Genomic DNA, 143,536 nt, shown 5'->3' on the forward strand with positions numbered 1-143,536 from the left:
GGGGGAGGCTTCCCGCCTCGCCCAGCCGAAATTCAGGCCGGGGAGGAGGCGCCTCGCCTCGCCCGGCCGTGAAATAAAAAGTAAAAAAAAAAACGCCCCCGTGATAGGCTACGTGACGATTAACGTAGCCTATCACGGCTAGATCTGCAAAGTCAGCCGTGATAGGCTATGTTAATCGTCACGTACCCTATCACGGGTGACTTAAAAAAAAAAAGCGCGTACGCAAATGGTGGCCCCCATAGGGAGCCGCCATTCGCGTTCCTTATTTGGTCGCTGTAGTCTACGTAATCTTTATGTAGACTACAGTGACCAAATAAGGAACGCGAATGGCGGCTCCCTATGGGGGCCGCCATTAGCCGTACGCGCTTTTTTTTTTTAAGTCACCCATGATAGGGTACGTGACGATTTACGTAGCCTATCACGGCTGACTTTGCAAATGTAGCCGTGATAGGCTACGTTAATCGTCACGTAGCCTATCATGGGGGCGTGTTTTTTTTACTTTTATTGGAATGGTGGCGGCGGCAGCCGGTCGAAAGACCGGCTGCTGCCTCTGCCCCTGTCGAAGACCTGCCGAACCGCCGCTGGGACCCGCCGCCGGGAGGGACATTCGGGAAAGGTAAGTCCCATCCCGGGGGGGGGGGGCCGGAGAATTTCTCCCCGAAACTACTTCGGGGGGCCGAATACGTTGGCACTCGGTCCCCCGAAGTTTCAGGGAGAAATTCTCCCCCATCCCTAACCTCAGCTCGTTCTCAGCTTTAGCCTTCCTGACCCCATCTCTGCAATTCTGTGCTACCTGCCTGTACTCTTCCTTTGTTACTTGGCCTTCTTTCCACTTCCTATATGTGTCTTTTTTTGTTTTCAGGTCATCCCTAAGCTTTTTGTGAAGCCACATTGGCTTCTTCTGTTGTCTTCCACCTTTTCTTCTTGTTGGAATTGTTTGTGATTGTGCCTTGAGAATTTCCATTTTTAAAAGCTCCCACCCATCTTGGACTCCTTTTCTCATTAACATCGCTTGCCATGGGACCTTACTGATCATTGTTCTGAGTTTATTAAAATCAGCTTTCCTAAAATCCAGGGTACGCGTTTGACTACACTCGGCTTTTGCTTCCCTTAGAACCAAGAACTCAAGTACAACATGGTCGCTTTCCCCCAGAGTTCCTGTAACTGCTACTTGATCCACTAAGTCATCTTTGTTGGTTAGGATCAAGTCAAGGATAGCCGATCTTCTAGTTCCTTCCTCTACTTTCTGTAGGAGGAAGTTATCCGCCACACAAGTCAGGAATTTCCTGGAGGGGCTATGTTTTGCAGAATTTGTCTCCCAACAAATATCGGGGAAATTGAAGTCCCCCATTACTACTACATCATGCTTCCTTGAAACCTAGGCAATTTGCTTTCCAAAGTCTCATCCTCGTCTACTCCTTGACTGGGTGGCCGGTAGTAGACTCCGACCACTAGGTTCCTGGTATTCTTTGCTCCATTTATTTTGATCCAGATGCTCTCGATGGGGCTACCAAGCTCATCCTCCTGTGTTTCTGTGCAGAGATATGTATTTTTCACATACAGTGCAACCCCACCTCCCTTTCTGTTACTCCTGTTCTTTTTGAACAAGTTATATCCTTCAATTGCTGTATTCCAGTCATGAGAGTCATCCCACCAAGTCTCAGTTATACCTATCAAGTCATAATTTCCCTCCTTTGTTAAGAGTTCAAGTTCGCTCTGCTTGTTTTCCATACTTTGGGCATTAGTATATAGACATCGAAGACCATGTGCTTCATAGTCTGGCTTTCTTCCTACATGTGACTGAAGACTATTACTGGGCGCTATCAGAGCTGTTCTCTCCGTTGCAGTGCATGCGCCTATGTCCATTGTTACCCCCAACATTACATCTCCCTTCCCCGTAGGATTCAGTTTAAAGTCCTCCTGATGAAGTTCTTCATGCTGTGGCCAAACACATTCTTCCCAGCCTTTGTGAAGTGCAACCCATCCCTTGCCAACAGCCCATCTTCCAGGAAGTATAGCCCATGGTCCCAGAATCCAAATCTCTCTCGTCGGCACCACCTCGTAGCCAGTCATTCACCCGGAGTATTTTTCGTTCCCTTTCTATCCCTCTTCTAACTACTGGAAGGATGGATGAGAAAACTATCTGGGCCCCAAAGTTCTTGAGTTTCCTTCCCAAAGCTTCAAAGTCTGACGTGATCTCTTCATAGCTCCACTTGGCGGTATCATTTGTTCCCACATGGATGAGAAGAAAGGGATACCTGTCAGTGGGCTTTATGAGCGCAGGCAACCTTTCAGTCACGTCTCTAATCTGTCCTCCCGGGAGACAACATACCTGGCGAGTCCATGGGTCTTCGCAACATACTTAAGTCTCGATCCCACGCAGCAAGGAGTCTCCCACTACTACCACTCTTCTCTTCTTCTTCTTGTAGGCCTGGGTTTCATTGCCTCTGTTTGACTGACCTTCAGCCTCTTGCTCACTCTCATGCAGGTTCCCCTGTGATTCTTCCTCTGCAGGCTGTCCTCCAGTCTCATCCACAAGTACCTGGAAACGGTTCCGCAGCTCCACTGCTTCCACTGGTGCAGAGTGGCGTCTAGTTCTTCTTCTCCTGTCACCCTTTTCCAAGGAGTATCCTCTACTCCATTTTTCTTCACCTCAGCATTTCCCACTGCCTCATCTTGCTGTTGCTCTTCAAGCTTCTGGTCTTCCCTTTGCTGCTGTAGTTCCCCCATTCTGTCCAAGAACTCTTCGTGTTCTCTTATTCCCCGGAGGGTCGACTGTCGCCGCTCCAGTCCACTTACTTTTTCTTCCAGCAGCATGATCAACTTGCACTTGTTGCAGGTGTAGGCCATGTTGTTCTCAGGCAAGAAAACAAACATTGCACACACCTTGCAGGCCACCACCACTGGAGAGTCTTGTCCTTCCATTCCCTCTTTTCCCTTTTTTGTGTCTAGTTTTGTGATTGTTCTAGACTAGCCTGTACCTGCTCCTCTACTCAGTAGAGGTTAAAAGCAGAGTCCCACTGGTGTGGAAGTGTGTGTTACAAGACAAATAAATGGAAAAAAGTTAGTTAAAAAATAAAATAAAATGAAAAAATGAAAAAAAAGTTATTTGCCACTCTCTCTGCCACAATTTGTAATAACTTTTACACTGAGACCTCACCTGCTGCCTCAGCTATAACCACTGCCAACAAAATAAATCCTCTAAAAGCAAAAGGAACTGGTCCCTATGGCATAGGCCTTTGTATGCATTCAGTGGCATTCCACCCCATCCCATGTCCTGGAGTCAAGTCATCACACTCTGTTTCCCAACCACCAGCATTGGCAGACATTGATGTGTATAGTATATATGTAGCATATAGCATAGAACATGCATAGGCAAGAGAAATGTGAGGGGCCTTTAGATAATGGTAATTGAGTAGAGGTTTTAGGAATGAGAAGCTAGTGAAGGAAGGGAATGGTAGGAGTTGGAAATTTTATGGCTTAGTTCAATGAGATAGTTTAGAAAAGATTTTTGTGGGCTTTGTGTACATCTAACTGAAGTGTTCAGTTGTATCCATATTTTTTTTCAATATGATCCTGGACACAGACATGATCAGTGATTTGATGATGATTTTGGAGGTATCCCCATAAAAATCCAGGGGAATCATGAGTATCCATGCCTCAGATCCATGTTTTATGTCATGGCAGCACCAAAAATCAGTGGATCCATGATTTTCCTAATGCAATCTATGGACACAGAAATTATCTGTGATTAGCTGGTTATTTTGGTGGCATCTTCTGTACAAAAAAATAAATAAATCCATATCCTATATCCATGTTTTTATGCCATGGTGGCTCTGTGAAGCATCGGAATGTGAATGTTATGGATTAATGTTTTTACATCACGCTTGCTCCATGAAGTACAGGATCAAGAATTTGGATACTCTGCTCTGTGGCCATGGATGTGATCTGTGATGTAATGGTGCATTTGTGGGGACACTATATTAAAATCCAGAGGACCCATAAGGAACTGCATCTTGAATCCATTTTTTTCTTGCCATCCTGGAGCTGAGAAATATAGGATCCATGCCATTGACATGGACTTTGTGATTCAGCTTTGATTTTGGATGCACTACATATAAAATCTGGATGATCCATCAGGATCCATACCTCGCATAAGTGGTTCACACCATTTGAGGTGAAGCAGGAGATCTGAAATCTGCTGGGAAGCAGCAGATCTGGGATTCTTAGTGTGCATCCTTGGACAAAGATGAGTTCTGTGCTTTGATGGGGGGTTGGGGGTGGACCCAATGTAAAAATTCAGAAGATCTATATTGAATTGTGCGTTTTATCCATGGTTTTATAACGTAACAGAGCTATGAATCCCAAATCCATGTTTTTTGTCACTCATTGCCTGGGCATAGATGTGTTCTGCAATATGATGGTGTTTGGGGGGCCCTTCCCCTGTAAAAATCATGAGGATCCCTGAGGATCCCTGACTCGGATCCATGTTTTTGTCCCGTGGCTGTGCCCACGAGCAGCGGAGCTCTTGATTTTGCTGGTTCACTCCATGGAGGCAGATGTGCTCTGTGATTTGATTGTGGTTTGGTGGATTTGCGCTGTAAAAATCATACGAAATCAAGAGGATTCTTGCCTCAGATCCATGTTTTTGCGCCATGGCCATGCCCACGAGTGGCTGATCTGTGATCATGGTCCAGTCTGTAGAGGAAGATGTAGCCTGTGATTAGATTGTGGTTTGGGGGATTTTCCCTGTAAAAATCATGAGGATCCCTGCGGATCCCTGCCTTTAATCCAGGTTGTTGTGCTATGGCTAGGGATGGCGGAGAAATCCACCACGGACTCCAATGAGGCCGGATTCTTTAGAATCCGCCCCCCTGGAGTCCGCGGTGGAACGGACAGCTCCCCCTGCCACCCTGCAAAGGCCGGTTGGGACGGACCCTACCTGGCAGGGGCTACACCATTTGCGTCCCTGCTCTTTGCCATGATAGGCTATGTAAATATTTACAGCCAAGAGCAGGGATGCAAATGCGTGGCAGTGGCATTTGCATTCAGTGGCTGGAGGTCTGGCTGCGGATGGGCCTGGCCAGCGGCTCCGTGGTCTCGCCACGGAGCAGAGCCAGCCAGGGAGGATTCTGGGGGGAGGGACGGATCGCCTCCCCCGCCCCCGCAGACCCCTTCAGCGGATGGGTAAGTAGGTTTCCTACACCCCTAACTATGGCAGCGTCAAGGAGTGGCAGAGCTGTGATTTTTGTGGTTCAGTCAGTTGAGGCAAATGTGTTCTCTGATATGATGGAGTTTGCGGGTATTTTTCTTGTAAAAATCATGAGGATCCCTGCCTCGGATCCATTTTTCTTGCACTGTGGCTGCACCCACGAGTAGCAGATCCTTCATTTTTCTGGTTCAGTCCATGGAGGCAGGTGTGCTCTGTGATTGGGCGATGACTGGGAGATTTGCTCTGTAAAAGTCATATGTAATCAAGAGGATCCCTGCCTCAGACCCGTTTTTGTGCTGTGTCCGTGGAGGCAGCTGTGCTCTGGCTGCGATATGATGGTGGTTTGGGGCATTTGATCGACAAAACTCGTATGAAATCAAGGGGATCCCTGCCAAGGGTCCCTGTTTTTGTGTGGTGGCTGTGCCCATGAGTGGCGGATCTGTGATTTTTCCGGTTCAGCCCACAGAGGCAGATGTGCCCTGTGCCTGGATGGCGGTTTTGTTGGTCTCCCCTTTAAAAGCCACATGAAATCATGAGGGCCCCGTTTTGATTTCACGGAAGCTCGTTTCACCCAGTCCCGCCGTTGTTGCACTTTCTCCTCCGGGTCTCCAGCAGACGAGCCGGTCCCTTGGCGGAAGGCAGCTCATCCCACCGGGGAGCGCCGAGGCGCGAGCTGACGTGCCCGCGCGCGCCGCTTCGCTTTCGCCCTCCTAGACAGCAAACGTCGCCGCCTAGTCGGGAGCTGGAGCAAACCCTTCAAAAACATCAGCAAATCCAGGGAGGAATCAAACGTTCGCTCACATACGCACATGCGAATGAATGTTCAACCGAGCGAATGTTTCATATATATATAAGTGCCGAACGCACGTGCAAAAGCGGGTTCACTAGGCCAGTTCGGGGCGAACCGCTGCAGAACCGACGCGGCACGCCGAGAGAGCCCCGCGGCCTTCAGCCCCGCGGGCCGGCTCCGCTCCGTCCCCCCGCCGAGATCGGCCTCCCCACGGCAGTCCCCTGCCTGGGCTTTTCGCCTCGCGCTGCGCGCCTTCCCACGCCAAAAAGGGTCCCTGCCCCGCTCCGCCTGGGCCGGGTCTCCGCAGCGGGGGCCGCGAACGCGCGTCTCTGCCGCGGCCGCGCCTCGTTCTCGCCCCTGCGCGCCCGTTACCGGTCAGCGGAAGCTGCGCCTTCCGCTGCTGGCCGCGGCGCGGTGGCGATGGCTGTGCTCCGGCTGGCGTTGGCGCTGCTCGTCGCTTGCCTGGTGTCTGTGCTGGGTGAGCCAGCTGGGTCCCGGGGAGGGACATAGCAGGCCGGGGGACCCTCGGAGTCAGAGAGGGGAGGAAGTCCTTCCTGGGCTGGCTGGCTTCATCTCTCAGTGTGAACTGGTGCCGGGGCTGACGCCTGCTGGAAGCCATGCCTTTGTGCCCGGAGTGCCAATAATAATAATAATAATAATAATAATAATAATAATAATAATAATAATAATAGTGATCGGATGGCACTTGGTATAGAATTAGAGGACAGGCCCCTGCCTGGATCTGGTTACAATCAGATAATTCCAGATTGGTGGTGCGGGGTTGAGCTGTACTGGCAATAGTCTTTGGGGGCAAGCTACAACCTAGCTAGAGATTTTAAAAATGAGATACACTATGGGCCCTCCTTCCTGCTGGGCGCCATGCCATCCCATGGAGAAAGGGACTGGGGCACCATCAGGGATGGAAGAGTGGGATAAGGTTCAGCAGTGAACTGGAAGTACCGCCATAAGCTACAAGCTTTAGAAGTCTCATACACAGTTTGGACTACTGTCTTCGTGTAGGTGGTGTGTGTAATGTCAGCGGGAAAGAGGAAACTTTGCAAGCGTGCCATCTGCCTGGGGTGGGAACCTGATTTCTTCCATGTTTAAGTATGGGAAGAGTTGTGCATGGTGGCAAGAGGGGAAGGCACTCTATGCATGCTCAGACGTACTTCTCTTTATATACGGTTATGCCTTTTCACGTATCAATTTGCACATGCATGCCCTGTGAACTGCATGGTGGGGAGAAAGCAGGAGCATGGTAGAAAGCCTCAACCTGTACTGCCCCACATGCATTCACTAGTTGGGGATGGGGGGACCTTTTTTCTGTTGAGCACCACTTTTCCTTGCAGGTAATCTGTTGGGGGCTGCATTTGGGTGGTGAGCAGGGCCAGAGCCAAAAATGGATGGATTACCCCCTTTTCTCTTTCCACCACCTCCTTTTCTGTCTCTCTGTCTTCCTTCCTGCCCAGTGGGCTGCCAGGGGAAGAGGCCAGATTGCTTTTGCCAGAGGCCTGGACTGATTCCATGCAGAAGGCTTTTGAACTGCAGGTTGCCCAGTCCTGCACTGAACTTCATGGCACCTGCACTCTGACTGTAAGCTCACAGGCTCCGCTTGGGTTCTGACAACACAGAGAGGTTACACGCATACATTGGTATGCACATAAGAACTGTACTGACGATCCAGCGGACGTGTATAATTCTGGGAGGGGGACAGAGAGGTCTGCTTTTGTAGTCCTCCCCCTTGTACACGTTAATTGTATGGCATTTTTGTATGTGCATTAACGATATGAAAAGACAAAACTGAGCTAGCTGGATCAATGGTCTGACTTGGTATAAGGCGGCTTCCTGCGTTCTGGGTTTGCCTCTCCTTTGAGAGCAGGCAGTTCTTTCCCTTCCACACACTCAGCAAATCGTTGGGAGAACTGCAGCTCAGCAGCAAAGCACCTGCTTTGCATGCAGAAGGTTCCATGTTCAATCCCAGCATCTCCAGGAAGAGCTTAGAAAGGCTCCTATCTGAACCCCTGGAGAGCCACTGCTCATCAGCATAGACCAAAAGTAGGCAACTTCTGGCCTTCCAGATGTTTTGGCCTCCAACTCCCGTCGACGCTAGCTAGCATAGCCAATGGAACAGATGGCAGGAAATGTGGTCCGAAACATCTGGCGAGCCACAAGTTGCCCCACCTGTTGTAGACAACAATACTGAGTTAGATGGACAAATGGTCTGACTCCGTATAAGGCAGCCTTGAGGGTCTGAGATTAACAGGGTGTGCAGAAGAGGAAGCAAGGCATGGCACGGGCAGTTTTTATAGAAGTTGGGAAAATCCAGAGCTCAAACCTGCCTGGGGTCATGCCCTCTTCCCTGGCCCCTAACTTTGATTGCTTGTGGTTGTAAGAGGAAAAACACTCTGCAGATGCTCAAACACATGCCCTTGCTATTCCACTTCATGGAGGGTATGGCCAAGGGATCAGAAATGGGCTTCAGGGCTAAGGCTATAATACTATACACCTTTGATTATAAGCCAGTTCCACTGAACTCAGTGGGACTCACCTCTGAGTCCACATGCATAGGATTGGGCTAGGCTTCTGGGAAGCTGTGGCACAAATAAAGCCCTACATCAGGCAGGGTTAACTTTTGAGGGCTGCTCCATTCTCCAGTCACTGGTCAAAAATTATATTTGCCACAAGGACTGATATCCACCCACTCCTACCCTAAGTTTGATAATAATGTTAGCACCACTAAGAGAGAGAGAGAGAGAGAGAGAGAGAGAGAGAGATTTACAATTATGGAGTGCATATAGTTAGGGAATTACATATAAAGCTGGAAGAAAGATATATTTAAACATGGAACATCTATGTATTTTACAAAATAAATTTCCTGTCCATCTGCCACAGCTTGATTCAACTTTGGTAGGCTCAAAAGGGGCCAAATTAAATGCTCTGGGACTGGATTTGACCCCTTCTCCCCGAGCTGCTAGTTGACCATTCCTATCCTAGAGAAAAAGCATAACTATGCTACAAATGTGTAGTGGGTTCAGACCACCTTAACTTTCATGGCTTCCCCCAAGGAAGCCACGGAATTGCAATTGGGTGAGAGTGCTGGAAATGCTCCTTGCACAACGATAGTCCCCAGGTTTTCCAGAAACGACAAAATGAGCAGTATAAGCCAGTAATGCAAATAAAACCCAAAGCTTCTCTAGATGTAATATATTCATAAATAAATGATTATAGGAGGGTCTTTCCTGTATAGGATTTCAGCGAACGTTTCTGCAAGTGGTGGTTCCCCAGAGGATCCCAGTGTATGCCTTTGGAAATACGGTATTGTGTTTGTTTATTATAAGTCTTCCCACCCCACATTTTAGTCTGGGCCATCCCATCAAGGCTGTTTAATAATGTATTAAAGCAGTATCATTTAAAAATGCTGGACTGGGCCAATGGTACTGGGGTGTGACTCCTTTTGCCCTTGATCAAATTGCCCCTTTAGTGTTGATATTTGTCCTGCAGGGGAAAAAAACCATACAGACACCATTTGGGGCTTGGATTTAGCTTTTTAAAAATGCAAAACATAAATCTCATAACAGACCATCCCTGGTTCATCTAGCTGTGCCCTTATATCAGGTGTGTCAAACCTCTTCTAGAGCAAGGGCCAAATTCCATTTTGGAGAAGCTCTCGGGAGCAACTTTCCAGTGGTGGTTGGAGCTGAACACCAAAGGGGCAGGATTAAAATGCTACCAAAAAACAGGATATTTTAGCTTAAAGACCTTAGTGCCAGTAACTAAGCCTTGGGAGAGGCATTTCAACCTTCTAGAATGGTGAAAAAACTGCACAAGAGCTGGGAAACCACCAAATGACTGGTGGTTGGGAGAAAGTGGGTATGGCCATCTGGGGAACCCTGGGCCAGATTGGGATTCCAGGAGGGACAGAATTTTCTCCCCGGGTCTGAGGTTCTACCCCACTGCCTTACACAGAGCCTAAAGCTTGCTTGAAATAACCAAGTCTTTGCTGCTTGCCAAAAGATAGGAAGCAAGGGGACCAGGTGGGTCTTCCTTGGAGCTGCATCCCCTAATTTAGGTGCTATGCTGAACAAAAAGACCCTGTCTCAAGGGCCCACATGCCACACCTGAGATGGTGGCAGATCCAACATTGATCCAGTTGTGTACAGGTTCATAATGATGTAGGAAATGCTTCAGATATACTGATCGTAGACCATTTTGGGCTTCAAGGTCAGTGCCAACACTTTGCATTGTTTCTGGAGATGGACAGGCAGCCAGCCACTGAAGAGGTTGCAAAATTGGTATGTTGCACCATACAGTTGACTCATGTTAACAGTCTGGCTGGTTGTAACTCTATTTAATGCACATGCTACTTTTCTACTACAGATTGCACTGAGAGTAGCATATATTATAGAAAATAGAAAAACCATCAGATAACCCATACTACTGGCATCAGTGAGCATTTCAAAGGCAATGTATCAGTAATATTTCAACAACAAATCATTTCAAAACATAATATTTCAATAGCGATTTGTAGAGGTAGAGTAATGAATATAACTATCTCCAATAATGCAGTCATGTTTCTGCTGCAACAGACCTATCCCTCTAGGAGTTGTTACGTTTAACAGAAAGGGCTGGCAGAATCCTGAGGTGGAAGAATGGATAGGAATGGCCGAATCTGACAAGCGTGATTTTGCTCAGGTTCTCATGTTTCCAATAAGTTTGTTCCATCCCAATTTCACATTGGATTGCCATTATTTTTTAGTCTGCACAAAAATTTGTACATATTTTTGTGTGCATTTTTTGTATCCTCATCAAGATTGCTGTTCCCTCGCTGCTTAACAACAGAGTTTGTGCGCTTATGTATGCGTGCGTTATGAGTGTGACCGTCTGGGTGCAGTTAGACATGTGAGTGCACAGGTATAACCGCCTAATACTGCATGTGGCTTTTGGGGGCAAAAAGGTGGCCCACCTCTATCTTAGTGGGTGCTGATACAGTACAACAGCTTTCTGAAATCTCCACATGTGCATATGTGTGTGCAGGCATAATAGGCTGCCTATTGTCTTATGAGACCCTCAGGGGCGAAAAGTTTGCCCACCTCTGTCTTAGGGGGTGGGGATATACTGCAGGAGCCACTCCCAACCTAGTGCTCTCCACATACATTGAGCTGCTCCTCTTGTCATCCTCAGCCCAGGATTATGGAAGTGGTGGTCCAACAGATCTGGAGGATACTGGGTTTGGGAGTACTGTACTACATCATCTTTGTTGCAGAAACCACCAGGAACACTATATTAAGTTCCATGTGGAACCACAGTTTTAATTCTGCTTCTAGCTAAAGGGCCCTCTTGTGAAAAGACCCCAGCCTACAATCACAGCAGATCCAGGAGTTAAACTGTTCTTGAACTGTGGCAACTTTGCAGGTGGGCAGGACGCACCAACTGTTTGTGTGGGTTGGACTTCACTATGTCTGTCTGTCTGTCTACAACACCAACTGCATGACAAAAACTTTGGCTGTTGCAGGAAAGGATGACCTACGATATGAATCTAAATGGGAAGCTATATACAATTCACCTGAGGAGACAGTGAGTAGGAGAAGTAATTGCCTCTGGCCTGTTTATCTATTTGCCTGTGTAATTAGTAAACCTCATTTGCAGAGGAGACTAGCTTACTTTCAATACCAAATCTCTATAGTCCTCACTGGAAAATCCCTTTGCATTTTAAACGTACCTACGGAGGGATACTGTAGGCCTCTACCAGCAAGTCCGTTGAAAGTCTGAGTAAATAAGGTAAAACGTTGCAACCGTTAAGTGGTAATGGCCTGTGAGTTAAAAAACAAACCAATCGATAAGAGACTGCTGAGGAGGAAGGTAGCACACTTACGCTGAGAAGTAAGTGAGAACTGGCTGTTGGCAGGACTGCAGCACACCAGAGATATTCCAGGCCCTCTCCTTACTTGACCACAAGCCGGGACCCAGAGGGCTCGATGGACACCCGAGAGCGGCCTAGTCAGGAAAGGTCAGGCTGGAGTTGTAGAACCTAAGATAGCACCAAGTTGGTAATTTGCACTAAAAGGGTTTGGAGCTCAGCTGAGGCCTTCTGAACCCCGATCTCCAGTCTAACATCCTAGCCACTACACCACACTAGCTCTCGTTTTGTAAATCTTGTATATTATTTGGACCTTAGCAGATCCATCTGTCTACCTCTCCATCTAGATTGGTTGTGACAAGCCATAGGCTCTCTATGGCTTGCAAATCTGGTATTCTTGACTTGAGCTGGTTCTCCTCCCACTTGCCCCGTGTCAGAGTTCCTGGCTGCTGTCCAGGGCTGAGGTTATGGCACCTCCCTTACTTGGCAGCCTTCATTTACAAACAAAAAGCAAGCCTGTAGCCTAGGAATGGGCAACTTCATAGGTTCGGGGGGGGGGGGGGGGATGCAGGACAGCTGAAAAGAATGTTTTTTAACCCCAAAAAATTGGCCACAGCTACGGAGCACTAAATGTGCCAAATTTAGCTTGTTTTGCTTCTTTTTTTGCCGTAGCAGGGGCCGCATGTGACTCATGGGCCATGCGTTGCCCACCCCTGCTCAGTTTCTTTACTTATGGAGACACAAGTTTGGGAACAGGCTGCAAGCCTGCAGGGTGCTGAGCTAGGCCTGGAGGTGACTAGCTTTAGCCTTGCGCAGCTGTTCAAAGCGCATGCAATGAAGGCACCTGGGGCGGGTGAGCAGCACTGCTGCAGCAAGCACCCCCGAGGCAGGCGCCTTCCTCAAATGCCTGAACAAGAGTTTCTCACCATGCCTACAATGGTACATGCAGAGGTTCTGTTCAGGAATGCAAATCAAGGCCGTTAAATCAGGGAGGAGGAGGGAGAAGCTGAATTGCTCAGCCTACCCTACCTCACGGGGTTATTGTAAGGCTACAAGGGTTGGGGCATGCATGCCACCCAGACCTCTTCAAGCAAAGGTGGGATAAAAATGTAATAAATAGAACAAGAGCTATCAGCAAAGGCAGGCATTACTTCAACAGAGCCCAGCTAAAGGCCAGCCTAGACGCGACAGTGGCGGCCATGTTTGTTTCTTTAGCGCCTGCCCCATTCATACATAAAGCCGAACTGCAACTGAGTTAATGTAATGTATTATAATTATGGTTATTGTGTTTACATTGTTTGTTTTGTGAACTGCTTTGAGCACGATATTTGTGGCAAGCAGAGTATATAAACTGACTCTGACCAAAGCAGGATGGGATGGGTGATCAATTTTTTTTAATGCTAAACAGGATGTGTAGCGGTGAGGGGAGCTCACCTTGCCCTCTTCCCAGACTTACCCGGTCACTTCAAGAACTTTTCTTCTCAGCCCAGCCCTGATACCAGAACCAGGCTGATCTGGGAAGGAAAGGGCTTGAAGTGTGTGTCCTTTTGATATAAAAACTAACTCACCCACCCCATCTTAGATGCGAACCAGGCAGGCGTGTGAAGAACTAACATGGCTGCCTGCCCCTTCCCCTCACAGGTGCCTTCATTGCATGCGCTTTGAACAGCTGCGCAAGGCTAAAGCTAGTCACCTCCAGGCCTAGCTCAGCACCCTGCAGGCTTGCAGCCTGGTTCCCAAACTTGTGTCTCCGTAAGTAAAGAAACCCTTGAGTAACCAGCCTCAGCCTCTCTGGCAAGACATGGCAGGCCTTTAAAAAGGAGCAAAGAAATGGCTTGGAGACATGCTCTGCAGGGTTTCTTGGTGGCCTCCAACCTCCCTTTCTGGCTTCTCTGCTGGGAGAGAAGGCCCTGCGTAGGCTGAGGAGAGGCGGCAGATGTCCAGATCCCAGTTTTTCACTTGAGCAGTCGGAGGGACAGACTGCACGTTGTGTTTTCCTGTACAGTAATATAAGATAATATCTACATAAGACCAGAGCACATGTGGAAATGAGGTTAACCCCTTTCCGCCCCATGTGGTTTTCCTGCCAAAATTCCCTCTCTCGGGTGGTATTTTCCCCAGTGGTGCCGTTCACCACAAACAGTACCTTTGGGGACCATTAGCAGCTGAGAGGGAAGGGAGCTTAGGCTGGAAAACAACACAGGGAGGAAAGACACACACACACACACACACACATCTGTCCCAATCTGGATCAGGCCCTCCACAGGTGCATTTTATGAAAAAGGGAGAGAGTGACCAGGACTAAGCAAACTTTTTTTTTAAAAAGGTGTAGTTTGCCTCTGAACCCCAGGCCTTGTGTACAGAATCAGGCCGCAAGTCACCATGAGGCCCCCCTCTCCCTCTTCCTTCAAATCCCTCCTCAAAACTTGCTTTTTCTGTGAAGACTTTGGCACAAGGCCTAGTTCCCATGCCCTGCTGTACATGTATCTGCAATAATTCTCTTTGCCTGTGTACCCTCGCCTCCATTTCTCTCCACATCCTCTGTTCTCTCCCTTGTGTCATTTTATAGATTGCATGCTCCTTATGGCCAGGAGCTGTCCTCTCATTCTTTGTAAAGCATCATGTACATAGATGGTGCTATATACAAAAATGATACGTCTTCTTACTCTAGGTGGGCCAGGGAATTACCCCACAATGCTAAGTCCAGGGCACTGTGGAGGATACAAAACAGTGGCCAGTTTGCCGACAGTGTTGCTGCTGCTGCTGCAACAGCTTGCAATAGGTAGCAACCCCCCCCCCCCAACAAACCCAAACTCTTAGGCAAAAAAAGAAAGAAGCTGTGCTATTGCCACTGCTAATAGTGAACCCCAGCCCTGAGAAACAGTTGGAGTATTTATCCTCTCTTTGCCAATCAGTAGGGTGGAGTATTTCAAGAGGCCATTTGTCCGCAGTCCATCAGGTCCGCAGTCCGTCAGTAAATGCTGCTGTCAGGTCCAGCGTAAGATCTTTTGTGCCTGAGCCAAAGGACAAGATCCCCCTCTTCCACTTATAGAAGCCAACTGGACTAGCAGTTGAATCTCACTTCAACACTGGCTACCTCTGCCACACCTGAGAGTAGCAGGCTTGGTTAAGGCATACAGGGCAGGTGGTGTGGCAAACACAGCTCTGTCCTGCAACACCTCACCACCATTTCTCACCCTCCATCATCTCCTGCTGCCTGAGGAGATGGCCTGCTGTACCTAATGCTCAGGCCAACCTTGGCTGTTGTAATTTTCAGCATCAGCACACTCTCCTTCTCTTCCTCACCCTGCATCCCCTTTTTTGTGTATGTTTCTGTAGATCCATTTTAACCAATGATTTCAGAGTTTATACGTATACCCAGACAGGGAGTGTGGTGTCTGTTATGCCTTCCATTCAGGTAAGATTTCTCAGATGTGGGAAGCGAGATTCTTTTCATTTGCTGGTTATTTGACTACGTTAGAGCTACCAACCAGTTTGTTTTTTTTAAAATGTCAGTCATATGAGTTTTACTCATATGGTTGATCAGCTAAAATGTGCATATTAATAAGCATTTTTAAGCACACATTGAGACACACACATTCTTTCACAGAACAGACCACATCCCCATCCAAGGACTGGCACACAGAGTAGCCATATTAGAGAAACTGACTTTCAGTGGCATGCACATGATCTGGGAATTCTGGTTGCCATTTCTCGCTCCAACATGGCCAGGTTGGGCAATTTGCAGTGGAAAAACAATGAGTGGGAGGGAGGGAGGGAGGGAGGGAGGGAGGGAGGGAGGGAGGGGAGGCCTGCTTAACCCTTTCCCACCCGCCACTTTTCATCTGCAAGCATATGTCTGGAAACCTTGGATAGGGGGAAGGCAATTGTCTGTGGGTGTAAGGCAAAAACCCAGGAATCTTAGAATCTAACAGAGTCGAGGAACCTTAGTCTCTGCTTCAGCAGAACAGCTTGCAGGTGAAAAGACTGGCAGGCTCAGAGGGAAGGAACCTGTGATGCTCCAGATGTTGTTGAACTACAACTCCCAACATCACTGACCACGCCAGCTAGGACTGATGGAAGTTGTAGCCCAGCAACATCTGGAGGGCCAGGAATTCCCCACCCCAGGGCTAGCCTAAGCCTTGTTGCTCCACAGTGCCCCCCCCGACAGAGGTAGAAGGGAACTGCAGCCAATCAGCCTAAGAGGAATCGGGTGATTGGAGAGCCAGTAAGAAACCGGCTGGTCATATTCTCTCTCATATATATATGGCGTCCCCTATGCCATTTGCGTCCCTGCTTTAGCTGTGATAGGCTACGTAAATAGATACGTAGCCTGTCACAGCCTAGCGTAGGGACGCAAACGGCGTCCCCTATGCAGGACGCCATTTGTGTCCGCAGCAGCCCGGCAGCGGATAGAGGATCTGCTGCAGATTGGCCCAGCCAGCGGCTCCGTGGACTGGCCACGGAGCAGAGCCGGCCAGGCAGGATTCCGGGGGAGAGGACCAGATCGCCTCCCCCCCGTCGAGGATTCCGGGGGGAGGACCGGATCGCCTCCTCCCCCCGCAGACCCCAGCGGAGCAAGGTAAGTGGGGTTTCGTACACCTCTACTTGTTCCTGAATTAATAGGTTTTGTGCTGTAAGTACTTTGCAGTAAAAACAACTGTGGGGAGTGGCATCTTAACAACTAATTGTAGCAACAGGTTGGCATGGGCCAGAACCCACTTCTGTTAAATGAATGGTTGAAGTCAGACATAAAGATGGCATACTGGGGAAAATAGCAATAAAACTGTTTTGCAAGGTGAGATCAAAAGATGAACAAACATATCCAGAAAGGAATTGTAGTTAACAAGATTTAGTCAGTAGGGGTCAACAAGCCAATAGATGCAGATAGGTCTAGGCAAACCCAGTCCTAGATGTCCAGGGATATTAAGTCTCCAGGAATCTCCTGAATATTCAGTCCATCATACACACAAGCATCTGTACAGTAAACCCTAACCCTTTTGTTTTCTCCCTCAGCCCCATTTTGGGCTGTCACACTAAATTACACCGACACATCCATCTTACGTTACATATATGAATCCAATAAAGGATTAAAGCCTGAATCATGCAAAAAGCTGATTTATTAAAAGTGTTTCGATGGGACAAACTCGTCTTGTGAACGTTGAAAGAGCAACTGAGCTTGCCACTTCCAGGAAACCCTTTGAAAGGAGGCTTATGGATAAGTTAATATATGTGATCCAAAATGTGGGAATGGCTTTGCTCTATGTGGCCAAGCCACAGCGCATGATTCTGGTAATTTTTGCTGCTGAGTCACCAACAGGAAATCAAGATGGTTGCCACGGTGTAACGAAAAATTGCTGGACTCTGTGTGGGAGATTCAAATATTGCTTGCCAGGGTGAGCAGACTCCATGAGGCTGCATTCTCAAGTGGCTATCGTGAGTCTTTGAATGTCTGAACAGGGCCCAAGACACAATGGTGGTGGAGCCCATGCAGGGTTGGGTCTCATACAGCAGTGTGTGTGAATTGCAGGTATATGTTGTCCTTCTTCTTCTTCTGCTTCTGCTTCTGTTTCCTCCTCCTCCTCTTTTTTAACCCCTGCTAATACATAAATTGTTCTTTCTAGCGGGATTGCTACTATCAAGGCTATATAGAAAGTTACACAAATTCACTTGTGATGCTCAGCACCTGCTCTGGGCTCAGGTGAGTCCTTCTTGTAACTTTTGAACGGAACCCTTTTGTACCTCAGTCTAAGCGTGACTGCATTCTGTCCACATTAGAGCTTTGGTGAAGGAAAAATAATGACTCTGCTGAAATTGGACAAACTGCTTATCATTATTATTATTATTAATTTATTATTAAGCTGCTGTGGTAATGCATAACAAGAATTTACACATGGTGGCACCTCCCTCTCCCCTAACATCTCCCCCAAATCAATCTTTCCTATTACCTTTTTGCCTGAAAAACTCTCAGACCTTGGCCCCAACTGAAATGAAGACCAAGTATGTCTTACTGCAGCATAGTTTGCACTGAGGTGATCAACCAGTGGCTGTACCATACCACTTTAGACTTCTAGTGGGAGCTCATGAGATTGAAAACCCCTCCATTCAGTTTGATTCCTTTCTGTTCCTGTGCGTAGAAAATTAACATGTCAGGGAGTAGGCTAGTCTAGAACCTTCTCCCTGACATCCAGCGTTCTATGTGCGGGATGATATCATCATCATCATCATCATCATCTACTTTTGCTCATGGTTGTCCATTATTACCCTTGCCTTTCTCTTTCCCTTGCTTCTTGCATTGCCTTCTAAATATGAATACCATAAAGCACTGCAGCTGAAGTAGGATGGTATTCCTGGGAGAGGAGACACCTTGCCTACACCTTGCTATTCAGAAAACTCGAGTTCCATCCCTTACTATTACCTATGGCTGACGTACTGTTGTGCATAAAGCTTCAACTGAATCTCATGCACTCCTTGCTGTCCTCTCTGGAATAGCACACAGTCCCTTCTGTGACACCAAGGTGCCGTGGAACTTTTCCTATATGAACCTTTCCATTGCTCCTTTTCACCCTTAAGGTTCTAGTACTGAGCCAAAAATGCTGCTTCACTTTTGCAACCTCCTTTGCAAGCGGCAAAAGTGGAGTGGCATGTTATTCTCTATTCCCAGGGTGGAATTCTATGATATTTTGCCTTGTGGGGGTTACCTTGATAGGTAGTGGTGGTAGCAGCAGCAGCTTTTCGAAGATGTGTGTGTTCCTTTCTTTAACTCATTAATCTTTCACCACTTGTGTGCTGCTTGATGGTCACCATGCCCTTCCGCAGTGCCTGTGCTTGGATGACACTTTGCCAGGGCCTAGCATCATTCCAGAAGCATTGTTGGAAAAAGCTCCATTACTGCCCCCTGTTTTTTCAGAGAAAAAGGCTGAGCTGAAAACTTCAGCTCAGCTGTAGTTTGATCTATGTCAGCACAGAGCAGGGAATTCTCAGATGTAGTTCCATAGCTCCTTCCTAAGGAGGCTGAGATTTAAGATTGTAAGAAATTACTAAGGACTTGTTTATTCTGCCAAGCTTTTAAGAGCTGTTGAGCTGTTCTTTTTTCTGTCTTTTTTTTGAGCTGCCGTTTTATGATGGGTTCATGATTATTGTTTCATTGCTCATCTAATTTTAAATTTAAACTATTTTCATAAGTTATATACTCCCCACTTCTGCAAGCAGTATGGGGACCAGGGGGTTGCACTGCAGGATTTACTTTGGATGAGGGAGAGCACTTGAGACTTATGGCCTCTTTTAAATACCAGTTGAATCACAAATATACAAACAGAGCCTGTTGGAAGCAAGCAGATGCTTAAAAGCAGGCAGCAAACTACTAATCCTGCATTAGATTCCCAGAGAACTACGTTCTCAGCCCTGGAAGACGGTACCCCTGTTATTGTTGTCACTATCTCCAGCTAAAATCCCTCAGCTCTCTGTTTCTGTCTGACTTTCCTCAAATTCAAACTTGCTGCATCATCCTGCATGCTGTTTCTTTGCCCCTCCCACTACTTAATGGGTGTCACCTTCCAAAGGCTAGGGAGAGATTTGAGGTTATTAAGGAAAACAAATCTAGCCATTAACTTTTTTTTTTTCTCAAGTCCCTGACTATGGGAAGAAAGCCCCCCCTCTGCAGATGAAATCTCCCTTATGCGCCAATCTTAAAACAAGCACATTTTGCCAAAATACATGTTTACCTGAAACCAGCCTGGGGCTCTCCGGATGTGTCGGCCATGCTGACTGAGGATGATGGGAGTTGTCCAACACATACGGAGGGCATCAGGTTGGGGGGGAGGCTAACCTAAGGTATAGTTTTGCCCTAAGGCTGACTGTTCATATCCTGAAATCGGGGTGCTGAAGCACCATGTCAGGCTGAATAGGGAATGTGACTATTGACTATCCAAGTCCTGGTTTACACCAGCGATCTTTTTTTGCTTCCTCCCTGCTGCCTGCCTGCCCCCCAGTGGGCTGTTGCTGTTTGAGAACATTACCTATGGGATTGAGCCCGTGGAATCTGCCTCTGGATTTCAGCATCTTATTTATCGGATGGAATACAGCAATGAGGATCTCAATGTTTCTAAAGAGAATTATTCCATTAAATGGAGCACAGAGATGAGTCAGAGGGCAAGCCTGGGAGTACCAGTGAGTGCTAATTTAAAAAAACAATTAGTGTGTGTAGAGATAAAAAAAAAAAGAATAGCAAAATAGTATTCTGCACACACATACACACTTCCCCAAGCAGTAGGGAATTCCTTGGGCTAGCCTTTTCAAGGATATTTTGTGTGCGTATGAGGAGAAAAAAAAAACCCTGGAGACTTTTTAATGCTAATTTATTTACACATACGCAGGTGAAACAGAGGCAAGCTGGCAGTCAACAAGGCAGGCAATGCTAGTTTGAAAGTAGCATCAGTCCGCCAACAGTGACTGCAGCCCCTGCGAGCCTGCTTCTTGCTTTCCAGATGCAAAAGCTTGCATTTCCCCCTCTCTGGATCTCAAGACAATGCAGCTGTCTCTCCCCCTCCCGCCCCACTCTCGGTGAGCTTTTCAGCCTTCACACTGCAGCACTGGCTCTCAGAGCATCAGCTGCAAAGGATTGTCCATTGAGCAAACGTCTCCAGCTGTCCAGCAGTACTAAAGTCCAGTGCAAAGGTCCCCTGTTCAGTTTTCATGGCAGAACAGTATATCCCATAACAGTAGGATACACATGCACAGCCTGATCCTGTGCTTGTTCCCTTTGAAATAAATGGAATTGTTTGGTGAGGTCCAGGTCAGGGTGCACTGAACTGTAGCCTTTCCCAGCCCTGTAACACCTTTGGGCTGGAGACATCAGGGATTGAACCTGGGACCCTCTGCATGCAAAGCACTGAACTGCAGGGTCTCCCTGCTTCCCTAGGCAGTGATCTTAACCCCCATCACCTCTCCAGGCTTTGGTGCAAACTTAGTGAGACCCAGAGTGAGTGGGGCAGGGAAGCCACCAGATCCTGCCCTTTCCCAGAATTTGTTGGCAATTGTAGTTCCATCTGTGACCTTTTCACGATGTTAATAGTAAGCACATATACCACAAGAGTGCAGTAATACGGTCTCGAACTTTGTTCCCTCTTTGAATTAAAACAGATTAACTTCAGCACCGTGAGATATGTGGAAATGCATGTGATTGTGGCCAAGTCTCTGGTAGGTCTGTTTTAATGTCTCTCTGTTGGTCCAAAGCACTTCAAAAATTAGGCTTGCCTGGGTGTGTGTGTGTTGTAACTAGTGGCTCTATGCTTGATTTTGGGTTTTAGAAGCGTGATCTTCCTTAGCATTCAATAATCCACTCCAGCTACTGCCACCTTTACCATAACGAAACATAATAAAATTCACTCTCACCAAACCTGGGAGATGTGGGAGGGGTCTCTTCCACACATGGGAGCGATGACAGGCAATATTTCTAAGGGCCTGCAGCCATCACTGTGTTCACATGTACAGTGTGGATTAGTTGGATGATACTGCACATACTCGGAGAAGCATTTCCTGTGAAAGTGACCTCCAAGGGCTGTTTTACAAGGTGCATGGGGGCAAACCCAGGTTTGCTTCCATGCAAACACTAGATAGGGAGTTGAAGCCAGTTGGGTCCATGTTATTTTATTTCTAAGATGTATTTATTCATGTAGACCCCTTCCAACCCTATGAGTCTATGTATTTTTACATAACTTGTAAACTGCTTTTCAATGTTGACTTTTGTTGACTTATTTAGTACATGTATATCCTGTCCTTTTCCCATCATGGAACTCAAGGTGCTGTACATGGGCTTCCCACATAGTGACCAGCCTAGAACCTGCCTAGCTTCAGCAAAGTTCATGTGCATCATGTGCTCTATCATGTCCTCAGACCATGCCCTGGGTTGATGACTGTACCTGTATGATACATGTGTTTCCAAACATTGGAGTTTTTTTTCTTTCAAATGCAAATTTTCTATTTTTAGGTGTGCACTTAAAAGTATTGTCAGTGGACATACAAAAAACATTAATGTATGAAGTAGCCCTGAGTGGTTAGAGCTGGCTAACAAGGGAGTGTTACTCTTTTCCAGTTTGATTATATGGGTTCAGATGAAGATCTTGTGACAGGGAAAATCACCAAGCTGATCAGCTTTATCAACACTGTAAGTCAATGCATTTTTATATGGAGATAGACAATGTCTATGCAAGTCATGCCTTTTAGAACACTGCTACAGCCCAGGCTTTTAATACTTCATGGCTCTTCCCAGGAAGGCTGTCCTGGGTCCTGAGCCCACTCTGCAATGTTCACCTTGCCTTTGTGCTTGTATCCCAGGGATCGATCTCAGGCTAAGGTGAGATACCTGCAAGAACAATGCCAGGGCCGGGCCCTGACCAACGCAGAAGTATCCAATGCATAACTTAGGGCTTAACTGCAAATTACATCAATAGCATATCTTGTAGCCGTGTAAGAGTATTTTTTAATTGATTCATAGGCAGAGGCCCCCCTCCCTCTATTTCCATCAGAACCATAATGAGGGTGGGGTGGGGTGGGGTGGAGCAGATGTTTTTCCCTTTTCAGCTGTGATCCCAGTGAAAATTCTGCCCCCTCCCCCCCATAAGTGATACAAAAAAAAAGATCCCATTTGTGCCAGCGGGAGGTTGTTTCCTTTTGCTAATGTCAGCATTGGGGAGGGGGGGATTTTCATCAGGATCACAGCTAGAGAGGGATAAACCTTCCCTTACCATGTACTGTTGTCTGGATGGAAATCAGGGCCCCCTCCCATGCCTAGGATTAAAATTTAAAATTATACACTACAAGCCACACTATTAATGTAATATGTAATTAGGGCTTTCGAGCTGGCCACACCTGTACTGCAGAATGTTGGTTTCAGGGCCACAGAGAGGTAAACCCCGGGCCTGGGCCAAAACATAGTCTTGAGGCTCTTGCAAGTCAGCCCCCCTTAGTCCACAAATACTGTCAGTAGTTAATATAGGTAAGTACATGGAGTATCAACTCACAGTCCTTAATTACAATAATTAATTAACTAACTGATACCTACTCAAAGGAGTTCCTTACTTTCATTTTGGTGAACTTAACAATTAAATTGTCAAAACAGATTTCCCTAGGTAGCTTGCTTTCTGCTGAGAGTGTAACAAGGTTGTTGACCCTTTCTTGCCCTGTGTGGGTAGAATTCCAGGAATACGCTTCCAATTTGACTCCGTAAGCAACCGACCTAAAGGTAAAACGTTGGATGGGAACACACTTGCTTCTCTACTAGCCTTAGGCAGTAGAAAGCAGTGCATTGGGGTCTCTCAGCTTTTTGGGGCCTTGGGGCAATTTGCCCACCTGAGTGGTATCTGGATGCTTCATAAGGAGTTGCTTCAAAATGGGGCTGGTCAACAATACTTACAAAAGCAATGGTTTGCAAACTCTGTTCCAGGGAATGCCATCTGAGGCTTCCTTCTAAGCAGGAATGCTGTGCAGAGTGACACTTTCCTGCTGTGGATGCTGGGAGTTTTAGTCCCAGTCTGCTCCCCAGAGGGAAATGATGCCCCACCAGGACCTGGAACACCTCCTCTGTGGCCTTGTTCTACCCGAAGGTGGATCTCAGAGGTCAGGGAAGGTGGCTTGCAGGACTTGGATGAGGGCAGTCCTGCTTACGGCAGGCTGCAAGCAGGGCTGTGTTTACCCCAGTCCCAGTGGAGTGGGGACAAATTGCAATTTGGACTCACTACCAAAGAGAGCAATCCTGTTATTGTTTATCTGACATGTGGATCAGTGCTTGACATGTGGTGAGATATACCGTTCTGCTTCTTTTCAGGTGAACCTGAAACCATCCCATTTCTTTTCAGGCAGGCATAATTGAGTCTAGCCTAAACAGCCCACTTTTTTTCTTCCACTATGAAACCATCTTCCTTCAGAGCCATCCCACTTCCTTTCCCCTCCTCCTCTCTCCCATTTTAGAGATTGTTCTGAATTAGAGAGGAGAGTCAAGATCAGCAGATTTTGCCCAGGGTGATTAACTCTGTTTGAGCTATCCTGGGAACGTGCAACCAGATCAACAGTTGAAGCACATTATTATTATTAAGCAAGTTCAAGTGTCTGTTAAAAAAATAAGTTAAAAATCCAAGGTAGCTGGTTATACAAACATGTAAGACAGCTCACCCGCACTCTGCCCCCGCCCTGGAATTTGTCATTATGGTAACACTTAACAATCCCTGCTGCAGAGGTTCCCAGCTGCAAAGGAACTGTTACAATGGTTAGTTCTACAGAATGTCCCCATGACTACACATACGGCAGGGCCAGTTCCAAGTTCAAGGAGGCCCTGGTTAAGTGCACTCCAGGGATGCTCTCCTTTATCACTGAGCCATGGCGGGCTCTGAGCAGTGCTGCTCTGCTGAGTGGGGCACCATTTTAATTTCTTGCAGTGCCCCAGAGCAAAATGAAGGCAGGGGCATTGTTGGAACTTAAAATGGCAGCTGGACCCAGCTCCCCAGAGCTCCTTGAAGCACCAGTACGGGGGAAAATATGCCAAGGTAGACCCAGCAGAGGGCCTCACCTGGGTGCAGGGGCCCCAGCAGTTGCCCAAGGATGCCTGGTGCTGATACTGGCCTTGTACGATACGCTCATGTGAATATATGACGCTGCCTTCTCTATCAAGTAAGACCATTGGTCTGTCTAGCCCAGCGTTGTTTCCAGCTAGCAGCAGGAGCTTTCCAAGCCCTGAGGCAGAGACCCTTCCTGTCTTGATACCTGCCATCCTTTAGTTTGGTTCAATGTATTTGTTTCAGAACCTCCCTCAAACTTCTGTTTTCATTCCCATTTTCAGATGTTTTTCAAACTCAACATGAGGATTATACTGTCCTCTTTGGAGTTTTGGATAGACAAGGATAAAATCTCCACCACAGGAATGCCCGACGAGTTACTGGAAAAGTTTGTGGAGTGGAAACAAGTCCACCTCACTCTACGACCGCACGACGTGTCATTTTTATTTGTGTAAGAAGTGCATTCTTTCCCTCCTTTATTTTAAAAATGGAGTCTTCTGCATTGTCCTAGTTCAGGGAAAATGTCTGTTATTGTCATGGTCAGAGCACATGGAAGTGTGACAATGCATGCGCAGTTGGGGAGATTCTGAGGATGTGTTACAACAGTTGAGGGCTGTGCACAAATAAAGGGAATAAAGCTGATGGAGAAATGGCCAATGCTGAGCAGAATGTGAGGGAGGCAAGCATCAAAATACACCTGAGGAGGGGAGAAAGGCTGAGGCATTCTGCTTAGCATCAGCATACTGCAGGAGCATAGGAAGCTGCCTTATGTTGACCAGAGTTGACCCTTCTGTTATGTTGACCCTTCCGCAACTGCAGGAACACAGGAAGCTGCCGTATACTGAGTTCCATGTGATTAGGCATTATTTCAGTTTGGGTTCATGGAAGGGGTGGATTTTGAACTTGGTTTTGAAGAATAAGAGAGTGGTGGCACCACAAAGATGTTCTTGGAGGGCGTTCCAAGCATAAGGGGCAGCAAGGGAGAATGGGTGGAGTCTTCGAAGAAAACAGGAAAGATTGGCGTTGCCAAGGGTTGTAGAACTAGAAGATGAAAGGTCACGGGCATCCCAGGGGAGAGCACATACCAAGCCATGCCCAAAGAGAGAAAATTATAGAAGTAATAGTTAAAACAATGATGCTTCTGTTAAAGGACCGCCCGAAATTCAAGAGATTTCTCCCTCTTCCCCCAGCTACAGGAACAAGGCTGATTCGATGGGGTCAACGTTTGCAAAAAAGATGTGTGTCAAACCCTCTTCTGCAGGGATTGCTGTGGTATGGTCATGCTAAATACACTGCACTCAATTACCTACTGAACTGCGCTTAATTTTTTTTTAAAAAATCAAGCCTGTCTTATTGTGTTGTACTTCCTGAAAACATAGGGTTGGACTAGATGCAAAGTTAAATGTGCGAATGCAATTAAACTGGATTTGTTTTTGTTATGTAAATAGCAGCCTTGGGGAAGCCTGAACAGCCTTGACAGGGGATGTTGTAACTCTTTCTCTCCCCTCCATGGTCCTGGCAAAATTCCCCTGAAGCTGCTATTTGCATTTCAAGAGAAACCTCCACTGGCACCAGCGGGAGCTTCCCTTGAAATGCAAATGGCAGCTTCAGAGAGAGGATCCGTACAATTAACATCTCATCTAATTTGGCCCTTGGGAACTGGGGGGGGGGGCAGCGGCTGCAATTTTGTGCCTGCTTATCATGTATAGCACCTCTGAGGAGAGGGGGCTTAAGCATGCATAATCTGGATGCAAGATTGAAGCGGAGTTTTTATATAGTCTTGTTTTCAAAGGCCTAGTGGTATAACCATTTGATACAAAGAAGCCACCAGTGCAGGGGGCGGGGGAGGCGGGGTGGAATGGCTTGTATGGTGGCATTGGGGCAGACATATGACCAGATTTTAGGGATGTGCAAAACCTGTCCTTTTAGTTTTGCAGATTTTTCTGCCTTCCCGTGTTGCACGTTTGGGACACTTACCTGAAAAATTGTAGATGTAAACGCAATTTTTTTTTCAAAGCAGATACAAATCATTGCTGTGCCTTGCATGTGTACTATTAGCCTCAACTGTACAGGACATCTGTTATGGGCTTAATTGCACATCATTTTGCCAAATACACAGACAGGAGTCTAAATTAAAGTAGACCTGAATCACTATTGCACATTCATCCAATGACAGTAGTTGTGAATAATAATGATGATGATGATGGTGCCTCCGAAGATGGAGTTCTGTGGTTAGCTGTTATGCTACTAGGCACTGACGGATCTGTGCTCCCATTTAGTATCAGAACGGGATCACGCTGGAGACGTTTTCTGTCATAGTTGCACAGTTGCTGGGAGTCAGCCTGGGGCTGCAGTTTGACAACTCAAGACAATGCTTCTGTCCAGGATCCACCTGTGTAATGAATACCAAAGCAGTGTAAGTTAGTACAGCGATATTTGTTGTTATCATTAGCATAGTGTCCACAATAAGGTCTGTTATTCTACCCTCCCCACCCATGTCACTTCCCAACATTCTGAGAAACACACAGTAGATTGGGTTGATGGCAATCGAACGCATAAAACCTATTTATTATCTCCCATAGAAATTAATGGCCACCATTCATTCCTGTGGGCAGGAAGTAAACTGCTGCTCTTGGGAACAACATTACAGCGAGGGCAACTTGTCCTCCACCACTGACATGGGATTATCAAGACCTGCAGCAGGTTGTGAGTGGGAGAGGATGCACTGCAGAGGGATACTGCAATATACAAACTCTCTCCACCCATACTCCATCTGCTGTAATGGCAGGTATTTTTGTTAGAGACCCCAAGTCTAGCCACCCCTCTCCCGGCAAGGTGCCAAACAGTTTCCAAGCTGAGGATGTGCCCCATGGTCACTGGATGTATCCCTTTCAAGGATGTGCAGGATGACAGTTTGTGTCTATGTTCTTTCTTAAGCTACACCCTTTCAGGGTTACATGTATAAGCCTTGGCTTGTGTGCTTCCCTCTCCTCTTCTAGAAGGAGACTGGGAGCGTTTACTTCCATTTTCGGCTAACCACAGTTTCTTGTGTCCAAACTAGGGCTAGGCAAAGTTTTCCCCCTCCCCATTCACATTATGCAGAAGCCACTCAGCCAACAGGCTCTCAGCTGAGCGGTGGTAGCGCTTTAAGAGCTACAAAAACCGGGTGGTGGTGGTGGTGGTGGTGGTGGGTGGAATTAAGAAGCCCTAGGACCCATACAAACCGGTTAGTATTACTATGGTTAGGGAAACAAGCCAACTTTTCCCCAAGTCTTTGCACAGTGTGGAAAAGCATGTTCTTTGACAGCATGTTTTGGTTGTACATGAGCTTTGCGTGTATGCACACCTGTTTTTCCAATTCTTCAGCCTTTTCCTTTTGGTAACTTTGCATGTTCCATTTGGTGACTTTCCTCCATTCAAATCTCAGGAGCCCTTTCACCCCAAAGGGGGCCAGTACATGATTTTAGTACACAACCCTGTGAAGCAGAGTGAGACTGAGGGCAGAACTACATGTTGCAAAGAACACAGGGCTGCCCGCAGAAGCCCTGTATTGAGTTCTCTCCACCACCACCCATTGACGTCAAGTGTAACTTACTACGATGGACAAGTTAGCCCATCCCTGCCAATCTTCCTGTTGCCCCTCTATGGCAATGCAAAGGCATAGGGGCAAAGCTGAATGTGTTCTGCAGTGCCATTTCCAGGACTCATTCTTGCTGAGGCAGTATACCTATGTCTGGGCTATGCCATCTCAGACTGCAGGTGGGGGGGCTCATGTGAGTGAATTCTCCTTTATACATATTCCTGCACACAGAAAACTAGTATGATGTCCAGGATGAGAGTATTTGCCCACCACACCACCCCTTCCTTCCTTCCTTCCTTCCTTCCTTCCTTCCTTCCTTCCTTTCTCCCCTCGTGAGGCAGTGTTCCATTATCTGGGCCCCACCTGCAGACCAAAGTGCTACATCAAAGTGAGACACAGGTTTGCCATGTTGGTGAGAACTAGGCTCCAGGCCAACAAGGAGAGCCAGTGTAGTGTAGTGGTGAGAGTGCCGAACTAGGAGCCGGGAGATCCGGGTTCTAGTCCCCACTCGGCCATGGCAGCTCACTAGGTGACTTTGGGCCAGTCACAGACTCTCAACCCAACCCACCTCGCAGGGTTGTTGTTGTGAGGATAAAACGGAGAGGAGGAGGATAATGTAAGCCGCCTTGGGTTCCTTGCAAGAGGAAAAAAGGCGGGATATAAATGCAATAAACAAACAAACAAACAAACAAGGAGGCCCAAGAGGGCTGGTTTGTGTAAACCAGGGGTGGGGAACCTCTTTCAGCCCAAGGGCTGAATGCCTTTCCAGATAAGCTCTCAGGTGCCACATTCCAGTGGTGGGTGGGTTTGACGGCAAATGGGACAGGGCCAAAATGCCGAAAATACAAGCATAGTTTAATTTAAAGCTCTTACTGCTAATAACTAAGCCTTAAGAGAGAAATTTCAACCTTTTAGAATGAGGAAAAACCTACACAAAAGATGGGAATCCACCATGGGGTCAGGGGGAAAAGGAGTGGGGCCAGGAGAAGGGGGCAAAGCCATCTGGGGGACCCCAGAGAGCCGGATTGGATCCCTAGGAGGGGGCTGGCTTTGGCCCAGAGGTCTAAGGTTCTGCACCTCTGGTGTAAACTGACCGTGCAAAGCACAGCAGATCTGTGGCAGTGCCTCAGAGACTCCTGAGCAGGCAAGTCAATGTGGAAAGGATTCCCTCTGTCAGTAGAAAAACTTGAGAACCACTGCCCTCTGAAGCCTAGTAACTCCACAACTGCAGGTCATTTTGTCTTGGCTTTCTGTGTTATAGGAAACTTTTATTTCCTGCGTTTTGCCCTGCAGACAGTCCAGCGGTGCCAAGTTCTTCAGCAGCTGCAGTGTAAAAGACTTCCGGAATTTTCTAGGGTTTGGATCGTCACAATGTCTCATGAACAGACCACGTATTGATATCACGTACAGAGCCCCCACCTGCGGGAACAGGATAGTGGAGGAAGGAGAGCAGTGTGACTGTGGCTCGGCCAAGGTTTGTTAGTAGAAGGAAAAATAAATACATAAATAAACAGAGAAAGAAAATGAAATAAATAAATGTTTTGTTGTTGTTGTTCAGTCGTTCAGTCGTGTCCGACTCTTCGTGACCCCACGGACCGTAGCACGCCAGGCCTTCCTGTCCTGCGCTCTCTCCCGGAGCGTGCTCAAGTCTATATTCATTGCATCATAAATGTTTATTTACCTATTATTAACATTTATATATCGTCTTATCTGCTGAAAAGCCATCAAGGTGGTATACAGCAATTTGAAACAATAACATCTTAAAACAATAAAAACAAGAACATAAAAAACAGTAATAACAGTTAAAACATTAAAACTACACATTTTGAAAGGTTAAATTGAAAAGATGTGTCTTTACACCCTTTCTAAAGGCTAAGAGAGCAGGGGTCAGCTGTAGTTCTTGAGGAAGCACGTGCCATAGTTGGGGGCAGCACAGGAGAAAGAGTATCTGCTGTGCATGGAGACCGATGGCCTAACTCTCGGCATCAGTCAGGCACCCATTGGAGCCAGTCTGTGCAAGCTGTGAAGCTTTTTATTTATAGAATTTATATTTTCAGTTCATTCTTCCATCACAAAATTCAAGGTGTAGCGTACTTGAGCTTCCCAAGGAGTCCCCCAAGTAGGTGCAGCCTGTGCCTTTAGACCAGCTTTAGTCTGTGTGCTTTCCAGATGTGTTGGAAAACAACACCCATGCTGGCTGGGGGATACCGGGAGTTGTACTCCAACACATCTGGAGGTCACCAGGTCATTCTCTCCATCAGTTATTCTCTCCATTAGTGAGCGTTCAGACACACACCCCTCCCTCCATCTGCAGCCTGATGTGGTATACTTTCTCTCCCACCCTCAACGCTTTTCACTTTAGTCTGCAGAATTCTTTGGCACTTTTCTTTGCAGTAGAACTGCCTCTTAGTTAACTTTTTTTTTTTTTACCATTTAAAAAAATAGTTTAAAATGGGGGGTGGGGAATTAGGAGGGAGCCTGGCGGGGCCCCAGAGAGGTGTCTGCAGGCACGTTGGGGCCCATGGGCACCACGTTGGGAACCCCAGAGCTAGGCTATTGGTCCAAGCAGCTCCTTTGCCTCCAGGTCCACTTCTCTTTCCCTAGTGCGGGGCTGTATGCTAGATTTCAACCTGGGGCTCCTTGTATGTGAAACACAAGCTGTTCCACGCAGTTAGGGCTCCTCCTGCAGCCCCTCTGCTGTTGGCATCTATAATTGGGTGTTAAGGCTGGGGGTTAAATGTTTTGTGAAGTGTCTAATTCCTGTTTGCTATTGTGGCTGAGTGGTTAGGGAGCTGCTTTGTTAGGGGGTGGGGGGGTTGAGTCCTGGGAGCTCCCTCTCCTTTGTTCCTAATGTGTGTGTTTTTTTCTGGGCAGGCAAGTGATGGCACGTTCCCTCCTTCCCCCAGCGGGGTTCAGACTCCCACCTCTTCATCCCAACCCCATGCCCCTATGCAGCAACCCATTGGAGGCTGCTGCTGTCAGTGTGTTTCTGCAGCTCCCCTTGTAAGGCCTGGCCTTTCTTGGCAAAAGGTGGGTCTTGAACCCTTGTCCCAGAGAGGACGGTGTGTGCTTTGTCCTGTTCAAGGCTCTGTGTGCTCAGTGCAGGCCTCCTGTCCAGGGACTGCTGTAGATGCTTCACTGCCTCTCTCCATTCCCTGTGTAATTGCTGCATAGGATTGCTCTGCGGTTTAGCGAGCAATCCTAAGGTTGGTTCCCGGAGAACTGACTTTCCCCCCGTTCCATGCTGCCTCATAGGCAATGTGGAACAGCCCTGTGCTCTGCACTCAGAAGAAGAGTGCGGATCGGCCAAAATGGGGTGTTCCGGGGGACATTCCGGGGCGGGGAAGGCAGAAATGCTGGTACGACACATGTGTTGTCCAGCAGCCTTCTGCCCCACTCAGCCCTCCCCCGACTAGACAGCCAAAATCGTCTGTCTAGCTGCAAATGCAGGGCAGGAGAAGCGCGGAGGGAACGATACCCTCGGTGCTTCTCCTGACCTGCCTGGATAGGCGGTTGCTGCTGAGTTTGGAGGCAGCGGCCTATCGCCATAGGGTTGCACCCTAAATTACTCAGTTAAATTTGCATGGATTTGCATATGACTACAGCAGGAGAAAAAATAAAGCTTTGCTTGTTTTTGTTTTTTTGACAGTGCACACTCATGGTGCAGAGGCATCATCTTAGAAGAGGCAGTCTCTCATCTCCTTAAGGTGGTGCCTCCTACCCACAGTTTTGGTAACCTGGTTGACCAAGTGCTGCAGTTCTTAATTATCACATTTACTTGCTTAAATAGCATCTGTCACTTCCCGTGTGTGAGCCGGAACGTCTTCACAAGGGGTTCTGGCTCTCCAGTCCAGGGCATGAAGCAAATACCCCACCCCCACCAACATTTCTCCCAAACTAGTGTTAAGCTGCCTGATTATATGTTTCTGACTCCCACCCTTCCGTATTTACTTTTTTGCTTCCAGGAATGTGAAAGCAATGCATGTTGTCAATCAGATTGTACACTGAAAAAAGGAAAGGAATGTGCCCAGGGACCATGTTGTTGGCAGAAGCAGTGCAAGGTGAGCTAGCTTCGTAGTATTGTTATATACTCCCCACTTCCCTGAAAGGCTATAGGTTCCAGGGATGGTAGTTACACGGGTTTGGTTTCCTTTGCAGGATATATCACTGTAGATTCAGTTGTGTTTTGACTGGAGATCTGTTAAGCTGTTTAGCTTAGAAAAAGTAGAGTAAGGGGAGACATAACAGAGGTGTATAAAATTATGCTTGGCCTGGAGAAATTGTTCACAGCAGGCCTTTGAGGGTTCAAGTTCTTGTGTTTCAAGTCCTACGCCCAAGAGGCCTTTAACCACATGAAAGAGCTCCGCTGGACAACACTGAGCAGATGCAGTGGTGGTGGAGAAGTAGGATTTCTTTGCCGCTATCACCGCCACAGAATAAGATCACAAGTGGATTCTTACCTGTGTTTGATCATATTTGTTCCAGTCTTCTGCCATTTGCACTAGGGGTGGGCGGATCACTTACCTGGTTCCTTTCCGGGGCATCTGTGGGGGCGGGAGGCAATCCGTCCCTCCCCCTGGAATCCTCCCTGGCCGGCTCCGCTCTGTGGCCTTGCCACGGAGCCACCGGCCGGGCCTGTCCGCAGCCAGGCTTCCATCCGCTGCTGGGCTGCGGACGTAAATGGCATCTGGCGTAGCAGATGCCATTTGCGTCCCTGTGTTAGCCGTGATAGGCTACAAAAATATTTATGTACCTTATCATGGCTAAAGCAGGGACACAAATGGCGTAGCAGACTGCATTTAGGCTAATCGTCCAGCTTTACGGCTGCAAATGGCACCCACTATGCCATTTGCGTCCGGGGGACTGACTTACACAGAGATACGGCAAGGCAATGGCTGCCAGCCATATCGACTTCCTTCAGCCCTGCGGAGCTGGCGGCCGGCTCCGCAGGGTCGAAGTGGAGCTGGCCTGGACGGATTCCAGGGGGGGAGGAACGGATCGCCTCCCCCCCGTTGAGGATTCCGGGGGGAGGAATGGATCACCTCCCCCCGCTCAGCGGACCCCTGTGGACGGCAGGTAAGGGGATTCGTACATCCCTATGCCTAAGCTTGCAGAAAAATCCTCAAGAGACTTCAAAAATCCATCCGGATTCATCAGTCTCTGGGGGTGGACCATCACCCCCACTTCTGTGGAGGTTACAGGTGGCCTGAAGGTCAAAACTGATAAGGTAATGATCTGTCTATGCCAAAGGAGTCACCACTGGCTCCCCCACCTGAAGATCATTTTCTCCCAATCCAGCATGGAAAACCAGGTCCAAAGTATGCCCTGCCACATCTGTTGGGCAAGCTATTATTTGAGACAGGCCCATGGTTGTACATGGCGGCCATGAAATCCTGAGCCGCTCCTGACAAAGTAGCCTCGGCATGAATATTAAAGTCCCCCAAGACCATAAGCTTTGGGGTCCTCAACATCATGCTCGAGACCACCTCAGTCAGCTCAGGCAGGGAGACTTTTAGGCAGCGGGGTGGGCGGTACACCAGCAGAATCCCTATCCTGTCTCGGGTGCCCAACACCAGGTACAGACACTCAAAACTGGCTGACTGTTGGATAGGGAATCTGACCAGAGGGATAGAATCCCTGTAGACCAAGGCTACCCCCCCTCCCTGCCCCTCTAGTTGAGCTTGGTGCTGCACAAGAAATCCTGGTGGACACATTTGGGGGAGACTAACTCATAGAATCATAGAATAGTAGGGTTGGAAGGGGCCTACAAGGCCATTGAGTCCAACCCCCTGCTCAATGCAGGAATCCAAGTCAGAGCATCCCCGACAGACGGCTGTCCAGCCTCGTCTTGAACGCCTCCAGTGTGGGAGAGCCCACCACCTCCCTAGGTAATTGGTTCCATTGTTGTATTGCTCTAACAGTCAGGAAGTTTTTCCTGATGTTCGGCTGGAATCTGGCTTCCTGTCACTTGAGTCCATTATTCCGTGTCTCTGGGATGATAGAGAAGAGATCCTGGCCTTCCTCTCTGTGACAACCTTTCAAGTACTTGAAGAGCGCTATCGTATCTCCCCTCAGTCTTCTCTTCTCAAGGCTAAACATGCCCAGTTCTTTCAGTCTCTCTTCATAGGGCTCTGTTTCCAGTCCCCTGATCATCTTTGTTGCCCTCCTCTGAGCTCTCTCCAGCTTGTCTGCATCCTTCTTAAAGTGTGGTGCCCAGAACTGGACACAGTACTCCAGATGAGGCCTAAACAGTGCTGAGTAGAGGGGAGCTAGTACTTCCTGGGCTTTGGAAGCTATGCTTCTATTAATGCAGCCCAAAAGAGCATTTGCCTTTTTTGCAGCCACATCACATTATTGGCTCATATTCAGCTTGTGATTGACAACAATTCCAAGATCCTTCTTGCTTGTAGTGTTGTTGGATGAACTCCTCCCAGTTCATCCAACCAAGTTTGAAGTTTCAGTAACACAAGCCAGATCGGCATGTTCTTCAGCTATAAGCTCAGAAATTATGTTACTTTTCTGAGTAGCTGACCTGGCATTCACCAGCAGCACCTTCAGGCTAGAGGGGACTGCAGGCAAGACACCAAAATCACTGAGGTTGGAAGGCGGACTGGAAGGGGATCGAGCACACAGATGTCTCAATCGCCTTCCCCTCTCCTGATGTCGACATGTCGTCGCCTCCCACCACCATAACACCCCCTGCCCAGCACTACATCTATAGTGGCCCCAGCTTCCTCCATTGGCAAACGCATTTCAGGCCCACTGAAACCACATTCCAGGTTAACTAATGGCGCTCTCCTGCATTACAGGTTGACACACTGAAGGAGGTTAGGTGGTAGTACCTCCCCCCAGGAGTAGATGTTCCTGCTGCCGTTTTTGCAGTTGTACCTGCGTCTTCCAAGGTGGAGGGAGAATTTTGCTGTGCACTCCTGCGCGCATCTCCGAGTGCATCACTAAGTGCGCAGTTAGCGTCGCACTTTGTGCGACTCTGAGGCACGCACAGAGGTGCTGCCTCTGCATGCCACACCTTATTTATACTGGTAGGAGACAGCAGAGGGTGGTCTCGGCTTGATTGATAGGCTGGTAAGCCAGCTTGATGTCACAAACAACCAAACAACCAAACTGATCTACTGGATGAGGTCTACAATTGAGCAAAGTTTCAAACTGATTAGGTACAAATTGCCACAGTTACAGCCAGTTAAAAAGCGCTGAAAATTGACGCAATTGTCCTTTTTACTCACCGTGTCATATATTTCTTTAAAATTTTGGTGAAATTATTGGTACATTATTCAGTCTTGTTGAGTAGGTGTGCCTTTCATTGGTTTGGTGAAGTTCTGGGCAGTGGTTCAAAAGTTCTTAAGGCTTTTCTGCCCCATAAAAGCCCACGGCAGCAGCTGCTGGCAAAGTTATGTGGGTGCATGGAGGGTAAGTTGTACGCAAGCACATTTTGTGACTTTGCACAACATCATCACTGATCACGCTTGTTAAAGCTTCAGCCTCGGCTTCCAATTTCCTGGCTTTGTGGAGCTTAAGCCAACACGAGAGAGCCTTAACGCTAGTCTTAAACCAGCAGGTTTTTTTTATCATTGAATGTATTGTTGTGTGATCTAACTGTTTGTTTAATGAGTATGTATTTATAATGTTAGAGCGTCGTGTGGCGCAGAGTGGTAGGCGGCAGTATTGTAACTGAAACTCTCCCCACGACCTGAGTTCGATCCCAGCGGAAGCCGGGATCTCCGGTAGCCGGCTCAGGTCGACTCAGCCCTCTATCCTTCCGAGGTCGGTAAAATGAGTACCCAGCTTGCTGGGGGAAAGGTAGTCACGACTGGGGAAGGCAATGGCAAACCACCCCGCTATAGTCTGCCATGAAAACGCCAGTATAAGCTGGTGTCCCTCTCGGGGTCAGTAATGACCCGGTGCTTGCATAGGAGGAGCCTTTCTTTCCATTTATAATGTTATAATTCTGTGTTATATATTTGAAGGAAATAAATAAAACATATCAATTAATTAATTAATTGATTAAATTTATTAATCGCCCATCTGGCTGGTCACCTAGCCACTCTGGGCAATGTACAATGATAAGAACAGTTCATACAATAAAATTCAACATTAAAAACATCACATTTCTAAAATTACCCTAGCCCATCCCAAATGCCTGCCTGAACAACCACGTTTTTAATGTGTGGTGGAAGCTCATTAAAGAGGGAGCATGGCGGAGTTCCCCAGGGAGGGAGTTCCACAGAGTGGGGGCCACCACAGAGAAGGCCCTCTCCCTTGTCCTCACCAGCCTAGCCGTCCTGGCTGATGGGACAGAGAGAAGGCCATCCGAGGCTGATCTTGTTGAGCGGCCTGTCTGGTGTTGCTGGGGACAACATATAAATATATATATATATTTAAAAAAAGAACTGTAGGCCAAAACAGCAGTTTGCGGGGAAATGCGTGGTGGCACTGCAGACTCCCACCTTGTTGGTAACATGCAGTTGAAATGTGTTGTCGTTCCAGTAGCCTTGTCCCACTCTGCTCCGCTTCACTGAGTGGGTGAGGAATGCTACCATGATGGCATGACATCACAGGTTCTTTTCCCCCCAAGCCACACTTGCTAGAGAGGCATAGTCTGGCAACGCTCGCATGTTTCCCTGTAGTTTTTGCCACATTTCTACACTGAGTATTGATATTGAAACAACTACAATCATACAAAAGAGAGGTGCTAAGTACCCCTATGCGATCAATGGAAGAGCAAACAAGTTACCAGGGAGGCACAGCTCGGCAACGGCAACACATCTCCCTGTACAGTGTGATTTGGGCTGCAAGCATGCACTCAGATGTATGAACCGGAGTAATGTCTTGAATGTGAACTGGAACTTGGGTCTTATTTCTCTTTCTGCTTACCAGTTGAAGACAAAAGGCACCTTATGCAGAGACACCCCTGACCTTGACTGCGATCTGAAGGAGTACTGCAACGGTACCTCTACAGAATGCACAGATGATTTTTTTGTCCAGGATGGGCAGCCATGTGAGGATGAAACTGGGGTTTGCATGAAAGGAGTATGCCAAAGTCCGGATCGATGGTGCCGAAAAGTATTTGGAAAAGGTAACTGGAACCTCTCCTCTCCCATATGCTCTCCCTTCCCCACATCCCCTCAGTTCTCCCCAGACTGCCTCCGTCCTCTTCTGTTCTCTTTTTTCCCCTGTCCCCTGCCCCCTTTGTCACCCTGCTGCATTTCCATTGCACTTCTTTGGCCTCTTTCTTTACCATTTCTGCCACCTCCTCAAATTGGAGGTGAGAATGCCTTCTAAAGTGGCATCACCCAGGCTTCTTCCTTTAGGGCTGACCTCCCATGCTGGTGTCAGGGCTGAGCAGCTGTCAAGTGGGAGGCAGAGCCAGGACAGGAGCCAGGGGTCAGAGCCACCAGAGTCAGGAACGAATCCTATCTTTTTTCTCGTATGTCTTTTGCAACCTGGGCCAGCCCCATCCAATATGCTGGACAGAAGTTTTGCATTTGAAATCCAGCTGATATCAACAGATGTAGGAATCCCCCAGAAGTATGAAAAGCTGATGTATGCATTACTCATGCATCCCTTTTTCTGGAGCTCCCGGGATTGAGTCAGTGCAGGGAATAGATTACAGAGGACAGCCCTTTATTTGGAGGCATCTACTATTTGAAGGGCTATCCAGTCCAAGTCTGGCTTAATGAACCCTAAGAAGGGAGAGCAGAAGGGGCACCCGAAGTTGCCCAGCAACAGTCAGCACCTTGAAAGCTGAATGCGCAAGCTCGCAGGTTACCTGGTCACAGTCTCCCCCACGATGGTGAGATGTCTTGTGTTTCTATTTAAATTATGGTCATTCTTTCTAAATTTGCATACTATGTATAGTTGGATTCAGTCATACTTTGAGTAGAGTCACTGAAAATAGTTGTATTTAGACGTGTCTACATACGTAGCTGTGACTAACTTAAGTCCTTGATTTCAGTGGGTCTTAGTATGACTAGATCTGGATCCAACCCATAGGATGAGATATTCAGATTTTATGCAGATCTGTGTCCTCTTCTGTTCTTCTTTTTTGGTGATGCATTCGCCCTTTTTGGCCAATGTGTACATGGCCACACTGGCAGGGAACAGTGTCTAGGGGCTGAGAGAGACAGCTTCTCACAGAGTACTACACCCCTGATGAATTTGGATCTGTGCTATGTTTGCAGATTCAAAAAGTGGATCTTCGCAGTGCTATGAAGAAATTAACAGTCAAAAGGACAGGATGGGACATTGTGGGTCCTCTGCACGTGGATACGAGAACTGTCAGTGGCAGTACGTTTTGAAAGAAAGTGAACCTGATGTCAATGTATCTTTGATGCAATGGAGGGCATTGTTGTAACCTGGCCAACACTTGTGTGTGTGCCACAGGACATATTTGGGTGGATATACAGCACGGGTACACAACCTGCAGCCTTCCAAGGCCTTTACTTCAGCCCCCAGGGATGCCTTGACTGCTCCCACCCCACCAATTTCCCCGTTGCCTGTATTCTCCAGTCCCCCAGAGATCCTCTTACAGAATGCTCTTTTCCCGTCACTGCTAGCAGCGAGAAAACAACGATTTGTGTCAGGATTACTTGTGTGTGTGGCCCCCGACCCAATCCTTGGGGCTGAAAAGGCTATGCACCCCTGATATACAGGATGCAACTTCGTTCTGACGCATATCTGCGCATTTTGTGTGATAAAGTGGACCTCACCACCACTTGACAGCTCAGTACAGAGGCCTAGTCCATACACATGGCAGAAGTTGTAGTAAAACTGTTAGAACTATGTTTCCCCTCTCTTGCAAAACCCATGAGTTTGGTAAAACTACTGTTATTGTTTATATAGTGCCTATGTTCTGGCCTACGGAGACAGTAGATCATGGGGGCAAGTGTTTCTGAACTGTACCACTTCAGACAGTGGATGGGAGAGATCACATACCTGAGTGCTTCATATATAGATAGAAGATCCCTGAACATAGAAAACTAGCATGTCAAGAAGCGCTGTAGCTTATCCTGCCCCCAATAGGCAGGGTTTTTATGGACAGGGAATTACTTTTATGGAGAAGCATTCATCCATGTAATCTCAGGTGGTCCAGGAATAATGTTGCCATCTTCTGCCTGTTTATGTGAGTGAGAGTAGAACAAATGGCATACTGATGAGTGGTTAAATGCACACTGGTGAGTTGGGACGTGCTTATCTATATCCCCTTCCCCCCACAATCTTGTCTGCTCTGGATCTAGGTTGTTTTTATATCAGCCATTGCTGTCATTGTTGTAATATTTTCAACCGCTCCTAATAGTTGTGCTCTTATACACTCGTGCAGTGTTGGAATCAATCTGTTGTACCAGAAAAATATCAATAATTAACAGAGAAGAAAGACGTTGGTTTCAGTCCAGAGTTAGTCATGCTCCGAGTAGACTCAATGAAATCAATGGGACAGGTTAGTCATGACTAACTTAAGTCCCATTGATTTAATTGGCTCTACTCTTAAGCATGGCTAACCCTGGATCCTATCCACTGAAATGTGAAGTGGTTTGAATAGCGACTCCACTCCAACCCCCAGCTGGCTCATGTTATCTGCACCAAACCATGTGGTGGTTGGCTGGGTAGTCCTGCAGGAGCAAAGATGGCCACTGAGCCAGTGTCAGAAGAAGTCAAAAGGCCAAAGCAGTTCACCTCGTGCTCAACAGCAATCCGTAGTTATGCTAAACTAAAACATTTAGGCAACAGCCTGCTCTTTTTCCCAATGGCCCAACATTCCAGGTGAGGCATCAAACCCGCATGTATAATGGGCTACCGGCAGGTTTGCACACATACACTCATGGGTTTGGATGCTATTTTTTCTTCTGGAGAGCACAGTTGGTGGAAATGCACACACTCCACCCTTACATGAATGGAGAAGCAACTGAAGATCTACACCACAGAACAATAATGTGTCATACTAATATGCACATAGTTCCCCCAACTCCCTGCTGCACAATTTGTCCCTACCGGAAAAGGAGTGGACATATCACATCAGAAGGGCCTGTGGTCACACGCAGAGGGGCATTGCTTTACACAATATGTTATCTACACAACGGCTGGGCAATGGCTAGTGGCGCACATTGACACCTCACCCTTTGTAGTTCATAAACCCATGGGTCACATCTGACCCTATCCTCTGCCATGGTATAAAGGGCTAGATGAAGAGCCTGTGAATACCACACTCTGCACTAAGTGTGCAAATTTGAGCACCATTCTGCCTGTTTTACATCTTTGGTTGATCTGCATCCTTGATTTTGGACATAGAATGTGATGGTATGAAAAATCCCTGCTGGCAGTGGTGGAAGCAGTCCTCACAAATTAAGTAGAGATGCATTCATTCATTCATTCATTCATTCATTCATTCATAACATCTTGGCTGTCTTTCAGGGCAGAAGCCCTCCCAAGGCAGTATGCAGTAATAAAACACTACATAAAAACTGATACGGTCTTAAAAAGCAATAAAAACAACAATAAAAACAGCAACAACAGCAAACATAATCGCCAATTAGAGAATTTTTCTGCTTTGTTCTACTCTAGCTTTCCCCAACCTGGTGCCCTCCAAATGTGTGGGACTGCGACTCTCATCATTCCAGTGATGGGAGTTGTAGTTCAACATACCCGGAGGGCACCAGATTGAGGAAAGCTGTTCTACCTCCTAGTCAGTAGTAATATTTTTGAGAAATCCTATGCCTATGTCGATATCTTTACAGGAAAATATTGGCAATGAACCAGCTACTGCTCTGATAGCTGTGTTTGGGGAATTCGTTATTTTGGGCCTGTGATGTCATCTGTGACTTCTTCCTCCCCCTCATTCCTTTCTTGTGTTAATTTGCAGGGACCTCAAGTGTGGCAAGTTAGTGTGTGACTATCCAAGTAAAAAGCCTTTTGTTATTGAAAATGCAGCTATAATTTATGCAAAGGTGCAGAATCGCTTGTGTGTCACTTTAGACTACATGAAAGGGCCGGGAGTGAAGGATCCATTCTTGGTTCGGGATGGTACCGGCTGTGGGAAAGACAAGGTAAGAGTTTCAACTATGGATGCTGCAGTGATCAGGTTTGTTTTCGGAGCCAGATAGTGCACTTCTGCTGGTGTGGACAAATGATCTGGAATAGTCCTATTTCACTGTTGCTCCCCAGCAACTGGTGTTCAGTGGCACACAGTCACCGTGTCATGATCCCCGACCTTCAACCTTACAGTGCTTAGTGGAAGATTCTGATGAGAACGAGGCTCAGACAACTTCCTTGGGGGAAGAACTGGTGGTACCTTATTTAGAGCCCTGCCAGCCAGAGGATACAGCCCTGCCAGCATCCTCGGGGGAGAAATTCCCTGCAGTATCTCCATCTCCCCAGCCTCATTGAAGTCTGCAAAATCAGGCAAGGGCCCTTTAAGAATCCAGTTCTTAAACAGCTCTTTCAGGGAGGCAGAGCCAATCATGCTACAAGTCTTGTCAGCCTACACAAGACTTCAGTTGGCTTTAGCTGCTTACCGAGACATCTTCCTATAGCTACGTAAGTAGGACAGAGCCTCAGCCAGAAGGAATGACTTGGAGCTGGCTGGGGTCCTGGTTTTATCTGCCCTCTGCATCAGAGAGCACTTGACTTACCATGCCTCGACTTTATCTGCTTGTTGGGACCCTGCCTTCCTTGACCAGACTTTGCCTTCCTTGCCTTGACTCCATTAGACACTACTGGCTTCCACTGTGAACCTCAAGTGCCTAGAGAATGGGACATTTAATGTGGAGGTTCTATTTAGCCATTACAGTTAATCCTTTTCTTTATTTAGCACATCTATATCCTGCCTTTGTTCCATCATGTAAAATCAGCACATCTGTTCTTTTCCATAAATTTGTCTAATGTCCTTTCAAAGCTACTGGTCAGCACTACATCTTGTGGCTTTGAGTTTCATAAAATAAGGTGCTATTAAATCCTGATATTTTTCTCATTATTATTTTCCATTATTATATGGAAATCTCTCATCTGAATGGCTCATGCTCCTTATGGATTAAATCCAGAATCTCTCATTTGTAGACTTAATCAAGGATCAACAGTTTTTAACTCTTTATGTACATTGCAAGTAAACCAACTTTACCAGCATCAATATTTTCCACATCAGGAGCTTTTATCAATTCCATCACGAGAGAGCCTAAACTATCTGTGACAGCCAACCTTTATGGAAAGAGCAGATTGTAATCCAGAAATGACAGAATATGACTGGAAACAGATCTTCGCTAGGGCACTACTAAAAGTCAGTATTGGTCAATATTTTCAGCATGGGGGCAAGAAGGGCTTTCAGAGGGATGAAATGTTCCCACAGTTCCTTTATCCCCTTGCTCACTTCATTTGCCATAGATTAATGGCCGCTGGTTTTCCCCATTTTTGCTTTGGCACCATTTTTTTGTCCTTCTCTTGCTGGCAACATGATCTCAACCCATTTGGGGGTCTTGTCATTTACTGTGAGTCCAGATCTCCCAGAGATCCCCATAAAAAAGAAACAAATGTGCAGCACTGTGGGTTCACTTTGGAATTGGAATAAAAAGTTGCTTTATCTCTGCATCACCTTCTGATCAAGCTTGGACCCGGACTATGGAGTGTTTTGAGAAAAGCTCACATTGTAACTGGAAGTGATGTTCTGAGCAAGATTAGCATCAAACATGGAGCACTGATGGCGCAGTCTGAAGTTTTCCTGGCACAAGTTTAGACAAACAGATGCCCCATCAGAAAAAAAAAAAAAGTTAGAGCATCAGTCATCTTGGAAAATGGGAGCTTCAGAATTCATGCAACAGAATAGGCCTGCCCGCCCAAATTAAATGTGTTCCTACATGGGCCTGAAACACACAAGAACTTCAATATTTTCTGCACATCTTTTTTTTTTTTTTTTACATGGGTCTGGGGCAGATCACAGACTGCATTACGCTTGCCTGCCTCCCTCGCTCCTGTAATCCATCCCAAAGGGCAGTGGTAGGTGGCCTTTTGCGGGGTGAGTGGAAAGTCCAGATAGAGTCGGTCGTGATGTCATCCTTGCCTACCACCCTCTCCCCTGAAATACTTTCCAGAGGGCAGTTGATGGGAGATGGTACTTGAATGAGTGAATTTTAGGTGCTTGCTTTGTAAGTGGTAAAATATTATTGCAGTAAATAATAACAATATCATGTGATGAGTGTAACATGTAGTGGTAAGACTGACCAAGGTGGTAGAATTCTGGATCATTTTCAATAGCACGTGTGTGGGAACGGTTATTTTTTTTTTTAAAACACTCCCTCTACATAAAAGAATTTCTACGTGTAGCAAATTAGAACCTCAGAGGCGGGGTATTATGACACCTTTTCTTTAATATGTTAATTTTCTACATACAGGGAGGGAGCTTTTTACATATGAGTGGGGGAGTGAAAGCATTTTAAAATATGACAACCTAAAATGGCACAGTCCATATTTCTACCACTCATTCTAATAGCTCATTCTGCATAACTTGTAGAACTGGGTCAGTTTCTAGACATCACTATTTGCGACCAACTTGCTTGGCATGAAATGGTCCATTTTTTAAAAAAAGATGTTCTTTGTTGTTATTTTTTTAGATTTGCATGAATCAGAAGTGTGTGGATAGGGCTGTAATAAAAATGGCTTGCAATCCAGAAAAAAAGTGTCACAACAATGGAGTGAGTAAAAACAGCTCTTCTTTAAATAGTATCATACGTGGGACCTAAATGGGTTTAGCAGGTATTCCTTCCCTTGGAAAATCCTGAGAACTGTTATTTGGTGAGCAACACCTTCACCAAACTACTATTCCCAAGATTCTTTGGGGAAGTCATAGCAATGAAAGTGTAATGTAAAAAAACCAATACAGTGGCCCCACACCTTTGGAACAAGCTGCCATCGGAGGTCCGCCATGCTCTGTCATTGCAGGGTTTTAAGAAGGCCTTGAAAACATACTATTTTACTGTGGCCTTCTCTTGATATGACTGCTGTTGTTGCTGTTATTGCTGTTGCGGCTGGTTTTATAGTTGGCATTTATTGTTGCTTTTATTGCTATTGTGTTTATGTTTTATTGCTTTTAATATTGTAGCTGGTTTAATGCATTTCATTGCTGTGAGCCGCCTTGGGAAGGCTTCTGCCCTGAAAGGCAGCCGAGAAATTTTTTAAATTAATTAATCAATCAAATAAATAAATAAATACAAGTGCGTAGTGCGGATATAGATGTTAATATGTTCTGAACTGGCAGGAATTTTTCATTTGGTTAAAATCCTTCCCAATCAACTTTTCTAAAACTGAGCTAGGTAGGTGAATGGCTTTTTCCCAGAGCCATTTCAGTGAGCCACTGAAGAAGGGCTGAGCTGGTCTTTTCCCATCAGGGGTGCCAACTTTTGATTTTAAAAATTCTGGTGTCTGGTTAGGACTAGGGGCAGAGCCTGGGACAAGTCAGGGTGTGGAGCCTGATGGATTCCAGCAGGAGCAAAGCTGATAGCATTTGTAGCCCCATGACTGGTGCCGATGGATATGCTGGGCCGTGTCCTGCTGCAGTGATGCAAGGACAGAACTCCAGGGAGTTAGTTAGGATTGGGACCAGTACCAAATATCAGTACAAGGTCAGTAGACAGTCCAAGTGCAGAGAGTTCTAGAGAAGAGTTAGGTGATCAGGGAAACAGAAGGCAGGAGTCTGGGAACTGGTGTAGAGACTTTGTTCCAGCACTCTGTGGCTAGCACAGAAGGCTTTTAAGCTGTGGTGTAGTGGCAGGTTTTGAAATGCAGGAGTTCATCATCACAGTCCCCATAGCCAGGCCCCCAAGGAGAGGCCCAAAATGCAATCAGCTGTGTGGATCCGTATCAACAAACCAGTTCTAGCAGTTTTCATCTCTGCCAGGACGAGGTCTTTTATAAAGCTGTTGGGTCTTAACTGCCTGTTCAAGACCAAGCTGCCCCAAAATACAAGGAGAGCTCACAAGGATATATTGTTGCTGTGAAAATTAATCTCCCCTGCCTGCCGCCAGCTACTGTGAGGATTGCAGCTAAACTCCGAGAGAACAAGGGATTCTGAGGGGGGTGGCAGATAAAAATCCCCGCTAATCTGAAAGTGCCAGCGCTGCATCCCTGCCAGCCCTGGATCCACAGCACCACTGCTTTTAAGCCTGAGCCTTCAGAGCCCTACCCAGAGCAGAGCTACAGGCCATCAGTGCCATCGGAGGAATGGTCTGCTCAGAAGCAGAGCCTTGCCAACAAGTACACCTTTACTTGTGAAGAATCCTTATTCCTCAGCAGGTGCTTCTGTGTCCGGCAGCTAGCCAGCCCTGAACCTTTAGGCACTACCTAAGGCCAGGTGGCCGCTCAGCGTCTGCCTCTGAGTCTGAGAGGGGGCTAACTTCTCCATGAGGAGAAGGGTCGGTCGCCATCTCCCCTGAGGGCCCAGGATCCCCCTGTTCTGCCTCACGGTCCCTAGACACAGGCAGCTCCTCTATGAAGTTGGCTCATCCTCCAAAAATGTGCTGAGCCTCTGCTTGCATTCCAGTGTGGGTTGAAGGAGCTGCACGGGGAAGGAAGTGGCTATAAGAAATCAGTCCCTATAGCTGCTGCTGCCAAGCTACTGCATTGCTCTGCCAGTACCCACCCAGCCACCCACCCTGCCTGCCTGCCTGAGTTCAACAGAACCAGAGTTTGGGGGGCAGCTGCGGGGGAAGCAGATACAAGCACCCTGAAGTCTTTCACGTTAGCAGTGTGTGACACAAGATAGGGCACTGAGCTCAACAGTCTGGCCTCCTAACAGACATAGATGGTGAGCCACTCTCAAGAGCTGCTGGGGCTCGAATGGGGAGCCTTGGGGTCTTTGTGCAGCTGTCCTGTGCAGTGACCTTCTGAACTATGGATCTGCCAAAGCAGCTTAATATTCTCAGGCCCTGGACTGACTTTGCCCACCCAGGCTAGCTGTTGGATCCTTCTGGACAGGAAGGACTGTAAGAAGGCTTCCTGTTTCATTCATTTATAATACTTATATACTGCTTAATATAATAAAATCCTTAAGCTGTGGCAGCTACAATCTTGCTGTGTATTGCTAGACTTTGAGGCCCCAACTAGGGAAGTATGTTGGGGGTTGGGGAGAGAACTGACTGTGGTAAGATAAATAATTATGACTTCTTTCCCTCTACTCCCCACGCAATCTAGTTTTGCAACAACAAAGGCAATTGTCACTGCAAAATGGGCTGGGCCCCACCTGACTGCACGAAAGAAGAAAAGGGAGGCTTGGGAGGAAGCATTGATAGCACATACCGAAGTGGTTTGTTGTTGTTTTTTCATGACTTTTTATTAGTTTTAGTACATACTTGTCAGAAAGTACATTTAATTTTAAACAATGTATCCCAAATAACTCAAAAAAGGGTAGTGAGGCAGGACTTCCCTTTGCACAAGCAATGCTGATTCTTCTTCAGCAAAGCTTATTCTTCTATATGCTTGATAATTTTATCTTTAGTAATGTTTTCTACTAACTTTCCCCCAATCCCTTTCTAAAAAATCAGTGTTATATTGGCTGTTTTCTAATATATGGAGCCTAATTTTAGGGGAAAGCTTCTTTTGTTAGAAGATAGCAGTTTCACATTTTTAAGAACTCTTATGTGGATGCTGTCCAGACCTGGTGATTTGTTACTCTTTACTTGATAAGTTCTAAATCTTAATATCTTGTCACTTCTGTTGGTCTCAGTTCTTCAGACCCTGTCTGTTGATGTTTTCAGACACAGGTTTCTGTCCTATGTCTTCTTCAGTAAATGTCTGGATCAGATCAAAGGCTTATCTAGTCCAGCATCTTGATTCCCACAGTGACCAACCAGATGCCCCAATGCACATGAGTGCAATGGAAACCTCCTGCTTGTGTCCCCAGCAGCTGGTATTCAGAGGCATGCTGCCTCTGATCTTGGAGGAGTCAAATAGCCATGATGGCTAGTAGCCACCGATGGCTTCTTCAATTAATTTGTCTGATCCTGTTTAAAACCATCTAGGTTGGTGGTCATCACCACATCTTTGGGCAGTGAATACCATAGTTTATGCACTTTTCTGAATGCAAATTCATTCTGCGTCTCTGCAATTTTTCTGCCCTCCTGTAGACTGTGCAGGGGAGTGAGAAGTGTGTAACACAATATTATTATTATTTATCTTTGCTAGGTTCAGCTGTGAGCAAACACCATGGCATTAATACCACCACAAGGAACTGGCTTCTGATAGGCTTCTTTGTTTTCCTGCCTGTTGCTATTGGCTCTGTCGTCTTGATCATAAAACTAAGAGACATCTTCTCAAATGTGAAAGTAGAGGAGGAAGAAGATGAGGAAGAAGATTATGATACGGAAGGGTAACTTGATTTTGTTTGCCTAACGATCAGGTTGTAGAGCAGGGAGCACCTTGCAGCCCCCAGATGTTTTAGCCTACAACTCCCATCAGCCTTAGCTAGCCTAGCAAATGGTGAGGGAGGATGGCAGTTGTAGGCCAAAACATCTCGAGAGCCACAAGTTGTTATAGAGCCTTTGGGGCAATGTTGCGCCAACCTTTTTTCTCCATTTTTCTTTTTCTGGATGAAATTGGAAGCATATTGCACTCTTACAGTCACGAAGACATAGATGTGTTTTCTCAGTCTGGTGCCAGAACTATGGCTTGGTGCCCTCCTTGCAACTGTGAGATAGACCAGGTAACATACTGCCTCTCATCATCCCATCTTACCTGTTGTCACGGTTCAGGGATGGGTCTGTGTTTGGCTTGGGGATTGGGACTGTGCTTTCTGGACCATGGTGTTGCTTCTGGGATTCCATCATACCTTTCAGCTGGAGCGCAGTTTGCACCAGGGATGTATCCTTCAGGATGATGTCACTGCCCATGTATTTGGTGGGAGCAGATCAGTGTTGTAGAGGCCTCCCTGCTTGGACAGGTATAGAGTAGTGGATGCATCCAACATGGCATTTTAGTTGTTCAGCCCCTGTTATGACACACAGTTTTGAAACCTCCTGCCTTAGTGTGTATGTATGGAGAAAAGTCATATGTCCTTGACAGGCTACTTTTTCTAAGTGTAAGATGTATCTTACTATTCCCCCATGGGGGAGCAAACATGCAAGTCTGCCACCACCTAGAGCCTGCAGTGGTACAGTCCAGGAAAAGCGTTACCACTCGATATTCTGCTAAATGCAAAAAATGGTCTTTCTCAAGGTGATTCACTGTGATCAGGCTGGAGAACTGGACCTTAAAGTTTTTGAATTGCCTTCATGTTTTACATGTGTCCTAAAATAACATTTAAAAAAAATCATGTACATTTTCCTCCCCTTTAGATCTAAATCTCAAGGAGCAAATCGGTCAAACACTGCAAGGTAAAAGTTCTTATGCCTAACCCCACAGTTGCAATCTTTCTTGGCCGAAGGAAAAAGGAAAAGGCTGTAGGTTAATGGCAGAGCACATGCTTTGCATGCAAAAGATCTCAGGTTCAATCTCTGGCATTTCCAGATAGAGCTGAAAAAAAAAGCAGTCTGAAACTTTGGAGAGCCATGCCCATCAGAACAGACAATACTCAGCTAGATGAACCAATGGGCTGGCTCGGGATAAGGCAGCTTCCTATGTTCCTATCACCCTTCCTATTTAAATCCTGAAAGCCGTATGATCATTTCATAGCTGCAGTTTTGATTGTCAGGCCTATTTGAGCATTTTCTTTCTTTGCTACTGTGATGGACTATCTCTGCTAGGCTATGTCTTCTCCTTGAAGTAGAAGGCAACCACCCCTGTTTGCAGTGGCAGTCAAATTGCATTTTTAAGGAGAAGAGGAAAAATGTCTCCCCTCCCACTTTCATAGTCCATGAATGGGGCCATAGTAGTGTATGTGTCTGGATTTTCATCTCAGCACTATTACTAATCAATCAATCAATTAATTACATTTCTATACTGTCCAGTAGCCAAAGCTCTCTGGGCGGTTTACAACAATTAAAACCGCAAAATACAGCATAAAATCCAACACAAAATTTAAAATTTTAGAACTACAGTATAAAAGTAAAACCAGAATAAAACCTAGCAGCAATGTAGAGCTTTAAAATACAGTAACAGATTTAAAACAACAAAGCTAAAAGACTAAAATGCCTGGGAAAATAAAGAGATCTCCTTCACCTGGTGCCAGAAAGAGCCCAATGTAGGTGAGCCTGTCTGGGAAGCTCACATAACTGGGGTGTCCCAGCAGAAAAGGCCCTCTTCTTGGTAGCCACCCGCCTCACTTCCTTTGGCAAGGACTCCCAGAGAAGGACAGCTGAAGATGATCTTAGCATTTAGGCAGGTATATATGGGAGGAGATGATCCTTCAGGTAACCTGGCCCCAAGCCATTTAGGGCTTTGAATGTTAATATTAGTGCTTTGAATCAGGCCTAGACATGGACTGGCAGCCAGTGCAGATGGAAAAATACTGGCATAATATGATAATATTGGCCAGTCCCCATTAACTGCCTCGCTGCCCTATTTTGGACCAGCTGACAAAGTCCCAGGTATAACCCCCAAGCTCTCTCTTTTTAAAAACTCTCCCATTTATCATCCTCTTGCCCTGTGAAGGATTAGGAAGGCGTGTCCAGGCACAGCAGCTTTACCCACTCTCTAGGAGACACTGGAGTGCAAAATAGGTCTTAAGAGTTGCCCCCTTAGAGGGTGAAGGAGTCCCCATTGGCAGGGTGTCTGAGACCTAACCTTTCTGGCAGCTGTGCAGAACCCCAGGCCCCAATCTGGCCGCCTGGGGCCCCAAACCGGCTCTCTAGGGTTTCCCAGATGGCTATGCACCCTTCCTCTGGTCCTTCCCCCTTTCCCCCAAGCCCTGACTATTTGATGGTTCCCTGGCATTTGCACAGGTTCTCAGAACCCCATTCTCAGAGGTTGAAATGCATCTCCTCAGGCTTAGTTACCGGCGGTAAGAGCTCTAAGAAAAAATGTGGTGGTATTTTGGCCCCACCCCTTTCGCCTTTGGCCCAGCTCCCTTTTGCCCTGAGCTGCAGCCGCCACCAGAAGGCAGCTCCCCAGAGCTTCGGGGTGGAATTCAGGCTGGAAGAACTTCAGCACCCCTGTCTTATGGCCTGAGGTTGGAAACCCGCTTAGTGACCTACCTGAGACTCTCTATAGGCAGGTCTTTGAACCAGAGCGGTGCAACCTCAGCTCTACTGACTGGGAGGCACTATGAAGGTTCTGGGTCAGACAGGCCTGGTAAGTATGTATGTATGTATAAATAAATAAATTTATATTTATTTAATGTATATCCCACCTTCCTTCTATTGTGGAACTCAAGGTGGCTGCTTGTGGTTCCTAGTCTTCCTTCCAAGCACTGACCAGACCCAGACCTGCTTAGCTTCGGCAAGGTGGCTGCCTCATGCGCCTTCAGACCAAGGCCATTGCCCTTGTCCCTTGCCCGGTCAACAGAGCAGGAGAACCTTCTGCCTACCATTTCAGCTTCTCCAGACCCCTGTTCCAGCAACTGCCTCAGGGAATCTAGGCACCCCGCCCCCCTCCAGCCTAGACACGTGTTCTGGAGCCAACACTGGGTTATTCCCTGTGGTCACGTACACCACATGAACTCTTTTGAACTGTCCATAGCACAGGGAATGGCTCTGTATGTGTTGGAAGGAAGTAGTAGCAGGCATGCAGCAGCTGAAGTGTCTGCTTGAATTCCTGTTTGATGTATATTCTTGATTCTCTGTTCTGTTTTCTGCTTTGCATCACAGCGTATAGGCAACAACAGCAGAAGTTGTAGACAGGGTTACTGGATTGCCGAAAGGTGCAACAGATGTTTCTTCTCTCCAAGAAGTGCAAAGCAACAACAACAACAAAATTTTGGATCTCTCTGTGTAGTATATTTATTAAAGCAAACACTGTTTGCTACTGCTTCAGTTTTTACAATAAAATGTGTATGTTCTAAAAACACTTTCAACTAAGATGTGTGGTATCTTTCAGCTTACTGGGGAAAGGAGACAGGCAGTGAGACTGGCTGGACCACGGGACTGAGGTTGGCCTGGGGCTGGGGCTTCTTCTGGTGGAAGGGGTGGTGAAGAGTGTTTTATAAGACTGGAGGGGGGGGTGTCCCTGGGGAAGGGGTGTCCTTGCCAGTCTGTGGAGGAGCAGCAGCTTCCTTCGAAGGGCCATGGCCAGACACTGGACAGGAAGGCAGAAACAGGGCAAGGAGCAAGGAAGATGAGGGCAGAGAGGGGCGAGGAGATGAGGAAGAACTGACAGCCGAGGATGAAGTCTATTCAGCCCAGCCATTGCAGGAGGGGGAAGAGTTGAACACAGGGAAGGAACATGAGATGCTGGGGATCTGACGGAGTCTCCTGCCAACAAGAGACTCCACCACCTTCCCTCCTGCACCACCAATAAAATAAGTCTGCTGAAGGAATTGCAGAATGAATTATCTTGTTCAGAGGCACCACCTAGGTAGCATTCTAAGGCCCACGAGCCGACCCAAGAAACCAATGCAGTTCCATCTGTCTCTATAAAGCCTCAGCCCTGACGATTGTCCTTCCGTCTGGATGACTCATCTCCAAGTGAGAAAGTCCTGCCAGGCTGAACTCCTGCTCTCCACTCTTCCTTCCAACCTGCCTTGGGAACCTGGCTGTGTGGCCTGCCTATGCCATTTGCCTCTGGCCCCAGCCAGGCTGATGGCTTGCTCCCTCCCGAACTCCAACCCTGGTATCACTGATTATATCAACCCACAACAAACCCTGACAGGGAGCAATCCCTCTGTCAGGGTGGAAACTGAGCCCATAGAGCCCCAGAGCAGTTCTGATTCTGAGGATGAACAGCAATCCGTGGGAGAGGAGCTCGCTCATCTCTCACAGGCACAGCAGCTGGCAGAGATTCCTCCTGCCGGCATTCCTGAGATAGATAGTGACCCTGGCAGCGCGAGAGCGCTGGAGGGGGGCTTGCTGGACGCTTGGCACAGACGCAGGGAGCGACAGATGGAGGGTGCCAAAAGGAGGCGTAGCGCTCGTTTGGTGCGCAAACAACAGTCGCGTCCCAAGGACCCAAGGGAAAGAGGGAGGATCTCTCCCTAGCCCATAAGTTTAGGGTCTTCCCGTGGTTCTCCTTCAAACGGGGACCAACTGCCTTAACTGGAGCTTAGGCTACTCAGCTATCTTTCCCCAGTGCTGTTCCTTGCTTTGGCGCTGGCTACTAGTATTCTGAAAGAGTCATAAAGGAATAAAGTCTCGGAAAGAATTCCTCGTCTGTGTCCTGAGTTGGCTATTGGTGGGGACTGCAAGAGGCAGCTCCTGACATCCTCCTTGCCTCCCTATTCAGTCCATGTGATCTAGCAGTGTATATTTTTTAGGGTTGGCAGAGAATTTCTCCCCGAAACTTCGGGGGGCCGAGCGCCAACGTGTTCGGCCCCCCGAAGAAGTTTTGGGGAGAAATTCTCTGCCCCCCCCGCCCCCCGCGGGATGAGACTTACCTTTCCCGAATGTCCCTCCAGGCGGCGGGTCCCGGCGGCGGTTCGTCGGGTCTTCGTCAGGGGCGGGGGCGGCAGCCGATCTTTCGACCGGCTGCCGCTGCCGCCATTCCAATAAAAGTAAAAAAAAAAAAAACGCCCCCGTGATAGGCTACGTGACGATTAACGTAGCCTATCACGGCTAGATTTGCAAAGTCAGCCGTGATAGGCTACGTAAATCGTCACGTAGCCTATCACAGGGGCGTTTTTTTTTTAAACTTTATTTCGCGGCCGGGCGAGGCGCCTCCTCCCCGGCCTGAATTTCGGCCGGGCGAGGCGGGAAGCCTCCCCCCCCGGCCTGAATTTCGGCCGAGCGAGGCAGGAAGCCTCCCCTGCCCCGGCCTGAACTTTGGGGGGAGAGCAGCGAAGCGCCTCCCCCACACCGCGAAAAGCTGCGAGACCAGGTAAGTGGCTTTCGTGCACTCCTAATATTTTTTACATATGGCAAGGACTGGTTCACACATGCATGTCCAAATCCTGATGAGCTGGTTCCATTGAAAGGCATTGTTTCAGAGGCATTATGAATGTTCTATCTATGGTGCTGGATTACCCATTTGCATGTCATAGCTAGGGATGGGTAAAAACTCACTGGGTTCATTTTTTGACAAGAACTTACCAAAATCCACAAATTCTTAATTAATGGGACACAATGAAATTGAGATGAAACAAATTCAAATATGGGAGAAAGTAAAACTGACAGATCTGTCCATCCAAGTGCTTAGCTCTTCAAAGTCTGGGTTTGGAACCCTGTGTATTCAACCATGTTTGCAGTGCCAAATTAGGGTTGCCACCTCTTTTTTTTCTGACAGGCTCATCTTTAACAGCTGCATGGCAGCAGGTACAACATAGTCTTCCCATACTGCATTTTGTGCTCATGTGGTATAATTGCGGGATGCACCCAGCCTCGTATATGCAGACCTTTCCAGACAGAGGCAAGTTCCACAGTGATACCAGCAGTGGTGTAGTGGAGGCAGGGCTCACAGGGATGTAGGGCTTCTCCACATGGGGCTTTTATCCTACAATTGAGATTAGTTACTCACGGAAATTTGCGGGTCCTTTACATGACATCGTCAACTACCAGGGTGTCTCCTCCACTCTTTACGTAAATCTAGTCTACGTAAATCCATTGCTCTGCAATGCCAGGTCTGTTACCTAGAAAACCTCCATCATCCATGACATGATCCTGGATGGGGGTGCAGACCTGGCGTGTATTACGGAGACCTGGCTGGCCGAGGCCGCTGCTCCAACTCTTGCGGCCATGTGTCGAGCCGGGTGTTCGTATGCACAGCAGCCGAGGGCTGGGGATTGGGGAGGGGGAGTGGCTGTTATCTACCGAGAGTCCTTGGTCTTCACCAGACCCCATCTCTGGGAGACTAAGGTTGCTGAGTGCATGTACTGGAGGTTGGGCCCGAAGGGCAGCCTGGGGATTCTGCTCGCGTACCGTCCACCCCGCTGCACGACTGACTCCCTGGCCGAGGTGCTTGAGGTGGTCTCTGATGTGCGTGTACAGTCCCCTAACTTATTGGTGTTGGGGACTTCAACGTACATTCAGAGGCCATCCTCACAGGAGCACCTCGGGACTTCATGGAGACTATGGCTGCACCATATTCTAATTGGGCCCACCCATGTAGCCGGTCATGCACTAGACCTTGTGTTTGTTTCTGGAGAAGCGGGGAGTGATCTGGAAGTTGGGGGTATATCCACCACCCCTTTGTCATGGTCAGATCACTATCTGGTGATGTTGGACTTCTCGGTTCCACAACCCCTCCGCAGGGGTGGAGGACCCATTAAAATGGTCCGCCCCAGGCGTCCTATGGATCCGAATGGATTCCTGAACATGCTTGGGGATTCTCTGGGGCACGCCAACGGCCACTCGGTTGAGACCCTGGTGGGCGGCTGGAATGCCGCAATCACTGGGACATTAGATCAGGTGGCTCCAAAATGCCCTCTTCCCCTGAACAGGGCTCGGACTGCACCATGGTTCAATCCACGGTTATGAGCTCTGAAACAGGAGGTGAGACGGCTAGAGCGCTGGTGGCGGAAGTCTTGCTCCAAAGACGATCAGACACGGGCTAGAGCTGTATCTTCAGCCTATCACGTGGCGGTGAAGGCAGCAAAAAAGGAATATTATGCTGCCTCTATCACGTCCGCAGAGTGCTGTCCCAGGAGGCTTTTCCAAGTGGTCTGGAGCCTGATCAGTCCAGTGGCTCCGGAACCGCTGGAGCATTCTAAGTCCTCCTGTGAGGCCTTGGCAAGGCACTTTGCAGATAAAATTGATCAGATTAGGTGTGTTACTCTGCACGCTGTGGATACAGTTAGTGAGCAAGAGGCAGCCTGTGGCAAACCGGTTTTGTGGGATCGGTTCCAGCTTCTTCCTCCTGATGAAGTGGACAAGGTGCTTTCATCTGTAAGGCCGACCACCTGCTTACTTGATCCTTGCCCATCTTGGCTCATTATGGGCTGCAGAGAGAGACTGGATGAGGGGATCAGGGCGGTGGTGAATGCCTCCCTTGAGGAGGGAGTGATGCCATCAGCCCTCAAGGAGGCAGTGATAAGACCGCTCTTAAAGAAGCCCTCCTTGGATCCCCAAGTTCTGATCAACTTTCGCCCAGTCTCAAATCTGCTATTTTTGGGCAAGGCGATTGAGCGGGTAGGCGATGCAGTTGAAGGCACACTTGGAGGAAACCGATTATCTAGACCCATTTCAGTCAGGCTTCAGGCTTGGGCATGGGACAGAAACGGCCTTGGTCGCCTTGGTGGATGATATGAGGAGGGCTCTGGATAAGGGTGAATGCCCCTTCCTAGTTCTCCTCAACCTCTCAGCAGCTTTTGATACCGTTGACCACGGTATCCTCCTGGACCGCCTGGAGGGGTTGGGCATTGGAGACACCGTATTGCGGTGGTTCCGGTCCTTCCTCTCCGGCAGGTACCAGAGGGTAGCACTGGGAGAGGATGTTTCAGACCCGTAGCCACTCACTTGTGGGGTGCCACAGGGTTCCATCCTCTCCCCGATGCTATTTAACATCTATGTGAAGCCACTGGGGGCTATCATCAGGAGGTTTGGGGTGCGGTGTCATCAATATGCGGATGACACGCAGCTCTACCTCTCATTCAAATCTTCACCAAGGTTGGCCATAGAATCCCTGTCCAAATGTCTGGAGATGGTGAGTGGCTGGATGGGGAGGAATAAGCTGAAGCTGAACCCTGACAAGACCGAGGTACTTTTGGTGGGAGACAAGAGGAGGCTGGGGGATGTTGACCTGGTGTTGAATGGGGTATGGCTACCCTTGAAAGACCAGGTCCGCAGCCTGGGGGTCATTTTGGACTCCCAGCTGTCCATGGAGGCTCAGGTGTCAGCTGTGAGCCGGACAGCGCTGTACCAACTCCATCTGATATGGCGGCTGTGCCCCTTCCTTCCCGACCATCTGCTCCCATCAGTAGTACATGCCCTGGTCTCCTCTCGTTTAGACTGCTGTAATGCACTCTATGTGGGGTTACCCTTGAAGACAGTTCGGAAGCTGCAGCTGGTACAGAACGCGGCGGCTCACCTGATTAAAGGCAGCTGCCGGCGAGATCACATCACTCCAGTGCTGAAGGAGTTGCACTGATTACCGGTTGTTTTCAGGGCCAAATTTAAGGTGTTGGTTTTGATCTTTAAAACCCTATATGGTTCCGGCCCAGCCTATCTTAAGGAGCGCCTCCAGCAACACCAGACAGGCCGCTTAACAAGATCAGCCTCGGATGGCCTTCTCTCTGTCCCATCAGCCAGGACAGCTAGACTGGTGGGGATGAGGGAGAGGGCCTTCTCTGTGGTGGCCCCCACTCTGTGGAACTCCCTCCCTAGGGAACTCTGCCATGCCCCCTCTGTAATGAGCTTCCATCGTGCATTAAAAACGTGGTTGTTCAGGCAGGCATTTGGGGTGGGTTAGGGTATTTTAGAAAACGTTTTTATTGTAGAATTTTATTGTTTTAAACTGTTTTATTATACGCTGTACATCGCCCAGAGTGGCTGCGTGATTAATAAATTTAATAATAAATAAATAAATAAATAAATAAATAAATAAATAAGCTGAAATCTACTTCCCTGCATTCTCCATCCATTGGTTCTACTCTTGCCCTCTGGAGCAAAAGAGAACACATCTGCTCCATCTTCTGCCTGAGAGCCCTTCAGATATTTGGAGACAGACATCATGTCTTCCCTTAATCTTCTCCGGGCTAAATACACCTAGCTCTTTCAACTGTTCCTCATAGAATTTGGTTTACAAACCACTCATCATTCTGACTGACCTCCTCTGACACGTTCCCGTTTGTCAATGCCCTTCTTAAAATGTGGCACCCAGAACTGGACACAGTACTCCAGATGTGACTTGGCCAACACAGGAAAGAGTAGAATGATTACCTCCTGTGATCTGAACACTGACCTGCTTTTAATGCAGCCTAAGAGTGCATTATAACACTGATTGCTCATATTCTGCTTGTGATCCAGTAAGACATCTAGGTTCCTTTTCACATGTACTGCTGCCAAGCCAGATCTCCCCTATTCCATACTTGTGCCTTTGATTTTGTTTCGTACCTAAATCCAGGACTTCCTGTTGAATGTCATCTTGTTGCTTTCAGCCCAGTGTTCCAGCCTATCAAGCCTTCCTTACGCCAGCCTTACAGGTTCATGCTACTGTGATGTACTCATCCTTGGTTGAATGTTCCTCCTTTCATCTCCTGTACATGTGTTTTTAAAGTCTCCGCTCTTGAGAGAGCTCCTTGCGCAGGCATGCTGGCTTCTTTAGACATCTTCCATTCTTTCCTTCTCAGTGGAATCGTTTGCATTTGTGCCTTCGGTATTTCACTTTTCAAAATCTCCCATCCCTCTTCTCCTTTAGAACGTGATCCACTTATGGCCTTATCAGCAGCCTTCACTGATGTTTACTCAGCTCCCCTGGCCATTGGTCAGTGATGATTCTACACCCAGGCCAAAGGTTCAGTACCATGAGTTGCAGAGGAAACGCATTGCACGATCAGCACATAGCAGTTGTAATTTGTAGACTGCCCCTATAACCTGGCCAGCACCCAGTGCGAGGATCTAGTGCAGCAGGCCCCACAATTCCACAGCAAGCTCCCAAGTCTGGCTGCACTCTGATAAGGATGGAGATGAATAATGAGCATGCAAAAGAGCGGCTACCGTTCATGCAGAGGAGATTTCATATTTCTGAAGATTACGGCTTCCTTCTTCCAAATCCACTGGTAGGAATGTGGCTATACAAGCTGTTTGTGGCAGAAGGTTGGGGTGGGGTGGGGGAGAAGGTTGAGGGGGGCAGGAAGGAAAGATGATCAAAGACCTTCAGGAAGAGGGATTTGCACATCTTTTACTGAAGTCTAATTGCATTTATGGACTCGTTGAGCTTGTGGAAAGGAAGGATTGGAGGAGGTTGGTTCTCTGGACTGAACACTCATGCGATTCAACAGGCTTTGAGAAAGAAAGCAAAAAAAAAAGGAGGAACTTAAGTATTCTGACATCCTCAAACGGGTTAGTAGCAAAAAAGAAAGGCACCAGGAAATGCAAGTCTGTGGACACACTTTCCCTATAGCGCCAAATGTGCAGAGACTGGCTGGAGTTAGTTTCTGAGCGAACAGAGATGCAAGGGGTATTCTCTAGTGCAGCCTTCCCCAGTATAGTGCCATCCAGATTTGTTGGACTTCAACTCCCAGCATCCCTAATTGGTCGGGGTGGCTGGGGGATGATTGGAGTTGTAGTCTAACACTGGGCACACTGTTGGGAAAGGGTGCTCTAGTTTTATCAGAGTTCTGTATAAGAACAATCAAATATGCCCTGCTGGAACACACCAAGGGTCTGTTTCCACGAGCGATTTACATTTACTCTGAACTCTGTGTGGAGGTCATTAGGGATACATGACATCGTGGCCATCCAGCAGCCATCCCGGAGCTTATCACGGAACAACCGGATTTCCTGAGACTGCTTAAAGTCTGATTCTTTCCTCAAGTCGGGTTCTCCCTGGTATAGTTGCTGTGTGCCCCAACCCCTATGTTTACCTTGGATATGCTAGCCCTGCTCAGGGATGTGCATGTGCCTTTCACCGTGACCCAGTCAAGGGGAGTTTCCTGTGTGTTTCCTGTCCCTGCACAAACCATTTAGTGTCTGCTCAGAAGTAGCTCCCATTGCTTGCCCTCTGAATGTCCACAACCAGTACTTACAGAGATCCCCCTCAATTGAAATGGCACAGTTTAAAGCCCAATTCCCTAAGTGCTGTAAAGTGCGATCTCAAGGCTCCAATACTCCTTTGTTTGCTTTATTGCCTTAGGAAGTAACTAAAAGTCTAATTCACAGCTTCGTTAGAGAACCTGCGCCGTATCGTTTTGGTTAGAAAGGGGGCTGGTTTCCCATCCCTGTGTTCTCCCCCACCCTTTCCCAGCACAAGCATATGTGTGTCTACTCAGAAGTAACACTCACTGTGTTTGATGAGGCTTGGGGCTCTTTGTGAGGCTTGTCTTACAAATGCGCACAAGGGGAAGTAACTACTTCACACCTTCCTTATGGAGCCTGGAGGGTGTGGGGGAAGCCTCTCTTATTGGCTGAGCAGCCCCTGCCACTCAGATGATGTTCATTCCACCTCCCTCTCCCAGAAGTAAGTTATGTGAAGCCACTTAGAATGGTGCGATGTACACTCTCGTGGAGCCCTGCCGGACCAAAAGCAGCTCCTACAAAAGTGCAGGTGAGCTACTCCCCCCTTCTCCTTCTGTAGTCATGGAAACAAGTCCCAAAATTCCTGGTTATCCAGCATCTTTTCCAAATGGAGGCTGGCTGGATGCCTTTAGGAAGCCCTGAAGCAGAGCACAAAGGCCACAGCACTCTCTCACCATTGCTTCTCAGCAACTGGTACTTAGAGACATATTTCCTCTGAAACCTGGAGGTTCCATAAGGGCCATTAGCCATTGTTAGACCTCCATGAATTTGTCTAATCCACTTTTAAATGCACCTAAGCTAATGGCCATCATCACATCTTCAGTCTAAGGATGCAGGAAGAACACTGTTGGACCAGACCCGTAGTCCATCTCAGTGTTCAACAGATGCCATCCTGATCCCCCTAAGACAGGGGTGCAGAACCTCAGGAGCCAAATCCCAAATTCAACCCACCTGGGGTCCCAATCCAGCCCTCCAGGGTTCCCCAGATAGATGGCTCCTAGCTCGATAAGGGCATAGTTTGCTTTTTAAAAACAATACCAGGAGTTCTTTTTTACCAATAATAATAACGGAGGATATGTGTGTGCTTTGGTGTGTGTGTGTGTGTGTGTGTGTGTCTGTTTGACGGTACCATTGCTCCAAGAACATGAAACCCAGACATCTGAAACTTGGTATGCATACTAAGGGGACCCCAGGGATTGACACCTCAGGGTTATTTTGGTTTAAAATTGCATTACTTAATTTTAACAAATTTTAATGTGTTTGTGTGTTTGAAGCCTGCATGACCATCTTCAGTCACTAGGTGACACACTTCTCTAACCAGCACATAGCTTTGAAGTTTATACAGTTTGAAGCCGGGGGGCGGGGGGAATAGTCTGAGGGACATAGTTATACAGCTTCCCCCTATCACCTGCTGTGGGGCAACCACCCTGGAGGAAAGGGAGTGGACAGACTCCACCCTCAGAGGGCTATGGGGGCTGCACCATGACAGGGGCTGTGGCCATGGCTTCACTCAGACAGGGCAAGCACACTGTGTTCAACTCTGATAGCTATCTAACTTTGCTTGAAGGCTTCACTGAATCAAAGAAAGGGCTATTCTGACATGTGCAAAGCTGGGTCCATTCGCTAGTGTAACAGAAACTAGAATTAATTGTGCAGAAATCCATTGTGCTAGCAAGTGCTGTTAACATTGTACAAGTTAATAAATGTAAATCGCACCAGCGGCTGGAAAGTGTTATGATCCTTTCCGGTATTTCAAAGTTTCCATTGTTATGGCCTTCTCTCCCTATTCTTGCTTTGGTGCTACTCTCGGTAGCTGTAGCTTTTCAGTGGCACAGGGATTACCCTCTACATATGTTCAGAAAGGCACTCTTCTTGAATGTTAAAGTGAACTACAATAGTGTAAGGGTTTCAAAGTGTGAGCTATAAGCAGCAGAACCCTTGTTTACATCTCGGCTCCCTGGGTGGCCCCATGATCTGTAAAACAGGAATAATAATACTGGCCTACTTTAAAGGGTTCTCGTGAGCAGTACTATGATTATCTACTTGAAGATTTTAGCCCCCTTATGCATAAATTGTGTGAAGGGGCATCAGACATACACAGGGGCTCTGAGGTTTCCCTAAGGTCAAGAGAGTTATAGAATACTTGGTAAGGCTACACACACAGAGGTTTATGCATGTTGGCTTTCCCCTGCAAATGCCCATGAGGGTGGCCACTTATGCATCTCCAAAAAAAGAAAGAAAAGGAAATGCATCATCAAAAAGAAAGGGCACAGATTTAAATAAAATATGCCTGTGCTAATTTAGCGAGAGAAAGAGATAGAGATGCAAATTTAGAAAGAATTGCTATGACTTAAATAGAAATACAGTACATCTCACCATACGAAGGAAGACTGTGACCCAGGTGAGCTGGGTGCCTGTTTAGTCAGCTGCCTTGGTGTTAAATATAGTTGGGCAACTTAAAGGCCCCTGCTACTCTCCCTTCTTGGGGTTTTTAATCTCCAAACTGGACTTGGACTGGACAGCCCTTCAAACAGAGGACGTGTTCAAAACAGAGGAATATCCTGAGACACCTCTTCAAATAAAGGACTGTTCTCTGTAAAATAGGGCACATGGCCACCCAAAGGGATGCTCTGACTTGGATTCCTGCATTGAGCAGGGGGTTGGACTCGATGGCCTTGTAGGCCCCTTCCAGCCCTACTATTCTATGATTCTATGATTCTAAATGGCCATGCCTAACATGTGGATGTTGGGGGTGCAGCTGAAAAGTTGTGTGACCTTTGAGGTGAGACCAGAGGTGCCCCCTGCAAGTTCTTGTGATGCCCCTTCATAAGATTAATGCCTGAATGGAGCTATAGAGCATGTAGAGAAAAGCCCTTTATACACCCTAAATATTATTATAATTATTATTTCACATGAGTCCGGACATTAAAAGCCAGTTTTGGAGGTGGAACTGAGGCCTGCCTCAGATGAAGCCCAGGCTCCTGAATTGGGCTGTCTGTGATACCTCAGATTTGACCTCAGAAGTCCACTCTAAGAGGCAGATTAATTTAGTTGGGGCAGTGATATATTGGGAGGGGCCAGTGGAGGCTGGTGGCTCTGATGTCCGTGGGGTGTGAAGCACCTTGGATAGCTCCTTTAGACTTATGACTTGTTCTGACTGAAACTCAGAATGAATTCACCACCCCATTGACATCGGAGTCACCAGCCTCCACTGGTGGAGAGAACACTTAAAAAGCTCCCTTATTTACCAGAATATTTATCCATCTAGCCCAGTATTGTCTACTTTGGCAGTGGCTCCAAAGGTCTTAGGAAGAGGTATTTCACATAACCTGCTCCTTTTAAACTGGAAATGGTAAGGATTGAACCTGGGACTTTCCGTTTACAAAGCAGGTGCTTTACCGCTGAGCTGCGGTCCCTCCTTCTCTAGGATGTGATGGCTTCCCCATTCCCTTTGCATTTATTTATGTATTTAAAACATTTACATCCATCCTAATAGGATTTCTGCGTGCTGTTTAATCAATTATATCATAAAATAATGACACAGGAGATAAAATCTTTAACAATGCAGAGAGAGAGAGAGAGAGAGAGAGCGAGCAGGCTCAAATCTCAATTAAGGGCGCAATTCTATGTATGTTTAGACAGAGAAAAGGCCTACAACTCCCAGCATTCCCCAGCCAGCATGGCTGGCTGGGGAATGCTGGGAGTTGTAGGCCCTTTGTCTGTCTAAACATGCATGGGATTGTGCCCTTAGTGTGATTTTTTTTTCTTTTTAAGAAAAAGATAAAGATAATTAGCCTTCCCTGGAAACAAAGTCCATTTTCAATTAGGAGTGTCAGCAACAAAGGCTCCTATTGATAGGAAGAGATAAACACATCTTAAAATCTGGTTGAGCAGAAAAGGTTGGGTATAATGTAGCACAATGTCAGGGGAATTTTACAAAGAAAAGTTGCAGACAGCAACAGAAAAAGGAATAGCTAACTCTCTTCTGAAACTTCTTCACAGCTTTGAGATTGTCTCAGGCGAAGAGGTTATTTAACGAGTGATTTAATTCACATCAGTTGTCAGTAGATAATTAAAATGGCAGGGTTTTTTCTCCCCAAAGGCCCTCAGTAGATCAAACTTCATTAAGCCCTAAAATAGCCGAGAAGCTGCTGCATGATTGAAAAATTGCTCCTATGTTTCTGTCAGATTTTTGTTTAAACCCCGAAGAAAAATAAGGTGGACATGAACGAGAAACACGTTCTACCTCTTTGCAGACATTTTGATGCCTCAGGAGGAAAACAAAAATGGAACCCATGGGGCTTGCTGATTAACGTAGGGCACAATCCACCAGGACATTCTCCTGAAAATGAGGCTTGTGCAGGAGAACTTCCTGGCAGATCACCCCCCAATAAATCCTTTTCATTTCTGCTGCTTTTAATGGCATCCAAAATTGGCCAGTGGAAGTAGCCTGCCTCATTTTACCTCACACGTGAGGCCCCATCTCTGTCTCTCCTTGAAAGCGATAGATTAATTTCTTGGGATGTTTCACCCTTTCGATCTCAGTGACAGAAGTAAATAAATTTAAGCATTTCGAAACAAAACAGCAGTGCAAAAAACAAGAACGGTAAAACAACGTGCAAATATTACCTCATGGCATGAGGGTACAGGGCAGGGCAGTTGCATGGCTTTTCATGAACATGTCACATATGAACTGAGGGTGCAGGGGTGGGTCTATTTTTTGCATAAAAAAAGAACATTTCTGGGGCAGGAAGCGAATGGCACACCATCTCCTTTACATTATCTCATTGGTTTAAGTAATTTTTCTCCCAATTTGGATAATTTTCAGTATTAAAAAAAGCAGCCAAAAGTGGGTGGTTCACTCATTTTCTCTCTCTGCTATCCCTTTTTCTTTCGCTCTATCTTCCTTCCCATGCAGCGGGCTACCAGGGGAAAAGGACAGATCGCTCTTGCATGAGGTCTGAACAGATCACATCCAGGTGGCTTTTGAAATCAGTCTGAGGGCCGCATGAAATGAGTCTAAGGGCTGCTTGGAGGCTTAGGGCTGCAGGTTGCCCATACCACTGCAGTATTGGAACTGGCCTGAAAAAAAAACTGTTAAGAGCAGTGGACGTGACAATGGAAGGCAGGACCGGGGACAGGGTTTCACTCCCCTCTCCTTACACACATTTTCATGTAAAGAATACCCCACCCACACACATACTTTACATACAAATGGGGCATACATGTGGCCTCTTGCATGTATTTCAGCCTTCATGCCACAAGTCTGGCCTAACATGTCGGGTTTGGATGTCAGAGCCAAGTCCAAACCCTCCATCAGTAACATAGTCCAAAATGTGTGGGTTTCTCAGAGCCTAGCCTACCTTATAGGACCACTGTGAAGCTCAAACGGTATTCGAAACTATTTTCGGGGAAAGGTAGGCTGCAGCCCATCAGGCATAGATTGCGGCCTGCTAGTTGTTTGAAAACACCCTCCCCATCTTTATTTGCAGCCCAGCCCTAGGAAGGAAGCAAAAGCTGGAGATAATCAGCCCGTTGGTGGGATGGATGCCTTTGGCTTGGAAGATCACAAGGTGTGCAGGCCTCTTTTCATCTTCCTGACCTACACCCTAATCCATAGTCAATAGTAGTCTGGTGATAAATTAATTCTCCTTCTCCTCCTCCTCCTCAGAAAGAACTTCCTCCTTTCTATAGTCCATGGATGGAGATCGCCCACAAACTGCCTTACCTGATTGAGAGCCATCAACTTCGCTCACATGTGAACAAGGTACTGAATTCCCATCATGTCTGAACTTAGAATATGCAAAGGGGAAAGAGAGACGTAATAGCAAAAGAGATCCAACAGTGCATCCCTCTGCCATGTGGTGAATCTGGCTTTGCAACTGAAATGACAGATGTGAACAGAACACTGGTTTAGCTGTAGGTCTTGCCCTCCCTCCCACACTTCAGGTGGGATGTCCACTTTTTATTTTTTGAACCACTGAATGAACATGTTGTGCTTTTCTTTCAGTTTAGGGGTGGAGGGACTCAGGTCTGGGCACCAAATCTGGCCCTCCTTGGACCCCAATCCAGCTCTCCAGAGTTCCCCAATTGGTCATGCCCTTTCCCCCAACCACCATCTGTTTGGCAGTTTCCTGGTTTTTGTGCAGTTTTTCCCCACTCTAAGATTTTGAAATGCCTCTCCTAAGGCTTCACTAGCAGTAAGAACTTTAAGCCAAAGTATTTTGGTATTTTTGCCCCACCAACCACTGGAATGCTGCCCTCCAGAGTTTCTCCAGAATTGAATTCAGCCCTCAGGCTGAAAGAGGTGTCCTAACACTGCTTTAATTATTTACCTGATTGATTTAAAATGCAAAACTGCTCTAGAAACTGAAGGGGCAAGTTTCTCTGGGATATTAGCTCCACACACAGCTGGGTTCTTTTGCAAACTTGCATTTTTTTCTTTCTTCCCAGAGTTTGACCCTGGAGAGGAAAAGTACATTCAGACTGAATGCACTGAGGTTGCTTCCTGATGGGTCTCACTGTTTTAAAAGTGTTAGGCTGAATCTACGCATAGCAGTTACCCTGTTATCATACTGTTATTATCATAACTATTGGTACACATGACACCAATGGGCACCAATAGTTATGATAACGGTATGATAACGGTATAACAGCTATGTGTAGATTCAGCCTTAGCCTCTCCTGAAGATATGGGGGCCCATATCTTTTACTCACAGTGGGAAGGCAGCATGGGAGGGCAATTTTGAGTGGGAAAATGGCTGGCAGGCGAAAAGTGAAGCAGCTTTTTTTTTTTCTCCCCTTAAAATTCGCGTTTTCTGCAAATGCTTTTCCTAAGAAATAAAAGAAGAAAACACTGGAGGAAGAATCATGCAACTACATGTCAAGTGTTTTTGGCTCTTAGGCACACCCTAAGCCTGTTATGTGTGAAGAAGCCTTAGCTAGTCCACAAGATCAACATCCAGTATCCAACTGATCAAGGTTTATTTGTTTGTTTCTTTTAAGTATCCCCCCCCCTTCTTTAGCTGAAGAAGTTCCCAGAGCAACTTACACGAGATCAATAGGAAACAAGACAGCCCCTGCTTGCAGGCTTACTAAAAGACACAACACACAAGGAAAAGGGATGAGGAGGGAAGAGGGCGGGGGGGGGGGGAAGCAAATGCAGGCACCAGTTCTTAAAGTTACATACTTCTTATAACAACTAGCTGTAATAGAAACAGTTCAGGGAGTGGGAGAGCCAAAGGCAGCTGGTCTCTCCCAGCCAAGGAGATTGGGTGGCCCTTTCTCTCTAGGCCCATTGAGGGTGTCTTGCCCAAGGGCCCTCAAAACCCTGGAGGTGGTACTGATTCTGCTTGCCCTTTCTGCACCTTGTGCAGTTCCATGAAATGAGATTGGTTGAGCAGAATAGTACACAGTATTGTACACAGCCTGAGTATATATTCTAGAACAAGGAAGGGAGGGAGGAAGGAGGAAGCATTACAATTTGCAAGCAGTCACAGACTGCCTTGAAGGTAGTGGACGCATGTTTGGGGCTCCTTAAAGTGTACAGCTGGAATATGAACCCTTGCCAACTTCTGCCTTCTCCTCCGCAGTGCAGAGAGGATTCCTCTAGAGGTCACTAGTGCCATAGCAGAGAAGCTACAGAGAGAGACCATCCTGCTCCTAGGAATGAGGGGTTCCGCTTTATTTCAGTCCCAGTATGCAGCAATTCAAGACTGCTGCATCAAGATCATTAAAATCAAAGTGCCTTGATCAAATCTACTAGCTAACCCTCGCATGATTGCTTCATCCCCAAGGAGTTCTCAGGGAGGGACACATAAAGTACACTTAATCAAAATCCAAAGAAATGTCTTTTCCAGAGGAGGTCTGGAAACTCTGTTGCAGCAAGAACCACTAAGAGTTTTTTGGCAGTTTAAAGATAACTCAACAATGAGCCCACAAATGTAGGGCTGGCCCAGAATATTTTGGTGCCTGTTGTGGAAATTCAAAATGATGCCTCCCCGCTCCCTTTTCACTCATGAAACCATGGTGTACAATTCTACCACGCCAGGAGAAATCTGGCTCCAAGTGGGCTCATATGGAAGTACTGCCCTGTGGGAACTATATTGAAACAAACGAGAGTTGCGTGAGAGCAACGCTGCACACTACATTGTGAATTGAATTGTGCCCCATGGGTCAGATCCGTCTGCCCTCCACTCCGCCACTCTTATCCAGCATCTGCTGCCCTGAGTGTCACAGTTCCCTTGGCCCCCTCTTTCCTTAAGCACTCACAAACACGCAAAAGGAGAGGCTTCAGTCTCAGGCCTTTAATTCATTATCAACAGGTTCATTACAGATGCAAATCCTCGAAGACTCTCTGGCTACAAAGGAATGCCTCCAGGGGATTCAAATTGGATCAACGAAAGTTGCCCGCAGTTTGAAAGGGCGGTGATCTGGCTAGGCTAACTTGGGGAGGGAGATCCCGCCCTTCGTATGCTGCTTCCCCGTATAGCCTCTCGTGCATCGCTAACCAGTTCAACCGTCTGAGCTCCACCCCTGATGCTTTCCTCTTAGTTCTGCGTCCTCGCCTCGCGTCTCTTAGGTCACAGTCCTCAAACCCCTCCTCCTCCTGCTCTCTGCTTCTCACAGAGGGAGTGAGGGGGAAGCTTCGTGCCCGGCCATCTGGGAGTTGGTAACCTGAGAAGCACGCCTACCCATATCTAGGGATGTATGAAAGTCACTTACCTTTGCGGAGCTTGGATTCGCGGTCAGGGGGAGGCACTCCGTCCCTCCCCCCAGAATCCTCCCTGAGCTGGCTCCGCTCCGCGGTGGCTCCCCGGAGCCGCCAACCAGGGCCATCCACAGCTGGAGTTCCGGCTGCGGACAGGCTGCTGTGGACGCAAATGGCGGCTGCTGTAGTGGCCGCCATTTGCGTCCTGCAAAGCTGCCGTGATACGTAGCCTATCACTGCAAGCCAAAAAAATAAAGCATATGCAAATGGCGGCGTCTACAGCGGCCACCATTTGCGTTCCCTATTTTTAGCTGTTTTAACCTATGTAAATATTTATGTAGGCTATTACGGCGAAAAACAAGGGGAACGCAAATAGCATAGTGGGCGTCATTTGCATTCTCCCCCCCCCCCCCGTTTTAGCCTACGGAAATATTTATGTAGGCTATTACGGCGAAAAAAATGGAATGCAAATAGCACCCACTACGCTATTTGCGTTCCCCTTGTTTTCGCCGTAATAGCCTACGTAAATATTTACGTAGGCTAAAATGGCTAAAAATAGGGAACGCAAATGGCGGCTGCCGTCACCGCCGCCATTTGCGTACACTTTTTTTTTTTTGGGCTTGCCGTGATAGGCTACGTAAAAGGCGTCCCTGCGTTAGCCGTGATAGGCTACGTAAGTATTTACGTAGCCTGTCACGGCTATGATGAAGAAGTGAATGGTGGCCGCAGGGCGGCCACCATTCGCAAGTCAGTGCGGACAGCAGCAGGTAAGTGCTCCATTTCGCGTGCCTTTCGTGGGTTGGGGGGCGGGGGCTTCATTCCGCCACGGATTTCGGTGGGCCGAATGCACTGGCATTCGGCCTCACTGAGATCCGTGGTGGAATTCTCTGACATGCTTACTCATATCTGAACTGGCTTGTGAAAAAGCCTCCCCCAGTTCTGGCGGCTCCTCTTCTGAATCTGAACTGCTAACTATCTCCCTGTGCCCAGAGTCAATCCTGACACTGAGGTGTCTGCCTCAACTTTATAAGATATGACAACAGCACTATGAATCCTATCAGCCAGCTCCTCCAGAATATTCTTGGGACCAAACAAATGTCTTGGCAATGAGAGGTCAGGCAGAGGGATGTCAGAGAATTCCATCATGGATACCAGTCAGGCCGGATTCATTAGAATTTGGCCCCCCGGAATCCATGGTGGAACGGCCTCCCGCCCCCCACAAAATCTCCCCGCAAAATCCCCCCACGACAGAACTTACCTGGGGCAGATGCGGCGGCGGCGGTGGCGGTGGCAGCTCCGGCAGCGGCGGTGGCTGGTCTCCTGACCGGCCGCGGCCGGGCTGCTGCAGCCGCCATTTGTGTCCTTGCAGCCGTGATAGGCTACGTAAGTATTTACGTAGCCTATCACGGCAAAGAGCAGGGGCGCAAATGGCGTAGCGGCCGCTATTTGCGTCCCTGCTCTTTGCTGTGATAGGCTATGTAAGTATTTATGTAGCCTATTATGGCTGCTTGCAAGGATGCAAATGGTGGCCGCTACGACGGCTGACATTTGCGGCCGCAGGAGCCCAGCCGCGGCCGGAACTCCACGGATCAGAGCCGGCCAGGGAGGATTCCGGGGGGAGGGACGGAGCACCTCCCCCCCACCACGGATGCCCCTGCGCAGAGCCAGGTAAGGGATTCGTACATCCCTAGGCATAATAAGCCTCCCTGGACAAGGAGTTTCACAGCAAGGGGAGCCACTGCTGAGAAAGCTCTGCTACCTGCATGGCTTAAGAGCACTGGCAAGGTCAAATGGAAGTGCTGCAAAGTTATTGATTTGAGCTCCTCCCTGTGTCTGTCACTTGTGCATCACAAAAAAAGTTGACAAAAGAGGGCACAGATTTGCATAAAATTTGCATGTGCTAATTGCTGGTGCAGACCGGCATCAGAGCCCCCACTCTTATCTCCTATCTATATCGAATTATAGAGAGATGACAATTTAGAAAGAATTCCTATAACATCAGTGCAAATGCAATTCATCTCACCATAGCAGGGAAGGGGGCGACTAGGTGACCTGTGTGCCAGCTGCTCCGTCTGCTGTCCAGGTACTACATGTTAATGGGCAACGTCAAACCCCTGCTGCTCTCCCTTCTTGGGGTTCTTTGTTATTAAACCCGACTTGGATTGGACACAGTCCTTCAAATAGAGGACTTGTTTAACATAGAGGACTGTTCTTGGACAGCCCTTGTAATACAGGACTGCCCTCTGAGAAATAGGACCCTTGGCTACCCTAATTTGAGGTATGTACCAGGAGACAGGGGTCAAAACTTCTGCTTCTTAGGTTGGAAGAACATAAGAAGAGCCTTGCAGGATCAGATTAAAAACTTACCTGGTCAGGTATCCTGTTTCCTACCGTGGCTTCTGGAAAGCTCACAAGCAGGGCAAGCAATAGCCCTCTCCTGCTGCTGTTCCCCAGCGTCTTCAGAGGGATGGTGTCTCTGATCTTGGAGGTTGCATATTGCCATCATGACAATAGCATGATAGCGTTACCCTCCAGGAATTTCTCTAATCCCCCTTTAAAGTAGGGATGTACTAAAGTCACTTACCTTTTACGAAATTTGATTCGTGGTGGGGGGGAGGCGCTCCGTCCCTCCCCCCTGAAATTCTGGCCGGGGGGGAGGTGGCCCGTCCCTCCTCCCTGAAATTCTGGCCTGGGGGGAGGCACCCTGCCCCTCCCGCCGCGAATCCTGGCCAGCCGGGTCTGCAAACGGCGGCGGCCATAGCCGCCGCCGTTTGCGTCCCTGCAGTCAGCCGTGATAGGCTACGTAAATGTTTACGTAGCCTATCATGGCTGAGTTAAAAACAAAAACAAAAACCGCGCGTACGCAAATGGTGGCGCCCATGGGCACCGCCATTTGCGTTCCTTATTTTGGCACATCTAGTCTATGTAAACATTTACGTAGACTACGGCGAAAATAAGGGGAACGCAAATAGCGTAGACGCTACGCTATTTGCGTTCCCCTTATTTTCGCCATAGTCTACGTAAATGTTTATGTAGACTAGACGTGACAAAATAAGGAACGCAAATGGCGGCGCCCGTGGGCGCCGCCATTTGCGTACGCGCGGTTTTTGTTTTTGTTTTAACTCAGCCATGATAGGCTACGTAAACATTTACGTAGCCTATCACGGTATTTTTTTAAAATCTAGCCATGATAGGCTACGTAAATCTTTACGTAGCCTATCACTTTTTTTTTTTTTTTTAAACTTGGAAATGGTGGTGGTGGCAGCCGGTTGGAAGACCGGCCGCCACCGCCAAACTGCCGCCAAACCGCCGCCGGAGCCGCCGCCGCCAGGAAGATTCGCCCAAGGTAAGTCCCGTCCCGGGGGGGGGGGAATGGCAGACTGTTTCGCCACCGATTTCGGGGGGGTCGAATGTGCTGGCATTTGGCCTCCCTGAGATTCGTGGAGAAATTCTCTGACATCCCTACTTTAAAGCCATCTCTGTGGGTAGCTGGCACCACATCTTACGGCAGCCAAATCTATACTTTAACTATAGAAAATACCTACCTACATACATAAGAAGTACTGCCTTTTGTCTTCCTTGAATTTCCCATTATTCAGCTTATTTTATTTATTTATTATATTCATATCCTGCCTTTCCTCCAAGGAGCCCAAGGTGGAGTACATGATCCTCCTCCTCTCCGTTTCATCCTCATGTCAGCCCTGTGAGGTAGGTCAGGCTGAGAGTCAGTGACTGCCCCAAAGTCACCCAGTGAGCTTCATGACCGAGTGGGGACTAGAACCCAGATCTCCTGGGTCCAACACTCTAACCTCTACACCACACTGGCTCTTCAGTTTCTAGTATTATGGGAAAAGAAAAATACCTTCTGTCTGTCTACTTTTTCCACTCCTTTATTCCTTTGATTGTCCCCATCAATTTAGCACTGCAGTTCCTAAGCTGTAGTCCACGATGTAGTATCACAATGTTGTCCCCCTGTAGTCCCAGATGATCCAGAAGCCATGTCAAACATCAGATAAATGAAAAAAATGTGTAAATATACACTATTTAACAATTATACAAACAACAAGCCCAGCCTGAGAAGTGCTTCAGGCAGAAAATACAGATGGGAAACCAAGGTCCCATTAATTAACATCAGGCATAATCTGCTAGGATGAATAGCCTCTTAGTTGCCTTTCTTAATTGCTCTAATCAGTTTCTGTTACCATGGGAGGGGGCATTAATTACAAGCTTCCTCTCCTTATCCCCCCCCCGTTCTTAATACTAAAAAGATCACTATTTTCCTATTTCAAATAGAAAGAGTGAGTGAGTGAGTGAGTGAGAGAGACAAAATAAGTAATTAATTCCCTGGTGAGAGCATAGATGGACTTGCAGGAAATTAGAGGGGCTATCGAAGGGGGCGATTAAGTGGCTATTCATCACTAATCTCCCAGCTTTGGTCATCAGGATGCAAGGAAGCGGGTGGGATCTGCAAACAGGAAGCTTTTAATTAAAAGCCCAAGACCCATGAAAACACCTCAATAGCATTTTGCCTTCATTGGATAAACTGGTGCTGCAACTCTGTTTTATTGCAAAGGGAAAAAAAATAAGTAATTAATTCCCTGGTGAGAACATAGATGGACTTGCAAGAAATTAGAGGGGCTATCGAAGGGGCGATTAAGCGGCTATTCATCACTAATCTCCCAGCTTTGGTCATCAGGATGCAGGAAAGCGGGTGGGATCTGCAAACAGGAAGCTTTTAATTAAAAGCCCAGGACCCATGAAAACACCTCAATAGCATTTTGCCTTCATTAGATAAACTGGTGCTGCAACTCTGTTTTATTGCAAAGGGAAAAAAGGTCCCAGTACCTAGTACAGCTCCATCAGAGTGTCAAGGAATTTTAATGCAGAAGACTTTCCAGCATCCTCTTACGTGATTGCTGGAATGCGAGAAATTATGTTGGTCCACAAAGAACAAGCAAATCAGGCAGTGGCCTTCAGTGCAGCGAACCTTAAGGCCTGGTTCAAATGTGCTCACATGTTGCTCCATTTCTTTCCACTTCATTGCTCAGTGTCAGTGTACTCGATTATTCTTGGGTGAATGTGTGATCTGATTCTATTGAAGAGTACTGAGCATCAGATATTGAGGGCTGATGAGCGCCCAGGCACTGGCAGTAGTTCATGGCCTGTGATGGCTGATTCACACATGCAAGGTATGAAGTGTTGAACATGCATGTGTGAGCTGGCCAGCCTCCTAAATATCTCTGAACCAGTGAGTTACAGCATGCTGGAGAGAAAAGGCAGTTTTGTCACCTTGCGTTGGTTAGTGAAAGAAGGGAGGCAAAAACTTAGCAGGGTTATATGGAATTGGAATATGTTTGTTGAATACTGGTGTATTAGAGTGCATTCCTTAGGAGACTTAGGACACTTATATATTCTGCCATAGTTGGATGGAAGCCTCCAGTCTTGGAAGCTTCTGAGTATCCAGTGCCCTGTTGGACTGCTGCCAGAATGACGGGAGAAGCAATGGAGGCAATATTCACCTCTCTGTCCTCCTTTGTCGTTCGTTTCTTCTAGATGCATCTTTGGGCCTGCCTAGCAGAGGTATGATGGCGGGGGCAGGAAGGAGGCTGGAGAGGCCATAGGATTCTTTGTAATCTGGCCTCTCCTCTCCTCTCCTCTCCTCCCCACCCCTCCCCACCCACCGCAATGCCCCCTTTCAGGCCTCTCTGAGACCCTCTGAAGCCGCTTTTGTGACCCCGTAATGCAGCCGCCAGGGTTCTTCTGTAGCAGCTGCAAGGGGGCGGGAATGGATTTTAGAGTCCCCCTCCTGAGGTCATAGCAGTGTCTGCAGCCTTGGAGCGGGGACTCTGAAGAACCCTGTGGTCCCTGGGAACCTCACTAAATATCTCTGAAGATATTTAGAGTGCAATCCTGAGAGATTGACACTCTGTAGACAGATTGCTCTGATCTTGGAACCCTCCATCTATCCTGTGATCTGCTGGGCAGAGCGGAAGGAGTAGCAGAGGGGGGTGTCTTCACAAATGATTTACTGTGAGGTTGCTCTGTTCAGAGGTCATTCGGGGCACATGATGTCATGGCCATCTCACAGCCACCCCAGGGTTTCATGCCGAAAAACCAGTTCTTCTGAGACTACTTTTAGTCCGATTGTTTTCCTTAAATCAGCTTGTCTGAGCTTCCGTTGTGGTGTCCACCACCCTCCACATTTACTCCGGCATGATTTCCCTGCCCAGTCTTTCACCTGACCCCGGTTAAGGGGTGTTTACCCAATGTTTCCACCATTTCAGGGCTGGCAATCAGAGTTCTCAGCTACCTCATGGCATTCACTTCACCTTGCTTACCACAAAGCTCTGATGGCCATCCCCGCAAGGTATAGGTGTGCTCTGGGGCAGCCTCTAGCTTTTTTTTTTTTTTAAAGTAACGCATTGAAGCAAAATAGTGCTTTTGTCTGGCAATACCTACACCCCCTATCTCACTATCTCACATTTGCCAGCAAGTCCTATAGCCCCTATCTCACTATCGCACAATTGCATGATAGTAAGATAGTGGCTATAAGACTTGCTAGCAAATGCGAGATAGTGGGATAGGGGAGGGAAAGAAATAAAAACAAAACTGGTGGAATTGGGCATAGGTTGGGGAAGAAGGTGTCTCATCAGAAGTAACTCCCATTGTGGTCAATGAGGCTTGTTCCCTAAATATCGATGCTGCCTTTCTTTACTCTTTGCTTTGTTGCTGTAAGGAAGTAATTAATGTGAAGCTTCAAACCTTCACATTACGGGAGCTTCAGGGGAAGGAGACAGGGGCGTAGAGCCTGGCGGGCCCCTCTCTTATTGGTTGAGCAGCCCCTGCCAATCTGATGATGTTCACTCCAACCACCCCACCCCACCCTACCCAGAAGTTTGTTCCTGTGAAGTGACTTAGAATGGTGCGGTGCACTAATTTGTGGAGCCCTGCATGGACTAGAGCCAGTTCCTTGAAAAATCCGGGTAAGCCACCATTTGCTTCTCCTTTCATTGTCGTGGAGACACCCCCAGAGGCTTTTATAGTCCCCTGTTCCTCTGGCTTGCTATTTAGAGCTAGACAGGTCCTTGAGCCTGTTCAGCTTACTCACCCGGAGACAAGGACAGGAGATGGAAAGGCATTTGGGTCTTGTAGATCCGTGTCTCTCCATTCCCCTCCCTGCTCAGTGGAACACCCCCTTTTCACCCTCCCCTTTGTGTTCACCCTTATGTTCCCTGGGACGCTCTCCCAGGGACTACAGGATTGTTCATTTATTTGATACGTTGTTAGAAGATGTCAAGAAGCAGGATTGCAACTTTTAATTATTTCTTGTTACAGTGAAGCGGAGTTCTATTATTGCGTATTTTTTAAAAACAAAATTGAATACATTAAATGGAAGGAAAGAAAGAAGTGGCCATAACAATATTGTCTCTATTTAATGCCTCCCTGATTTAACAGATGCCTCTGCTAAGCAGCCAGTATCTCCAAGGCCACCGGGAACTGTCTTTGGCCCGCTTAGTCCTCACCTTCATCACAATGGGCTACGTCTGGCAAGAAGGTGAAAAAGGGATCGCCAAGGTACAACCCACAGATGGTTTGGGATGACTGAGAAATTTGGTCTTTGTGAATTCCAGGAGAAATTGATCTGCACATCTTTAACTAATGTATAGTTGGGACTTAGTTATCCTGTGGCTTTTGCACTTCCCAGGTGTTTCAAAGGGCTCAAGAAACATATCAATGTGCAATAAAAATGTGTATTTTGTGCTAAAATACCTTTGGAAATGCCTATTTTGAGATAAAATACATTTTAAAATATGTATTTAAAATGCCATTTTTTCCTGCAGATTTCCTTTTTTCTTTCCTTTTCTTTTTAAATAGCAGATTAATGAGGAAATGAGATGGACTGGACTTACGAAAGAACACATGGAAATCTTTAACATTCAAATACAATCTTGGTGACAAAGTTACTCTTGGAAGGCAAAGCAAATTTGCTTGTCAATGAGGAGGTAGTGGGAATGTGCCTGCTAGCCCCCCTGCATGCAGATGCACCCACTGGCCATGGGCCCCGGCAGCCATGTGTTAGGTGTGAGTGGCCAGGCTTCCTGATAGAGTTGAGCAGCCCTACATGTGTATGGGCATAAGCCCCCTTTCTTAACAGATGCTGAACTTGCAACTTCCAGGTGGGGGCATGGCCAACATGTGGGAGTTGTGCAGTCAGCCACCTAAAGTCCCCTCGTTCATATGGACACTCATTATGTCGATGTTGGTGAGCCCTTGGGAGCCTAATTGAGTACAGGTTTTTGGGTTAGTTGAGCATCAGCAGAACTGGGTGGGCTTGCTTTCAAAACATGATGCAGGGAGGATGACTGAAGACAAAGTTGTTCACTAGCTAGAGTAAAAACTGGAATACCTTCCCCAGAGGACTGTGGACAGAGACAAAGGCAGGTTGGTGACATAAACAGGAAAAGTGCAGAGTGCTGGTCAGGCAAGGTCAATATTAGCTTTCACTAGGGGTGGATGGATTTTGTAAATCTGTTCTGTCTTTGTTTTGTGGATGGTCCAGTGCCTTTCATTCTGTTGTCTGCTTATTGGTGGAATTAGATTTTTTCCAATTTCCCGAATTTACACAAATTCACATTTGCACAAATTCGCACTCGCAAAAAAGCGCAAATCCCCAAATATGCAAATCCTCACCAAAATGCACAAGTCCCCCCACCCATATTTTCATGCTTTAGCCTATGGGGGAAATGCACATTTTTGGATGGTGTTTTTTAATTTTATGTATTTTTCTATGACCAAATTTGCATAAAATTCCAGAAAGTTAAAAAAAAAAAAGATGTACAAGTCCATGGGATCCATGTGACTCGGGAAAAGCCAGTCCACTGTGGAATCTGTGGGTCAGATTCATAGAAATCCAAACTCATTTGATTCCATTGCGGATTTCTGCGACATCCCTAGCTTTCACCTAGGCGAAGGCTGACGCCTGACCTGGAAGTTTTATAGTCATCCCATCCCAGTCCAGCTGGAACCAATGGGTTTCTATGGGGTGGAGCCATGTTAGAATCTGGAGAGGATAATACTGTCCTTGTTCCAAGAGTTCAGGGCCTGAGCTGACCCTAACAGACTGCATTGTTCACACAGTAGTTTTGATTTGCAAAATGCTTTGCCTTCGGTGGGAGGTAACTGTGTAGCCCATTTTATAGATGGCAGAACCGAGGCAGAGATAGCACAACTTGCCCAAGGCCACCATGTGGGTCTGGGTCAGTAGAGCTTGCCTAGGCTGCACAAGCAACTTAAACAGTGTCACTTAGAGCAACAATTAGGGGTGCTGATGAAGCAGCACGTAATTCAACAGGTGTGCCCCAGAGCCCCTTGCCATGTTATAAAGTATGTCAGGGTGTCATGCATGGATCATGCATGTGCAGTTGCTCCCTCAACATCTTCTGCAATGTTCAGCCAGAAAAGAAAAGAAAAATAAACTTTTGTTTTACACACTTTTTGTTTTGTTTCACACACAAAACCTTGTGTAAAGGTTTTACACAAACCTTGAAAGGGAGCTATTCCTTTCTTCATCTGACACAATACTGCAACTTCCCCATGACAATAGCTGAACGACTACATTTTTAAGAGAGCTTGACTTGTCCTGCTGGCCTTGTGTCTTCCAGGTCTTGCCGCGAAACCTCGCCATCCCCTTTGGAGAGATCTCTCGGGTGTTAGGGCTGCCTCCTATCCTGGTTCATGCAGATTTAGTTTTGGTAAACTGGAAGAAAAAGAATCCTTATGGGTAAATATAAGAAGAATTACACATATGACCAGTGGACAGAGATCAGATCAAAGCTGGAGCCATCTAACCTTTAAAATGTTAGCTTGTCTAAACAGCACACTTCTACTGGAACTACTTTGGCTGAGTTGATAACAGTTTTTAGGCTTTGCTAGATCAGAATTCCAAACATTAACAGATGCTCTGGAGCAGAAACAATGACCATCCACAGTGTTCTGTGCAGCTCTGAAAAACTTTTTAAAATAATTGGCTGTCTTAAGGCTGCAATCCTATTCTGTGCACAGTTACTCAGGAGGGAATCCCATTGAACACAGTGGGACTTACCTCTGAGTAAACATGCACAGGATTGCATAGTAAGTGTCACATTTTAATTTGCTTCATCTCCTCTCACCCAGGAATCCCTGGAAATTTAGTTCAGTAGGAAAAGGTGTATCTCTAACAAAGAATGGTCAGCACTCTCCCCCAACTATATTTCCCAGAATTCTTTGGGAAGAAAGTAATGATTGGTCAACTGGCAAAAAGCCAATGTGTTTTATTGACTTCATTGGATGCCCCAGGCATAGATGCCTCACTGGTCTATGCCAAAGATATATTTATTCCAGATCCTGCTTCAGTGGCTAACCAGATGCCTATATGGGTGTCCACTAATACATTGCCAAAAAAGGATAAATGCATCACCAAAACAGAGGGCAAAGGAGGACACAGATTGCATAAAATTTGGAATGCTACAGTGTGTGTAGATAGATAGATAGATAGATAGATAGATAGATAGATACAAATTTAGAAAGCATTGCTATAATTTAAATAAAAATGCAATACATCTCATCATAATGGGGAAGACTGAGCTGTGAGCCTACTGCTCCGTCTAGTGTCCAGGTGCTAACTATGAGTGGGCCCTGTTGCTCTCCCTTCTTAAGGCTCTTTATCTTTAAACTGGACTCAGACTGGACAGTCCTTCAAATAGAGATGCCTTCAAACCGAGGACTGTTCTCTGTAAAGTGGGATGCCTGGGCTTTCTATGGGAAACACCTATAAGCAGGATCTGAAGATAATAGCCCTTTCTCAACGTTGTTCCCAAGCAACTGAACCTGGAGGTAACACATAGCTATTGATAACTTCATCTTGCATGAATTTGGTTAATCCCCTGTTAAAGCCATCCAAGTCAGTGGCTGTCACCGCATCTTGTGCATGGTGTGGAGAAAGTGGATGGGGAGACATTTTTCTCCCTCCCTCAAAATACTAGAACCCGGGGTCATCCCATGAAGCGGATTGGTAGGAGATTCAGGACAGATAAAAGGAAGTCCTTCTTCACACAGCACAGAGTTAAACGATGGAATTCACTGCCACAACATATAGTGATGGCCACCAATTTGGAAGGCTTTAAAAGGGGGTTAGACAAATTCCTTGAGGAGAGGGCTATCCATGGCTACTAGTCCTGATGGCTATATGCTACTTCCAGTATCAGAGGCAGTATACATATGTATGTCAGTTGCTGTGGAACATGGGCGGGAGGGTGCTGTTGCACTCATGTCCTGCTTGTGGGTTTCCCGTGGGCAGCTGGTTGGCCACTGTATGAACAGAACGCTGGACTAGATGGACTCTTGGTCTGATCCGGCATAGAATCATAGAATCATAGGGTTGGAAGGGGCCTACAAGACCATCGAGTCCAACCCCCTGCTCAATGCAGGAAGCCTGATTCCCAGGCGGTCTCCCATCCAAGTACCAACCAGGGCTGACCCTGCTTAGCTTCTGAGATCTGACGAGATTGGGCGCATCCAGCAACAACTCTCGCATAGCTCTTCATATGTTCTTATGTGGTTGCATACTCTACAGTTTAATTATGTGCTGTGCGAAGAAGTACTTCTTTTTGTTTGTCCTGAGTCTGCCACCATTTGGCTTCATTGGATGATCCCAGGTTCTAATATTCTAAGGGCGCAATCCTATGGCTGCTAGACAGAACCACCCTCCCCCCTCCCCCACTGCCTCATAGGCAGTGCAGATTGGCCCCATGCTCCGTGCTTGGAAGAGCAGCGCAGACCGGAGGAAACGGGGCATTCTTGGGGGCATGCTGGGGCGGGGAAGTCAGAAATGCCGGTACGACACATCCTATGTTTTGTCTGGCCTCCCTACCCCACACTCTGTGGTCCCATGGCTAAACAGCTGAAACCAGCTGTCTAGCCATGAATGCAGGGTGGCTGGAGTGTGGAGGAGATGTGCTCCTCCGCGCTCCTCCCGCCCTGCATTGGATAGGCAGTTGCCTCTGTGTTTGGAAGTGGATGTCTATCCCCATAGGATTGCTCTCTAAGAGATGGAGAAAAACTCTATCTACTTTCTACACACCGTGCATAATTTTCCAAACTATCATGTTCCCTCTTACTCATCTTTTTCTAAACTAAAAAACTAAACATTATAATCTCTCCTCATTGGGGAGTCAAACCAGTTTAGCTCTGTTGTTTAGACATAGCAATAACCTAAAATAGGAAATCTCTGCTTGGAGAGAGGGAGGACAGCTTGGGAAGGGAATTCCATACAACTGCAAGCAAGACGGGGCATATGGGGAGACTTTGGTTTTAAGGAAAAACACAGCAACATCATGTGGACTAGACTTTGCTCTTCAACTGACTTGATCTCTCTGTTTCACTCCCTTGTCTGTTGCTGCTGATACTCCAATCTCACAAAGGCCCCTGGAAATTGAGTAAGTATGTGGGAGATCCTGTTTGTCTTAGTGGTTCAAAGTTTATTTAGATATCTGGGGTCACTGTTCAGGCTGCTTAAGGTTAAATGGCTGCAGTTTTTATGATGGTGGCTTACATTTGAATTGTTCTCTGTTTTTTTCTTACTGACTATGTTCACACAGAATGGTAATCGAGGATTCCACATGCAGCCCGTTTGCTCCTGCTTGGCTCCTCCCACTAGCACAAATGGTTAAACTAATGAGCAGTGGTTTGTTTAGCATGTAACCCAAACCCAGAATTCTGGCTTGGTGTTCCTTTTATAAGCTAGGATCATAAACCAGGGTTTGTTCTTGGTTTATTTCAGTCAATTGTACTTTTAATCTGTCCAATAACAAATGTTCTCTGGATGGATTACAAAAGTTAAAAGAATAAAATACAGTTTATGAATCCTGGCTTGTTTGGGAGCAAGAAGCCAAGATCCTGGATTTAGATGATATACTAAACAACAAACAAACCATTTTTGGTTCATTCAGCTGCTCATGCTAGCAGGAGGATCTAAGCAGGAGTGAACAGGCTGTGCACACCAGCACATAGCTTGTTCATGGTTAGCCAAGATTTGCCAGAAACCTGGTTTATCTTTTTGTGTAAATGTGACCACAGTTTTATTCTTTCTTTTTAAATTACAGTTTAGTCCCATCCTTTCTCCAACAAATTCAGGGTACCCCATACAGTTCTTCAGAAGCTTCCGTTGGTGCAAAATGCAACAGCTAGGCTGCTAATTGGTGCACATTATTTTGATTACATCACCTCCAAACTGAAAGTTCTGCACTAGTTGCCAGTTTTTTTCTGGGCTCAATGCAAGGCTCAGTTCAAGAGCTTTAAACTGTACAGCTCTAAATAGCTTAGGGCCTGGCTTTCTGAGAGACCACCTATCTTGGTATGAACCTGTTCAGTTATTAAGATCAGCAGGAGAGGCCCTTTTGAAGACACCCTCGGTTACAGAGGCCCACTTGTTGGGAACATGGGGAAGGGCTTTCTCCTGTGTTGCTCCCAAACTCTGGAACGCAATCCCTGTGGAGTTGCACCTGGTCCTCACTCAGAAAGGGGGTCAAGGCACATCTTTTTAACTTGCCTTTTTAAATGTTTTTTATGGCTGTTATGGCTTCTTAAGGTTATTTTTAATGTTTTACTATGTTTTTATTTGATTACGGTTTTTATTTTCTGAAATCTTTGGATACTGCCTTGGTTGGTTTCAAAATGGCAGTATATTCTCCCCCCCACACACACACACACCGCCCTCATCTCTTACAATAACGCTGTAAGGTAAGTTAGGCTGATGGATAACAAAGACCATCCTCGGGTCACCCAGTCCAATATTCTGAATCCAGGTCTCTCCATTCCCAGTCCAGTATGCTTACCACTACACTGCGCTGGAGTCCCTCCCTCCACAGCCCTCAATAAAAACTTCATAAAAATGGGACCAGAGTATCTAAAGGAATGACTCCTTCTTTATGTACTTGCTCAAGCCCTCAGGTCATCTTTAGAGGCCTTTCTCTGGGTGCCCCCACCAATGGAAGCTAGGCAGGTGACTACAAAAGAGTAGGCCTTCTCAGTTGTGGCACCCTGCCTATAGAATATCTTCCTGAAAGAGGTTCGTCTGGCACCTACACTGTTATCTTTTTGGCGCCAGGCAAAGACCTTTCTTTTCTCCCAGGTATTTTAGAGACCTAGTTCTAGATTTGTATGGCTTATATATCGTTATCTATCCCTGTGGTTTGTTGTTTTTGTATTGTATGTATTTTATAATTTTGTAATCTGCCCAGGAAATGCTTTTTATTGGGTGGATTACAATATAATAAACAAACAAACAAACAAACCGTACCGTACCATACCATACCATACCATACCATACCATACCATACCATGCCTGTACTACATTTTCTTTGAACGTTGCTCTCTTCCCAGGAATCTGGAGCCCATCATTTCCTTTCCTGGAGGAGCAAGCACCAGGGGCTTCATTCTCATCAGTTTCCTGGTTGAGAGAGCTGCTGCACCTGGGATCAAGGTATGGTCTGTCCCAGAGTATTTGACATCCTTTCCTTTGGATGCCTTATGAGCAAGCAAGGAGTGGATCCCCATGCCTTTTTGCCAGCACTTTTTATTGTTGTTCAGTCGTTCGGTCGTGTCCGACTCTTCGTGACCCCATGGACCATAGCATGCCAGGCCTTCCTGTCCTGCGCTCTCTCCCGGAGTGTGCTCAAGTCCATATTCATTGCATCAGTGATGCTATCTAGCCATCTCATCCTCTGCCAGCCCCTTAAACTCTGCAATCAAGGAGGCCCCTATTTCTGCACCAGGCAGAGCTGAATTCCATGATCACATGTGCAAATTTGCACTGGATTAGCATAATTCATTTCATTTCTGCCACTCAGGGGAAGGATCAAGGAGCCACATAAGGCACTGAAGCACCACTTCCTGAGCACTGGAAATTCTGCTTGGCCCTTTATCATCCCAGCTCCTGAGATTTGTTTGCACAGTATGTTAGCAGCAGCCTTAAGGGCTAGGAACTTTTTTGTTTTAAGAGAGAGAGACAGAAATCAATCTGAGGGCCAAACAGATGTGGGCCTGCCCCAGTCGTCTGTAAGGGTTGCAATTTTAAGTTCAAAAGAGGCAACGATGGATCATTCTAATTCCTCTCCCTTACATTTCAAAACAATTTAAGACCCAAGGTAATATTTGCATCCTCCACTTTGATCCATAACAGATGTATAACTGCCCTCTTTCATCCCTATTCATTTCAGCATCATAAAGATGAAGGAAGATTTTGTCTAGTTAACCTTCCTACCAGCCCCTTCCATTCTAACACATCATTCTTCTCTTAATCCTACTGAGAGATGGGGGAACTCTTTGATTCTGTTGTCGACAACAAGAAGCTAGGCTGGAAAGTAAACACCTTGCTGGGGTGCAAGGAAGAAACAAGCAGGGGTGAAAAGATGTATATTTTTCTTTAATATTCATGACAAAGGTAATAGCCCTCTCCTGTTGTTGCTGTCTAGCAGCTGGTATAGGGGTATACTGCCCCCAGACCAAAGATTTAGCATAGCAAATAGCCACCTATCCTCCAGAATTCAGCATCCATTATTATTGGGCAGATTGAGCACCAATCTCAATCTCAAGAGCTCCAATGTCAGAGTCTCTGTGATATCCAAAGCAGTGCTGAGCACAAGCTGCCTGAGGGGAAGTGAGGGAGGAGTGGTGTACGTTTTTGAAAAAATGTCCTTTGGGTTTCCCCCTTTTTTGAACTATTTCCCTCCCACTACAAGCAACAGGAGGGAAATTATTTACTTCAGCTCAGGGCTGGTGTAAATTTCTCCCCATGTTGGTGGCATGGTTGGGAAGAGGGAGGGCTTTGGATCCACATCCACCAATGCCACACCCATGATCTGTCCTCTTTTTATCTCTTTGGATGTCAGAGGACGTTGGATGTGGAACTTTCCATGAGGGCTGGGAGGGGCATCAAGGGTTGGGTCTCCTCTTCCAATGGCAGACCTTTCTCTCTCTCTGCCTTCAGATATATTCATATGGGGTCCTCTCCAATTTTGGGTCAGTGGGCACATTTGGAATTTTGAGAAAGTGTCATGAATACTCTCACAAAATGGCTGCCATGGGGGGGTTGGCCATTCACAAAATGGCTGCCATGGTCAGCATGGCTAGTCACAAAACACCCATCTCCTAGAAGGCAACCTGGTGAAGATAAAAGAAAAGTACATTACCCAAGAACAGGTACAAGGTAGAGGTGAGGTTTGCGCTCCAAAACACAAAACCAGGAACCCAAGGACCACAGGATAGTAGACTAAAGTATATAATATATTCACAGATATGCATAATAGCGGAACTGATGTAATTAAACAAAACCGGGAATAAGAATTTAATATATCAATTTCAGATGAACAATGGAATGATGTGTGTATAAACTCTCTTAAAAATGTATTAGGACCGAACTCCAAATAATTTTTAATTTATTTTTTTTTACAAATGGAAATAATTGCACATTTTTATTATTATATCCTAGTCAGAATATCTAGGGTATTCCCAGTGTTAACCATTATGCGTAGGGATAGAAGGAGAGGATTTTTGCTTATATATGGTGTTGTTGTAAATCCATTTAAGGATTATTGGAATGAGATCATACGTGGCATCAGAGAAGTTACCATCCAACCAACATGTTTATATAGTCCATGTACCTTTCCACACAGTAAATAAAAACAGTTATTAGAGCAAAACAGTAAAACAAGGATAAATTAAGACATAAAGTAAATGGAACAGAATATATAATACAACTAGTCATAAAAAGATTAATGAAAAACAAAGCATACATACACAACATAAAATCAGCAACCAACTTTACATTATAAACCGTCTCCAAACCATTTATCTCCCAATAACCATTACTTTAATTAATTAATTGTGATCTCATCTTAATAGCTGTAGCAAAATATTTAGTTGTTTTTTCTGTGGTACCAGAATCATTACAGGTTATGAATTACAGCTAACTCCCACAATCATACTTTTGGGAGGAATAAAGATCAGATTCCAAGAGACCATGTTGTGATGGCAAAGTCTTATGATAACAGCAGGAAGGATTATGTTGGCAAAAACTTGTGTAATAACTTGGCTATACAGCCAATTGATTAATGGGAAAAGAACATATGGACTATCCTGCGATGAATACAATTACAAATTATTATAAGATAGAAGGATGAACTCCATATAGCCTTTTTTTTTTAAAAAAAGGACTTCATTTATTAATGATTGAATAAGGCGTAGACCAGGTAAATTAGCAATTTTGGATATACTGAATGTGTTATAAAGCTTATATATAGAAATATTATGATTGTTTATGGCAACTTATAAAAAGAAATAATAATAATGATAATCCACAGACTCCCAGCATGCAACTCTCTCTTTTGTCTCCTCCAGGCAATGGCAAAAGCTGTTAATGGCATCCTTCAGCTTGATAACAGGATAGTGGAAGAAGCATTACAAGAAATGGCAAACGCACTCAGAGACATGACCGGGGTTTTGAAGAAAATGCACGGTAAACCTGACATTTCCCTCTTGGATTCAGAAAGCGTTGCATGGAAATTCATAGAGCAACAAGGACAGAGAAAGCAGACAGCTGGAGAAAAGACAGAATAAAAGTTATACACATTCAGAGGGATCAATCCTATGACCGCTAGTCAGCAGCTAGACGGTCACAGGATATGTCAGTTTCTGGGAACCAACCTTCCCCCCCTTCCGTGCTGCCTCATAGGCAGCTTGGAATGGCCCTGCGCTCTGCCCTTGGAAGAGGAGTGCGGAGCGGTGAAAACGGGGTGTTCCGGGGTGTGTTCCAGGGCGGGAAAGGCAGAAATGCTAGTATGACACATCCTATGTGTCTCCCGCAGCCGCCTCCCCCGCTCCACCTTCCCGTGGCTAGACAGCCGAAATCAGCTGTCTAGCCGCAAATGCAGGGCAGCTGAAGCATGGAGGAGATGGTCCCCTCCATGCTTCTCCTGCCCTGCATTGGATAGGTGGTTGCCTCCAAGTTTGGAGGCGGACGCCTATCCCCATAGGATTGTGCCCTAAGAGCAGGGCTATGTGTAGACTGTAATTATGCAGAAATACAGAAACATCTGCCAAATTGTTACTGGCCACAGATTGCAGTTTCCTGAGAATCTTAATTTTTAAAAGAGTAGGTTACTAGTCCCTATGGCTGTGGTGATAGGCTTGTAAATGCCTATCATGCCTAGGTTTGGAAAATACCTAGTGCAATTTCTGAAGCCAGAGGAGTAGTTGAGTGTTATTTTATTTATTACATTTGTATCTCACCATTCCTCCAAGGAACTCTAGGAAACATCATCATCATCATCATCACCACAGGGATTTCCTTTTTTAATCTTTGCAGCAGCCCTGTGAGGTAGAATAGGCCAAGGCATCCTTGCAACCAACTGGTGGGGGTCTGTACTGCCAGTGGGTATGGCTGCTGTGCTGGGGTTTCTCCTGACATGGGGCAATGTTGATGCAAAGTCTCTGACACTCTTGATTAGTCCATAATATGATTTGAACTGTGGCTGTTGCAGTACCTGAAGCGCAGCATCAGCAGTGTGCGAGGGAAATGTTTTAAGTTGGCCTAAGGGACATTTGGGGCCGCGGTGGCTTAGTGGTTAAGACGCTGAACTGCAGACTGGAAGGTCGGCAGGACAGCAGTTCGAGACCCGAGTGCTGCGTGACGGAGTGAGCTCCCGTCTTCAGTCTCAGCTTCTGCCAACCTAGCAGTTTGAAAGCAAGAAATTGCAAGTAGATAAATAGGTGCCGCTTCAGCGGGAAAGGTAACAGCGTTCCGTGCACCTCGGTGTTCAGTCATGCCGGCCACATGACCACAGAAGCGTCTTCGGACAGCACTGGCTCTTCAGCTTAGAAATGGAGATGAGCGCCACACCCTAGAGTCGGGCACGACTGGTTGGGGACACCTTTACCTTTTAAGGAACATTTGACCTCTTACCCATGATCTTTATCTATGTACTATGGGATTTGCTGGTAGCGGAAGTGCCAGTGGTAGTGTTGAAGCCCCTACCAGTGATTGGCTGAACTGTTGTGATGTCACAGAGGGGCAGGACAGGCAGAAGGGCAGAGGGGGAAGAATGGATGGAAGAATCAGGATCCTAGAAAAGGAGGAGGTGGGTGATGACAAGCCAGTAGGTCAGTGCGAGTTGGGGCTAAGAAAAGAGGAGGTGGAAGACAGAAGCTGTATTCAGAAGTTCAGGCTGAATGCATGAGGGAGCTGGGGGAGGATGCGCTGCCCCCTACCTGACATCCCCATGCATGTGCCAGTTCAGTCCTGATGCGCAACCGTCTGAAGGAGGATTTTTAAGTGCTGAATGCACTTCGAAGGAACCCTGCGTTATTGGAGTTCCCAATCACAGGGAGGCTTTTAAGGGCAAAACTACATGCGATTTTAAAAACAGAGCGTGCCGCTGATCGTCACTGTTGTGTTTATTTCAGTGTAAGCATGTGGGGCCTGATCCAGATCAGGACCATCACACATGACTACGGGAGGTTTAAACCTTCCCATCCACTATTTTCCCCTCAAAACCTCCCCCACCATGGAGAATAACACCCCCCCCAACAACTCCATTGGCACCAACGGAGTCCCCCCCCCCGGCACTTTTTGTGGTCCAAGTGACGGTGGTGGTGGGGAGAATTTGGGGGGAAAAGTGGCTAGGTGGGAAGGGCCCCCACATGCTTACACTAAGGTAAACAAGAAATGGTGAGAATCAGTTGCGCACTACATATTTATTGTAGTGTGTAGCTTATCCAGTGGAGGCTGCACACCGTGGAGACCTCCTTTGGAGTTCTGACTGAAACCCGGAGCAGATTCACTGCCCCACGGACATCAGAGCCACCAGCCTCCACTGAATTTATCCCGGAGTGTCTTCATTTGAGCCAGCATGTGTGGGGATGTTGGGGGTGGCACACAGGCCTCAGCTCCCTACACGCTAGGTGCCCTCACCTGTTCAAGCTGAAAGCCTGAACAGGGCTAGAGCGGTCAGAGGGAGGTGAGGAACCGGCCAAAGGGAAGGGAAATTAGGGGATAAATTGGCCAGGCAAATTATTTGTGGCCAGGAGTTGCAGAGAAAAGGAAACTCGAAGTACATGTATTGTTCTGGAATAACCAGCCCAAATTTTGGCTGCAGGCCTCTAGACATTATTCATGGGTAGCAATTTGGCGCCCTCCAGATGGTTTAAACTACAGTTACCATAATCCCTGACCATTGGCCATGCTGGCAGGGCTTTATGAGAGTTGTAGTCCAAAATATCTGGAGGTCGCCTATCACCAATTATTTAATATTTTAAGGGTGCAATCCTATGCATGTTTAGACAGAGAAAAGGCCTACAACTCCCAGCATTCCCCAGCCTGCATGGGAGTCGTCGGCCTTTTCTCTGTCTAAATAGGCATAGGATTGTGCCTTAAAATGATAATTAATAGAATGGGGCATAAACAAATGGCTGGAGAGCTGCCTCCTGCCACCACATTTCTCTTCTCATCCTTCCCCTTTGTGGGCTTCTTCATATTCATGTTGTTGTTGTTCAGTTGTTAAGTCATGTCTGATTCTTCGTGACCCCATGGACCATAGCAGGCCAGGCCTTCCTGTCCTCCGCTCTCTCCCGGAGCGTGCTCAAGTTCATTTCATATTCATGACCTTTTGCTTATATCAACAGGCCGTTTTTGTTTTGTTTTGTTCCTTGCTTCCTAGATTATGTGAATCCTTCAATATTTTATGGAGTGACACGAACCTTTTTTTCTGGGTAAGTCCTATATGTATCCCTTTTGCTCTAGACAAGTTTTACGAGCAGGAGCTGAGGCAGAGGCATCCAGCCTCTTTCAGCCCAAGGGCCTAATTCCATTTCAGAGAAGCTCTTGGGGACCACATCCCAGCTGTAGGCGGGGCCAAGAATGCCAGTGTGTTGTAGCTGAAAGTCCTTACTGCCAATAAGTAAGCCGTAGTAAAGGCATTTCAGCCCTTTACAATGGTGAAAAAACTGTACAAAAGCCAGGAAACCACCAAATGATCAGTGGTTAGGGGGAAGGGGGCGTGGACAGATGGGGAATTTCAAAGGGGCAGATTGTGACCCTAGGAGGGCTGGATTTGGCCCACGGGCCTGAGGTTCTGCACCTCTGAGCTAAGGGAAGGCTTGAAGTGCACGGAGAAGGGAGAGGTGGGCACTCTGGAAATAGCCACATTCCAGACTGGATCATCGGTTGTTCCCTCTCTCCAGAACCAGGCACAGAGCCTATCCACAGAAAGCTTTTATTTTGCACTCATGATTACTCACTCATGGTAGTTTGCAGTTCCTTTACATTATGTTATCATCCTCCAGGGCTTCTCCTGTGCTTTGCAACCATTATCACGTTTTTTTCCCCAACAAGAAAAGTTTGGTATTATTTAGAAGTGATGGAATGAGAGTCTCGTGTAATTGTGCAATTCTGCTATACCACAGTGCCATCTAGTGGTTGTTTAATGAAACACATAGAAAGACAGAGAGAGATCCCCCCCCCCCGAAGAAGCATGTGTAAAGGAGCCACTCTTAATCCCACAAAAAAAAAATCAGAAGCAGAAGCCTCGGTAAAGGTGTGAGATAAAAGCCCCATGTAGAAATGCCCACAATCTCAGGGACAAACTTCATGTGACATCACTTGTGTCTAAGCACTTAACCTGATGTTCAAAAATAAATAAATAGGTGGAATCAGGACCATGGTGTGTTAGGATGAGGATTTAACTCTCCCTCATACAGCAGTCCTGACAAAAATCCCATCCCCACCTCCCGGTGACCTCCAGCTGGTATTGGCATTAGGAGGGAAATGGGAGCTTCCTTCCTGGGACTGAAAGAAGCTTCGGTGACTGGGGCAAGAAGCTATTTTTGTCAGGGCCTCGGTGGGAGGAAAGGCTTAACCCCCCCCCCCATGCACCCTGCTCCTGCTCGACCCTGCCTGAGATGGCAGCTGTTAACATTTTAAAAATGTGCATGTGACTACTTACACGCAATCCACATCACATATAAGGGTTTTTTGGCCCTCAGTTCATAGATTCATCGCACTGGATTGGATATGTCTCCCTGAGGCAGCTCATCCAGGGGGAGGGGAGCGAGGGCTTCCCTGCCCCACACGCATGCCCTGCCTCCAATAGCCCTGTGGGGCTGTGGCATTTGAACACAGCCTATGTGCATAAAATCTGACAAACTGGATCTTAGCCATAGGCTTTTCAGCTTCACCCAAAATCCCTCGGATGTTGTGGCCAAGCAGGAAACTCCTCAATCAACCTGAATTTTGTGCTGGGCAGAATTCAGTGGTGAAATCCTAGAAAGGTTTGGTTACCCTTATGGAAACTTCTTTGGCTTCCCTTGAAAATCTTAGTGATAAACTAACTACATGCTTCATTAAACGTGTAGTGTGTAGCTGATTCTAACTTTTTTTACTTTGGTGTAAGCACATGGGGCCCTGATACAGATCAGGACCACTGTGCATGGGTAAGTGGGTTAGACTTTCCCATCCTCCTAAATTCACTCCCCCCACCCCCAATGCAGGGGCTGAAGAAAAAAAAAAGCTTCCATTGATGCCAATGCAGGTTTGTTTGTTTTACTTTCCTAGCCCCAGTGTGTGTGTGTGAATGTGCATGTGCGTGCGCGCGCGCACGTGATTTAGGAGAGAAAAGTGGCTGGGTGGGAAGGTTCAACTCCCCCTCCCACTACCTGTGCATGGTGGTCCTGATCTGGGTCATGGTCCTGCACATTTACGCTAAAGTAAGAAATAAAAAGGTTAGGATCAGCTACACGCTATACATTTAATGTAGCATGAAGTTTAGCTCTCAGATGTTTTGCTCATGCTCCACTGCTTGTTCCAGGTTTTGGGGATCCTTGCACTCCCTCTCCTTCTCGCCATGGTTGCCACTGCCCATTTGCTTGCCTCTCCCTCTGGCCCAAGACACATCAGCTTCCAGGGGGAGAGGCAAAGCGTGCAAATGGTACCGCTCATTCTCCTCACTCCTCCTCCTCACTCCTCTCACTGCTCGCTCGTTCAGAGAGGCCAGGCGAAGAGCGCTATCAAGACAGCACAGCAGCACGTTCATGAGACTCCAGGGATTGGCAGTAGGCCCCCTCCTGGGCCATGGGTCTCAGTTAGGGATGTCAGAGAAATCTGTTTGAGGGGTGGAGTTTGACAGGTTTTCCTAGGCTCGGCTACCAGACTTCGTCTGGGCTCCTGCTGTGGCGCCCAGCTTGATCTGCAGCAAGTCATGGTCATGGATTTTCCAGGAGTTTTGAGCATGGGTGGGGTGGGGGTGAGGTTCCACAATTTGTGCATGTTTCTGAGCAATATGTGTGGATTATGGCCGAATCTGCACAAATTATGGCCAGATTTGTGTAATTTGTGCAAATTCAGCTGTAATTTGCACAAATTTGGCTGAAATTTGTACAAATTATTCAGAAATGTGTACAAACTGCAGAACCTTCCCCCCAAAATTCTTCAAAAAGCGCCCAGAGTTCGGGGAACAGCCCGCAGCTTGTTCTGCAGATGCAAAGTGAGTCATATACACTGTGGAACTCAGTTGAGCCAAAAAAGAACCAGATTTCCCAGCGACAGACATTCCTAGTCTCAACAGGTGCCTGACTGCCAAACCCTGATGCTGGCTGTTCATGCAGCAATTTCCAAATTCAGCTTCAGTTCTGCTCTTGCCAGAACGATGCAGCAAGGCTGTGCAGTGGTGCCGCTAGGTAATCCTAGACCCTGGACCCTGAACTTCTGGTGGACCCCTTTAGATGGCCACGTGCATTGCTTCAGGTGTGAAACACACCGCTAACATTTCTCTTTCCCTCTCCAACTGCTGTTCCATGCTTTACAGCTGCTTCTACATTCCTGCCGTCTTAGAACAACCAACATAACAAAACTCTTCACCAACTCTGATAAAAACATACTCTGAACATGTAGAGTTTTGCATTTTAAATTCACATCAATCATAGCGACATCATGACTACCATAAGAAAATGGCATTTGTTTCTGCTGCCCCAGTGCCCTCATCATCTCCCACTCTCTGAGTTGACATTTGGGTTTCTTTACATGGAGCTTTTATCCTGCGATTGACATGGCTCCTTCACAGAAGTTTGCGGGCTCTTTGCATGACGCCATGACCCTCCACGACGTCTCCTGCACTAAATGCCCTTTGTTCCGTTTTTAAATAGATCACAGATAACGAGCTATCAGATTACCCTGGTGTGTTCCGCTTGAGTTCACTCCGTGAAAAGAGGAAAAGCAGCAAGAAGAGGAGCGAGATCAATGAAAGATAATGGGAGACTCAGATACGGGGAGAAGGAGGGGGAAAGGGGAGGGGGGAAAGGAAGTGGGTGAGAAAGGGAGTCATCATGATCCTGCATTTAAAACGGAAGCAGAAAGTCCTGTTTTAAATGCAGGTTTTTAGGCTGGTGTAGAGATGCCCTTTGCCTCCCTCACTGGATCAAAGGACCAGCTTTAAGCCACACGTTGATTGCTGTGCAGAAGGACAATATTGGCTTCAGATGGTAGGTGAGTCAAACTCCTTCCCTCCCTCCCTGTTTCTGCAATACCAGCTTTTTCTAAGGAATCTCGTGCATTGCTCCTAGTTGTGTGCTTCTTTGCTGGACATGCCCAGACATCATGGTAAGTTTTCCCAGTCGTGCCCTGTGGAAATAGACCATGCCTTACAGGCAGGGGCCAGCAAGATGACAATACAACCCCAGCATGCTTTCCTGCAACTTTTTATGGCCTCTTGTGTTATGAGGAACATGACAGAAGGTCCAGTGTTCTCCCTAATGCTTGGTTTCCTGGGGCCATCTTAGCTAATTCTATTGCTTTCACTTAATCAGACTCCCTCATTAAACCCTCATTAAAACTTGGATGTATTAAAGCAGGAGGCAGTGGGGGAAGGGGAATGATGCCCATAAGGACTTGGAGCCGGGCTCTAATGAAGGAGCCCTCACTTTGGGGACTGCAGACTCCCTGAACGACGACAACGGGAGCTTTTTTTCTAGGCCTCCAATTTTAATTGTAAGCGTAAGTAGGTTATGTGATATCCTTTAGCACTTAGTAGTGATGGGGCCAAGTCCCAGAGAGGGAGGGAGTGGTCACCCAATTTTAGCAGGTGAGAGAAGAAGAGAGGGAGAGAGAAGCACCATAGATCCATTTCAGATTGGACTCTAGTGGGCCGCTCGCACCCTTGGGCAGTTGTAGGGGCCCCAGCACCCCGACAAATCCCCCACTGGGTGACTATGAGCTACTATTTAAAATTTTCCATAGCGCCCTATAATGCCTGATGCAGTGTTCTGGGACATTCTGGGAAATTAAAATGGCATCCCCAGTGTTGTGTGTAGCCATTTTCATTGCCCACAATGCTTCAGAGTGAAACTACTTTGGGCACTCTGGGGCAATGCGGAACATTTAGAACAGTGGGTCATAGCTGTCCGCTGCTGCCCTCAGGTAATCCCATGATGTAGGGGGAATCAGGGCCAGTCCTATTATTAGGCAGAGGGAGGCAACTGCCGAAGGTGGCAGATGCTGCAGGGGTGGGGTGGGGTGGGGAAGCAGTGGCAACCCCCAGCAGTTCCTCCTGACCACCCTCTCCCCCAGCAATGTCACTTTTTTGGAGGACAAAGCTGTGTATGAATCAAAACCTGCCCTACAGTCCCTAAACTAGCTTGCCGTCCTCTGGTGTGAGAGAACTCTATCCTGTTGCAGTGTTGAAGTAAGATTCAGCTGCCTGTCCAGTTGGCTTTTGTCCATGGAATGGAAGCAGGCACCATCTTGTCCTTTGCCTCAGGCAACAAAATGTCTTGGGCTGGCCCTGGGGACAATGCAGGGGGGAGAAAGCAGTTTGTCAAGGGCCCCTTGAAACTGGAGCTGGCCTGGATCCCAGACACTCCTGAGTCTGGCTCAGTCTAAAATGAATCCAGAATGGACTCTGTGGCTCCTACAGTATTCACCTGGTGTCCGGGGAACCATGGTTCACATCTTAGCACCACTGCAAATATGCACAGCAGCGTCCAGGATCCGAGTCTGCGGTACTCCCAAGAAAGCTTCCTGCTTTCTAGTGTGCCTCAGTAGGTTTGAGGAAGAGGGGGTGGGGATATGGCAGTGACTCGATCCTGTACAACATAGTCTTGACTGCTTTCTTTCACATTGTCACCAGCAGAATAGCTGTCTTGCAAATATAGAATCATAGAATCATAGAATAGTAGGGTTGGAAGGGGCCTACAAGGCCATCGAGTCCAACCCCCTGCTCAATGCAGGAATCCAAGTCAGAGCATCCCTGACAGATGGCTGTCCAGCCTCGTCTTGAATGCCTCCAGTGTGGGAGAGCCCACCACCTCCCTAGGTAATGGGTTCCATTGTCGTATTGCGCTAACAGTCAGGAACTTCCCCAATATCTGGGGAAGTTCAAGGGTACAGAGAACCAAAGGCCAGTGTTTTTTTTTAATCAGTTCTCTAGTAAAAACTCATCAGGTTTAAAAGATCATCAGCTGGGGTAGAGGGGAGAAGTGTTAGAAGTGTTCAAGGGATAGCCTCTTGTCACTGAAGGAAAAAAGGAAAGGTTCCTCCTGTGCAAGCACCGAGTCATTGCTGACTCCTAGAGGGACGCCGCTTTAGTTGGCGTTTTCATGGCAGACTGTAGCGGGGTGGTTTGCCATTGCCTTCCCCAGTCGTGACTACCTTTCCCCCAGCAAGCTGGGTACTCATTTTACCGACCTCAGAAGGATGGGAGGTTGAGTCGACCTGAGCCAGCTACCAGAGAGCCGGCTTCCGCTGGGATCGAACTCAGGTCGTGGGGAGAGTTTCGGTTGCAATACTGCCACCTACCACTCTGCGCCACACGAGGCTCTAACATTATAAATACATACGTTTTCTGTTACCATTAGGCTAAAGCTCCCCGTCCCTGCTCAGTGCCGGAACAGGGGTCTTTTCCCTGCAGCCCACATGATCAGCTGAGCTGCTGTGGAAGTGGGTGGGGCTCTCCTGGGCTCGTGGGCTGCAAAGAGAGTAGCAGGGGGCTGCATGCAGCCCACAGGATGCAGGTTGCCCACTCATGCTGTAAATACACATTTTTAGCTGAGCTAAAGATAAGTTTTGGTAATATAACGGTTTCTCCCTTAAGTTGTGCAAGAACTGCCCATTCCAGAAAAACAAAAACCAGGCTGAGCACAAGGCCAACTGCCATTTTCTTCTCCTTTCTTGGAGATATATACAAACACACACACACACACACACACACACACACGTCATATAGATCTCAAGTGTGTCATTCTATTAGAATGAGCTAGGACAAATCTATTGCATGGTTGACTGAAATCCTGGCTCCTTCCTCTCGCTACCTCATTTCTGTTCCTTCTGTATGTTCTTTATTGGCTAGATATGTAAGGCACAATGTGGGTGAACTGCAGAACTGTCAGAAAGTAGAATGCTGTTGGACTTATCTAGTCCAGCGGCTTTCGCAATTACTTTCCTCAGAGAACCCGTGATACGTCGATTCGCCTGCCTAGGTACCCCTGTGTGTTTGCTGTACAATACCTGCCCATCACAAAGGACTCTGGGATGTGTTCCAAGGACTTGGTTCACATGGTGGCCTTTTTATGTGGGGGTATGAAGAAGACCCGCCCCCCCACCGCCTCTTTGGAGTTCAGAGGAAGGGAAAGGGCTCCCTTCCACCAGGTGCCTGAATAGTGGCTGTTAACAGGAGAGGTTTTAGGGGCTGGCTGGCCATCCTGTGTTCTTGGAGGGGCAAGTGAAGCCGGAGCTGCCACCCTGACCCAACGTCTTCTGCTCAGCAGCCATGGCCCGCCTTTTAAACCCACATTTGCCTAGTCAGGGCAGGGGAGATTTGCTGATGCCTGAGCAAACGAGGAGTTATTGCTTCTCAGTGCTACCCACAGTTGCCAAGGAGGGGTCTGGGAGTGCTCAGTATGCAGAGGCGGCTACTCCTTTATCCTCATTCTTCCCCAAGGGTACAAGTTAAGGCAGGGGGCGGGGGGGAGGGGGCGAATCTCAGGCATGGAAGGGAAGAGCATAACTGCACCCACTGCTCTCAGAACTGACCTTCACATGTCAATACAAGGGTCTGTGCAGAACCTATGCACAGAGTTGCCCTGCCCTTGACCGCCATATGTTGATCCAAACTTCTGTACAGCTCTTTGAATCAATGGGTGGAGGTCGTGGTGTAGGCCCAATCCTGCTCCCCTCATCCCTGCATTGCTTTTAGCTGAATGTTTGACGGAAAAGGGCTCTACTAAACACAAAACAGAGTCTGTACCTCCCCTGAGCCCTCCACGTTGCTTGGCGCAAATGTTCAGATGTGGCAAGGTCCTCTGAGCGGGTTCTTCGGCTCTCGTGTTTTGCCGCGTGTGACCATTTTAACAAAATAACAGCCTAAAAATAGACCCTGCTGATCTCCAGAGTCTCGCCAACATCTGGCAGGGGCAGGTGGCAAAGGATGGGTAATGAGCAAGCTCACAGCTTGAGCCCTCGATGAGCACAGCCCTCATTTCTATCTAAAGCACATCTCCTGCAATGCGTCACCCGGCAGTGAAACATGGAGGCTTTGCAGCCCATTGCTGTCAGCATGGCACCACTGGGATGCTCACATTTTATTGCAGCCAGAGAGTCTTCTGAAGGTGAAGCATTGTTGATCGGGAAGATCAGGGTTGCTAACTCCGTGACAGACAAAATGAACAGTCACCTCTCTTATAGCCCTCTTCACCATGTGCAATTTTAAAAATTTAAACATTTACATTTAAACATTTAGACATTTAATATCCCACTCTTCAAGGCGAATTCTCAGAGAGGCTTCTGGAACAAAAATGTATTTAAAAAAGCACTATATTAAAATTAATAACAGTTATAGCAAAATAACCACCAGCAGCTAACTGGATAACATCCAAGTTAAAAACAAAACAAAGATCTATTAAAAAAGAACCCTGGGAAATTTGTGTGTGTTTTTTTTTTAAAGAGGGTTTCACCCAGTCCCCCAAAGACAACAAACTCAGCGTCACATGAACCTCTATGGGAAGAGATTTTTAAAGTAGGGGTGCTACCACAGAGAAGGCCCCTCTGTAGCCATCACAAATGTCCCCTCCAATTGCAGTGGGACATGAGAAAGGCTTCCGAGGCAATTCTTAGTACACAGGCAGGAACAAGTGGAGGGTGGGGTACTGCACTAGCGGACCCCACCCCTCTCCATGTGCTCTTTGGCTCTTTTGCACAGAGGCTACATGTGAGTACAAGTTGCATGTGACTGAGAAGCCTGAAAAAACAGAGTTCCTAATCACTCAGAAGGAGCATCAGACTTGGGAAAGGCTGTCACAGATCTGGGTCTGAGATGAGGCGATGGGTAAATGGGCCAGAGGCAGGAGGCACAGTTGTGAACAGGCTAGAGGTTAGGTACCAGATCAGGCAAACAGCAAATGAGGGCCACAGGCTAGAGACATAGAATCATAGAATAGTAGGGTTGGAAGGGGCCTATAAGACCTTCAAGTCCAATCCACTGCTCAATGGAGGAATCTAAGTCAAAGCATCCCTGAGTAGGGATGGCGGAGAAATCCGCCATGGACTCCAATGAGGCCAGATTCTTTAGAATCCCCCCCCCCCGGAGTCTGTGGTGGAATGACTACCCCCCTGCCACCCCCCGAAATCCCCCCCAGATGGACCCTACCTGCTGCTGGCTGGTCCGGTCCATCCGCTGCTCCGCTGTGCAGCCACAAATAGCATCCAGCGTAGCAGACGCCATTTGCGTCCCTGCTTTAGCCACGATAGGCTACATAAATATTTACGTAGCCTATCATGGCAAAGAGCAGGGATGCAAATGGCATCTGCTAGGCCATTTGCGTCGCTACTTGCTACTCTATTCATGATAGGCTACGTAAATGTTTACATAGCCTATCATGGCTAAAGCAGGGACGCAAATGGCGTCCCCTACACTGGACGCCATTTGTGGCTGCAGCCTGGCAGCGGATGGAAGTCCGGCTGCGGACGGGCCTGGCTGGCGGCTCCGCGGACTCACTGCGGAGCGGAGCTGGCCAGGGAGGATTCCAGGGAGAGGGACGGATAGCCTCCCCCCCACCAGGAACACCCCCTGGAACCTGGAGGTAAGTATTTTGCACATCCCTATCCCTGATATGGGTGCATTTAGGCTAATCTACCATCTTTACGGCTGCAAATGGCGCCCACTATGCCATTTGTGTCCGGAGACTCACTTACCCTACCCCAGCGATACGGCATGGCAATGGTGGCTGGCCGTATTGCCAGCGGAGCGGAGCCGGCGGCCGACTCTGCAGGATCTACACAACAAGGGAGCCGACCCACACGGATTCCGGGGGGAGGCAGTGGTGAGTGCTCCATTCTGCCATGGGCCCCAATGGGGCCGGATTCTTGAAATCTGGCCTCATTAGGGTCCGTGGCAGAGTTCTCCCCCATCCCTAATTCAAAGTAATTAAGTGTTCCTTGACCATATGCCTATCAATCTCAAGCTGCAATCCTGTCCCTTCAGCCTGCACTTTGCCTTTGCCAAGGGGGTCATAGACCCTCTTTTGGGAAAAGACTGGGCCAAAGTTGGAATTGAGCACTTCTGCCTTTTCTTTGTCATCTGTTATCATTTTGCCATCCTTATTTAATAGCTGAACAACCATTTCTTTCCTCTGTCTTTTACTTTGCATGTATCTGAAGAAAGCCTTTTTGTTGCTTTTAGCATCCCTTGCTAACCTCAGCTTAGGGATGTACGAAAGTCACTTACCTTTCCGAAGGGTGACATTCGCGGTGGGGGGGAGGCGCTCTGTCCCTCCTCCCAAAATTCTCTCTGGCCACCGGCTGGGGCCGCCTGCAGCTGGACATCTGGCCGCTGGGCAGCCTGCAGGGACACAAATGGCGGCTGCCGTAGCTGCTGCCATTTGCGTCCCTGTATTTTGCTGTGATAGGCTACATAAATAAATACGTAGCCTATCACAGCAAAACCCCCCACAAAAAACAGCTAATGCAAATGGTGGCAGCTACAGAGGCCGCCATTTGTGTTCCCTTTTTTTTGCCGTTTTAGCCTACATAAATATTTATGTAGGCTATTACGGCAAAAAAAAAAGGGAACGCAAATGGCGTAGTGTCCGCCATTTGCATTCCCCCCTTTTTTTGCCGTAATAGCCTACATAAATATTTACGTAGGCTAAAACGGCAAAAAAAAGGGAACGCAAATGGTGGCCGCTGTAGCCGCCGCCATTTGCGTTCCCTTAGTTTTGCCATGATAGGCTACATAAATACTAACGTAGCCTATCATGGCTTCCGCAGGGATGCAAATGTATTTACGTAGTATTTACGTAGTAGTAAAATAAGTATTTACGTAGCCTATTTACGTAGTAGTAAAATAAGTATTTACGTAGCCTATCACGGCTATATGGAAGAAGCGAATGGCAGCCGCAGATGCGGCCGCCATTCGCATGTCAGCGTGGACGGCAACAGGTAGGTGCTCCGTTCTGGGCCCATTTCGTGCGGCGGGGGGCTTTGTTCCGCCATGGATTTCGGGGGGCCGAATGCACTGGCATTTGGCCTCACAGAGATCCGTGGCAGAATTCTCTGACATCCCTACCTCAGCTCATTCTCAGCTTTAGCCTTCCTGATGCCATCCCTGCAATTCTGTACTACCTGCCTGTTCTCTTCCTTTGTAGCTTGGCCTTCCTTCCACTTCCTATATGTGTCCTTTTTTGTTTTCAGGTCCTCTCTAAGCTTTTTGTGAAGCCACATTGGCTTCTTCTGTTGCCTTCCGCCTTTTTTTCTTGTTGGAATTATTTGTAATTTTGCCTTGAGAATTTCCTTTTTTAAAAACTCCTACCCATCTTGGGCTCCTTTTCTCATTAGAGTCGCTTGCCATGGGGACTTACTTATCATTGTTCTGAGTTTATTAAAATCAGCTTTCCTAAAATCCAGGGTACGCGTTTGGCTACACTCGGCTTTTGCTTCCCTTAGAACCAAGAACTCAAGTACAACATGGTCGCTTTCCCCCAGAGTTCCTGTAACTGCTACTTTATCCACTAAGTCATCCCTGTTGGTTAGGATCAAGTCAAGGATAGCCGATCCTCTAGTTCCTTCCTCTACTTTCTGTAGGAAGAAGTTATCCGCCACACAAGTCAGGAATTTCCTGGAGGGGCCATGTTTTGCAGAATTTGTCTCCCAACAAATATCGGGGAAACTGAAGTCCCCCATTATTACTACATCATGCTTCCTTGAAACACTGACTATTTGCTTTTCAAAAGTTTCATCCTCGTTTTCTCCTTGACTGGGTGGCCGGTAGTAGACTCTGACCACCAGGTTCCTTTTATTCTTTGCTCCATTTATTTTAACCCAGTCACAGGCAGGCTGGAGATCAAATAGCAGATAGGCAAGGGAGAGTCTGTGTTGTTTTCTGACAGGACAAGTTGCTCGGACTGCCAGCCCAGCCCAGAAGGAAGGCTTTTATAGGGTCTGGGGCCCCTGCATTGGCTTGCAGGGTCAGCTGACCACCTTCAAGCAGTGGGGTCAGCCAATGGCATTCAGACCAGTACTGCAGCCTAGAGGGCACCCTTGCCCCTATGGAGCCCATAGGCTCAGAGGCCCAGAGCATATGTGGTGCAGGAGGCGATGCAAGCTGGCTGCTGGAGGCTGCAGATCCAGACAGACCCCCTCCACCCCTTGGCCCCTTACAGAGCACCCATGCTCAGGCAGAGCCTACACATTGTGCAGATCAGCCAGTGAAGATGGTGAGGGTGGGAGGGGGGCCTGCTGCCCTGACAGTCCCACGCGCCGCCCCTCTGTGGGTTCACCGCACCCAGTTGGTCATGCGTACACAATCATGTTGCTCACGTTGTCTCAGGCGATTGCCTCAACTGGCTCTGAGGCCACATTTTGTGGGTCTCCACTGAACGGCGGTAAAGCCAAAGGGCAGTTTGCAGCGGATAAGTGAGGAATGTGTGTGCTCAGCCCTTTTACCTCAGCTGACCCCTGCCTCCAACCGCTTTCCCCTATGTTGTGACAAACACGCACCTGGAACCCTGGAGGGGCGGCGGTGGTGGGGGAGATAATTAAATACAAAAGTGATTATTTGTGTTTCTAGGCTGTTAGCCACTTCTGAGTTCCTTAACCCCTTTTTCTATTTACCTCAGGGGTAATCTATTGGGTGCTGCATGCTAGGGGTGGGCGGGGCTGAGCCCAGTCATGGATGGGACCCAAGCCAAAAGTGGGTGGGGTGTTACCCCTTTTCTCTCTCTTTCTGATGCCCCCTTTGCTCTCTCCCTCTCACCCTCTCCTCCCTACCCAGCAGGCTTCCAGGGGAGGGACAGATCACTCTAGCCAGAGGTCTGTACTGATCGCTTGCAGTGGGCTTTTGAAATCAGCCCAGGGTCACAGGTTGGCCCCCTGCTCGCCCTAGTGGAAGAAAAGTGGGATCAAAATGCTTAAAATAAATAAAACGTGGTAGGCAGGGGAAGGGTTAAGCTCCCACTCACTGCTTCTCCACTTGGTGGGGAATACTGGGAGTTGCAGGACTTTTGTTCTGTCTGAACATGCATAAGATTGAGCTCTCAATCTCGTCGCTTTGCAGCTGTTCAATGGAGACCTAGACTCCCAGACTGAGGTCTGCTGCCAAACGGATAGTTCCCAGCCTGTGGGGATCTCTACACCTCAGGTTTATTGCACATGCATGGTTGCTCACTCACTGAATTGTGTGGGTCCATTACATGACGTCATCTTTGTCCAATCATTATTCCACTATTTCCTCCCACCTATCCCGTGTTTTCCTCAAACGGAAACAATCAGGCCTTTTTCCAGGCTATGCGCAAATGGAGCGCCATGTGCTCCCCGTGTATTTCTCCCCTAGCGTGAATGAAGCGCTGAGTGTGGTTGTTGGGGGCGTGGCCATGATGTCGAAGGTGGTGACGAAGGTCTGATGGGCGTTCAGCCTTCCCGCTCCTGCGCCATTTTGGCTCCTCGCCATTTTCAGCCTGCCTGTTCAAAACAGAGCGGGAGAGCAGCAGGGCGGCAGCGAGGGGGGCAGCAGAGCGGAGCAGGAACAGAGGGGGCTGAGCGGCAGGGACTGGCCAGAAGCATGGAAGAGGGAGGTGAGGCCTGGGGAGATCGGTGGGCGGCTGTCCGTGTGTCAGTCCCCATGGACCAGTAATGTGCAAGGGGAGGGAAAGGGGCAGGAACCCAGAAGCAAGTATCGCTGAACCTGGAGTGTGTGTCATGCCTCTTCCTGGAAACATAACGCTGTTGGAACAGCCATTTACAGAGAAGGAAGAGTGTGTAAAGGGAATCAGTTGTGATCCTGCATTTAAAACGGAAACAGAAAGCCCCATTTTAAATGCAGGATTTTAAGCTGCTGTAGAAATCCCCTGTGTTAAGGGTGGGTGATTCAATAACTGTGATGTAGCTGCTGGGGCCAGACAATTTTTAAAAAAGACAATTTAAAAACGTTTTTAAAGGTCAGCATAACCCCCTGCAAAACCTGTTAACCAAAGCTGATGGTGGGGTGAGTGCATACAGACACTGGGGTCAATTATGCCACCTTCAACACTGAAGAAAACACACACAGAGACACACTCGGTGCTGATAGGGTTGTCCTTTGTGGCTAAATCTGGCTAGACGGATTCCCCCTGCCCCCATCCAGCTTGGCTTGCCTTTACAAGCTGAGCTGGGAGTCTGTTCCCGAAATCTGGGGACTTTATTGGGTTTTTCCCCTCTGCCATAAACCCCATTTCTGCAAAGTACAGATGTAATTTCTGCAAATTACAACTGTGATTTGTGGAAATGGGGTTTACGGTCAAAGGAAAAACAATTCCCGCTCTGCCTTGCTATGGTGCAACCGTCTCTCTCTCTCTCTCTGCCACCACCAGTCCCCAGCCTGGAGAGCCCCACGTGTGAGAAAGGTAAGGCGGTGGGCTCTCCAGGCTGGGGGCTGATGGCGGCAGGGAGAGAAGGATGGTTGTGCGGTGGTAGCTGTGCAGCGGCAGCACAGTGGCGGAAAGAGGATGGTGTGGCGTGCTAGCGAAAATCTGCCAGGTGATCCAACTTGGTGCAGGCCGAGTCAGGCCAGCTGGTGGATGTTGGGTCCAAGTCCGGTGGAGATGAGCTGGCAAAAGGTCGCCGAGCCCCACTGCTATACGGATTCCTCCGACATCCCTAGTTCTGCACTAGGGATGGACCTGGGGGCCAAAATCCAGGCCCCTGCAACCCAGGGGCCCTCTGAACAACCACCTAGAGAGTGGCAGGTGAGGAGGACATCAGGGAAGCAGAAACAATCTCCTTTGATTCCTGTAGTCATGACGGTGCTATGACTGAAGTGAATTAAAAATGCAAAACTGCACATGCGCAGAGTATTTCTTAAAATCAGGGTTGGAAAACAGTTCTGGTGTTGATGTTCTAACGTATCAGGAACGTAGAAGCAGTTTCAAAGCATGGAATGGAGTGTGGTGGTGGTGGAGGAGGAGTTACATCTCAGTTGTGTGCTTCACCACTGAAGTAATGCCTGTGGCCATCTAAAGACCCCCACAAGGGACCATTAAGTCCAGGGTCTGAAATGACCGAGCTGCACCACTACTCACACTGCTACTAATCGCCTCCATAGACGGTTTTCCTAAGGGTCCATCATCTGCACCATATGAATCTGTAGCCTTCTCTGATGTTTATTGGACCCACCATGCAGTCCTTGGTGGCGCTGTCTCTCACTGCCTTTCCCTTCATTTAGCTGGAAGGATAATCCAGCCCTGCCAGAAGGGCTGCTCTATGAGGGGTTCTGTGAAAAACCCTTGGCATACTCTGGGGGGAGCGCAGCACAAAGCACCACGCTGCACGCCTTTGACGAGCTTCTGGGAATCCAGCATTGCAGAGAAAGCAGTAAGTTGTTGTTATTCATTGCTATAATTGTTACATGTATATCCCGCCTTTTTTCCTCTTGCAAGGAACCCAAGGTGGCTTCCAAGGTCCTCCTCCTCCTCTCCATTTTATCCTCACAACAACCCTGTGAGGTAGGTTAGGCTGAGAGCTTGTGACTGGCCCAAAGTCACCCAGTGAGCTTCGTGGTTAGAGCTTCGTGGTCTCCCCAGTCCCAGTCTAACCACTGCGCACACCGGCTCTCTTCAAAGTTAGTTGCTTTTGATTAATTTGAGACATGTGAAAATACACAAACAGACCTCCCGGAACACAGAAGATTAGCTGTCAAGGAGAAGGATTTTAATCTAGCTTTTTCCTTGGCATGCTAGTTTTCTGTGTTTAGGAACACCGCCCCCCCTCCAAAGGGGGATAATTATTAAAAGAACTAAGCACTATACATAAGATGAAAATCAGACAAAAACTTCTGCTTACAATCTAAATAAGACATGTGAGAGAAGGGGAGTTTTCGAGGAGGGTTTTCTATATAAATAAACATGCATTGGGGAGTATTCAGTAGGGTGGCCACGTATGAATCCCTCAAGAAGAGGAAATGCATCACCAAAAAAGAAGACAAAAAAGGGTGACAATTAGCATAAAATTAGCATATATTAATTTATATGTATAGATGCACATTTAGATACAATTATTGTAATTTAAATAGAAATACAATACATCCCACCATAGTGTGGAAGGCTGTGACTAGGTGACCTGTGTGCATTGCTTACTCTGCTGTCCAGGTGCTGTTGATGGGCAAATACAGGACTGCCCTCTGTAAAAGAGCACACGTGTAAAAGAGGACACATGGCCACACTCAATCGTGTCATCGTGACCCAAAGCGGTAGGGATTGTAGTCTGAAGTGGCACAATCCACGGATAGTACTACCATGTGATAACTGGGTTTTTTTGTCAGCCCGGCCTGCCTTTGTGATTCAGACATGTGGACTAGCCCTGGCGTCAGGCAACTGGAGTTCCATGGAGGGAAGCTTAGTGGAGCCCTCTTGAGAAGTTATTCATGTGTAGGCTAAATGCGTGGAAGCCAAGCGGGACCATACCTGCCAGCCCCACCCACATCAGGTGTCCCATCCGGAACATGCGGATGTCTGAAAAGGGAAGTCTATGCATGTCTAGCTGTACGTGGGTAGGTATCCACACAATTGGGAACTGCAATTGCGCAGGGGTCCCGAACCTATGGAAGCCTACACTTGTACAGCTGTAAATGCATAGGTTGACCTTTCCAGATGTCCGCATGCAATGAATGGATATTAGGAGAGGAAGGCGAATAGTGTGTGATGCTGTGGGCAGGGCAAGCAGGCCTGTTCTTACACTGCCTCCACACGTTTAGCCTAAATGTGGAGGCAAGCTTGTGAAGAGATCTTGGGAAGCAGAGATCTGACCCAACAGGGTGTGATCCACTGGGAAATGAATAGGAGGTGCAATGGCCGGATGGACAACAAGAGGTCATGAATTCCAGTGGTAGGGAGTGAAAAGGTTCCATCAGGGAATGGAGGCTGCCCACTCGAGTTTATGGAGGAGGAGGAGGAGGAAGGGGAGAGCACAAAGGATCAAGGAGAGCATAAAGGGGCTTGGAAACTGAGAAGACAAATGTGCCTGTAGTCTGAAATGGTATGTTCCGGCAGGTGCAGTTTCATCCCATGATGTGCTGTTGGTTTTGTCCTTGCCTTTGTTAACAGAGGCATTCCTCAGCCACGTTTACTCCCACTCACCCATCTTCTCTGTGTCCTTTGCCAGCTGCATTTTTGCACAGCATGAGGGAATACATGCCACCTCCCCATCGGGCTTTCATCGAGGAGATCCAGTCTGCGCCTCCGCTGAGGCGTTACGTGTTATCCTCTGGGAACGAGGGGCTCCATTCCGCCTACAACAAGTGTGTTGTGGCGCTTTCCGACCTGAGGACCTACCACATCACTATGGTCACCAAGTATATTGTCATCACAGCCCACAACACCAAAGCCAAGCCAGGCAAGCCCACGTCTCTAACCGTGAGCCCCCCCTCTTGCCTGGAGGGGAGAGGGACGGGAGGTTCAGGGGTGCTGAGCTTCTTAAAAAGTGTTCGAGACACAACCAGAGAAGCTATGTTAACTTTCTAAAAACTTGCCCTTTTTCTCAGGTAGGGGTTAAGCGCATAATTACAGGGCCAAAACAAGCTGTCGTTTTTAGTATAAGTACATGGGAATGTGGGGCAGCAGGAGATGGGTGTCTGCTACTAGTAAAGATCCTACTTTGTTGGATCTTTTTTTCCTGCGTCTATAAAGCTACTAGCTTGAATTCTAGAAATGAACCACGGTTAAGGGTGTCTTATGGCTGAGCAACTGAGGAGATGTAATGTAGAAAGGCCTAGCCTTGGATTGGGGCATTGCTAGGCATTTAAAAGATTCCGGGTCTAGGCCCGTAGGATAGAAATCTGCATAAAATGTGCCTACTCTAATTTATATCTATATATGCAAATTTTGAAATAATTAGTAGGATTTATTTAAATTTCACTGAAGGCAAAGCCAGCCAATTAATTTCTTATCAAACTCACCTCAAGTAATTAACATTTGTTAATTAATTTTTACCCCACCTCACATCATCCCAAGCCAGTAGGCCCTCTCCAGTTACAATTAATGTGCCACCTCTTGCTGGTCTGTCTCCACTTCTCTCTCTCCTCCCACTTCTCTCTTCCCCCTGTAGGAAAATTGTCCTCACCCCATGCAAGCAAGCTGAAAGGGAAAACTTCCATTGGCATCAGTGGACACTCAGAGTTCTGGGGAATAGGTTCAAGGGCCAGGGAAATAGAGTCAGGGCTGGGCCCAGGCCAAGCAATGCTCCTGCCTTGAACACTCCATTTTGAGATACATGGGGTGACTGCTTAACCTTATGCCCAGCAGGACCTGACGCGCTTACTTGGAGGGAAGAAAGAAAGTGAGGCTCAGCTGCATGCTAGCATTAAACGTAGCATGTAGCGTAGCCCCGGTGTTGTGGGCTTGCCTTCTTCCTTTGAGAGCAGGTAGTTCTTTCCCTACCACATGCTTGGGAAATCTTTTGGGAGAAGAGCCATAGCTCAGTGGTAGTTAGAGTGCATGTGTTGCCTGCAGTGGTTCCCAGGTTCAATCCCCGTTTGGGAAAAGGTTCCTCTCTGAAACTTTGGAGAGCTGCTGCCAGCCAGTGCTGACTGTATGGAGCTAGATGGACCAATAGTCTCATGGTATAAAGAGAGAGAGAGAGAGAGAAAGAGAAGCAGGACAGCACCAAATACGAGAAAATAAAAGGCAAGCAACAAAATGGTAATGAAAAAAATATACTTGTAGAACTTTAATAAAACTGTAAAACACTCAATGCATTTTGAGGGAAGCCTTCAAGGGCACAAGAATGCAATTTATTGAATATTTCTAGTATTTCTCTTTGAGATATGTTGCCTTACTAGAAACTAGTAAGCTAAGGAGGGTTGGCCCCGGTCAGTAGTTGGGTGGGCAACTGCCTGGGAATCAGGCTTCCTGCAATGAGCAGGGGGTTGTTCTATCCCTTCAAATGAGACTAAGTTTTACCCCCTTCTATCCCCCGCTTCAGCTGTTTTTTTTTTTTAAATTGAGGCATTATCTATGAAGAATCGTGGCTTCTCCGCAATTTTTTTTTCTAATTCAGGCATGATCTTCGAAGATTTGAAAATTCAAAGATTTGAAAATTCAAAGATTTGAAGCCTCTAATCTTCGAATCTTCGAATCTTCGAAGATCATGCCTGAATTAGGAAAAAAAAATCGTGGAGAAGCCACAATTCTTCGAAGATAACGCCTTAATTAAAAAAACAAACAGCCAAAGTGGGGGATAGAAGGGGGTAAAACTTAGTCTCATTTGAAGGGATAGAACAACCCCCTGCTCAGTGCAGGAAGCCTGATTCCTAGGTGATCACCCATCCATCTGCTGACCAGGGCCGACTCTGCTTAGCTTCCGAGATCAGACAAGCACGGGCACATCCAGCCCTTTGCTTGTTGCTGAGGAAACATTGAGCGTTGAGGAAGCTATGCGATCAGTAGCCGGAAGATGACATGGGGCCATCGAGAGTTGTGATTGGACAGGAGGGAAATACAAACACCGCCTATATGGACAGGGAGGGGAGGGGACTATGGCCAGATACGGTAGCGAAGGCGGAAAATCAGAGCACATTAAGGGGAAATACTGGGATATCAGGGTATTGAAAGCGGGAGCATGGAAGCGGGAAATTCCGGTTCCAATTTGAGGTGAGTACTGCATAGTGTGAAAGACGGGTGGTGAAACCTCATTGGAAGTGAAAAAACCCGTAAGTGTAGATCGGCCCTGTGTCTGCTTTAGAGGAGAAAAAATAAATCTAAATTCTGAGCAGTTGTAATCACAATTCTGTGCCACGAAAAGCTGTATTCTGCAACTTTCTGTATATACATTATGTAAATCAAGTGAAAATCTGTGTTTTTTAACAGAAGAATCCAGATATTGTTTATGTGTTTAAACTGTAACAAAATCAAAGTTGAAACAAAACATGTTTAGACTAAAATCAAATGGAGAGTAAAAAGCCAGTTATCACAAAAACAGCCAGCCACTTGAATGGCCCCAAATTGTTTTTGCACATTTGCAGCTGTGACTTCTTTTACATAATTCCTTTTGCAGTACACAGCTATTTTACATTATTTATTCTAGTTTTAAGGAGGGGCAGGGGATGACCCAAGACATTTTGCTGCCTGAGGTGGAGAAGCAAATGACGCCCTCCTCACATCAAGTGCACGGTCCCTAAGGCTGGCCAAGTTATCTCGGTAGCAACTCTCTCTCTCTCTCTCTTTGTGGTGGTAAAAATAATAATAATTTAACGGCGCAATCCTATGGCCCCCAGAAAGCATCTGGGGGGCCATAGGATAGTTTGGATTCCTGCATCCAAGGTTAGAGACAGTGCTCTGACCTCAGACCTGGGAGTCCAAATCCCCCCCTCCAGCCAGTGCAGAGAGAACTGCTCTGGCTGCCTCTCTGAGGTCAACCTCAGAGAGGAGGGAAAGGAGGCGGTTCAGTGGGTGGAGAGGGGAGGGGACTAGGGAGGCTGGCTTACAAGAAATCCTTCAGCCTCCCCAGCCTCCTTCCCTCCAGCTCCACAGAGCCCCAGCGAGATGGGTGAAAAAGGCTGCCTAGCAAAAAATCAGAGTGGGAGGAGCCCCGAGGCGAAAATCGCCGCTGCGCTCCTCCTGCTCTGCATAGGGTGCCTGTCAGCCTCTGAATCTGGAGGCTGACAGGCATCCTTATAGGATTGCGCCCTAAATAGCTAACAATTTGCTGCCTTTTCATGACACCCCAAACCAGCTGCCGCCTCAATCTGCCTCAAGATTGGGCTGGCCAAACAAAGATCTGAGAAAGCTTGGTTGTTGCTTTGCTGCAAAGCAACGTAGTTTGTAGAGGAAAAGCATTGGGTTGGCAGGGGTTGCTCAGACCTTCCTCTGTCTGCAATCACCGCCATGTCAAGTGGGGAAAGGTGATCAGGGTGTGTGTGTGCACCCTGCAGAGGAAAAGCAGTAGGCGAGGGAACGGTTGAGTATCCCACTTCTGCCTGCTGCTTCTTTGCTGCAAATTGAACCCCCGTCCCTGTCATGCCACTTTGTCAGTGTAGTTCTACTCAAGGCCTCACATAAGTGGAGTTTCTCTTCCTTCTTCACTGTTCATCTTAAATGGGAGAAAGAACTAGGAACTGCCATTATCCCCTCATGACCACCAGCTGAGATGAAGCAGGCCCTGCTGCTTTTCTTGTGGGCCAAGAGACTTCCCACTGCATAAAACACTCCACATCACACACTTGGCACTGCACTCCAGCTACCTGTAGCACAAATATCCAGTCCACTTGAAGGGGGAGAAGGAGCAATAGCCCTGCTGTGTGAGATCAAATTTGAAACTCTTTCCTTAAAAAAATAAAATAAATTAAAGTGGACATGTGTTACTTCTATTCTGGAAAAGGCAAAAGTATAACCTGGACAAGAACTAATATGAACTAAAATGAAATGTTTCAATATAATTTTTAAAATGGCATAGTTCCAAAATGTCAGGGTTCAGAGAGGAGATCCTTATTGGTCCGTGCAATACTCTCTCTCTCTCTCTCTTTCTCTCTCTGTGTGTGTGTGTCTGTCTGTCATAAGGGCTACTATGTGTGCTCTACAGTGGGATCATTCAGCCTGTTTTAAAATGAAATGAAATAAAACGGACCATTTAAAATAACCAGGAAATGACACAAACATGGCGAGAAAGGAAGTTCAGTCACTGATGAAGTCAGGCACTGTACAGTAGATACCTATGACATTTGCGCAACCACACTCCATTCTGTGTTCGCAAGCACAATTGTAGGGTTAGGGGAAAGGGGCAGGGAGGGGAATAGCATTTTCCAAGCATTAAACTATTGTGGTTCAAATGTCTGGAAAACTGCCTAGCGCTTGCACAAAAAATGACTCTATAACTGTACAATTCTTGCACTATAAAGGCATTCTCTGGAAAGGTCCCTAGATGGAACCAGAGGTCCTGCCTCTGCCTTCTTGGTGATTAACTTGGCTTAAGCGAATTTAATAAATGATGATCCCCCCCATTTTGTTTTGACTCTTCATTAACTCCCCCCCCCCGAAAAGATTGACAAAGAAGCAAGAATAGGGTCATAAAATGGCTCCCACTGCAAAGGAAATAATGAATGTATATTGAATTGTGATAATTTACCTGATACATCCCTGCCCGTGTAGAAACCCTGCTCCTTTAAAAGGATGGGAGAGTAGCGCGAAGGGCATATACACCTGTGTTAATTGTGCTACTCTTCCTTTCTTTTGAAAAATGTTGGAATTTCTGCTGTCTGAGAAAAGATGGAAGGACCGCAAGGAAAATATAGGACGACAGTGATTGACTAGTGGCGTTGTGTGGATGCTCCATAAAACATGAGTGAATGAAACATGGCAATTCCACACTAAACTCCTAGTGTGGAAGCACTTTATAATATTCTTGTTGTGGAGTCTCCAACGTGATGCGTGTGGGCAACCAATGTGCTCACAGACATCTTGGCACCTACCAGACTCCCTGACCCTCCTGGTTTTTATTTTATTTCTTAAGATGTTAAAAATTAAAACAAAACACCGGGAGGCTGGCACGCTGCAAAGTGAAGTGCTGCCCTCCTCCATCACCGATTTATTTGAGTGGTTCTGTGTTTTGGCGCTCAGACCCCAGCTCTGCTAGGTACTTAGGTTCTTGGGCAAGTTAGTTTTCTTTTAGTTTCACCAGTTTGCCTTCTGGGAAATGGGTGCTTTGTGACTGGCTGTGCTCACCTTGGCAGCCATTTTGTGAGAGCACTTATGACATTTCTCAACATTCCAAATGTGCCCACTGACCTAAAGAGGGCGAGTTACAAAAGAGGACAGGGCTCCTGTAGAACGTTGCCAAGTCTTTAACATTAAAAATGCTGGTATGGGGTCAGGTGGGGTGGAGATAGATTTTTCTGGGTGTGGGGAGAGAATAAAAAAAAGGTAAAGGTGTCCCCAGCCAGTCATGTCCGACTCTAGGGTGCGGTGCTCATCCCCATTTCTAAGCCAAAGAGCCAGCGCTGTCCGAAGACGCTTCCGTGGTCATGTGGCCGGCATGACTGAACACCGAAGTGCACGGAACGCTGTTACCTTTCCCGCCGAGGCGGTACCTATTTATCTACTTGCAATTTCTTGCTTTCGAACTGCTAGGTTGGCAGAAGCTGGGACTGAAGACGGGAGCTCACTCAGCACTGGGGTCTTGAACTGCTGAACTGCTGACCTTCCAGTCTGCAGTTCAGCGTCTTAACCACTAAGCCACCGCGGCCCAGGGAGAGAATATCCCAATGCAAAAACTCTATTTATTCCCTTAAACTGTGCAACTAAAAATAAAATAATGGCCTGGAGCAGGAGCTGGTCATGCCATCTGCTTTTCTTGCAAGTGGCCTGAAAGCAGAAAACACACATACAAACAAAAACACACACAGACTGGCTATGCCGTTTTCTATTTGGCTGGCGGGTGCAGCTCATGGAGTCACACAAAGGTGTGAAAAGCAACCCTTTCTGAAATTACCACTTCTACGCAACTACAAATGAGGAAGAAGCCCAGCACTGGCCTCCTAGCATTTGCACAACTCCTGTGTCTGCTGCAGGTTATTTACACCTTTAAGGGTTTTTTTTCCCTTTTAAAAGTTCACACATAAAGCATTCAACCTTTCCTCTCTCATACACCACCCAGAACAAAGCATAAATAGTGGAACTGATCTCAGAGCTCGTAAAGTGAGCCAGTGATTGGAAAAGAAACAAAAAAGAAGGAAGGTATCCGAGAGAATTCTAGGGTGAAACATTTCCTGGCATAGAGAAACAATGATGGCAAAAGCTTTACCTGCTAAATCTTTTTGTCTTGGGTTGCTATAAAAGGCACAGCAGCAAGCCAGTAACAACCCATCCACTCACCCAAAATAGATGGTATTTTTATGATGTACCCCAAGAAAAAGAACCTAATAATGAGCTGTGGAGTTATCTTATAAAACTGAAAGGTGACTGGGAAAAAGGCCTTGCAGGGAATGAAGTCAAAAGGGGTGGAACTTATAGCTTAGACCCTGGTCAGTAGCCAGGGATGGAGCTGTCATTTAAAGCCTGGCCAGTAGTCATAGGTAATCTGTAAGATTTGAAAGGAAGGGAGAGGCAGACTTATTTAAAAACAGGGATGTCCCAGGAAGCATTATCCCAGTATCAGCCAAGATTTCAGGTTCCTGTCTGATTCTACCTAGTGGCTCCAAAGTGTATTCTGAGTGAAGGCAACTCTACAATATACACACACACACACACACACACATTATGCAGCTTATCTATGCTGGGGGAAGTCTTTTGTTGCTGCTGTTTGACGACAGAAAACATATTCTGATAACTGTAATACAAATTTGAACTTAGAAAATAGCATTCTTATGAGTGCAGGGAGAGGAATTTGACAAAGAAACCCACAAAGACCAGCCTGGATGGCAAAGTCAGTGCTCAAGGATTGTGGGACATTTCCCTTGGTGTAGAGGAATATATAGGTATAGCGCATCTCTGCACCAGCCTAAAATCCCGCATTTAAAATGGGGCTTTCTGCTTCCGTTATAAATGTAGGATCACGACGGACTCCCTTTACATGTGCTTCCTTCCCCCTGCCTGTCCCCCCTTATCTGAGTCTTCCATATGTTTCATTATGCAGCCGCTAGATGGCGCTGTGGTCTACCTCCTCTTATTGTGGGTTTCTTCTCACGAGGGAACTCAAGCGGAACTCAAGCGGCTCCTTTACACGTGCATTTTTCCGGGTTTTTTCTTTCTCTGCCTTTCTATATGTTTCATTACGCAACCACTAGATGGCAAGGTGATATAGCAGAATTGCGCAATTACATGAGGCTCTCGATCCACCATAGCTGATTATCTCTGATCTTAAAAAAAAAAAAAGGAATAAAGGTCATGTAGTGCGGGAGACACCCTGGAGGTTTACGATGTCATCTAAAGGATCTGCAAACTTCCGTGAGTAACCATTCTCAATAGCAGGATGAAAGCTCTGTGTGAAGAAGCCCATAGATAAACAGAAGGGAATAGGGAAAGAAGGGAATTTCACAGGAAACAAAAAGGAGATCACAGCCTGATTTTGCCAATTTTTAAGATAGGTATTCTTAAAGTTCACACTGTACTCCTGATGAAGAAGTATAGTCTCCAGATCTAGGAAACTCAGGGCTGAAGTGAGAGTTGAACCCAGGACCTTTCAGCTCATCAAGGTCTAACTACATGTTACATGAAAATACGTGTGATGAACCCCTGAGAAATGGGGAAGCAACAGCAGCAAGGGGGCACTTAAGCCCTACTCCACCTGCTCCCCCCCCAACTGCTTTCCTACTATGGGGTTGCAAACATGCTTGCTCTCTCCATGTGTTTAATTATTGCACACTGTGTCCTATTTTATAGGGCAATCCAGTTTTCCACTCAAGGGCGATCTGTCTAGCAAGAGCTTTGGGGTATTGTTTAGCACCTGTTTTACTGGTGTGGGATTTCTGCTTGGGAGATATTTCATCTCTGGGAAATTCTGCACAGTTGTGATATAAGGACATATCTCGAAGGTGCTGAGTGGGGTGGGGGCACACACCTGGCATCTTGTGTTGCTACCACTGTTCAGACACAGCAAAATGCAGGAAGCGGGGATGCAAGGTAGATCCTCCCAATGCAGCGTATCTCTGACACGTTAATGCAGATGCTAGCGGTGCAATTCCATAAAACTGACATGCTGCTGCCTCCCAGATCCATTGGTGCAGTTCCAGCTTGGAGGTGCAGTGCAGTGCCATGTGCTTCAGACAGTTGAGCTGGCAAGGAGCAGCCACTCCTGGAAGCGGAGGGGTGGGGGAAGCACCCCTGTGTGGACAGCTTGATGAATGTTGGCTTGCAGAAAGCTTGAGTGTCACCATTGCAACTGAGCCGAGGAGCGCAGTGGCTGGTGGCAGCAAGCGTGAAAATGGTCCCTCCAGCTTTGTAGAATCAGCAAAGGCTTTATCATCCTCATAGGAACATTACCTCAACTGTCTGGAGTAGGGATTCATTTCCTCCTGCATTCACATTTATTAAATCTCAAGCTTTTTCTCTCCAGAATATGAAGAACTTAGTGGAAAGTCTGGTCAATTCTGACAAAATGAACTGAAATTCTCACCCATCGGCACCAGCCAAATCCAACAGAGAGAGCTATTCCCAACATGAAGCCTGTCAGAAAAAAGAGGTGGTGACACTAATTAAGCACAAACATGGTTGAATACACAGGGATTCAAACCCAGACTTCTAAGAGCTAAGCACTCAAAGCCCTGGGCCTGGGTGGACAGATCTGTCACTTTCACTTTCTCTCACATTCTAATGTTTTAAATCTTGAGTTCTCCCCCCCCCCCCCAGTAATATGAAGGGCTTTGCTAATTTTGGCATATTCTTATAGAAAACAAACTGAAACTAAATTCCCACCCATTCCCTGTCTGGAACCAGCTCATGCACACTTGGTTGCCATCTTTACATTCTTAAGGCATTTCTACATGAGGCTTTTATCCTGCACCTTTACCGTGGCTTCTGCTTCCTCATTCTTTGCGGGGTTAAGAACGGCTCCTTTACACGTGCATTTTTCCGGGTTTTTTCTTTCTCTGCCTTTCTATATGTTTCATTACGCAACCACTAGATGGCAAGGTGATATAGCAGAATTGCGCAATTACATGAGGCTCTCGATCCACCATTTCTAAATAATACATGGCTTTTCTTGCTAGGGAAAAAAACCGTGATAATGGTTGCAAAGCATGGGAGGGGCTCTGGAGGACACCAACATCATGTAAAGGACCCGCAAACTACCATGAATAATCACAAGCACACAATAAAAGCCATGTGTAGAAAGACTCTTAGGTTTATGTACCCTCCAACATTTCAAATAGGAAAATAGGATCACTCTTGCATGCTTGCAACTCCCATATGAAGGGTTACTGCTGAGAATCCCTCCCTCCCCCATTATTACATGATGCTGCAGGCTCTTTTCTCCGCCTATGGTTCATTTAAATCTGCAATAACTTGTCCTGTACTGGCTTCGTTAACATGGAATCTATCTATCGGGATGAGTGGTTACGGGGAGATGAAAAGAAAGTGGTTCATCAGCATTTTGTGCCCATGTTCATGCTTTCATATGCCTGTGCCCCAGAGTCAAAATATAGCTCTAGAGACTCTAGTGCATGCGTGTGGATACACTAATTTTTTTTTTTTTTAAAGAACAACATGTCTGATATCTCTCTCAAAGGTAAAATAGGGGCAGAACAGGGATGGGTCCTGGAAAATAGACATTGTGTCCCAGGCTCCCAGCTAAAAGAGGACAGCTGGAGTGCATGGGCTTTTTAGGGACCTGTTCCCATTTACAGCTCTAAGCCCCAGCAGAAATTGCAGAAAGGCGTTGGAGGTGTATGTGTGTGTTTGTGAGTTTGGGTGCTTCTAGATGAGGCTTTTACTGTGCACAGAATTTTATGGGGTGTCCAAACCTCATCATCTTCAATTTGTTGCCCACCCATGTTTTCCCACCACTTCTTATGTATTTTTTCTTACCAGGAGAACAAAATCAGTTAAGGATGGAATTGTCGCACCATGCCTTTGGATTGGTAGTGCTAGGAACCCTCTGTCTGGAAGTACGTTTTGTGTGTGTGTGTGTGTGTGGTGGGTCTCTTGATCCATCCTGTTTTATTTGGATTGCTTGATGGCAATCAACCTGTCTCTCAGCTCTAGTAAACACACACTCTATTTCTGGTTGCCCCTCCTCTCTGTTTTTGGTGCACTGCACATCCAGTCTTGCCAAAGTGGGCTTTAAACCATCTTTCCATGGACATATAATCAGCCTTTCCTCCTTCCCTCCTGGTTACCTCCAAGCCAAGAAAAGCTAATTCACCAGCTAATTCCTGCGTGCCTTGCTCTGCCGTTAAAGGCATAAGAGCAAGTCAGACTGCTTTTTCTCTTGGTCCATTGGCAACCCTAGGGCGGGCATGAGGTTTAGGACTGTACATCGCCTGCTCTTTGTTCAGGTGGAAGAGAAGGTAGAAAGGGGGAATGCAAATGAGCATTCTGACGAATGGTAGATACTACAAGAGCAGCTTCAGGCCTCATATGTGAAGGCCCCCATTTGAACAGCACTGGGCCATAGCTGAAATGGAAGATGTTGGAAACTCCCTGCCCCAGGTGCCTGAATTACAACCAAAACAAGGATGTGTGTGTGTTGGGGTAAAACTCAGTTGAGGTTTGTCCTCTGTACGTGGATGGATAACCTTGTCATCATCATCTGGATTTCTGTGGTCTCTGAATTATTCCACCAGACGGCAGCAGAGGGCCGTCTTTCTCAACTGTGAAGAAGACCTTGCTTTGCTTGAGCTGTGCTAGGAGGCCAAACTGACTCCGTCAAGAATTTAAGAAACTAAGGAGACTGCTGGGCCAGGGCGGGGGAGATGACAAATGGCCAAATTGCTTTGGACAGCAGGAAGTTTTCTCATGAAGAAAACAAGTGTTTTCTAGATGCACTCGCTTCACCCTAAAGGAGAGGAAGTCTTTCAGAGGAGCCAAGGTCTCCGGAAAGCTGAGACAGTGTGCTGATTGGAGAGTTTGACTTCAAAGGATGTAAACTGGAGTTGGGAGCTAGAACATATTCAGTCCTCCAAGTCACCAGTTCAGGACTGGCCCAAGACAATACAAAGGGACAACCCCTATTTTTTTTTGTTTCCTAGGGTGCAGTCCTATGCATGTTGGCTGGGGAATGCTGGGGGCTGTAGGACTCCTTTCTGTCTAAACATGCATAGGATTGCACCCCTAATCATAGTAAATGATTACTTCTCCCTTATCAACCTACCTGATCACTGAGATCATCAGAGGGCATGCTACTGGTGGTTCCACATGGACCTATGGGGCTATGGCCCAACTGGAGTCCAACCTGAGAAGAGCCTTCAGTGTGGTGGCTCCCTTCCTTTGGAACTCCCTGCCTCTGGAGGTCTGGCAGGCGCCAACACCGGGTTGTTTTTGGTGCATCCTGAAAACAGTTCTTTTTTGGTTAACCAGCCTCTGTTTTATTGGCACTCTGTTTTTAAGGAATAATCTTAATATCATGTTTCTTCTTTTTATCTTTTGTTCATTTTATCTCTTCTTGTTCCCTCCTTTGGAATCTGTTTAGATGTGGAGCAGTATACAAATGTTGTAAATAAATAAATGTCCATTTTAACCTGTTGGAGAAGCCTTGTTTGAGTTTCTGTTAGTGTGACATTCCAGGGTCTGAGTGGGCGGGTGGTTGTATATGGGTCTGAGTGGGTGGATGCTTGCCTGCACATTGATGTTGAGGCACCATGCAGTGAACATCCTTTCATTTCATAGAATCAGAGAATTGTAGAGTTGGAAGGGAAGATTTATCTCATTTCATTTCTATACTGCCCAATAGCCGGAAGCTGTCCAGGTGGTTCACAACAATCAAAATCATAAAATACAAGATGACAAAATACAATATAAAAATTTAAAAGTGTAAAGCTGCAGAATAATACTAATAATACTACTAATAATGATAATGATAACAACAAAACAACAAGAACAAGAACAACAACAACAACAACAACAACCAAATAGAACCTAGCCACAGTGCAAAGATATAAAATACAGTACCAGACCTTGGAATCATCTAATCCAGAGATAGGTAACCTGGAGCCCTCCAGATGTTTTGATCTATGCAACTCATATTGGTCCCAACCAGTAGTCTGGGATAATGGGAATTGTGGTACAAACCATCTGGAGGGCACCCGGTTGCCTTCCCCTGATCTAGCCCAGCATCCTGCTCAATGCAGGACCTGCACTTCAGGATGCAAGCACAGCAGCCCTGACTGAGGACCCTCCAGCCTCTGCTTAAATCCCTCCAGCGAAGGAGAGCCTACCACCTCGCGGTGCAGTCTGTCCCTACTGTTGAACAGCTCTTGCAATTAAGACATTTCTCCTAACAGTCAGGCAAAATCTGCTTCCTTGCCATTTCCACCCATCGGTTCTAGTCCTGCCTTCTGGAGCAGCAGAGAACGGATCTGCTCCACCGCTTACCTGACAGGCCTTCAGAAACCCGAAGGCAGATATCGTGTCTTCCTTTAATCTTCTCTTCTCTGGGCTAAACATCCTGCAGCTGCTGCGTGTCACGTTTTAAAGTGTTGAAAATGTATCGCAGGGCCATTACACTGTTCAAAGATAGCCTTTCAACCCAAAGAACAAACAGCGTCTTTGCTTTTAAATCAAGGCAGGACAAGGCTATTATAGAGAAACCCTATGCACCATATGCAGGCGGTGAGGAACCTTCAGTCATGTGTGATAACGCGGAGTAACCATAGCCAGAGATGTTCCAGAATTTCTGTTCATTTAAGACGAGGACTTGCCCCATTCACAGACCTGAATGCGAGCACATTTTGCAGGCCAAATCCACCCATTCCTGCACTTGCAATGCTCCTTTGCAAAATGTGTATTTTTTAAAAAAAAACATTTTCTTGCTTTAGTCAATGGGGGGAAAGTATGCATTTAGGCGCACACTTAAAAAACAAAAAAATACAACCAAATGCGGACTTTTCCTGTTCAGATGAGGGTGGCGGGGGGAGGGACACACACCTGGCAATCGGGAATAGGTATGAAGTGGCTGAACTTTGAGGTGGAACTCAACAGGGTCAAGCTTCCTTGATGCGCCCATCCTTAACCATAGCTCAGTGGCAGAAGCTGGTGGCTCTGATTTCAGTGGGGCTATGAATCCATTCTAGGTTTCAGTCAGAACCTGCCACAACTCCTAAGGTGCTCTCCAAAGTGCTGGACCTATTTTGGAGGGATAGGGTTCAGCACCTTGGAGAGCTCCTGTAGAGTTCTGGCAAGTTCTGACTAAAACCCAGAATGGATGCATGGCCCCACTGAAATCAGAGCCACCAGCCTCCACTGGGCAAGCACGCTGCATGTAAGAAGGCCCTCATCTTGATCCCTGGCGTCTCCAGTTATAACAGAAGGGTTCGGTAGCAGGTGATGGGAATACTCTCTGCCAGGGTCCGAGGAAAGCCTCTGCCAGTCAGAATAGACACAGCTGGGCTAGATCTCCGGATATAAAGAAGCTTCCTATATTCTTGTATGTCCATGTGTGTGAGAGAGGGGAGAGCAGTGGAGGCTGGTTGCTCCAATATCAGTGGGGCGGTGAATCTGCTCTGGGTTTCAGTCAGAACCAGTCAGAACTCTAAAGGAGCTATCCAAGGTGCAGCACCTTGGATAGCTCCTTTAGAGTTCTGACTGGTTCTGACTGAAACCCAGAGCAGATTCACCGCCCCACTGACATTGGAGCCATCAGCCTCTGCTGGGGTAGAGAGATGGCTTGGGCAGTGGTATAAGGACAGAAGAAGAACATCAGAAGAGCCCTGCTGGATCAGACCAAGGGTCCATCTAGTCCAGCATTCTGTTCTCACAGTGGCCAGCCAGCTGCCCACAGGAAACCCGCAAGCAGGACATGAGTGCAACAGCACCCTCCTGCCCATGTTCCCCAGCAACTGGTGTACACAGGCCCACCGCCTCTGATTCTGGAGGTAGCACATAGCTATCAGGACTAGTAGCCATTGATAGCCTTCTCCTCCAGGAATTTGTCTAACACCCTTTTAAAGCCATCCATATTGGTGTCCATCTCTACATCCTGTGGTAGCGAGTTCCATAGTTTAACTATGCGCTGGTTGAAGACATCCTTCCTTTTATCTGCCCTGAGTCTCCCCCCAGTCAGCTTCATGGGATGACATTGGGTTCTAGTATTTTGAGAGAGGGAGAAAAACGTCTCCTGATCCACATTCTCCACACCGTGCATAATTTTGTACACCTTTATCATAGGTGTACAAGTACAGGACTTGGGGAGTTCCAAGCAACATAAATTATATTTCCAATGTTCAGGCTGCAGGTGTAGGTCCTTATGCAACCAAAATGGCACCATCCATGTACAAGTGGAGGCAACTCCAGGTTTGTGAGAACCCCAAGGTTTATTTATTCTTAAATGAAATTTATTACCCACTTTTCATTATGGAATAATCCCAAAGCAGGGTACGACCAATAAAACGTAATAAAACCAGACGACATTGCCTAAAAAACAAACAGGGGAGAACAGTAACGCAGATAAATAACAGTTTACATGATGCAGCAAAACAAATTCAAGCAAATGCCTTGGTGAACGAATTTCAGCTTGCAGAAATACAAAAACGAGAGAGAGAGAGAGAGAGAGAACAACAACAACCCCCCCCCCCCACACACACATTCCACAATGGGTGGAAAACCGACCAAAACAAAAGAATGGGGACTGAGTGTGCTTAGCCATGAACAACCACATTAGAGCAATGATAAAAATATCAGGCTCGTATTCCCAACATATCATAGAACAGCTTTCATAAGGATTTACACAAAGCTCCCCGTTATTTGGTCCAGATCATAATCACAACCCTTAGAGTAGGCTCTGGACCGAAATTCATTTTCCTTGAATCTAGCATTTCACCAGAACACATAAACTGTAGGATGTCTAGTCAGGACTGCCCTGACATATTTTTGTGCCTGAGCTGGAAAAATCTGAAATGCATCCTATCCCACACGGGCTGTAATCTAGCTCTCGCATAACCTTGCATGTGGCTCCCTTTGCACAGGAGAATGCCCCAGCAGACAGGGGCCCTTGGGTCCCATCTGTCTGCTTCCCACTCTGCCACTCTTACTCGTGCCCCATATGGTTTCCATGTGCCCCACTTTACAGAGGACAGTCCTCTATCTGAAGGCATCCCCTAGTTGAAGAGCTGCCCAGTTTAAGTCTGGTTTAAAGATAACGAGCCATCTAAAGGGATATTGGGGGCTTTGAAATAGCCCATCCAGTTAGCACCTGGATTCAGTGGAGGCTGGTGGCTCTGGTGTCAGTGGGGTGGTGAATCTGCTCCAGGTCTCAGTCAGAACTCTAAAGGAGCTCTCCAAGGTGCTTTGCACCTTTAGAGTTCCAACTGGTTCTGACTGAGAGCACCTTGGATAGCTCCTTTAGAGTTCTGACTGAAACCTGGAGCGGAGTCACCACCCCACTGACATCAGAATCACCGGCCTCCATTGCCTGGACTGCAGCTTGAGCAGGCAAACTGGTCACCTGTCCCCACTATGGTGAGATGCACTGCATTTCTATTTAGATCGTAGCAATGCTTTCTAAACGGGCATCGTGCTCCATGCAAATTGTATGCACATCTGTGCCCACTGCGGTCTTCTTCACTGAAGATGCAATGCCTATTTTGGAGGGATGCATGAAGTCATCGCCCCAGCCCCAAGTCATCGCAGGGCCACGTCCGTCTCGATCTCCTGAATCTCCTATTATCAGCCTGTGGTTCCAGCCTGTCTCTAAAACAGACGGTGCCTCTGTGAGTGGACCGTAATTACCTACAACCCTCACTTGGTGGCAAAGGCTAGAATTATCCCATCAACAGGAGGAGTCTTATTTAATTCAGGGGAGAGCAAAGGTTGATGGTGGGGTGGAAAGAGCAGGACTGAGTGGGAAGATGCCTGCGGAACCCATGATCTGTTAGGGAACCTGGTATTACCGGCGGTACACAAGGCACATTTAATGCTGAAAATGTTTACAACCCCAGCTTTAGCCCTGCATGGGCTTGAACATGATGCAAATGTTTCCAGCCAAAGCCAAGAGTCTAGAGGAAGAATTAAACAGCAGGTTATTCGTCCCACAAGTGCATTGGCCTGACTGCCTTCCCCTGCTGAGTGATACAGCAGCTCTTGCATGAGGCCAGCGGTGGGGAGCCTCAAACCTGGGAGGGGGGAAATCCCACCCTTTTGTGCCCCCAGAGGGCCATTCCCTCATCCCCTGTCCCCCTTCCCCGAACACTGATCCTTCAGTGGCTTCGTGGCTTTTCTGCAGTTTTCCTCACATTCTGAAAGGTGGAACTGCCTCTCCTAAGGCCAAGTTACTGGCAGGAAAATCTTTATGCTACAACACACTAGCATTTTCTTTGTAGTTTTAGGCCCCATCCCTTCTGGCCTTTGGCCTTCGCCCACCACTGGAATGTGGCCCCCGAGAGCTTCTCTGACTGAAATTGAATTGGGCCCTCAGAAGGACAGAGGTTCCCCACCCCTGAGGGAGGCTCACCAACCAGACAATGTTGTACTGGCCTGGCCAGCCTCCTTTTACTGGCCTGACCAAGCATCCTCAGGCAGCTGATAGGCCCACAGCTAGGGATGTCAGAGAATTTCGCCACGAATCTCGGGGAGGCCGAATGCCAGCGCATTCGGCCCCCCGAAATCGGTGGTGAAACGGTCTGCCCCCCGCCCCCCCCGGGACGGGACTTACCTTGGGCGGATCTTCCTGGTGGCGGCGGTTTGGCGGCGGCGGCGGCTGCGGCGGCCGATCTTCCGACTGGCTGCCGCCGCCACCATTTCCAGTTAAAAAAACAAACAAACAAAAAACGTGATAGGCTATGTAAAGATTTACGTAGCCTATCACGGCTAGATTTTTAAAAAACACCGTGATAGGCTACGTAAATCTTTACGTAGCCTATCACGGCTGATTTAAAAGAAAAACAAACAAACGCGCGTACGCAAATGGCGGCGCCCATGGGCGCCGCCATTTGCGTTCCTTATTTTACACGTCTTAGTCTACGTAAACGTTTACGTAGACTAAGACGGCGAAAATAAGGGGAACGCAAATAGTGTAGTGTCTATGCTGTTTGCGTTCCCCTTATTTTTGCTGTGTTAGTCTACGTAAATGTTTAAGTAGACTAAGACGTGTAAAATAAGGAATGCAAATGGCAGCGCCCATGGGTGCCGCCATTTGCGTACGCACTTTTTTTCCCCTTTTAAATCAGCTGTGATAGGCTACGTAAACATTTATGTAGCCTATCACGGCTGACTGCAGGGATGCAAACGGTGGCGGCTGTGGCTGCCGCCATTTGCGTCCCTGCTAGCCAGCGGCTGGATGTCCGGCCGCTGGCGGAGCCGGCCGGTGGCTCTGCAGAATCCCTGCGGAGCGGAGCCGGCCGGCCAGAATTTTGGGAGGGAGGGACAGAATGCCTCCCCCCCTGGCCAGAATTTTGGGGGGAGGGACGGAGTGCCTCCCCCCCATCTCGAATCAATTTCGTTAAAAGGTAAGTGACTTTCGTACATCCCTACACAGCCTTGCTAGACTCCTTTTGCTGATGCCTGCCCTGGTGTCCCTTTAATTTTTTTTCCTGGCCTGATCATCTAAGAAGCACCTGGCAGCTGGGTCGAGCAGTGGAGGCTGGTTGCTCCGATGTCAGTGGGGGGAGGAATCTGCTCCCAGTTTCAGTCAGAACCAGTCAGAACTCTAAAGGAGCTATCCAGGGTGTGGAAGATATGTTCTTATACTATGGGATTCACTACTATAGGACATAGTGATGGACAGCAATTTGGATGGCTTTAAAAGGGGGGTAGACCAATTCCTGGAGGAAAAGGCTATCAATGGTTACTAGTCCTGATGGCTCTGTGCTACCTCTAGTCCCAGGGACAGTGAGCCTATGTACGCCAGTTCCTGGGGAACATGGGCAGGAGGGTGCTGTTGCACTCGTGTCCTGCTTGTGGGTTCCTGGTCGACAGCTGGTTGGCCACTGTGTGAACAGAATGCTGGACTAGATGGACCTTGGTCTGATCCAGCATGGCTCCTCTTATGTTCTTAAGATTTCCCACAATGCCCCAGAGCAGCGTTACACCAGGCATTGTGGGGAATTAAAATGGTGGTTAGACCCAGCTGCTGGTGCTGCTTGGAGTGCTGCTGCTGCTCCACATAAGCCCCCAGATTCTTGGTTCCACCCCCTGACCTGCCAGATTCTGCCCTGGCTGTCTCCAGTGGCAACCCTTAGTAAGGTGGATGGGTGGGCTTGTACTAGGCAGATGCATTTTTTAAACTGGGCTTGGTGGATTTGATTTAGGAGGAATATGTGTCCTGAGTCCCTAGCTAGCCGTTCTAGCTCTTTCACCATTTGGAGGATGCATGCAGCAGGGAGCTTGTTCTTCCTATTCAGACTCTCCAATCCTGGAAGATCGGGGTTCTAAATCTCACAGGGAGGCTACATGAGTTGGGCAGGCAGATGTTCATCCTCCGCCCCGTGGAGGGTGGCTGGGAGGCCAACAGAAGGGGGGAACTAGTATGGACATCCCCACTCACCCTCCAATGTTTGTCCTCTTCCTCTGGGTGGTGGTGCTGACTGGGCCCAGAGAGACAGGGCAAATGGGCAACAGGAACAGTGATGAAGAAAAGGTGGAGGGGAGCCATGCAGGGAGACACAGCTTCCTATGGAACCCAGCAAGAGCTGTGCCGAAAATGCCGCCCACATTTTTTTCGACCATCTTCATTCAATTTGATAGACGAGAAATTGCTTTCAAAAAAGAAATTCAGTGGTGAAGAAATTTTGGGGAGATTCTCACGGGTTGGGCTCAGGTTTTTTGGGCTTACTTTACTTAGGAGGTGGCTGAGGAGTGAGCCCAAGTGTGCTGTTTTCATTGCACAATCATCTCTCTGGCCTCCTGCAGCTTCCTCAGCTTCCCACACTTCAATTAAAGCCCAGTTTAAGGCACCATGAGGCAATTCCTCCCATGGGGCTTTTTCAGATCAGGATGTACAGGCAGCCTGGGAGGCTGGTTGTGATTAGGTAAGCTCAAAAACACCACAAAAATAAATTATGGAATGTCCTGAATGAGGCAGAACAGTGGAAGCCTCTTTCGGGGCTGCGGGGAGAAAACTTTCAGGAAATGGGAGGACAGATTTTGGCAGAGCACTAGCACCACCTCATCCCTGGAGCCAGACACCACATTGCCCACACCCGCATTGCAGTGGATGCAAACTGGGGGCCAGTCTGCCAAGACAGTTGATACTGCTGCAGCACGAGAACCCCCAAACACTTACCAAAAAAGAAGGAAGCTGGGCTACAAGCCCTGCCAATGGGGAGCCCTACCTGGGAGTAGGGATGTTAGAGAATTCCGCCACGGATCTTGGTGAGGCCAAATGCCAATACATTCGGCCCCCCGAAATCCATGGCAGAATGAAGCCCCCCACCCCCCCACCCTGCGAAAGGCGCGCAAAATGGGACACTTACCTGGTGCCATTTGCGCTGCTTTGCGAATGGCGGCTGCATCTGTGGCTGCCATTTGCTTCCCTATTTTTGCCGTGATAGGCTACGTAAATAATTACATAGCCTATCACAGCCTCCGCAGAGACGCCATTTGCGTGTCTGTCTTTTGCTGTGATAGGCTACGTAAATATTTACGTAGCCTATCATGGCAAAAAACAGGAATGCAAATGGTGGCCGCTGTAGCCACCGCCATTGGGTTCCCTTTTTTTTTTTGCCATGATAGGCTATGTAAATATATATGTAGCCTATCACGGCAAAAGACAGGGACGCAAATGGCAGCGGCTACAGCGGCCGCCATTTGCGTTCCTGCTCAGCCCAGCGGCCAAATGTCCGGCTGCAGGTGGCCCCGGCCAGCGACTCCGCGGAGTTGCTGCAGAGTGGAGCCAGCTGGGGAGAATTTCAGGGGGAGGGACGGAGCGCCTTCCCCCCACCGCGAATGTCACGCTTCGAAAAGGTAAGTGACTTTTGTACATCCCTACCTGGGAGAAACTTGAGAATTTCTCCTCCCCCTGGAGAAATTCGGTGAAATTAACTCCCAGGTTTCTGTGCCCACAAGCCAGGTGGCGAATTTCAAGAGGCCATTTGTGCACAGCTCCAGCAAGAGCTGCAGGGCTCAAATGGAGGAATGAACCGAGAAATATTTTTGGTTTATTTACCCAGTCTTCCTTGGAACTGCTGCTTGGACAATTGCTCCCAATCTGTTCTGGGCAATATTTTGTGAAAGATGATCTCCGTTGCATCTTAAGCAAGAACTCCAAGTCCTTCATTCCTGTAAGGGCAGTGGAAAACTCAGCACAGGCAGCACCACTGATTCAAGTGCCTCACTAAACTAAAAATTTAGTTTGTGTCCCAGCTTTGAAACAAGATGGCCCTTAAAACGCAGCATAAGATACGATAACCCCAGTAAACGGCCCTTGACGGATTATTATGATCTTCACCTGTGGCTTGCAACTGTCAAGTGCCAATTGCCTCTCACTCTCTCAGATTTCTATCCAAGCTGATACTTCATATTTTATGAAGGAAGTATTTCAGCAGATCGGATTGTCGGGGTCTAGTACAGGCCAGCTCATTTTGGAAAATGGCAATGAAACACACACACACACAGATTGCGGCCAACCCATATTTGGAAATGGTCACAAATGAAGGTTTCTGATGGCTTGGCCATGACCCAGGATCTGAGCTCTTATTAACTGGCAAAACGCCAGCAGGAAATATAGCCCAGAGCAAAACAAACACAACTCTGGGTAAATGGAAAATGAATGTTTCATGCTTGCCACTTCCCCGAGCCATAGGAGGTTTCAGGAGCAGCCTTTCACAGGGCCAGTTCCCCTGGGAAAAGAGAGTACTTATGAATTTCTTGTGATCTATGTTTATTCACAAATATGGAGATTGGAAAGCAGGTGAGTACTCCAGTGGAATGCTAGTCTGTAAAGCATCACCACCCTCGCCCCCACCCCCAATAGGAATAGATGAATCTGTCCATTTCAATTTCTCTTTTTTCCAATCTTAAGTTTGGTTTGTTCTGAACTTTGAGAATTAAAAAAAAGTTTGCATTAAAAATTGTTCACGTTTTGTGAGCACATGTCTCCTAATACATGCATTTTGTATGAAATTTTGACTAATATACACATTTTGTGCAAGGGATTTTCCTAATTGAACACATTTTACATTACTTTCACTAATATGCACATTTTTGTGAACACTGATTGGAGAAATCCATTGCAAAATTTGGAGAAGTGCGAATTTTAAAGGATAACTGAGTTTTGATTCATGCATTGGCTCGAAAATAGAAAATTGGGTAAATTCACATTAAAATGTGAACTGAATTAATTTCTCTCCCATCCCTACTCCCAATGGAAACAGCATGCACTTAGATCTCCCACCTCTGCCTGGTCCTTTGTGTGCCAGCCAGCTGCAAAAGGACAGACTGCTGCTTCTTTTGTTGGAAGCATTGCAACTGCCAGGGCCGGTCCTTTCATGAGGCAGCCTGATGCGGGCGCATCAGGTGATAGAATAGGAAAAGCGGCGAATTGTGCCGCTCTCCCCTCCAAAGGGCCCGCTGCTTCTTGATGCTGCTGGCTGCTGGCTGGCTGCTTGCTTGCTCCCTCTCTTCCTCCTGCCCTCCCACGGGCCAAACCACCACTCCCACCTTGTGCCCCAGCAGTGGGGCTCCTTGGAGAGGTCAGCCAAACTATCGTGAGAGGCCCCGAACTATAGTGAAAAGTCAGCCAAACTATCGCGAGAAGTCCCAAACTATAGTGAAAAGTCAGCCAAACTATTGCGAGAGGCCCCGAACTATAGTGAGAAGTCAGCTGAACTATTGCGGAGGCCCCAAACTATAGTGAAAAGTTGGCTGAACTATTGCGAGAGGCCCCGAACTATACTGAGGGTTCGGGACCTCTTGCAATATTTCAGCCAACCTCTCCCAGGCACCCCGTGGCTGGGGCACAAGGCTGGAGCAGTTGGCTGGCCAGTCAGGTGGCTAGGCAAGCAGGTTGGACAGGAGGCGGCGGCAGTGGCACAGCAGGGGGCACCCCTGCCAATGCCACCAGAAGAAGTTGGGCGGCGGGGGCAGCTCCCATGAGGCAGCAGCATGCCTTGGGCTGGGCCTGCCAATGGCCCACTCCTTTGTCTCCAGAGCCAGGCCTGTACCCAAGTAGTTGGAGTGTGATTGGTAGCTAGTTGCCACCAGCCATCAAAAACCATTAAGGGCGCAACCCTATCGGGTTTTTGCCTATTTGAAGGAAACCTCCTTGGAGGCTTCTGAGTATTCAATGCCTTGCTGGGTATTCAATGCCCTTGCTATTACCAGCAAGGTGGGAAGAGCCACAGAGGCATTTTTTGCCTCTCTGACCTCTTTCCCCCCGCTTTAGAGCCTGTCTAGAGGAGACGTGCTGTTGGGGGTAGGGCTGGAGAGGCCATAGGATTTTTCTGTATCCAGGCCTCTCCTCTCCTTGCCCACCGGAATACCCCCTTTTTGACATCTACAAGGTCCTCCAAGGGCTCTTTTGTGACCTTGGAAAACAGGTGCTGCAGTTCTTTCCACGGCAGCTGCGAGGGGGTGCAGGGAGGGATCAGAAACCAGAGTCTCCCTCCTGAGGTCATAGCTGTGTCTATGGACTCGGCAGAGGGACTCCAAAAACTCCTATGGTCCCTGAAACGCTCTCAAGGGACTATAGGATTGCAGCGTAAAGAAACATCTTTAGCTATTAGTTACACCAAAGCCTGGAGATGGGTCTCTCTTCACTCGACACAGCCACTTGCAAAAGCATTTCCATTACAATAATAAGTGTTTCAAGAGAATGGCTGCAGATTGGCAAAACAAACACATGAGGAAGGCATGGAGAACCAAAATAGCCTCAAATATTATTAACCAAGATTACTCTTCAACTCTCAGCCCCATCATACAACATTTGTCCTTTCTGATTAATCAGCTAAGGGCATAATCCAGCAGGACATTTTCCTGTGTAAGCCGTATAAAACACCATGAAATGGCTGTGGGTCTTTAATCTATTGATTCAAACAATTACAGTTTACAGCTCTACTCCCCACCCACCAGTGAGTCAACATTTTCTGTTAATTCTTGTGGCATAGTCCAGGACTATACATCCCAGGCCTGTGAATAGTTTGGCGTGTTTATTCCAGCTGTTGGCCAACCTATGTTTGACGTTCTGCTCTGCCTGACACGGCAGATTTATTGCCCTTTTGACACACTCCGGGAACAGTGTTGAATCAGGCTAAGGCTGGATCTCAGGCAGAGAGAAATGGCATAACAATTACTTTTACACACTCCCTGGTTGATGGTGACAAATGAGGACAGCGGAAGTGTTAAGTTCCTACCACTGCCTAAAAATTTTGGGATGGTGAGTTCGGTTTGCAACAGCCGCGAAGCTGCAGGAGCAGTCTAAGACATTTTGTTGTCTGAAGCAGAACAGGAAATGGCGCCCCCACTCCCAAAGTCAAAATGCTGAAAACCCCAGGCTGGTCAAGTTATATTGGCATCTGAGGCTGAACATCCCACATGCTTCTTTTCCTTAGTCCTAGCAATGAAAATACAACAACAACTTAGATAGCTATGAATTTGCTGCCTTTTCAAGACAGCCAAAATCACTCTGCCTAATGGCAGGGCCGGCCCTGCTAAGCTGCCAGTGAAACCAAGACCCTTTCTCTGGGGAGGAGTGCCTGTTTGTCTCCACTAGGTCAATCCAAGGAGTGAGGAGTGCCTGTTTGCCTTCTTTCTCTGGTGAGGAGTGTCTGTTTGCCTGTAGTAATGATGCCAGCTAGGTCCATCCAAGCCTAGCTCAGAAGTGAACTTTTGGGGTGCGTAAAAGGTGGCTTCAAAAATGAGCTGTTAAGCAGAGCTCATCCAAGACATTCTTACCCATCCCTATGCATGCAGTGTCTGTTGGACTCTGTGCCTTGGGTTGGCTGCCTCTTTGTCTGCTTGCTCCATCAGGGGCCTTTCCCAACAGCACTGTGAAGTGTTGGGAGAAGGTGACTAAGCAAAACAGACACACAGCCCAGGCAAGCAACGAGCAAGCATCACTGCTAGGGATGTTAGGGAAACTCATTTGGGGGGTGGAGTTAGATGGGTTTTCCTAAGTTTGGCCCCCTGGATTTTGTTTCGATTCCTGCTGCAGTGCCTGACCCAATCTGCAGTGAGTCAGGTACCTAAGCAGCTTTTCTGGGAATTTTGTGCATGGGGGGTGGGGGGAGGTTCTGCAAGTTGTGCAAATTTCTGAGCAATTTGCACAAATTGCAGCACCTTCCCCCCTCCTCCCCAAAGTTCCTGGAGTTTGGGGAGCAGCCCGCAGCTGTTTTTTGGCATCAGAATGGGAGATAGAAACATTGTTCAATTCCTATAGATCAGGGTGGGCCACTTTGGGGGTTTCCCCTAGGCCACACTCCATGGGGTGGCAGGGGAAAAAAATGCAGACTGATGAAGGAAGCCTAAAACTGCCAAATCTCACTTGTTTTCAAGTGAGATTTGGCTGCTTCAGTGCCAAAACTGAATATTGCAGAGCTGTGTGTGACTGACTGACTTACTTTAGTGTAAGAGTGCATGGGCCTGCTTTGGACTGGGACCATGGCAATGTGGGGGAGGGAGTCAAGCTTTCCACCTGCTGGGGTGAGGGGGATTTAAAAAAAGAAAAAAGTCTCCATTGGAACTTTTTTCTTTTTTTAACTCCCCCACCACCACAGCGGAGTGGTGGAATTTCATGGAATCCACGAAAATGGGAAGGGGGAAAGCTTAAATCCCCCCCTTGAATCACCATGGTCACAATCTGAATTGGGTCTGCATGTATTTACACTAAGGTTAGTTTGGGACTCAGTCTTCCTTAGCAGTTTGCCACTGAAATCACTGGCCATTATGCTGCCGTGAATTTTGGTGGCTTGATGGCAACGGGTGGGTAGTGGGGGTTATATGTGGTCAAAGGCCCACATGTTGCCCACCCCTGCTACAAATGATGGGGTGGGGGAGACAGTAAAAAATGGTCCTCTGTAAATATTTTCTTGCTGTCTCCTTCACTACTGCATTTTTTTGTTTGACAAAATAGTTTAGCATCACAGCAAAAGTTTGAATGCTCAGTCGGTCAAACATCCTACATTAAAATGTAGCCTCCCTTGCTTTAATTATGAGAGGAGTTTGACTTTTTTTTTCTTGAACTTCGATTACCAAAATTCTTTCTCCCATTCCCAAACCTATCGATATGCAATATATAGCAAAATCTATTCTTCAGTGCCAGTTTCTACATCGCCAAAGTTCTACCTCGCATTCCAAAATCTATCTGTGTTCATATATAGCAGGATCTATTCTCTGACCAGATCTTCCCTTCCTGGTACTCCCCTGGGCAAATTGTTATCCTAGCATCTCCCTTGGCCTGAATCCAGCTTGGTGATGCTTGTGCTTTCTATTATGTGTGTGTGTGTGTGTGTGGTGGCGGTGGTGTGCACTATCATACCAGAGTAGACACTCCCTAGGGCAAAAGCACTGAAATCCACGTGCAGCTGTTACATCTGTTAGATCTCTTTTTTGTGGTTTTCTAACCATGTTTCTGGTTTTACATGGCCAGGCTGGAAGACACTGGTTTGTGTGTGTGTGTTTTTAAACAGATACAACAACAATATTTACTAACCCTCCAGCATTTCATATGGGAAGATAAGAAACACTTTTGTGAGCAGCCTCTTTCTATGCTGCATGGCTGGAGATATGGATGGGTGAATCTGTCAAGCCCGATTTCACTCAGGTTCCCATTTTTCCATGGCCTAAGTTCGTTCCATCCCATTTCGACATCAGATTGCAGTTCTTCTCATCCCTTACAGTATGCCTTTTCATGCACACTTTTTCAAATGGACACTTTTCTTTTACAAATGATTTTTCTATTGAATAAACCATTTTCGGTGTGCGTTTCCCCAAATATACACATTTTTGTGTACACCTTTTAAAACGTAAAAAAAAATGCTTTTTTTGTATGCAGGTGTTATTGTTACTTTTTTTGCAAACTGCAAGTCATCTCAACCTCACAATTTATTAAAAAGCATCCTGGAAATCTCAAAAGGAAAGAAATGAGTCAATGATGCCCATCAGGGCTGACCGAAGACATTTTGCTCCTTGGGGTGGAACAGCAAACGATGACCCCCCGCCCCCCTGTCAAGTGCATAGTATCTCAGGTTGACCAAGTTATTTTGGGAACTCAGGCGGAAAATCCAACAAGCGACTTTCCCTTGGAGTGAAAATACAATAAAATAGATTAATAATTAGCAATTTACTGCCCTTTCATGACACCCCAAATCAGCTGTCTGAAGTGGCCGCCTCACTTGACGTAATGGTAGGGCTGGCCCTGAACCAGGAACAGCTGCCAGAAATGAGGGACTGTCCCTGGTGAACAGGGAACATATGTATATATGTCTGTTAGAGTGGCAGCACCAAATGTTCTTGGCCTCTCTGCTATGACTTTTATTGTTGCGAAGCACCTGGGGTCTTCCACCAGGCTTGCAGGTGTGGGAAGGAAGCCGTTGGCCTGCCTGGCCAGGACCAATTGCCCTTTGATCCTCCCTTCCCAGCACAATCAGTGGCCATCCCACCTGATAGTCATGAAAAGCGAGTTCTTGTCATTTCCCTCTTCACTGGCCTCCTGTCTCTCCTTCCTTTTGCATATTTTACTCTGTTCGTAAGCCATTCTATCAGGAAAGCTGTCTATTCTCCCCCGCCCATCCCCATGCAGCACTTTTTTTGCACATTGTAAGTGAATAACAATGGGCCACCTGGCTGGGTCCAGGATATTTGCTCCCCCCCCCACACCCCCAGCTACAGTAGCCACTTCTGGATTGCCAAAAAGGAGGGCCCAGATCTGCATAAAATGTGCATGGGCTAATTCATAGACAGAGACACAAATTTATAAAGGCTATCATTGAAATAGAAATACAGTAGTGCTCACCAATAGCGGGGAAGGCGGTGACCAGGTGACCTGCGTGCCTGCTGCTCCGTCTGCTGTCCAGGTGCAAAGTGTGGATGGGCCACTTCAAGGCCCCTCCTGCTCTCGCTTCTTGGTTTTTTAAAAAATCTTTAAACCAGACTTGGACTGGGCAGCCCTTCAAATAGAGGACTGCACTCTGTAAAGAAGGACACATGGCCACCGTACCCCCTATGTGTGACTCCTAAGCTTTGAGATAACTGGCTCCGTTAAGACTCCCAAGTGCTCGGCGTGTGGCCACCATACCTCTGGCTTTTCTGGGGTGGTGCCCCCCCGTCCTAGGGAATTCCCTTCTGAGGGAAGTATTTCTAGCCAGCTCATTTCACTGCTTTTTATTTTTAGGAATGGGGTGGAGGTCTTTTATTTTCACAAAGGCTTTTACGGTCCAGAGACCAATCACTCTGATGACATTTATGGCTCTGAATTATAGCTCAGCTGGAAGGAATATTTTATCTGGATTTGTTTTCCTGTTGCTTTGATTTCAGATTTTGATTGTATTTTATTTCTAGCTTTGTTGTATTTTAATTGGGTTATTACCAAACTTGCTTTGGGAGGTGGTTTGGCTGAAAAGTGGGATAGAAATGGAGGGAATAATAATAATAACAACAGCAACAACAACAACAACAATAATAAATGGGAGGGGCATATGGAGGGTGATGCTTCTTGGCTGTCCTCCACAGAGACCAGATATTTTTAGGGCTGCAAGATCTAATTCAGTAGTAGGTAATCTGGTGCCGTCCAGATGTTTTGGACTACAACTCCCACAATCCCTCACCATTGGCCATGCTGGCTGGGGCTTATGGGAGTTGTAGTCTAAGACATCTGGAGAGCACAAGATTGTGTATCCCTGCTTTAATTGGTAGATTAATCAGCCAAAGTTTTAGTTTGATTCATTAGTGGCATCAACCGTCCACTGTGATGGGTCAGTTGCAGCCATTGACAACAGATGGCTGGTATGCTGTTGTTGAAATTCATTCAGGGCACCATTCTGCACTGGAAGAGTGAATCCTAGGTCAACCCCTACACCTATTTTCAAGGGAGCCAAGGGAGCTGTAAAACCCAACGCAATGTGATATTTGCCTTGAAGACTGAGAGATCACAGTAAATTAAGGTTTGGACTGTAAGAAGGATACAGACAAATTGAAACAGGCTCTGAGAACAGCAGCAAGGAGGGATGGGGTTATGGAACTGTCTTGTGAGGAAAGGCTGAAGGAACTATGTTTAGCCTGGAGAAAAGAAGACTGAGGGGGAACTTCATAGCATCCTTCAAATACCCGAAGGGCTGCCATGACGAATAGGGCAAAGACATGTTCCCTGCTGTCCCAGAGGGCAGAAATAGATTGAATGGGCTTACGCTACAGGAGGGTAGATTTCGGCTGAATGTTAGGAGAAACTGCAGAAAAGGACAACTACAATGATGAAGAGCCTGGAACAACTCCTCTGTGAAGAAAGCTTACAAGCCCTGGGACTGTTTAGCTTACAGAAAGGGTGGGTATGGGTAGACATGATAGAAATGTACAAACTTTTGCATGGTGTGAAGAAAGTGGTTAAGGGGAAGCTTTTCTTCCTGTGTCATAATACTAGAACTCAGGGCCATCCCATGATGCTGAATAGTGGGAGATTTAGGACTGGTAAAAGGAAATACTCCACAGAGTGCAATGCGAAGAGAAAACTCTCTGGAAAAGACCCTGATGCTGGGAAAGACTGAAGGCAAAAGGAGAAGGGGATGACAGAGGATGAGATGGCTAGATAGCATCACCGATGCAATGAATATGAACTTGAGCACACTCCGGGAGAGAGCACAGGACAGGAAGGCCTGGCGTGCTATGGTCCATGGGGTCATGAAGAGTCGGACACGACTGAACGACTGAACAAAAACAATTCACTACCACAAGACGTAGTGATGGCCACCAACTTGGATGGCTTTAAAAGGGGATTCAATGGATTTGTGGAGGAGAAGCCTATCAATGGCTACTAGTCATGATGGCTATATGTGACCTCCAGTATTGGACGCAGTATGCCTCTCAATACCAGTTGCTGGGGAATGTGAGCAGGAGGGTGCTATTGCACTCATGTCCTACTTGTGGGGTTCTCACTTGTAGGCCACTGTGTGACCAGAATGCTGTGCTAGATAGGCCTTTGGTCTGATTCAGCATGGTTCTTCTTGCATTCTTAATGGTAAGAGCAGTTTGGCAATTACACCAATTTCCTAGAGGTGTGGTGTACTCCAGCACTGGAGGTCTTCAAGCAGAGGCTAGACAACCATGGTTGGGGAAGCCCTAGCTCTGTATTTCTTGTGCTGAACTGGGGATTGGGACTAGAAGGTCTACCAGGCCCCCTACAACCCTCTGATTCTATGATGTAATTCTCTGTATGAAGTCCGTGTGCACACCCATTTTCAAAGTGGGGAAGGGGGAAAATGCAAAACACACAGTAATATTTATTTTATTATTTATTACATTTATACTGGCATTACCCAAAGCTCTCTGGTTCACAACAATTAAAACCATAAAATACAACACAATAAAATATAATATAAAAGTTTAAAAGTACAGTATAATATAAAGATAAAACCAATATAAAAAATAGCAGCAGGGCAAAGATATAAAATACAGTAACTGACTTAAAGGAACAGAAACTGAAAGGCCAAAATGCCTGGGAAAATAAGGTCTTCGCCTGGCCCTGAAAAGACCACAATGTAGGCTCCAGGTGAGCCTCTCTGAGGAGCTCATTCCACAACTGGGATGCCACAACAGAAAACGCCCTCTTCTTAGTATCCACCCACTGCACTTCCTTTGGTGGGGCTCCCAGTGAAGACTATCTTATGTCCAGGCACATATATATGGGAGGAGACGATCCCTCAGGTAACCTGGCCCCAAGTGAGTTAGGGCTTTGAATGTTAATACCACCAGCACTTTCAGTTGGGTCCAGAAATGGACTGGTAGCCAGTGCAGACGGAAAAATAATGGCATAATATGATCACGTTGGCCAGTCCCCATTAACAATCTTGCTGCCCTATTTTGGACCAGCTGATGTTTTCGGATCGTATAAGGCAGTCCCACGTATAACAGATTGTATAATCCAGATGAGAGGTTACCAGAGCATGGATATCCAGAACTAGGTTATCTCTGTCCAGATAAGGACGTAATTGGTATATCAGCCTAAGCTGATAAAAGGTGCTTTGTGCCACCAAGTCCACCTGTGATGTGATACGCTTTTAAGATGGAGATATTAGAATGAACATTGGTGAGCTTGTTTAAGAGTAGAGGAATCTGCCTTTTTCCAGGTGAGACCATTGGCCTTCCTAGCTCAGTATTGCCTATTCTGATTGGCAGCAGCTCTGTAGGGTCTCAAGCAAAGAGGTTTTACCCATCATCTGCCACCTGATCCTTTTGCTTGGAGATGACAGGGACTGAACCTGGTGTCCTCTGCATGCAAAGCACATGCTCTGCCCCTGAGTTATGGTTTAGGGCACAATTCTATGTCTCATGTTTATACCTGAGCTGGATCACCACACCTGTCTTCAAGAGGGCAGGATGAAGCAAGGCAGGCCTCTCAGTCATCATGCTTCACTATTAACAGGCAGATAGAAGAAGGTATTTGGGCAGGTCAGTGACAGGTGTAATTTCCTCCTCTGTGCAGCATTGTGACATGACAAGCTGTATTTGCCTAAATTGGAATTTCTCAGGATATATATATATATATATATATATTTGTTGTTGTTGTTGCATTTATACCCCACCTTATAATTTCCTCTTACAAGGAACTCAAGGCAACTTACAGTATTCTCCTCCTCCTCTCCATTTTATCCTCATAACAGCACTGTGAGTTAGCTTAGGCTAAGAGTCAGTGACCGGCCCAAAGTCACCCACTGAGCTTCATGGCTGAGTGAGGACCGGAACCCAGAACTCCTGCACAATATTAAAAAGCTGGATCTACAGTTGCACTCAGAACCCTCCACCCTTTTTGTGGGCAACTGCACACACACACACACACTCACGCATACTCTCAGAATTTTCTTTTTTGGGCTCACTCTGAACTGTGGGAGAATTTCTGCCCACCCTGCAAGAAAATATTCAGCCACCTCCCGCCCCCAAACACCCTTTTTGCCGCCTACAAAAAGGGTGGAGAATTTGGAGCACAACTGTGGATCCAGCTTTTAATATTGTTTAATAATATATTAATATTGTCGAAGGAAGTCATGCGCTTGGCCCCCTGCTCCTTCTAGACCTCCTCTCTTCTTTTCATACATTACCACTATGAACTAACAATATAGTTTCATTCACTATTAGCCGAACCGAAATTCCTCAGGAGAGACTTTTCGGCGAAATTGTATGTTTAAGGCTCCTCCTCCGAACTGATGTAGAATTCTGCCTCCCCCACAAAAAATATTCAGCAAAATGCTGTCCCGTTCCCGCCAAATAGGGTAGAGAAATTTGGGAGGCCATTGTTTTCCCTTTCCTCCCTGTTAAGGATAATTTTTGCCGCAGCAATCCTTTTCCAGACATTTCCCCTGCCCCCTGTGCCCTGTCTTGAAACATTTCCTGCTGTCTGCAGACGTTCTCTCACGAGGCTCGAATGCCAGGCCTACTCCTGAGGGCACATTTCAGCACCCCGCACAGGCTGCTTCCCCCCAACCCACCGGTCCCACCAGCCCCATTGTCTCATTGTGCCATTCCTTCTTCTCATAAATATTTGAAGTTGAAGAGCACTGCAAACATTTGGCTTCTAGATTCTTCTCAGCCTCCACCTTTTCATGCCTGGCTGGTTTCCTGGAAGAGATGGGGGTGGGAAGCAAAGCAGAGAACAGTCTCCAAACTGTTCTCTTGGTTAGTTATTTAACGTACTGTGGAGGGATCGATCTTGTTCTCCCTTCTAGTGACAAGCTTCCTTTTGTGTGTGTGTGTGTGTTTTCCCTTGCTCTGTTATTATGTCCATCAATATCCAAGTAATTAAAATCCCCCATTATTCTAGCTCTCTGGCTGCCTTACAGGCCTCGCGGAGTGATAAAAACATTTCCTGATGATCAATTTTGTTCAGGGCCGGGGACCTCTCTCAGCCTCTCAGTTCTGTTCATTGTATCACATCGCCCATTTGAGCAGTCTTCAACTTCCTCAGAACCATGTTTGACTAACCCACATTGAACCCAAAGCTACAACAAAGGGCCTATTTTTAATGCTTGCCTGCTTCTCCTATTTTCAGGATGGCAAGACAGAAACGAGGGAATTTAATTCCCTTTTCTAGGCAATAATTAAAAGTAAAAAAGCTCCCCTCTCTTGATTGGCATTGGGTTAGTCCTCTTCTCTTCTCTTCTCTTCTCTTCTCTTCTCTTCTCTTCTCTTCTCTCTCATTTGTGTTCTTTTTCCCATCTTCACCTTTTCTGTTGTTCTTTCTTTCATAGATTTATATACCATTGAACATATGTAAAATATATATCTCTAACTGGTATTTCTCCTCCTCCTGTAAAACACACACACACACCAGTGGTGTTACTGCTGATGCAACCCACTTCTAGGGTGGCCATGTGTCCTACTTTATAGAGGACAGTCCTCTGTTCAAAGGGATGACAAGGACAGTTCTCTGTTTGAAGGCCTGTCCAATCTAAGTCTATTGGGAAACCAAACAACCCTAAGAAAGGAGAGTAGTGGGCCTTGAAGTTTATCTCTTTATTTCTTTATTTGATTTGTACCCCACCTTTCTACCAAAAAATGGCACTCAAAGCATCTTACAATCTTAAATAAAAAATTAATAAATCTTAAATAAAATCTTAATAAAAATAAATTTCATCTTAAATAAAATCTGAAATCTTAAATTAAAAAAATCTTAAATAAAAATTGATTGAAGCAATAGCAAAACAAATACATTAAAACACAAGTGAAAAACACAACAACAACAATAAAAACAACACCCAACCCTACAGCCCACTTACACGCCAAAGGCCTGCTTGAAGAAAAGTTGCCCATCAACAGTTATCACCTGGATCACATCTTCCCCACTATGGTACAATGTATTGTATTTCTATTTAAACTTTAGTATTTTTTCTAAATTTGCATCTATACAAATAAATTAGCATATGCACATTTTATATAAGCCAGTGTCCTTTTTTTTGGCAATGCATTTCCTCCTTTTTGGCAATGTGTAAATGGTCACCCTAATCCTGACCCAACTGTTAGAGACCAATTGCTTTTTTCAGTGGCTTTCAGACTGTGTTCCCACTGGGGCAAGGATGCATTCCACAGAGGTGGTCTGGATGTATAATTCAGCTTCCTAAGGACCCCAGATTATTTTAAAAAAACAAATAAATCCAAGTTTCTAGTCCCTGTGACTATTAAGGAATGCTTGAAATGGTCAATGTTGGCTAAAATTTCAGAAGCCAGAGAGGTGTCTGAGTAAGATTTCCAACGGCTGGAGGTGGGGTTTGAGTGCCCCACATATCTCCTTGCCTTTTCCCATGGCTAGCAAAACCAGAAGAAATTAAGCAAAATTGCAGAATAAATGATGCCAAAAAAAGTGAAGTGATGACCATCTCCTTAATTTCCATAATATATAGAAGTTGCAGAATTTCAATTGCCTGGGTGTAGCATTCTTTTTTTTCTTCTCCCCAGCATGGAGTACACAAAGACTTATTTGGAGTTCTCAGTGAAAAAATGTGTCGGTGAACAACTTACCTGTGTGATGGCTAGTCTGCCATTATCAATCTTCTCCTGCAATGTGCAGCTACAAGGGCACGTTGGGTACATCCTTGGGAGCACAGTTTATAGAGGATAACAGCAGCTATGTCTTGCCAGTGCTCTGCACAAACTGAGTGCATTCCCAGAATCCTTTGCAATACATGGGATCCCACACCTCAGAATCCATTGCATCATGCCAGGATTCTGCAGTAGAGATGGAAGGGTGCTTCGATGGACAAACTGATGTGGGAAGAGTAGAGGTTTATAATACCCTGGCGAGAGAGAAAAATGTGGAATGTGCTGGCGAGAGGTGCTAAGAAGAGCCAGGACTTAATATACTAGAGAGCTTGACTGATGTTGTGTAGGGCCTTGAACATGCCTTTCATCTGTTTACCTTGTACACCCTGTACAAATTAATAGTTATTGACTTAAGCCTGTGTGTGTGTGTGTGTGTGTGTGTGTGTGTGAAAAGAAGAAACAAACAAGTCTCTGCATATAGAAAACGAGAAGTCAGAGAGAAGATTTCTAGGGCTTGATCTGAAGATGTATGAATAAAGCTACTAAGCTGGTGTTGATTGGGTTTGGATGTAAGACTATCTGGGAATCTCATGAATGTTGCTTTGACTTTCATATGGAAGAAAGGTGCAATATAAATGTGCGAAATAAATCAATGTGAGTTCCCTCCTAGTTTTTTATGTGTAGGAATATAGTTCCCCCCTCTCTCAACAGGGGCACATTCAATCATCTCCTCTAATTGCTGTCCTCAGTGGTGCAAGCCGTGATCAACTTTCACATCTGAAAGACAGTTTATCTAGCAAGCTCTTAAAGAGACAAATAATAACACGATAATAATGATGGCAATTAGCAGCAGTATTCTGAATCAACCTAGCCAGCCATGGTAGCAAGAAAGGGCAGCCAAGGAAGTCTTAGGAGGTCAGACAAGATTTCACTGGAACATACTGGGGGTCTGGGGGGCAATTAGAAGCAGGCATGAATGGCAATGGCAGTCACTTAAGGGTGTGTGTGCGTGTGTTTAAATAGAGAGAGAATCCATAAAATCTGAAGCTCTTCTTCCAATTTCTGTTTCAGATTATTGATTCTTAACTGGGAGAAATCCCTGCTCAGGCTTCCTTTGTCTGCCATATTTGTACCATATTTATGTGAAGTTCTAGAATGATGCAGCTGTGATCAGCGGTGTAGCTAAGTAATTGTAGACCCTGAACTTAATGGTCTTATGTGTTGGAACACATAGGAACAACTCCGCATGCTTCTAGACTCTAGGGGCAATAGAGAATGTCCTGTAATTTGATCAGTTCCTATTTCCTGATCCCTTCCCTTCCTCTTCCTCCTTCCTCCTCTGCCTCTGCAACAAGGACTATAGGATCTCTCCAGAAAGGAAGCAAGTAGCTATATCTCACACCTTTGCTTACTTACACTCATGCACCCAGCTTTAGGGGGTGTTTGCAGTTAAACAGTGTTAGATACTAGCCTTCCCTGATGAAGTGCATAAAAGCACTAATAAAATAAGTTGATCTGAACTTCTTTTAAACTGGCTCTAGCCTGTTTTATTGCCTCCAATACTAAATTCTGTGTTGCCATGCTTTCTGTATATAAGGCAACTCTGCTGTAAGTCACACCAGACTTTCCACCATTATGTGTATGTGCATGTGCGTCTATGTGTTTGTGTGGCATTTAGATAGCCATATGTATAACTTCAGTTGTGAAGCACACAACTAACATTTCTCTTCTATATTCCTAACACGATAGAGCAAAACAGCAAAAAAAGCTTGACAACCCTGATTAAAAACAAATCATGTACAGTTTTGCATTTTAAACACACTTAAATCATAGCACCATCATGACTTCAGGAATAAAATGGAGTTTGCTTCTGCTCTCCTGATGCTAAACACATTTATTTGGGAAAAAGCACCATTTTGTTGTAGAAAAGGATAACAGATTTAAAATTCATTTATTTATTAATTAAATTTATTAATCGCCCATCTGGCTGGTCACCCAGCCACTCTGGGTGATGAACAATAACAGAAACAGTTTAAAACAATAAAATTCTACATTAAAAACATCGTATTCCTAAAAATACCCTATCCCACCCCAAATGCCTGCTTGAACAACCACGTTTTTAATGCACGATGGAAGCTCATTAAAGAGGGGGCATGGCGGAGTTTCCTAGGGAGGGAGTTCCACAGAGTGGGGGCCACCACAGAGAAGGCCCTCTCCCTCATCCTCACCAGTCTAGCTGTCCTGGCTGATGGGACAGAGAGAAGGCCATCCAAGGCTGATCTTGTTAAGCAGCCTGTTTGGTGTTGCTGGAGGCGCTCCTTGAGATAGGGTGGGCAGGAACCATATAAGGTTTTAAAGGTCAAAACCTAATAATAATAATAATAATAATAATAATAATAATAATAATAATAGCAGCAGCAGCAGCAGCAGCAGCAGCTGTAACTATGTACATGGCTGGCTAGCCATCCCATAGCTGCTAATATTATTATTGTTACTAATTGAATATCTAGAACCCTCCATAGCTGAAGCTTTCTGGGCGGTTTACAAAGATTAAAAACCATTAAAATACATTATACCAAGTGTAAAACCATTTACATAGAAACAGACAGTGCACCCACAGGCAACATATATCTAAAAACTATTTTAAACAATCAACCATAAGAAAGATCCAGGACCTGGTTGAAAACTCATCGTATGCTGCCAAATGCCTGAGAGAAGAGAAAAATCTTAACCTGGTGCAGAAAAGATAACAATGTTGACACCAGGCGGGCCTTGTCAGGGAGATTATAATTGGAGAGCTACCACTGAGAAGGCCCTCTCCCTTGCTGCTGCCTTCTGAGCCTCCCTCAGAAGACTCTAAAATGTTTTTAAAAATAAGAAGAAAGAAAGAAAGAAAGAAAGAAAGAAAGGAGGCTGCCATTACCACTGTGTTAGCCCTGCTGGGCCTCAGCGTGCCCATGCCAGTCCAGATGCTGACTCAGGCCCAGAGTTTGCCACACCCCTATCATATGCCACTCTCTAGGTGGTCATGGGGGGGGGCAGTGGACTTTGTCCCTGAGGCTCAGCTCTAGCTGCATCACAGACTGTTATGCTGCTGAGGCTGTCAGCAGAGGATGCTTTGGAAACAAGCTCTTTGGCGACAGCAGCAACAGCAGCAGCATTGCTTTACATTTCCAGATGCTGTGACGTAAAGCTGTACAGGTCATCCTGAGGAAGTTGGGAGCGGGGGAAGGGGACTGGGTGGACCAGGGACTCCATCCTCTTATTCCTTCCTGCCCCTAGCTGACCCAGGTTATTTCTGGGTGGCCTGCAGCATTGGCAGGATGACCAAAAGTTCCAAAGTTGTGAAATGGTTAGGAGCTGTATACTGCTGATAGCCCTTCCCTAACTGCTCCATTGGCACACAGCCTTCCCAGCCACCCCCAAGTTTTTGTGTGGGTATCCTGTCTCCACGGAACAGTATGCGATCTATGCCTTGTTTGCTGTGCATAATGTTATGAGGGGAGAGTGGGCGGCTGACTGGAAACGATTGCTCTTAAACGCTGGGAACGGGCTGTCAGGCCATGAGCCAGAGTTTTAATCATCCTCTCCGAATTGGCTGCCTTTTAACACAGTTTCCCTAGGCAGAACTCTTAACTTCTGTTTGATGAAGTTACTCATTTCTAGCCTGCAGTAGTTCAGCCCAGGGAAAGAGAGAAGCAAACGGCTGTGATTTCACTTCGCAGGTGTGTGGAACTGACAAGCGAATGCAGGCCCGTGGCCTTCTGGGGACTCTGCCATGAAACCTGGTTTTGTTTAAAAGCAGAGGCATGAGCCTCCTCAGGGCTTCTGTGTTGTGCTTTTAAATATATTTAAGAGCGGCTGTATGCAGAACCGGCACAAAACCTTTACAAGGCGTGTGGAAGGTTCTCTGAGTTTTTCTGCTCCTTTGGTATCTTGCATTCCTACTTGCATTCCGACCCAAAATATGTGTTTCACTAGTCTTGAGAAATTTCACTACTCTTACCACCTATAGCCAGCCACCTGCCTACTTACCTGCGGTGAATAAACATTGCCTATAGGTGGACATGTGGGAAGAGAGAGAGAGAGTGTGTGTGTGTAAACTGTGTGAGGGTGGGGTGGAGAAAGTGATTTAGGGCGCAATCCTATCAAGATAGGCGGCCGCCTCTGAACTCAGAGGCGACTGCCAATCCAAAGCAAGGCAGGAGATGCATGGGGGGGGGGATCTTTCCCTCTGCGCCTCTCCTGCCCTGCTATTTTCCGCTAGACAGTTCTTTTTGGCTGTCCAGCCATGAGGCCGACCAGGAGAGGAAGCTGCTGTATGACATATTGGATGCGTTGTACGCGCAGCTCCACTCTCCCCACCCTGGAA

At 47.0% G+C, this 143,536-nt stretch overlaps 2 protein-coding genes across 7 annotated transcripts; both read left to right on the forward strand.

The window, feature by feature from the left end:
- The first annotated feature begins 6,398 nt into the window (after positions 1 to 6,398).
- On the forward strand, positions 6,399 to 50,924 carry LOC146340693 (disintegrin and metalloproteinase domain-containing protein 2-like). Of its 6 annotated transcripts, none has more exons than XM_084808197.1 (21): positions 6,399 to 6,480; positions 9,250 to 9,317; positions 11,515 to 11,576; positions 15,199 to 15,277; positions 17,484 to 17,560; positions 19,851 to 20,028; positions 21,001 to 21,057; positions 21,953 to 22,024; positions 24,692 to 24,858; positions 25,598 to 25,679; positions 26,687 to 26,823; positions 29,281 to 29,461; positions 31,953 to 32,048; positions 36,880 to 37,078; positions 38,184 to 38,289; positions 40,859 to 41,042; positions 43,596 to 43,676; positions 46,171 to 46,282; positions 47,161 to 47,344; positions 48,309 to 48,347; positions 50,718 to 50,924. In XM_084808197.1, the coding sequence occupies exons 1-21, from the start codon at positions 6,423 to 6,425 to the stop codon at positions 50,722 to 50,724; spliced, it is 2,226 nt and encodes a 741-aa protein (XP_084664323.1). In that variant the 5' UTR covers positions 6,399 to 6,422; the 3' UTR covers positions 50,725 to 50,924. The 6 variants fall into 6 exon arrangements, with proteins under 6 accessions (XP_084664323.1, XP_084664326.1, XP_084664328.1 ...); XM_084808200.1 differs by lacking the exon at positions 48,309 to 48,347 and adding an exon at positions 7,472 to 7,595 and having other exon boundaries at positions 50,718 to 50,921; XM_084808202.1 differs by lacking the exons at positions 15,199 to 15,277; positions 48,309 to 48,347 and adding an exon at positions 7,472 to 7,595 and having other exon boundaries at positions 50,718 to 50,921.
- A 6,574-nt stretch (positions 50,925 to 57,498) lies between these two features.
- Positions 57,499 to 105,438, forward strand: LOC146340694 (indoleamine 2,3-dioxygenase 2-like). The gene is made up of 10 exons (XM_084807254.1): positions 57,499 to 57,712; positions 64,342 to 64,437; positions 74,836 to 74,955; positions 77,043 to 77,161; positions 79,839 to 79,853; positions 81,799 to 81,898; positions 84,814 to 84,931; positions 88,131 to 88,182; positions 103,146 to 103,294; positions 105,080 to 105,438. The coding sequence occupies exons 1-10, from the start codon at positions 57,614 to 57,616 to the stop codon at positions 105,436 to 105,438; spliced, it is 1,227 nt and encodes a 408-aa protein (XP_084663380.1). The 5' UTR covers positions 57,499 to 57,613.
- Positions 105,439 to 143,536: the final 38,098 nt, after the last annotated feature.

This window comes from Heloderma suspectum, chromosome 6, assembly GCF_057233095.1.
Source record: "Heloderma suspectum isolate Gila_16-S chromosome 6, 16-S_ref, whole genome shotgun sequence".
NCBI lineage: Eukaryota > Metazoa > Chordata > Lepidosauria > Squamata > Helodermatidae > Heloderma > Heloderma suspectum.

Bases quoted from the DNA above. Each gene is read 5' to 3' on its own strand.
- LOC146340693 (XM_084808197.1), top strand. From the start codon at position 6,423: ATGGCTGTGCTCCGGCTGGCGTTGGCGCTGCTCGTCGCTTGCCTGGTG. The intron at 24,859-25,597 runs GTAAGAAGTGCA...CTCTTCCCCCAG, and splicing joins GACGTGTCATTTTTATTTGT to CTACAGGAACAAGGCTGATT. The intron at 37,079-38,183 runs GTAACTGGAACC...CTATGTTTGCAG, and splicing joins CCGAAAAGTATTTGGAAAAG to ATTCAAAAAGTGGATCTTCG.
- LOC146340694 (XM_084807254.1), top strand. From the start codon at position 57,614: ATGGAGATGAATAATGAGCATGCAAAAGAGCGGCTACCGTTCATGCAG. The intron at 64,438-74,835 runs GTACTGAATTCC...CTGATTTAACAG, and splicing joins TTCGCTCACATGTGAACAAG to ATGCCTCTGCTAAGCAGCCA. The intron at 74,956-77,042 runs GTACAACCCACA...TGTGTCTTCCAG, and splicing joins GTGAAAAAGGGATCGCCAAG to GTCTTGCCGCGAAACCTCGC.